The sequence below is a fragment of the Hemitrygon akajei genome, chromosome 23, assembly GCF_048418815.1.
Source record: "Hemitrygon akajei chromosome 23, sHemAka1.3, whole genome shotgun sequence".
Classification (NCBI taxonomy): Eukaryota; Metazoa; Chordata; class Chondrichthyes; order Myliobatiformes; family Dasyatidae; genus Hemitrygon; species Hemitrygon akajei.
The window spans coordinates 60,401,342-60,545,055 of NC_133146.1; the positions used below are offsets into that span (position 1 = coordinate 60,401,342).

Consider the following 143,714-nt stretch of genomic DNA (forward strand, 5'->3'; position numbering starts at 1 on the left):
AGATCTTCAGTGAGCTGTAGAGGCTGATCTGGGATCCACGTATTCTGCCCTTAATGGAGAACACCTGTGTATGACTTTCTTAACGTGAGGAAACTGATGCATTGGCAGCCACCACACAGTCCCTGATAGACTGGGTTCAGAGTCCAGTGGCAAGGAATGCAAGATGACTGGGAGCCCTTCACTGCCATTGTGATGTGTCATTTATCTTCTGCCAGCTCCACTGTTGAGGTCTTGTTGGTTTGCTCTTTGTCTGGAATCTCACCTTTGACCTTGTCACCATAGGTAATCCTACCTGGAAGTAAGTGCCATTGTTCTCAGATCTCCAGAATTCACAAGCTTCTCGCCATGACAAAGTAACAATCCTTGAAGATGTTTAATATATCCTGCTATGGATATTGTATTTGACTCCATTAAGATCTTGACCAAACAAATGTCTCTATTTGTCTCTCCCATAATCTAGTTAACTCACAGGTATATCTCAGAGAGTCATAGGGCATTACAGTACAGAAGTAGGCCTTTTGGCCCATCTACTCTGTTCCATCTGCCTCCACCTGGAACACAGCCCTCCATATATTTTTCATCCATGGACCTATCCAAAGTCCACATAAAATATCTGGTCTTCCAGCTAAGGGAGCTGTCCATGACCAAGTGCTGACAACCAGCACATAACAAGATCCATGGGCTTATTTTAAGGGATGCTCTGAATTGAAATTCATTCATTAGGAAAAGGCCACTTTCTAAAACCTCAGTCTAATCACTTGTTTAAAATGTAAAATTCTAGTCTCTACTTTAGATGTTATTTAAGAATGGTTTTACCATTTATAAATATAATTGTACTCATTGATGGGATGTTCAACTCTCTTTATACTATATTTTAAGTCGAGCACCTCCACTCCATCTGCCAAAAATGGAACTTCCCAGTGGCCAAACATTTTAATTCTGTTCTCATTCTCATTTTGACATGTCGGTCCACGGCTTCCTCTTGTGCCATGATAAGGCCACCCTCGGGGTGGCGGAGCAACACCTTGCATTCCATCTGGGTGCCCTTCAACTTGATGGAATGAATATCAATTTCTCTTTCTGGTAAAAAAAAACTCCCCCTCCCTCCTCACATCGTCTTCTATTCCCTACTCTGGCCTCTTACTTCTTCGCACCTGTCTATCATCTCCCCAGGTCCCTACCTCCTTCCCTTTCTCCTATGGTCCACTCTCCTCTCCTGTCAGATTCCTTCTTCTCCAGCTCTTTAACTTTCCCACCCACCTAGCTTCACCTATCACCTTCTAGCTATCCTCATTTCCCTCCCTCCACCTTTTTATTTTGGTATCTTCCCCTCTCCTTTCCAGTCCTGAAGAAAGGTCTCAGGGAAAAATGTCTGCTGTTTATTCATTTCTGTAGTTGCTGCCATATCTGCTGAGTTCCTTCAGCTTCTAGTGTGTGTTGTTTTGGATTTCCAGCATCTGCAGACTTCCTCATGTTAATGAATTGTATTTATTTGTTTGTGTGAATGATTTTACACTTTAAGTATATATTTTTTAATGCAAAGAAGCGACTTTTACTCTTCGGTAACACAGAGCAAAACTGTCCAAGTCTGTTGCACAGAATAATACTTTTTTTCTGTCCTTGTTTTCAATGACAGTTATGAGGACAACTAAAAAGTTTTTTTGCCTAGACCTAATCAGAAAACGAGCAGAAAAGCTACATGAATAGAATGTATGAATCGTGTGTATTCCTAGTACTTCGCAGAGCATGTTCTCTCACATAGGACATATCTTCATTGTCCATATAGCTGCTGCTTTTAATCCTTACAGGAAACTTATTTATATCTCAACATTTCACATCTACAAGTTAACACATGTTGTTTAAAGCACACTAAAAGTGTTGCTAAGCAACAAAGTTATATCGTGACAGATCAACTGAGCCAAAGATGAGATGTGAAGAGTCGCCATCATGTCAGCCTCCATACACACAGCTGAATGTGCTGTTGAATACAAATGTTTGCATTTTAATGAGCCCTTTTGTCTCTAGGGTATTTCCAAGAGCAAAGGAAGTATGTGAATGAAATGTGCATCAAAAAATCTCTGCTATTTGATGCAGACCGTACTTCAGCTTTGAGTGAATTCAAGGTCACTCAATATCCTTCAGTTAGACAGATCCTTATCACGTAGCAACTTTAACAAACAAAGTTGCATCCCTCTACTTTGATGAGATGCATGACTAACCTCGCTTTACATCTTGACATTCCTGTAACAGGTGCATTCTGTTTTTAGTAAGGGGATGACACCATAGATGAATCGTCTTCTGCCACCATGAGACCACGCTCAGAGTGAAGGAGCAACACCTCAGATTCCCTCTGGGTAGCGTCCAACCTGATGGCATGAATATTGATTCCTCCTCCAGGTAAGTATTTTTCTTTTTTTTCTTTTTCCTTCCTCACTTCCCTGTTCTTCTATTTCCCATTCTTCTTACCTGCCTATCACCTACCCCTGGTGCCCCTCCTTCTTCCCTTTCTCCTATGGTTCACTCTCTTCTCCTGTCAGATTCCTTCCTCTGCAGCCCTTGACCTTTCCCAGCCACCTGGTTTCACCTTTCACCTTCCAAGTTATCCTCCTTCCCCTCCTACCACTTTTTTATTAAGGTGTCTTCCTCCTTCCTTGCTAGTTCTGAAGAAGGGTCTCGGTCCAACATGTCGACTGTGTACTCCTTTCCATTGATACTGCCTGTCCTGCTGAGTTCCTCCACTATTTCGTCTGTGTTGCTCTGGATTTCCAGCATCTGCAGAATCTCTTGTGGTTATGATTGTATCCTTTTTGTTGTTCATTGTTTAATAAGTAACAATATTAAACAATTGTTAACGTGAGGAAATCTGCAGATGCTGGAAATTTAAACAACACACACAAAATGCTGGTGGAACACAGCAGGCCAGGCAGCATCTATAGGGAGAAGCAGTGTCGACGTTTCTGGCCGAGACCCTTCGTCAGGATTAACTGAAAGGAAAGATAGTAAGAGATTTGAAAATAGTGGGGGGAGGGGGAAATGCGAAATGATAGGAGAAGACTGGAGGGGGTGGGATGAAGCTAAGAGCTGGAAAGGTGATTGGCTAAAGTGATACCGAGCTGGAGAATCCAAAATCCAAAATCCAAACTCAGGTTGGAGGAACAACACCTTATATACTGGCTGGGTAGCCTCCAACCTGATGGCATGAACATTGACTTCTCTAACTTCCATTAATGTCCCTCCTCCCCTTCTTACCCCATCCCTGACATATTTAGTTGTTTTTTTTTCTCTCTGCCCATCACTCTGCCTGTTCTCCATCTCCCTCTGGTGCTTCCCCCACTCCCTCTTTCTTTCTCCTGAGGCCTCCCGTCCCATGATCCTTTCCCTTCTCCAGCTCTGTATCACTTTCGCCAATCACCTTTCCAGCTCTTAGGTTCATCCCACCCCCTCCGGTCTTCTCCTATCCTTTCGCATTTCCCCCTCCCCCCACTATTTTCAAATCTCTTACTATCTTTCCTTTCGGTTAGTCCTGACGAAGGGTCTTGGCCTGAAACGTCGACAGTGCTTCTCCCTATAGATGCTGCCTGGCCTGCTGTGTTCCACCAGCATTTTGTGTGTGTTGTTTAAACAATTGCTACCTTGTTAACAATTAAATGGGCATCTATGTAATGTTCTGAATTTAGAGCTGGATGCCTATTTAAAAAGAGGTTGAATCCTGCGCACACGGTAGATTTATTGACAACTAAGAATTCCACTTAGTAAAGGATGTGGCACATGGATTGATGTGCAGTGTTAGAAAATAAGAGGCAGGTTGATAGGAAAATACAGAGGGGGGAATGGGAATGACAGGATTCCACTGTTGAGAGTGACATAGATATGTGGGTCAAACAGCCTCCTTCGATAAAGTAATAAGTGTTTGCAGCGATAGTGAATGTGTGCTTTCAAAACTTTGTAAATTCTGGAAAGGTTCCGGTGGTTGGAAATTGGCAAATGTAATGCTAGTATAAGGTGTGCGGTGAAATATGTCTCTACCAAAGGAAGTGTGAGGTGTTCCTTCCCTCTGCCAGCCCGCAGGTCACCCTTGGGCAAGGTGTAGCACCTACTTAGCCCCCCCAAAATTTAAAAGTGAGGTAGCGTTTAAGAGTTTATTTTCCATTCAGAAATTTGATGGCTGAGGGGAAGAAGCTGTTCCTGAAACATTAGTATGTGTCTTCAGGCTTCTGTACCTCCCCCTTGACGGAAGCAATGGGAAGAGGGGATGTCCTGAGTGATTAGGGTCCTTATAAAGGATGCCATCTTTGAGGCATCGCCATTTGAAGGTGTCCTGGATGCTGGGGAGATTAGTGCCCATGATGGAGCTGGCTGAATGTAAAACTTTCTGCAGCTTTTTCCAATTCTGTGCAGTGGCAGATATAGATATTTCAAATGTGACATGGTGGAATTCAAGGGAAGAGAGGGAGAACGTAGAATATAACAGTACTGCCCAGCTACAGGCCTTTCAGCCATGATAAATGTGCCAAACATGATTTCAAATTAAATGAGGTTCCTGCTGCCTACACTGTCTATTCAAAAGTCTTTTAAACACCCCTAGGGCTCAAAGCTACAGAAATGTGGTTTTGGAGAAGAATGGTGAAAATATCGTGAAAGGACAGGAACAAATGAGGAAGTGTTGCGAAAAGCCGGAATAAGAAGAGGGCTGATGTCATTAATCAGGAAATGTCAGCTGGAATTTTGAGGACATGTACTGAGGAAAGAGAAACTCAAGGGTCTTGCAGTGACAGGAAAAACTGATAGAAGATAAAGTTGTGATTGACAGTGCATGACATTCTTGAGTTACATCAAGGGAGGGACAGGCAAAAGTTTTGAAGAGCTTATTAGAACTTCTCAGATTAAAAACAGAAGGAAGACCATGATCGCCAAGTCATACGACACAGCACATAATGATGATCATCATATCTGTTTCCACCACTATTGTTGGCAGCCTATTTTAGGTATTTACCACTCTCCATGTAAAACAAAACCCTCCCCACACATCTCCCTTAAACTTTCCAGCCTCTCCTCAAATGCAGGTTCTCTAGTATTTCATCCATCTTCAGGGACCCTCACCATCCAGGCCATGCTCCTTTCTTGCTGCTGTCATCAGGAAGATGGTACAAGAGCCTCAGGACAGATACTACGAGGTTCAGGAACAGTTATTACCCCTCAACTATCAGATTCTTGAACTAAAGGGGATAACTTCACTCAACTTCACTCACCCCAACAGTGAACTGTTCCCATAACCTATGGACTTACTTTCAAGGACTCTTTATCTCATGTTCTCAATATTTATTGCTTATTTAATATTTTTTTCCTTTGCATTTACTATGAATGCCCAAAAGAAAATGAATCTCAGGGTTGTATATGGTGACATATTATGTACTTTGTAATGAAGTTACTTTGAATTTGATGAAGGAAATCACACTTGTAATTAGGGCGAACAGTAGTACTTAGAGAAGATATCCTGGAGGGATGGGTATATATCTCTACCAAAGGAGGTGTAAGGTGCTCCTTCCCTCTACTAGCCTGCAGGCCACTCTTGGACAAGGAGTAGCACCTGCTTAACATCCCAACCCCACTGATTGGGTCACGTGAAGCCATGGGAGCAGGTGGTGGATGGCCGTATGTACAGCTGGTGCATATCACAAGTCCTGGTTATGCGACCACTGACACCAGACAGAAAATCTCTGAAGAGTATTGATAATGGCAGGGGTCATTGTAAAGTCACTGCTCAGAAGAAGACAGAGGCAAACCATTTCTACCGAGAAATTTGCCAAGAACAATCACGGTCAAGACCATGATCACCCACATTATGGCACGTGATGAATGAATAAATAAATAAATACATCACCCAGGAGGTATTGTTCAAGAGGCCATATGGCAAGAACTTAGCAACAAGGGAGAGTCAATCACTTTGCTGCAATTATCCCATGGGCTTCTCGACTGTCAGTGGGATTTTGGAAAACATATTCATGAGCATATCAGAGAAAAGTGTCAGAGCAATAGGATTATATTGGTGGGGAATTTGAACTTCCCAACTATTGACTGGGATTGCCCTAGTAAAGGAGGCTTCAATTTGTTAAGTGCATCAAGGAAAGTCTTTTGAGACAGTCTAGAGAAAGTCCTGTTATTCATGGGACAGTACTCAACCTGATCATAGAAAATCAAACTGGGCATTTGGTGGAGGTATCAGAAAGGGCAGCAGTGACAATAACTCTGAAAGTTTTCATGGCTGTTGAGACAGAGTTGGTCCTCAAACTAAGGCCTTGAATTAAGGGAAGAGTGATTCCAACAGTGCATGAGGGGACCTGGCCAAAGTATGTTGTGGGTACTAAGACCAGAAAATCCACAGATGCTGGAAATCCAAGCAACACACAAAATACTGGAGGAACTCAGCAGGCCAGGCAGCATCTATGGAAAAGGGTGAACAGACAAAGTTTCGGGCTGAGACCCTTCATCAGGACTGGAAAAAAAGATGAGAAGTTAGAGCAAGAAGGTGGGAGGAGGGGAGGGTGAAGTACAGGATGAGAGGTGAACTGGGAGGAGGGGAGGGTGAAGTACAGGTGAGAGGTGAACTGGGAGGAGGGGAGGGTGAAGTAAAGAACTGGGAAGCTGATAGGTGAGAGAGAGAGAGAGAGAGGGCTGGAGAAGGGGGGTAATCTGATAGGAAAAGGCAGAATACCATGGAAGAAGGGGGACGGGAAAGTTGATGGGCAGGTAAGGAGATGAGGTGAGAGAGGGGAATAGGAATAGTGAAGGGTGTTTGGTAATTGCCAGAAGTTTGAGAAATTGATGTTCATGCCATCAGGTTGGAGGCTACCAAGACGGAATATAAGGTGTTGCTCCTCCAATCTGAGTGTGGCCTCATCACAACAGTAGAGGAGGCCATGGGCTGACATGTTGGTATGGAATGGAAAGTAGAATTGAGATGGATGACCACTGGGAGTTCCCGCTCTTTCTGGCAGAAGGAGCACGGGTGCTCAGTGAAACGGTCTCCCAATCTACATCGAAGTTGCTCCAATGTACAGGAGGCCACACCAGGAGCACTGGATACAGGAGATGACCCCAACAGACTCACAGGTGAAGTGTTGTTTCATCTGGAAGGACTGTTTGGGTCCCTGAATGGTAGTGAGGAAGGAGGGCAGATATGGCACTTGTTCCGCTCACAAGGATAAGTACCAGGAGGGAGATCAGTGTGGATGGATGAATGGACAAGGGAGTTGAATAGGGAACAATCCCTGTGGAAAGAGAGGAGGAGGGAAAGATATGGTTGGTGGTGGGATCCCATTGGAGATGATGGAGGTTATGAAGAATTATGTGCTGGATGCGGAGGCTGATTGGTGGTAGGGGTGAGGACAAAAACCCTATCCCTGGTGGGGTGGCGGGAGAATGGGATGAGGGCAGATGTGTGCAAAATGAAAAAGATGTGGGTGAGGGCAGTGTTGATGATGGAGGAAGGAAAGCCCCTTTATTTGATGAAGGAAGGCGTCTATAGATCGGGAATGAAAAGTCTCATCCCCTGCCATCCACCAATAAATCAATGAATTAGACTTGCAGCACTCCACTTTAATAATGTCCAACAGCAAAAGCACCTAAGGTGATCAGCACTGTTAGATTACCCACCGCCTTTGCACACTGACTCCTCTGACGCCTCACTGACACAGGCAACAACACGATCTGCATCAAGTCCACTTCCTTCAGTTTCTCCATTAATGAGCAGAATCTTGCTTTCATAAAATAAATGTTTAAAAAGGACAATAACATCTTTAGTTGACCCCGCAAAAGCCACTGTGGTCGAACACGTTGCCAACCTGCTGGAAGGTTGCTCCACCATTCAACCATGGCTGATTTATTTTCCCTCTCAACGCCATTCTCATGCCTTCCCCCCATAACTTTTAACGCCCTGACTAATCAAAAACCTATCAACCTCTACAACCATCAGAGGCAATGAATTCCACAGATTCATCACCTTCTGGCGATGAAATTCCACCTCATTTCTATTCTAAAAGGGTATCCTTGTATTCTGAGGCTGTGCCCCCTAGTCCTAGACTCCCTCACTATTGGAAACGTGCTCTCCACATCCACTCTACCTGAACCTCTCAATATTCAACAGGGTTCAATGAGTCCCCCCCCCCCCCCCACCATTCTTCTAAACTTAAGCAAGTACAGGCGCAGGGCCATCAAACACTCTTCATATGTTAACCCTTTAATTCCTGGGATAATTCTCATGAACCTCTTCTGGAATGCCAAAGAAGATGTATAAAAGATAATTAGGACAGTGAAAATACAGGCACGAGGACATCAGAGCATAGTTATATTATGAACCTCCTATAGTTATATTATGTTTTTAATGATGTTATTCAAGGGATAAATTTGAATGTTTTTTAATAACAGTGCAATGTAATATAAATAATTTATTCATATTGTATTGTATTGCTTGTTGTGAGGAATGCACTGAATCTGAATCCAGACAGAGTATTGTAATGAAAATCTACTTTCTGGTAGGTAAAAGGGCCATCAATTAAATTAGATTAGTTAAATTCCCATATAATTCCTGCTGGATATGAAACTGCAGCTCAAAATTGCTCATAATTTGGCATTAATTGGTATTAAATTGCCAATCTTATTTAGAGTGTACAAGGATGGCTGATTTGGGAAATTAAAATGTCACAATAATTCGGATAGACATTTGTATCTGAGATTGAATTAGTATATATTACTCAGAAAATGTTGCAAGAGCTGATTCTGCCTCTGAGTTGTGCTGTACCTGATCCAGAGGTGCATAAAGTTGGTAAGAATTCAAAGTTGAAGGTTCAAAGTCAAAGATCAAAGTACATTTGTTATCAAAGTGTGGCATGTCATATACAACTTTGAGATTCACCTTCTTGTAGATAGCCACAAAACAAAGAAACACAAAAGAATTTATGAAAACCCCACGCCACAAAGATAGTCGTACGTCCAATGTGCAAAAATGAAAGAACAAATCATGTAATCAATAAAGAAAAAATTAACAATCCATAGAACATGAACCGCAGAGTCCCCAAAAGTAAATCCACAGCCTCTGATCTTGTTCAGTGCTGCAGCCGGTCCAGGAGTCTGGACTAGCCTTGGCTAATCTTGGGTACTAGCCTACAAAGTACCCAGGACATCTTCAGGGAGCGGTGTCTCGGAAAGGCAGCGTCCATTATTAAGCACCCCCAGCACCCAGGGCATGCCCTTTTCTCATTGTTACCTTCGGGAAGGAGGTACAGAAGCCTGAAGGCACACACTCAGCGATTCAGGAACAGCTTCTTCCCTTCTGCCATCTAAATCCTAAATGGACATTGAATCTTTGGACACTACCTCACTTCTTTTAATGTACATTATTTCTGTTTTGGTGCGTTTTTTAAATCTATTCAATATACGTGATTGATTTATTTATTACTATTATTATTGTATGTTTTTTCTCTGCTAGATTTTATATTCCATTGAATTGCTGCTACTAAGTTAGAAAATTTCACATCACATGCCGGTGATAATAAACCTGATTCTGATTCTGGCTGCAGGCCACAGCCCAGAACTAGGTTCAGCACTGAGGCGAGTGAAGCCTCCCAGAGTAGTGAGCTGTTTCACCCTCATCGCCTTAATCTTTTTAATCTGGCTTGTTGCTTAAATCATCCAAACATTGGTTAATTATCTGCTCTCAGTCCAGCCCCAAGTCTGTTCCTACAATGGCCACCACAACTATACCTGGATTCTCGAGAGTCCAGTTCACCGAATATTTCAGAATACCACAAAAAAGCTAGGTCATACAGATGGTTTAAACCTCCAAGTGGGAAATTACAGGCTGCAGATTGCAATGGTCATAGTCGCAAAAATTATATTCATTAGAATTGTTAGAGGTTTGGTTTGCTGCCTGCAGTGTGTCATCATATCTAGACAGTGCTATCTTCACAGAAGAGATGCAGAGTAGAGGGAAGCCCTTAACCTGAATATGGAGAAAAACGTAATTTGGGTCATGATATACTGAATGCAAAGAATGAAAACATGTTCCATCCTCTATTGAAACTTGTCAGACACCTAAAAATAATTCAGCCTAAAAGTGACTGGCCTGTTCTTTTTATACTCAACATTAATGATATCTACCCACAGCACCTGATTTAGATATATTAAGAATTCTCCATAACTTCCGCCATCTCCAATGGGATCCACCCACCAAGCAATCTTTCCCTCCCCCCTCTTTCCACTTTCCGCAGGGATCGCTCCCTATGTGATTTCCTGGTCCACTCGTCCTTCCCCACAGATCTCCATCCTGGTATTTATCCTTGCAAGCGGAACATGTGCCATACCTTCTCTCACTCAGGGACCCAGTCAGTCCTTCACCTGTGTCTGCTGGGGTCATATACTATAACTGTTGCTCCCAGTGTGGCCTCCTGTATATCGGTGAGAATCGACATAGATTGGGGATTGCCTCACTGAGCACTCACACTCTGCTCGCCAGGAAAAGCAGGATCTCCGGATAGCCACCCATTTCAATTCCACTTCCCATTCCCATTCTAACATGTCAGTCCATAGCCTCCTCTACTACCACGAGGAGGCCATACTCAGGGTGGAGGAGCAACGCCTTATATTCTGTCTAGGTAGCCTCCAACCTGATGATACGAACATCGGTTTCTTGAACTTATGGTAATTGCCCCTCCCCATCACTATTGCCCATTCCTGTTTCCCTTATTTCCTTACCTGTCTATCACCTCCTTCTGGTGCTCCTCCTCCTTTTCTTTCTTCCGTGATCTTCTACCCTCTCCTATCAGATTCTCCCTCCTCTAACTCTTTATCTCTTTCATCATTCAACTTGCCAGCTCTTTACTTCACCCCTCCCCTCTCCCCCCTCCCAGTTTTACCTCTCACCTTGTGTTTCTTCCTCCCCTTCCCTCCCCCCACCACCTTGCTCTAACGTCTTATCTTTTTTCCAATCCCGATGAAGGGACTCGGCCCAAAACGTTGACTGTTTACTCCTTTCCATAGATGTTGCCTGGCCTGCTGAGTTCTTCCAACATTTTATGTGCTTTGCCTTGGATTTCTGCATCTGCAGATTTTCTCCTGTTTGTTTGTCTATCACTGCATTGTTCAATTAGATTACTTTTTTTACCCAGAGAGAAAAAGCAGGACCATCGTTGCTATTTGACATCTCTTCTAAAAATGCGTTTTTAATAGGAGACGATCTGGATCATAAAGTTTAAAGAGATGCATTTTCGATTGAAGTTCGAATTTTAAATATTCTTGTATTGTTGCAGAAATCAGTTTGATTGTCAAATTCAGTGAGGAAAATCCTACGTCCGATCTGCACGGCTCATGAGTAATTTAAAATTTAGTTTCTACCTGTAGTACAGTGCAAAAGTCTTGGGTGCATATAAGGCACAACATCTTAGCTGGAATGCCTAAGACTTTTGCACAGTACTGTAGTTATTTTATGCATTGCACAGTACCGCTACCACAAAAAAAACCCACATTTCATGACATGTGAGTGATGATAAACCTGATTCTGATATGGGTGTCCATTGTAGACTGAGAGTGGAAAGGGGGCAAGGAGAGGGAATCATGGGAAAAAGGGAAGGGAGCAGGAAGCACCAGAGAGACATTTTGTAATGAGCAATTAACCAATTGTTTGGAATCAAATGATCTTGCCTGGTGTCTGCACCAGCACCAAAACCACTCCCACCTCCCCTCCCCGGCACTCCTTCTCTGCCACCTGTCCCACTGCCCTCCAGCAGCACTCAACCCTCGCCATTCTCAACATCCTCTGTTCCAGCCAGCTATACAAACTCGCTCTCTGCTCTACGTTGGCAACTATAGTACGTGTATGCTTACTGTTTATTGGGTGCTATGGTGGTGTAGCCGTTAGCACGATGCTATTACAGTTCAGGGTGTGGGAGTTCAGAGCTCGGTTCTGTACATCCTGCCTGTCACACATTTTAAAGTGTTTGGGTTTTCTCTGGCTTCTCTGCTTCAAGTGTATATTGTGTTTTCTAAAATTTCAGTTCTTACACTTCTTTGTAAATTTTCCAGATCGGTGTCAGATCAAGATATTATGCCAAAAGAGTATGTTAATATGGTTCTAGTGAAAGTGTTTTTTGCCTTTGTTTTATTTTACTGCTGAGCTCCGTTCGGCAGATTTTCTTAAGCCTTGAGTAAATTCTGTTGATAGTTTTCTGTTTATCACACTATGATCTATTTGCTTTGCTTGTTGATATCCTGGATTCTTACATGTTTCATATTCATCCATCAGTTGTATTGTTTTATATTCTGCTAGCTCTATTGCATCTTACTTTATGTTCAATGTTCTGCACTTTTCTAGTCCAAAGTTCACATTTTTATCTTATTAAATAGCTGTACTATTTGAATTATTTTCTTCAGCTTTACTGATGAAGGAGTGTTTAATTTCAAAACCTCCATGAATAGAAGGATTGCCAAGGTATAATTTGTTTGGTGTCTCTGACTTGATACCCTATGATACATTATTATTATTATTATTTCTTTTTGTATTTGCTTTTTGTTTGTTGTCTTTTGTACACTGGTTGTTTGTCCTTCCTGTTGTGTGTGGTCTTTCACTGATTCTATTGTGTTTCTTGTATTTACTTTGCATGTCCACAGGAAAAATGAATCTTAGGGTTGTGTAGAGTGACATATATGTACTTTGATAATAAGTTTACTTTGAACTTTGAATTTTGACTTAAGATGACAGAAGTAATGGTGGCCTTCACAGTGAGCTGAATTGAGTACTGTATGACAAGGTGTCTTCCAGCAATTCGATAGAACCCTGGTGAGATGACAGAGCAGTGTGTGTAGTTGTAGTTTCCATGTTATACAGTAGAGGGAGTGCAACTAAGATTCACCGGATTGATTGACATAAACCATATTCAAGTTCAAGTTCAATTTTCAGTTTATTGTCATTCAACCATCCACATGTAAACTTCCAATCAAGCCAACGTTCCACCGGACCAACCTGCACAACACAGTACATATAACTCACGCATACAGCCCACAAATGACCACAAGTAAATTGACTAATAATAAGGAGCAAATACGATATAAGTTAAAAAGTAAACAGTATAATGCTACTGGTGTTTCATACATGATGTGACTGCATGATATAGAACATATATTGAACATATAGAATAGTACAGCACATTACAGGCCCTTCGGCCTACAATGTTGTGCCGACCCTCAAACCCTGCCTCCCATATAACCCCCCACCTTAAATTCCTCCATCTACCTGTCTAGTAGTCTCTTAAACTTCACCAGTGTATCTGCATCCACCACTGACTCAGGCAGTGCATTCCACGCACCAACCACTCTCTGAGTAAAAAACCTTCCTCTAATATCCCCCTTGAACTTCCCTCCCCTTACCTTAAAGCCATGTCCTCTTGTACTGAGCAGTGGTGCCCTGGGGAAGAGGCGCTGGCTACAGTATGATGAAATACAGTATGTGGTAATGGAGCTAGGTCATCTTACGGTCTTTGGGAAGCCGTTTCCCATGCTAACAGTTCCTATCCTAAAGCCACGGTACTTTCTGCCTGATAGTAGGGGTCAAAGAGATTGTCAGGAATGTTTGGGCTTAAATTGATTGGAGTGTAGAAGAAAGAGAAGAAAACTCACCGAGCATAAAATCCTGCTGGGACTGGGCAGACGAGACACAGGAATGATGGTCCCAGTGGTGGAGAAGTCCAGGGTCGGGAATGATTGACCAAGGAGTAGAAATCACGAAAGTGGGTCAAGCAACATGTATGGGAGGAAGGGCCAAATGTCGATGTTTAGGGTCAAAGCCCTTGCATCAAGGAACACAATGTCAACAATTCCTTTTTTCCCACAGATGCTGCTTGACCATGGGTTCCCCCAGAAGATTGGTTCCTGCACAACACAGTACCTACAGCTCACACGTACAACCCATAAAGTAATATTACCATGAATAAATTAACATCCCATACATGCTGCTTGACCTGTTTCGTGTTTTCTGCTACTTGATCAATCATTCCTGGCCCTGGACTTCTCCACCACTGGGTCTCATCTGTCCAGTCCCAGCAGGAATTTATGTTTTGGTGAGGATTGCTCCAGCATCTTTGGTTTCTTGTGCCTCGGGGTGAGAAATTTCCTCATCTAAAGGATAGTGAACCTGTGAATTGCTCTATAGAAGATGACTGTTGAGGCCAAATCATTAAATATATTTTACACAGAGTTGGAAGTAGCACTAGCGATGAGGATATAACTCCACCTTAAATATACATACAGGCAGAAAGCAGAAACAGAGTCCTGACTAGAATTGGACACTCAGTCACGATCATATAGAATTGCAAAGCAGTCGGAAGGGACAAATGTCTGTAAGCAGTGATCCCCAAACCTATTTACCATCTGAAAATCTAGTGTCAGAATCTGAGAGAGTGGTGGCTGGTATGGTAGCACATGGGTGCCATGGTGATGTAGCGGCTAGCACTTTATATCATCAGTGATCACTGATCCACTATGCTCAGCAAAGCAGCAAAAACCTGCCCACACAGACAGGTCCTCCAACCCAAGGACAGGTTCCAGACCTCCAGAAGATTCACATAGATAAATGGGAAGGTCAGAATGGTTGTTCCATATTTTCCTTGGAAATTCCCAAGTTTTTGTTTTCAATATAGAGTTACAGAAGTCATAGAAAAGTACAGAAATAGGCCCTTCGGCCCATCTAGTCCATGCCAAACCATTTAAACTGCCTACTCCCATCGACCTGCACTGGGACTATAGCCCTCCATACCCCTACCATCCATGTACCTATCCAAACTTCTCATAGAGTCAGAGAAAATGACTCAATGGTGACTTGATTTTGCACCTTTCAAATCTGAAGGATGTAATTCCCTACATTGAGACCATGTTATTCTGTTGGTCTAAAGCTTTTCTTTAAGTAGCTTGGAGAGTGGTGAGTTGAAGACAGTCTGAAGCTAACCTTATGTTACAAAGTAATGAAGATAACCACAATTTTTCAGTGAAACCTATATTTAGTTTACATTACCTTGCATTAGAAGAGGGCAATATTTGTCTTTAAAGGTTCTGGCCAAGTCAGGAGGAGTTGCTTAGTTAGATGGCAACAGTTAGTTGTCAGTTGACTGTAAATTTTATCTTGAGCCATCCAGTCTCAATTATTTAACGATTCATGTACTCCTGAAAAACACTAGTGCCCAATAGATCCTTTTCTCTTGCAGGAAGCTAAGTATTTTGGAAGTGTAGCAATGAAGAAACACGGCAGCCATCTTGTTTACAGAGAACTCTGACAATAGACATCTGCTTTGAGTGATGTCGACTGGTAGTTAAATGTTAGTCCTAACAATGAGGATAAGTCTGCCATTTCACAACTACAAAATCCTTACAGAAACATGATCACCATAGCACTGGAACCCTCACAAATTAATTATTCCATTTGAGAATAAAATGTATTTACTTAGTGAGATACAACATAGGCTGGGCCCTTCCAGCTCCTTGAGCCTCACCGCCCAGCAATCCCCTAGTCACGGGACCATTTACAATGAGGGAGCTAGGAGACAATGGCGTCTAATGGCAACTCCTTTGCTTGCATCTTCAGAAACAGCTCTATTTCTATCTTTAATATCTCTATTTTTCCCTTTCAAGATTCTTTTGAAGACCCTGATCTGGAGTTACATTCTGACTTTGGTTCTTTGCGGGAATGGGACCTTCTCTCGGGGTCTCACAACTGGCCTCTATTCGATATAACAAAGACGTGGCCTAGAAGATTAGCTTTATCTTCGGAGTTTCAGGATTTCATGGCTCTGGAGGTGGGTGGACTCGAGGTTAGTGCCTCGACTGTGTGCCCAGAGACCCAAGTTGTTTGGGCACAGAGCTCGGAAAAAGCGACGCAATGGACTTTTAACATGGTAAACCAGCGAGTTGTTTGTTATGTCTTCCCTCTCGCTGTGAAATGGGGACACCTCTTTCTCCCTTATTTGGGAGAGAGAGAGCCTGTGGTATGTCAAATTACTAGGTGAACGAGTAGTCTTTGGGGTACTGCAAGTCTGTGTCTTTATTGGTGCTTTGCTGCACACTTGAGTGCTCGGTGGGGGGAGCCGATGCTTTTTTTTTGCTGGTGGGGAGGGGAGGATCGTTACTTTTCTGCTGCTTATGCATGGGAGGGGTGAGCTGGGGGGGCTTTGGGGTTCTAACATTTAACTGTCATTCATTCTTTGGGGCACTCCGCTGTTTTTATGGATGGTTGCGAAGAAAAAGAATTTCAGGATATATATTGTATACATTTCTCCGACATTAAATGTACCTTTGAAACCTTTGACCACTTAACCCATCAATCAGTAAGTCTTTGGACTGTGGGAGGAAACCAGAGCACCTAGAAGAAACCCACGCGGTCACAAGGAGAACGTACAAACTCCTTACAAGCAACGGCGGGAATTGAACCCTAGTCACTGGTACTGTAAAGTGTTGTGCTAACCACTACACTACTGTGCCGCCAATCCATCTAATATTTAGATTTGGGAGATCATGAGCAGGAGACACAATTCACTTCAAATTTTACTGTTATCAGCCATCTGCAAGAAAGGAACTGCAAACGGTGCAAATCTGTTAGAAATAGCAGGTGGGGCAGAAACCAGAGAGATAAGCAAATTTAGCATTTCATGGCAATAATGTTTTATCAGAAAGTTCCAATTTTATATCTGTGAGAATGACCTATGACCAGGCAGGCAGGTCAAAGATTAAACAATTCACTATCTTGGAAAGCATTCACAGCCTGCTTAACAATTTAATTTTTAAAATGTCACTGAGTTCATTTTAATCAAACTTGTCACCCTTTACTGCACAATAGTGGTGTCAGGAAAAATATACTTGAGTCAGATATGCAGAGGTATATTAATCAGGCTGATCCTTCAGTGAGATTGGAAGTTCTGTCTTCTAGAGTTTAAAGTAAGGCAGGGTTTGCTAACTCAGTCACATCCAAATGATCCCATGGCACAACTATTCACAACAGAAGAATTTGCCTCGTGTGCTGGTTATCTTTCAACTCACATCACGAAGATATTTAAAGTACCTACCTAAGGTAGTTTAATATCTAATAAGTTAGAAACTTTATTATTAACATACAGTGTTAAAATCAGAAGCAACATTAGAGTTCAAAGTAAATTTACCATCATATATGACCCTGAGATTTATTTTCTTGCAAGCATTCACAGTAGAGCACAGAAATTCAATAGAATCAATGAAAAACTACACACTGACTGACAAACAACCAATGTGCAAATACAAAAAAATGAATTAATAAGCAAATAAGTAATACTGAGAACATGAGTTGTAGAGTTCTTGAAAGTGAGTCCACAGGTTGTGGAATTAGTTCAGAGTTAATTGTGGTAACTCAGCGATATCCAACATTACTCAAAGCCAATGTCAATAAAATGCATTTGAATATGGTGAAAGAATCATAAATAGCAACCTTTCATTCTTTTTATTAAGAAAATAAATGAGATTGATCTTCAAGGTGAACTTTAAACCTCTTGTTGTACAAATATTAAGTTTGTAATATTCTCAATGCAATGATTTAATGAAATGGTCAAAGCGTTCTTAACAATTTTAAAAGTTCTGTGATATTCCTATCTTCCTTACAGATGGATAGGTGGAAATTACTGCGTGATTTTGCGAAGAGCCAGCGGCATGTTACCACTAATACTTTTTTAAAAATCACTGGTGTCAAGGCTAAGGTGCTGCGAGTAGTAGTGATATTGTGGAAGAGTGCAGTGGGAGTTGTGGAAGAGATAAATTTTCAATTTTGTTTAAGATAATACCTTGAATCTTTTGCAGAAATGTATTCCACCTTCAACCTGTCAAGGCTTGTAGGAAAATCTGTTTTATTTTAATTCTGTGTAGGCATAGGGCTACAATCATTAACACAGAGAATATCAAGTGATAAAAGAGCTTATTAGAAATCTTGTTTTCACTTAAATTGGGAAATGTTGACCAGCAGGGAGTCTGGAAAATGAATGCACTGCTCTGAAGAATCTTGAACTGTATGTAGCCTTAAATATTTAAAGCAATTGAATCAGAAGAATTTAAAGTAAATTAAAGAATATATTCCATTTAAATATATCAGAAACCTACATTAGGAAGATGCTCAAAGACAGAGAGGAAATTACTTTTATTAAGAGTGCCTGAAATGAGCTTTTTAAATATACAGAACATGCTGGCAGCAGATTACCAGAGATGCAGTATTCCATTAGAATTAAATGCAGATGAAACATGTCCATTTACTGTATGTAATTGTTATTGAACCTCTGCCAGCAGCATTAATCATCAACTGTACAGGGAAAGCTGCATGCCCAAGAATAGCTTCTGTAATCTATCATCTCTTAATGTGAAGCTGTGGATGGAAAGGCTGGACATTTCTATTTTGCCTCCACAGATAGTGCATTATATCTTTATGCTTCTAACATGTAGATTCAATTGTGGAACAAAATGGCCTATTGAAACTCAGTAGTAAGAGCCAGAATCCATCCACCCCCCCCCCCATCTTTTATTCTGGCATCTTCCCCCTTCCCTTCCAAGCTTGAAGAAGGTTCTCAGCCTGAAATGTTGACTGTTTATTCATTTCCATAGATGCTCCCTGACCTGCTGAATTCCTCCTACCTTTTGTGTGTGTTGCTCTGGGTCTCCAGTTCTGCAGACTTTCTCGTGTGTAAGGTTCATAATATTGCTGTCATGAGACCAAAACAACTTTGAACATCCTTTTCTAATTTCTAAATATCAATTGAATCTGAGTGATTCTGGGGTAGAAGGTCAGCCATGATCTAAGTGGGTGGTGAAACAGGCATGAGAGCCAAATCATCTTCTCCTGGATGTATTTCTTATGGAAGCCTGCATTGTCCAAAAGCAGTCCTCTCTGTAAGGTAATATAGTGCAAGGTACAGCACAGTGCAAATGCAGGATGGATTTTACTGCCACTTCCATTGTTAGTACTCTGGAAAAAACAATGACAAAAAATGGGGTGTGTATTACCCCATTGAAAATTAGAACCCCATTCCAGAAGGCAGAACCTCCTGATTTGGATAACTTTAACTACACAAAGCAGCCTAGCTGGAAAGCGCACTGCTGATAGATTGCTCCTCTCTTGCTGACTTCCAAAAGAACCAGTTCCTTATAGGATTCTAGCAGGATCCCACCCACCCTGCACATGGACTGTCTGTCCCACTCCCATCAGATGTAGCATCCACACTAGGACCACCAGACTCAAAAAGTTACTTTCCCCAAGCAGTAAGGCTGATCAAACACCCCTACCACTACTTTATTATTTCCTGTCAGTCACCTTATGTAGAGCCTAGTGCCACTTTATGGACATACAATCAATCTATGTATATAAACTGTCTTAAGTATTTATATTTATTGGGTGTTTTATTATTATTGTGTTCTTCATCTTTCATGATTTTTTTGTGCTGCATTGGATCTGGAGTAACGATTACTTCGTTCTCCTTTACACTTGTGTACAGGAAATGACATTAAACAATCTTGAATATGCTTCTCCTTTCTTGACAACCAAACGGAATTTGTGATAAAATCATCAATGAAGAGCAGAGAGAGGAAAGCGATCAAACAGAGGCAGATTTCAAAGTTCTCCATGTGAACTGGTTACTTATAGGTGAATGGCCTTCAAACACTTTTCCAGTGACTCCAAGCTGGCAGGCCTACTTGGCTGGTGGATCAGATAGGATGCTGAAAGGCAGCTAAAATGGCGTTCAGTGTATATCAGCTCAGTTTATATGTATTTTTAAAAATATTTATTTTATTATTTATTAGCGTGGAGTAGGCCTTCTGGCCCTTCAAGCCATGCCACCCCAACAAACCCTATTAACCCAAACCAAATCACAGGACAATTTCCAGTGACCAATTAACCTATTAAGTGTAGCATCTTAGGACTATGGGAGGAAGCAGGAGCACCTGTAGAAAACTCACTCACTCCATGTGGAGGATGTACAGAAACTCCTTACTGAATGGCGCCGGAATTGAACTCAAACTCCGGAACGCCCCAAGTTGTAATAGCTTTGTGCTAACTGCTATCCCACTTCAGAATGAACGAGGTGTGAATTTTGGGGGTTTTTTTGGAACTAATTTTAATCTATCTAGAAATCAAAATCAACACAAAAAAAAGTTATTGGTTTGATACTCTGCCTAGTGCCCAATGTTCTCTTTCTCATTCACTTTCTCTCTCTCTCTCTAGTGGAACGTTACAGGAGCATCAAAAACTAAAACCACAAGGCTACTAAACAGCTTCCTCCCGCAGGCAGTCAGACTGCTGAATAGCTACTCTACCTGACTTCTGCTTTGGACACTTTTAACTTGCACTGGACACTTATAACTTGCTTTTAACTGACATGTGGCTGTTGTGTATTTATTGCTATGTTTATTATTTAGTGTTGCGTTTGTTATGTTATGATTGCACTGCTCCTGGGAAACGCTGTCTCATTCTGCCCTGCAGAGCTGATGTACGGTTAGAATGACAATAAAGTTTTTGAATCTTGAATCTTGAAACTTCTGTTGAATAAAATATTCCTCAGTTAACATTGTTAATAGTGGAAATTGAGTGGTAATTCTCTTTCACTGATTTTAATTAACCCCAAAGTCTCCATTATCTGTAAATCTGTATCATTTTAGATGATTCCAAAAATTACTTTCATTCAAATCTTCAATCACACTTTAATCCTCTTGATACATTTCAATAAAACATGCCTCTACTACAATGGCCATAAATGTACATCTGGAACATGAATGTGTCATATTGCATCTAGATGAAAGACCCAACTCTACTGCAGCGACTTCTCCATAGGTTTGACCTCACTCGGAATATTAAAATAAATGATCTCCACCAAACCGTAGATGGAGGGAGGATCTGACTTGGACACGCTGCAATTTGTAAGTATGCACGAATAATCTGCCTAATTTAATTCTTTCTCAGTATTGCTGGTAATATCTGCATTCCAGCATACCTATTAACTTCCCTTAGTATCCGGATACTCTGTCTCCAAACATTAATCATTTGCATCGTTAAAAATACAATACAACCTACTGCATTAAATATTTATTTCATAACCTTGTGAAATCAGTGTGTTGTACTTGCAAAATCAGTCACTGAATTTGACTGCTGGTTTACTGAAGTAAAAAATTATCCCCTCCAATCTTCACTAAATAGCTTGTGAACACCTAATTCTATCTTGGAATAAATGCAATTTTCACTGATAGTGATGAAGCCCACTCTGAGAAGTGGCATGTAAACCTTTAAAAATCTGGCAAGATTGTTCACCTTTTCTTTTAACTTGCTATGTTGTCAATAATTTCAATTAAGGAAGCTAATTTCAGGTCTTTTGCACTATTCAACAGAGAGATCCTCACCCCCTTTGCTTTCTCTGGCCTGCTGGCCAATAGCACAATTGTAGCCTACACCGAGAAAATGCTGGGATCAAGTATAGCATCCATCTTCTATGAAAATTAAATTTTGCTTGGATAGCACCAAACATGAAAGCAAGTTCAAATTCAAAGTACATTTATTATCAAAATATGTATACTTTATGAAACCTTGAGGTTCATCTCATTACAGGCAGCCACAAAACGGACAATCACATAAGAAATAGAATCAAGACACTGCCTGTTCCACAGTTCAGTAAACACTGGCATATCTTTTATTTCAGTGTCAGTTTACCTCATATCCCAATTCTCCTAATATCCCACGTTATGATGTATTTCTACTCCTTTTTTGTTGCTATTTTGGGTGATTTTGATTGGGGCAGTCTACAAATAAGGAGCAACACAGCCCCATGGACTCTTTCGATTTGTGTTTTCTATTCTGTGTTTTTTTTTGCTGTTTGCACAATTTTTTTTCTTTTTGTGTGTGGGGTGGGGGTTTGAGGATTTCTTTAAAAGGGTTCCATGATTTTCTTTGTTTCATGTCTGTGTGTGGAGAACACGAATCTCAGGGTTGTGTACTGCATACATTGATAATAAATGTACTTTGAATCCTTTGAATCATATTGGTGAGTATTTGGATAAAAACAGAATATCTGGCTAGTTGTCACGAAGTAACACTTAAGTGAAGATGGAAATATCACAGCTTGTCCAACCAAATGCTTAGGTATTTAGAAACCACATATTTTCTGAACCTGCAGAGGAAAGGTTGAATATTTCAAGTTTTTTTTAATGATTACCTGGGACATTCTCTCTTACTGCTGCTGTCAGGCAGAAGGTACAGGAGCCTCAGGACTCACACCACCAGGTCAGGTACAGTTAATATCCTTTATCCATCAGGCTCTTGAACAAAAGGAGAAAACTTCACTCAACTTCATTTGCCCATCATTGAGATGTTCCCACAACATACAGACGCACTTTCAAGGATTCTTCATCTCATGTTCTTGATGTGTATTTATTGAGTTATCATTATTATTATTATTATTTCATTCATTTTACATTTGCACAGTTTGTTGTCTTTTGCACACTGGTTGAACACCCAGGTTGGGTGGTCTTTCATTGATTCTGTTATGGTTATTATTCTATAGATTAATTAAGTATGCCCACAAGGAAATGAATCGCAGGGGTGTATATGGTGACGTATACATAGTTTAAGAGTGAATTTACTATGAACTTTATTATCAATATCTAAAATATAAATAAATGCATGTATTTAATCAGTGGATAGGGAAAGAATGAATCTTGCAAGTATTAGTTCTTCTTGAACCTTTTTGCAATAGGGCCAGTGCCTCAGTTGCAAGTCAACTTTCTTGATATCCTTCATTTTCCCAGTATGATTTTGAGCATTGTCCCTACAAACTAAACTGCAAATCTTATACTGCTTTTAAACCCACAGAACAGGAAAGCTGCATTAAGGTTTGTTGCTTACCATAGATATATTATCCTAAGTAATTTATTGCATCTTCTGAGCTAGGAGATAGCTTTTGCATCCAATAGGAAATGACTATCTTCTGTATTTAACCACTGATTGACTTAGAATGCCCATGTTTTGGGATGTCCGTGTTTTGAGGTCTCCATAACCATGAGCATCACTTTCCAGCCATTTTTTAATAAAATAATCCACTGAACCTTTGAGGAATTTCAGGCTTATTTATAAAATATGAACCACTTTTGGCTGACATGCTTACCTGTTGCATTCAAATTACTTGGCATATCTCACTGGCATATATTTTATTTCAGTTACTTTACCTCTTATTCCCCAATTCCCTTAATATCCCAAAATCATATAGTTAGTGTTTGGATAAAATTAGAAAATCTGGTTAGTTGCCACCGTAGATGAAGAAAGAAATATCAGATCTTGTCACAGATACCCTATTTACTTCGGCAGTGGTTGCTAAGAAGAGGCTGCCCGATGATGTGTGGCATGACGGAGGACAGCAGCAAGGCTGAAGTCATTATCATTCCTCCTCCATTTTCCCTCTGCACTCGGCCAACCAGGCTACCTCCTTCCCTGAACATAAAATCCATTAGGCGATACATTACACGTTAACACAGTCCTGTTTCAAACACCAGCTGCCAAGTAACGTCACGGCAAAATGGGGTCTCGGGCAAAGTTTAGTTGGGGCAGTTTGTGGATCGGATTCTGTCGTTCACGTGACGGAGTGTTGCTGGTCTCTGGTTGCTCCTTTTTTTGTTGCTAGTTTGTGCAATTTTCACCAGAGCTGACTGGCTCTGCAGCCTGAAGTTAACGAATCACACAGCACTAGGTTGAGCCGAACTGAATTTGCCTGGACTGGTTCAATGATTTGTGAATCTGTGTTTTTTTTTGCTCTTTTTTTGCCATTTGTGTGATTAGTTCTTTTTATGTACATTGGGGATTTGATGTTTTTCTTTGAACATGTTTTCTGCGACACCCTAGAACTGCTATCCAATTTCTAAATGATCATTGAACCCATGAATACTGCCTCACTAGTTTTTTATTTCTGTTTCTTTTGAACTACTTATTCTAACTCAACTATTTAATCAACATATATATATACTTACTGTAATTCAGTTTTTTCGCTGTGCTTATTTATCATTTATATTTCATTGTACTGCTGCCACAAAGTTAATAAATTTCATGACATATGTCTGTGATATTAAACCTGATTCGGATTTTGAAAGGTGAAACCAAATGAGGGGGCGATGGCTGGTGAGGGAGGGAAATACGATCAAACAGGATCTAAAGCTTGCATAATAGTATTATCTTTCTTTGATTGACACAGTTCTAATGCACCAGTTTACACAGAGTGTTAGGAAAAATGCTCTTGATTTTCAAATTATCTGGTAAGATAACAGACATGGCTGTTAATGAGAATGCAATGAGTTTTAAAATGAAAGGATAATGACATTGTTTTTAAATAATTTGCTGGAAATTGCTTCTTATTAATGTTATATCCTGAGTACTTTATGAGTCACGTTAAAAGGAGGTAGTTATTGACTGACCCTGACTTGAGTAACTCCTCCAGCCTATAAAAAGAAATGTGGGAGTATAGCATAAGTAGTGAATTGTCAGACTGTCATTTGAATTATATAATGCAATAAAAAGCAGCTTTTCTGCTAACTGTATTAATTCAAGTTCCTTATCTACTAAGATGTTTTGTAATTCTGGATAGAGATTACCATGACCAAAATGATCAAAGTGATTTATTTTAGATAACGGCATACTGTCATTCCTTGTGCCAGTAATAACACTAACAGGATAAATTGTATGTTCTCTGATCCATATTTTTGTGTGCTGGTTGATTTTGTTGATTTATTATTTAAATTAATCTCTATGGCAACCATTTGTCTTCTGGAAAATCTACCAGTGACAAATGCTCCATTGGTAAGTTAAAAATTGCACGTCAAATTGGAAGGCAATAATCCTTCAACAATATGTAAATTTTATTTGATCCAACTAAACTAATGCACAAAAAAATCATAATGACTAATAATAACATGCAGTTCTTGGAACAATAACATTACTGATTAAAATGAGAAGGAATGTATAATGAGAGAATATTCTCAGAAAACTGGTTAATTCAATTGTGGAAATTCTTTTGCAAGTTTCCAGTGAAAACTGTGTCCTAGTTGGAATCCAAAGGATAAAAGGACATTGAAGATTGTGGAAAATGATGAGGAAACAAATAGTAAATGAATTATTTGTTTTCTCTTAATAGCAAAGGTTTGTGATTCCAGCCCCAGGACATCAGGAGTCCCCCAGGGCAGTTGCCCAGGTTCAACCATCTTCAACAGCCTCATTAATGACTTCCAGAAAGATGGCAGCATGTATACGTGCAGCAACCTCTTAGTGACGAAACAAAAGTGTTTTTTTTTCTTTATTAAATTTGTTTCTATACAAATTAAGACTATTCTTGACTGCAATAACAACGTTGATAGCAGGTCCACTGCATCAGTGGACCTCATTGGTCAGAATAACCAGCCAGTGGTTCAGAGAAGGCGAGTTGGCCCATTGGGCCAAGAGTCATGTCGGGCTGTTGGGCCAGGGAGGTTGAGATGGGCCGTACAGCTGACGGATTTGAGTTGAGCTGTAGGACCAGGGGATTCAAGTTGGGCAGTTGGGCCAGGGGAATTTGAGTTGGGCTGTTGGGTTGGTTGGTTCGTATTGGGCCTGTCACGTGAACAACAGGAGCAGTCAGCAGGGGGGGCGTGTCCAGACAGGTATATGTAGTTCACCACAGGGCCGTCAGGCTGTAGGAGGAGATAGATTGGGTTCTGGGTGGAGACCATGTTACTCAGGGAAACCAGAGTTGGTACCTTCGAATTGGTGCAAAGGTGGTGTGCAGTGAAACTGTGAATGACTGTTTTTGACACTTCTTTTGCGATCACAAGACCCTGTTGGACATTGATTGCCACAGGCCTGCTTCCCTCATTTGGTGTCGAGGCAGGCAGTGAGGCAGTAGTGTCGCCTTGGTTGGAGTGAGGACTAGGCCTCAGTTCTTGAGCTTGCATTGTAACGTGGCATCTGGGCTTGGTTGGGAGTGGCCTCTCCCTTCAGTGCTGCCCTCAAGTGTTTTATCAGTGGAATTACAGACTGGGCTGCTGGGAACCATCAATTTGCAGGACTTGTCACTTAGCGTCCTGGACTAAAAATGTGTTTTCTTACATGATTGTGTTCTTTTTTTTTTTCCTTTTTCATTATTTGAATGTGCATGTATGGCTTTGCACCTTGATCCAGATAAATGCTGTCACTTTCGGCTATATCCAGTAGGGTTTGAATGACAATTAAATTTGATTTGATTTCCAACATAATGTCAGAAATGGGTTTGTTTGCGAATGTTCAATGCCATTCACAAACTCTCATCAAAAGCAGCAACCCAGGCCGACCTCACTCCCCATCTTACCTACACACCTTGTCACCTTGTCAGGCACATCCCATCTCTGGAAGTTCTCTGTGGTTCAGACATCAGACACCTCAGAAAAGCAGAGCCACAGAGGAAGCAAGCCATCCCTGATCCCAAGGGACTGTAAATGAGAAAATAGTTAGAATGCCATGTTTTTGTATTTTGACACCTTTAAGTAAGCTATCTAGACACATATTGAATTGAATTGAATTGACTTTATTTCTTACATCCTTCACATACACGAGGAGTAAAAATGTCATAGCTGGAGGTTTACCTGGAATCATCATCATCATTATGTGCCATGTCATATGATATAGCAGATCACGGTTCCGTGACCATAATTGTTCTTGGCAAATTTTCCTACAGAAGTGGTTTGCCATTGCCTTCTTCTGGGCAGTGTCTTTACAGGACGGGTGAATCCAGCCATTACCAATATCCTTCAGAGATTGTCTACCCAGCACTTGTGATGAGGACCAGCTGCTCATACGGCCATCCAACTGATCAGGGGTGAGGGGGGCTAAGCAGATGCTACATCTTGCTGAAGCTGACCTACTGGCCAGTGGAGGGAAGGAGTGCCTTACACCTCCTTTGGAAGAAACATATCTGCACCCTTTACCAGGAAAGACTATTTTATATTTAAACAATATACTTGGTAGTGAAGGAAAAGTGATAAATGTTTAAACTTTACTTTATAACACTTTACAAAGTGTGCTTTTGTAAAGTTCCATGCATATAAACATGCAGAAAGTGTTCTTTACCATTTATTAACTTATGTAAGTTAATTTTATATGAATTCATTTATTTATCAACCTATATATAAGTGAAGGAAATTACCATCTATTTACTTCCCCATAGCAATTTAAAAACACATCCACACTGCAAAATAGGAGTGTTATAGAGATATTCTCAAAGCTCTTTGATTTATTTTTCAGCAGGTTTCGGTGAAGAAGTTAATTGGTATAAAATGGGAGAGTAACCTTGAGACAAGTTATTGCAAAAGTGAGCAGGCTGAGTGATTTTATTTCTTGCCTTGGTGAGTTTATGTTCTCTGTCTCTGCAGAGGCCTGTTGTGAATATATTTCCAAAACATTCCATTGGAGAACTACATCTCCAGCCTGCACCTCCTTCCTTTGCCCTCCAACCATTCCATTCCCAGCTTCTCCTCTTTCCCAAAAAACGAATCTTTTACACAACAGGAAGCCTATTTATAGCTTAGAAAATTGCCCTGAATACTAAAAATGTGTTGGAAAATGATAAGAAGAGAAATTTGATAAATGTGACTGCATCCTAAGGAGGAAAATGGAAGAAACTGTGGATTGAAATGCTAAGTTTGCAGACATTCTCCTTGTAGCAATATCAATGTCTCTTCCCTTGACATACTGTAAATAACCTACAAGCCTTGCTCCCAACAGTATCAGATCATCTTGACTGATTGACATCTCTGGGATTCAAACCCTCAACCATCTGGATGAGAAGAATTAACTTTAATGACTTTTCCATTGGGCATTTTTATTTTGTAGGTTGTTCAAAGGAAAAAAAGGAACTTAATATTGCCATTGAATGCTTTCATGTGATTATATGCCTCATTCTCACCAAGCATCCATTTCAATGCATTGAAGAGAAACTCCACAGTATCTTTTAGATCCTCCTGCACTTGACATAACTACTTTATAAGTCTTGTGGAATTTATTTATTTGTTATTTATTGAGAAACAATGTGGAATAGGCCCTTCTGGCCCTTTGAGCTGCACTGCCCAGCAAGCCACCAATTTTTTTCTTTCCTGTCCTAATCACAAGACAACTTACAATGACCAAATAATCTACCAACCAGAACACCTTTGGACCGTGGGAGGAAACCAGAGTGCCAGGAGAAACCCACGCAGTCACAGGGAGAACGTACAAACTCCTTACAGGCAGCAGTGGGAATTGAACCTGGGTTGCTGGTACTTGTTGTGTCTTTGCAACTACATATCATTAAATAAAGGCACACAGGCGGGAGATGGCTTTAATTGATGTATTCACATTGCAACAAGACAGAGAGATAAAGAACAAAGTACATGTGTAGACAACAGATCAATATGCATGTGCAGACAACAGATCATACGTAGTGCTAAGGGGAGTCATTGTTCTAAAAGAAATAGATCCATACATTACACTTACTCTTTACCAAGGTCCTGGGGGTGCTCTTCATCATTCTTGCCAGTCACGATGATGATGATGTCAAGATAACTTTGTGGTCCTACGATATCTTGGAGTACTTGGTCCTTTGTTCTTTGCCACATTGCTGGAGCTGATGTGATGCCAAAGATGAGATGATTATACTTTAACTGTCCCTCAGGAGTGTTGATTGGGAGGAACTTGTTGCTTGACTGCTCAATCTCCATTTGCAGAAAGGCTTGTGACAAGTCAATCTTTGAAAACCTCTCCATGCCTGTCAAAGTTGCAAAACTGTCTTCTATTCATTGTAGGGGATACCGCACAGTACACGGCACTGAGCTGATGCTCACTTTGAAATCCTATCATATGTGAACAGCTCTGACCTTCCCTTTCTTGATCACCAGGACAATGGGCATGGCCCAATTGCTCCACTCAACCTTGCAGAGAATGCTGGATTGCTCAAAGCTCTGAAGTTCATCATCCACTTTAGGACATAATATGTAAGGCACTGGACACTCTTTATGGAATCTTAGTGTTGCTGCTTCATCCAGTTCAATTCTGGCCTTTGTGCCTTGGAGTTTACCAATCCCCTTCTCAAATGCCTTCTCATTAGCTTTAAGCAGCTGTGCCAGTCTCTGGTTAGTGCTACCATTTGGGCTGAATTTGCCTGTTGATGCACATTGAGAGCTTCGATTAAGTGCCAGTCTAGTTGGACTTCTCTCAACCATCCACATCCAAAAAGTGCTGGCCCTCCATTTTTCAACACATAAAGCTCTAACTGTTATGTTTAGCCTCCATACATCACATTTACCCTCAGTTTGCCTTTGGGAGACACCTTTTCACCTATGTAAGTCTTTAGCATCACTGAGGTCTTCTCTAATGGTAGCTTTGAAAACACTCTGTTGTAGTCAGCCTCTGGAATTATGGACAAAGTTGATCCTGTGTCCAGTTCTTTCAGTTTTACACCAGACACATCTATTGTGATCCAGATGATTTTGTGATCTGCTTCAGTAATACTATGCAATTCTAGGCATGATAGCTCACCGTTGTCCGACTCTGTGTTGTCTGATTCTGTTTCGCATTTGGTCACTTTATGCATTTGCTTAGTTTTGTGTTTGAGACTTTTCACTTTGAGTGGTTTTTCTCTTTGGTTGTGAGTTGCGTCTGCCTTGCACACTCTCACCCTATGTGACCTTGTCTGTGACACTCTCTGCAAACTTTTTCTTTGAGCCAACAGTCATTTGCATCATGGGAGGATTTGCCACACCAATAACATTTTTGGCTTTTTGCACTATTCAGGCACATTTTGTACATTTCACATTCTAAACTCCCTTTCTCTACTTCTGCTGCATCCTTTGCTGCAGTCTCTAATTATTTTGCAATGGTCAATGCCCATTCTAAGATTAGGTCTCTTTCTAACGGTAACTTCTTATGTGTGCTTTGACTATGCATACCACATGCAAGCTTGTTCCTTAATGCATCAGAAAGTCCATCACTAAAGTCACAGTACTGGGAAAGTTTGTGCAGTTCTGCAATGTATTCAGGGGTGCTTTCATCCTTTTGTAAAATCTAAATCTCTCAACTATTACAGCAGTTTAGGGCTCAAGTGAATTTGTAAAATTGGAACAATTTTGTTGAAGGTCTTACTTGCTGGCTTTTCAGGGATTACTAGGTTGTACATCCTACCGCCCATTAAACTGAGAAACATGAGGGCTTTCTTTTGCTCCTCCACCTTGTTCGCATTACCATATAGTTCTACCCTCTTGATATATGACTTTCAGCCCTCATTAGAACTATCAAATTCGTCAACTTACCCAACCTAAGCCATCGTCATGTTATTTTCACTTTAACTTTGCTAGTTGCATCTTTCACTGTATACTATCCACTGTTACTCACACGTCCCTTTGTCAGTTTCCATGGCTTACTACGTACTGTTTAACTCTTTCCTCTCGCGGTCTCGTCCCAGAACTCTTGGTGCAGTTCGTGATATTTTCTGACATTCAGGTTGTGTCTTTGCAACTACTTATCAATTAAACAAAGGCACACATGTGGGGGATGGCTTTAACTGGTGTATTTACATTGCAGCGAGAGAGAGAGAGAGAGAGCAATATGCATACATAGACAGCAGATCAACATGCGTGTGTAGACAACAGTCCAAATGGATTGCTAAGGGGAGTCATTGTTCTAAGAGAAATAGATCTATACATTGCATTACTGTAAGGCATGATGCTAACCACTATACCGCCTTGCATCACTAAGAATGGTGGAGCAACTTAAAATAAACAGTGAGCATTTGCAAGACCATGAGACAAACGAGCAGAATGAGGCCACTTGGCCCATTGAGTCTGCTCTGCCATTCTATCATGGCTGATTTATTATCCCTCTCAACTCTGTTCTCCTGCCTTCCCCCATAACCTTTGACACCCTTACTAAGTAAAAATCTATCAACCTCCGCTTTAAATGTACCCAATAGCTTGGCCTCAACTGCCATCCATGGCAATGAACTGCACAGATTTACCACCCTCTGGTAAAAGCTTCTCCTCATCTCTGTACTAACGGACATCCCTCTATTCTGAGACTGCTTGTTGGTCCTAGACTCTCCCACTTTAGAAAACATCCTCTCCACATACACTCTATCTTGGCTTTTCAGTATTCAATGAAATTCCTCCCCCACCATTCTTCTAAATTCCTGCAAACACAAGCCCAAAGCCTTCAAACAATCCTCATGCATTAACCCTTTTGTTCCTAGATTCATTTTTGGGTTCTTGGGAGATCAGACAGAACTTTGTTCATTTTGCTTCTCTGTGTGCTGGTACAGCCCGGCTTAATGCAGAGGGAACTGCACTTCTCTGCTTTCATCCTGAATAAAAAGGCTGTCAGCAAAAACATCACTGGTGTTTGATGGAAGATCTGATAGAGGAGGTGTAAGTGCTGAATAAGAGGAAGCTTTGGTACAAGTTGACAAAATGGAATAATGAGTTGGAACTGTCATGATGACAAATTGTAACATTTGAGGAGTCTCTTGTGCTATTATGTTTGGTGTTTGACAATTAGACATATGAAGTGCTGGTGGGAGTTTTGTTGAATCATTTAAATATTAGTTAGAGTTTCTCTGGTCTTCAAGGATTAATTTATCAGCAGTGTTATAATTACTAGATTCGTCAAAGGGAAAATTTGAGCTGTGGCTTTCAGAATATAGAGCAAGCAAAGAACTAATTATGAAAATGTTTGGACATTTGTCATCAACCATGTGAATGACTAAAGAAACCATAATATCAAAGCAGTCCAGTTCACTCATTTTGTCCATGTTGGTTGAGGAAGAAATCCAGCCCGATTCCAGCTCCTTCATACACAGTACACATCTGAAGTCATGTTTCTTGTCATATGTACAGATACACGCATGTGCAGGTGTAATGAAATGTGCATGTGCAGCAGCATCATATACAGCACTGTGCAAATGTCTTAGGCACAGGTACTTAATGCTTTTGCAGTTTTTATCAAGGTAGAGCGGAGAGCAAGTTTGTAAATCTGACAGGAGCAAAGGATTTTGGGAATGGTGAGGGTGAAGCATCGTGGGAGGGGTGGGACAAATGGCAGAGAAGGAGTGCTAGGGGGTGGTGTGGGTGCAGACACACCCAACCCTGAGACACCAGGCAAGGTAATTTGATTCCAGACAATTGGTTTATTGGTCATTACACAATGTCTCTCTGGAGCTTCCTGTTCCCTCCACTCTCCCTTCCCCTTTTCCCTAACCATGATTCCCCTGTCCCTGCCCCCTTCCCACTCTCGGTCCACAATAGAGACCCAGATCAGAATCAGGTTTATCATCACTCACATATGTCATGATTTTTTTGTGGCTGCAGTACAGTGGAATACACAATTTTGCAAAATTTTGTTTCCCAGAGGTTTCAATTACTTTGTGTATATATAGACACCTAAGACATTTGCACAGTACAGTATATATTTGGTTCCTTCACGCTGCTCACTATTTCCCAGTAACTTTCTGTTTTATTGCACTTGCTCATATGCATTACCTCACACTGATTCAATTGTACCTGTGTCTCACCATATTTGCCCTCTTCAGCCCATCGCCCTTACTGGGGTAGAGGCTGCTGACAACAGCTCGCCAGAGTCCTCAGTCTTGTGCCAGTCTTTCAGTCATTCCCAGGTGTAGCTCATTAAATATTCTCCCTCTCCCAGGGATAAGGTCTTCTGAGCTTCTGCTGGCGTTTCTGTACCACCGAATTTTTGCAGGATGTGGTTGCTGGCCTCAGACACGACCTTCCTCCTTTCACAGTCGGACTTGGGACCATCCATGGCAGAGTTCACCAACTTGTGCATACACTGTCATTTTTCTGCCCAGATATCTCAATCATCTACATCCTTTTGTTTCCCAAGGGTTTCGGTTATTTTGTGTTCAGTTCTGATTGACTCATTATAGGAAGAATCTGTGCCTCTTATCTTGGAAAAGATGTGCTGAAACTGGAGAGGGTTCAAAGGAGGTTCATGAAAATGATTCCAGGATTGAATGGCTTGTTATATGAAGAGCGTTTGATGGCTCTGGGCCTGTACTCACTAGATCCAAAAGATCCAAAAATGATCCAAAAGATGGCAGCACGACGCAGCTTGCAGCAGCCACTCCGGAGCTGATATGTTATTTGTTAAGCGGGGTGCCGTGCGCAATCCTAATCTGATGAAAAACGGACGTGGGAGCACGGAGGAACATCTGGAAATCTCCAGGAAGGCCCTCTTCGTTGCTGCTGCTGTGAGGTCCGGGTCTCTGCTGGGAAGAACAGGCCCCCAGTCCTCGGGGTCGCATTGCCGGTGGCCGTTGGCGAGGGCGTCTTAATACGCTCGGCAGAGGATGGTGCTCGCAGAAGCTGTGCCGGAGGGGATGGTCGGAGGCTCGGAGGTTCGACGGACTCGGAGTCCGCTGCGGTCGGGGCGCTCTCAGTGTGTGCTGTGTCTGCGAGGTTGGGTTCGACGGAGCTTTCATTGTGTGCTGCGTCTGCGAGGCTGAGTCGGGCAGCGCCGTGGAAGTCCATAGCGGGGGTATTCCCTTCTGCCGCCTGCATTGGATGACAAGTCTATCGGGACCCTGAGGACTTGTGGAAACTGTGTGGTGGTTCCTTTCGAACTTATAGTCTTTTAACATCTTTGCACTATTTTTACTGTGCCCATGGTCTGTTTTTTTTTATCAATTATGCTATTGTTTGCACTGTTGTAACTATGTGGTTTTGTGCAGGTCTTGTAGCTTTAGTGTTTGGTTTGTTGGGTGGTAGAGTTGGTCTCTTGACTTGGTGTGTCTGGGTAGTCTTGTTTTGTCTGGTGGGTTTGGAGCTCCTTTCCCGGGAACGCGCTAAGATGGTAGCGCGATATTAATACGCAGCAGCCTCTCCGGACTCTGGATTGCGGATTGCCAAATGTTATGTGGATTTTCTGGTGTAGTCTGTTTTGTCATGTGCTTTTGCGATATCATTCTGGAGGAACATTGTCTCATTTTTTAACTGCATTGCATTTGTGGTTTCTAAATGACAATAAACTGAATCTGAATCTGATTCAGAAGAATGAGGGGTGACCTAATTGAAACCTATTGAATGGTGAAAAGCCTTGGTAGTGGATTTGGAGAGGATATTTCCCATAGTGGGGGAGTCTAAGACCAGAGGACACAGCCTCAGAATACAGGGGTGCCCTTACAAAATGGAGATTAGGAGGAATTTCTTTATCCAGAGAGTGCTGAATCTGTGGAATTCTTTGTCACAGGCAGACAAAGTCTTTATGTGGAGGCCAAGTCTTTATGTACAGTGCATTTAAGGCAGAGGTTGATACATTCTTGATTGGTCAGGGCATGAAGGAATACGGGGAGAAGGCAGGAGACTGGGGCTGAAAGGAAAATTGGATCAGCTATGATGAAATAGCAGAGCAGACTGGATGAGTCAAATGACCTAATTCTGCTCCTATATCTTATGGAAAGATGTGGAAACATTAGAGAGGACATAAACTAAATTTAGCTGGATGCTACCTGGAAAAGAAAGCATGACTAATGAGAAAAGGTGGACCAAATTAGTTTTTCTCTTCAGACTGAAGGAGGATAACAATAGACTTGATAGAAGCGTACAAGAGAATGGACAGTCAGAGACTTCTTGCCAGGGCAGAAATGGCTAATACGAGAGGGAATAGTTTTAAGGTGATTGGAGAAAAGCGTAGGGGGTATGTGGAGGCAGATACATTTGGGACATTTAAGAGACTCTTGGATAGCCAAATGGATGAAAGAAAAGTGGAGGGCTATGCAGGAGGAAAGCATTAGATTGATGTTAGAGGAGGTTAAAAGGTTGGCAGAACATCATGGGCTCAAGGTCCTGTATTTTGCTGCACAGTTCTATGTTTTATGTTCTATTTTTCATCCTTATAGTCAAAAACACATCTAATTTTTGTAGAATCTTCCAACAGCTTTATCATATCCCCTATATTTAAGCCAAAAATCCAAGTGGATATCACTCAAAACAAGAGAATAGGGCTATTTAACTGCAGAAACACCTCTCAACAACTCTTCCACTGAGTCAATTTTAGGTCTTGTTTTTCATTCTTTCAAAATCTGAGATAGTTGGAGGTGTTGTGGATAGTCTGGAGGGTTGTCAGAGGTTACAGCGGGACATCGATAGGATGCAGAATTGGGCTGAGAAGTGGCAGATGGAGTTCAATCCAGATAAGTGTAAAGTGGTTAATTTCAGTTGGTCAAACTTGAAGACAGAATATAATATTAATAGTAAGATTCTTGGCAGTGTGGAGGATCAGTGAGATCTTGTGGTCCATGTTCATAGGACACTCAAGCTAGTGTGTAGGTTGACAGTGTTGTTAAGAAGCCATATGGTGTGTTGGCATTCATCAACCATGGGAATGAGTTCAAGAGCCGTGAGGTAATATTACAGCTATAGAAGACCTTAGAGTTAGACTCCACTTGGAGTACTGTGTTCAGTTCTGGTCACCTCATTACAGGAAGGATGTGGATGCTATAGAGAGAGTGCAGAGGAGATTTGCAAGGATGTTGCCTGGATTGGAGAGCATGCCTTATGAGAATAGGTTGAATGAACTTGGCCTTTTCTCCTTGGAGTGATGGAGGATGAGAGACAATCTGATAGAAGTGTACAAAATGGTGAGAGGCATTGATTGTGTGGATAGCCAAAGGATTTTTCCCAGGGCTGAAATGGCTAACATGAATGGGCATAATTTTAAGGTGCTTAGAAACAGGTACAAGGGGGATGTCAGAGGTAAGTTTTTCACAGAGAGTCGTGAGTGCATGGAACGCACTGTTAGCGAAGGTGGTGGAGGTAGATACAATAGGGTCTTTTATGCAACTTTTAGAGAGGAGATTAGAAGAATAGAGGGCTATGCGCTAGCGAAATTCTAGGCAGTCTCTAGAGTAGTTACATAGTCAACACAGTTTAGTGGGCTGAAGGGCCTCTAATGAGCTGAAGATTTTCTATGTTTATTGTCATTCTTCAATACACAAATGTAAAGGAGAATAAAGCGATTACTACTCTGGATCTGATACAGCATAAAAAACACAATAATTATAAAGAACACAATAAAACAAAAAACCCCACAATAAGTATAAAAGTAATCCTATAAAACATCATGTACAAATAACTGTTATATACATAGTGGGATCGTAAGTACATAAGATGATGTGTATGTAATGTTGGTGGGATGAGTTAATGGGTGGAAGTTTTGATTAGCTGGACATCTTGGGGGAAGGGACTGTTTTTGAGTCTAGTTGTCCTTGACTTGGACACTACATACCCTCTTCCCCAATGGGAGTGGAATGAACAGTCCATAAGCAAGCTGTGTAAGATCCTTCATGATGTTGGCCCAATTGGCTTTGGTTTTTATGCCAGCCCAGTAAGACTTAATCAAATCCCAGGCTAAAATCCAAGTACATTGAATCAAATGCATCACCATATTAATTTTATGATCTCTTTGAAAAAATTCAATCATGAATCATGTGCAGCTTTCTCATGCTGAATCTACAATGACCTTAATAAATCAGTTTCTGTCTAGTTCAAGAGTTATGTTGTCCTTCAGAATTAATTGCAGTAACTTGTTCACTATCAAAGTTGAGTTAACTTACTTGATTTATTAATTTCTCTCATTCCAATCAATTTTTACAGGAGCACCATCAAGAGTGTCCTGACCAGCTGTATCGCCATCTGGTACGGGAGTTGAAAGGCATCTGACTGCAACTCTCTCCAAAGAATTGTGAGGACTGCTGAGAGTTCCTCTTCCACCCATTAAAGATATTTATCAGGAATGCCGTATACACTGGATCCTTAGCATTGTCCATGATCCCTCCTACCCATTCAACAATCTCTTTGACCCCCTCCACCCCCCACCACCAGGCAGGACGTACCATGCTGTTAGGACAAGAACTGATAGGATGGAAAATAGCTTCTTCCCCCAGGCTGTAAGACTACTGAACTCCACAAAGAACCAGTAGTGTTATACTTTTAACTTTTTAACTTGTAAAGTATATGCACCTTATTATTTATTAATATATTTTTGTAAGATTACTTTGTGTTATATGTGTGGGTTATATGTACTGTGCTGTGTACCTTGGTCCACAGGAAAGTTGCTTCACTTGGCGGTTTACATGTGTAGAGTTGAATGACAATAAACTTGAACTTAAACTTTAGCAAAATTCTAAAGTCCTAGAATTCTCTGTCACCAGTCCTACTGCAAAGAGCATTAAAAATGATCACCATGGTCACCACAATTATACTCACAAAGGACATTTGACAGAATGAAACATGTGAGGCTGTGAATAAATTATAGCCCAACAAATTGGAGAACGTGCATTAACATGGAGTGAGAAATGATTGTCATATGATGAGTGTTTAATGGCTCTGGCCTGTACTTGCTGGAGTTTAGAAGAATGGGGGAGGGGTGGAATCACAAAAGGCCTACATGGAGTGGATGTGAAAAGGCAGCTTTCTATATTGGGGGAGATGAAGACAAAAGGGCACAGCTTTAGAGTAGAGGGATATCCATTTAAAATAGAGAGGAAGCACAATTTCTTTAGCCATGGTGTGGTGATCTGTGGAGGTCGTCTTTTAAAGTGGAGGTTAATAGGTTATTGATTGGTCAGGTTGACGAAGGTTACAGGGAGAAGGCAGGAGAACAGGGTTGAGGGGGATAATAAATTAGCCATGATTAGCACAGCAGACTCAATGGGCAAAATGGAGAATTCTGCTCCTGTGTCTTATGGTCTGATGGTCTTATGGATAAAGCAGACAGTGGGAATAAATTGGTCTTTATCAGGTTGGAGGGATGTCTTTAGTTGGATAATGGGTGATATGAAAATAGGTGGAAGGACATCTTGTACTGAGGATACCGTGATTTCACAAAAGAATATTGATGAAATAACTGATTTGGTAAACATCTGGCAAATGGAGTTTATTGTGCGGGAGGTCTAAGGTCTCACAATTTAGTAAAATATAGCAACATGTGAATTCTAAATAGAGTGAAGTTCAGAAAAATCTAGATGTACTGTGTATTAAATTTAAAGTTCAAAGCAAAGTAAATTTATTATCAAAGTACATAACCCCGAGATTTATTTTCTTGTGGGCATACTAAATATCTCCATGATATAATAATAACCATAATAGAATCAATGAAAGACCATTTGTCTTTTGTTCAATCAGTGTGCAAAATACACCAAACTGTGCAAATACAAAATAAGAAATAAATAATATGAGAACATGATATGAAGAGTTCTTGAAATGAAGTCAGTAGGTTATGGGAATAGTTTAGTGATGGGGCAAGTAAAGTTATTCCCTTTGCTTCAAGAGCCTGATGATTGAGGGGATATGACTTTCTCTGAAGCTGGTGGTGTGAACCTGATGAGGGTATAATCATAAAAAGTTAGCAAGGAGTTCCAAAAAGTAATCAGAAGGAAAATGGTATGTTGACCTTATTGCAAAGAAATTGGAGTTTTAGAATAGAGAGTTCCTGGTTCATTCTTCAACGTGTCGGTGAGGCCACACCTGGAATATCGTGCATTATTTTGATTCCCTTACCTAAAGATGATAAAGTAGCAATGGATGCAGTCCATAAGAGATTCGCCAGACTAATTCATGGGATGAGAGGAGTCTTCAATCAAGAAAGATTAGTTGGTTTGTCCTGTATTCAAAGTTCAAAAGTTCAAAGTAAATTTATGACCAACCCTGAGGTTCATTTTCTTGCGGGCATTCTCAATAAATCCATAATGGGATAATAACCATGAAAGAATCAATGAAAGACCACACCAGTTGGTTCTATTATGATTCCTTGGAGTTTAGCCAAACAAAAAATGACCTTATTCAAACATAAGAACCCCAAGGGGGTTTCACAGCCCAGATATTGAGATGTTTTTTGCAAGCGTAAGGGCCCTGAACAAGGGGACATAGCTGTAAAATAATGGACCAGACACTTAAAACTGAAATGCTCAGATATTTCTTCTCAGAGGGTAGTCGGTTCTGAAATTTTCTGTTCTTCAGGGGGAGGCCAGATCATTGGATATAGCTATGGTGGAGATAGATAAATATTTGAAATATTAAGGAATTGAGAATTATTTGGAACTGACACTGTTGAGAAATTGAGACAAGCACAGAGCTTCCGGTAGGGCGGATGTGTGCATGGTTGTAGCGGCCTCTCCGTGTGCAAAAAAGGTGCAAATGCTTGTCTTAAACATTTTCTGGTGATCACAAAACCCTGTTGGACATCAGTAATACAAAATACTGCGGGTCTGGTTCAGTGGGGAACTGCATGGCCTCGGTTGTTGAACAGACCAGGAACTCATGCCACAACGTTGCCTGTTACAGCCACCTGTGGAGGAGGCACTGGAGGCAATGTCGGAGAGAACAAAGGTGTGACGAGCTCGTTGGACTCTGTGCTGGGTTGGCGACTAGTCCCAGCAGGCTGGCTCTCCCATCGATGTTGCTCTCCGGTGTTCGCTCCTTGGATGACAACCTGGATTGCTCTTGTCTGCAGCTGATCCAGCATGAGATAAGGAACTGCTGCATGCTTATCCTTGCAGAAACATGGCTCCAGGACAGCATCGCATGCACCATCAGTCTTCAGGCTATGTCATTTGGGGACTTTGTATCTGTATGTTCTATTGTAACTATATGAGGTCTGGGTGAATAAATGCACTGTGTTTTGCTCCTTGGCTTCAGAAGAGCAATGTTTCATTGAGCTGTATATATGTGTATGGTTGAATGACAATTAAAATCGTACTTGAACTTGACCAGCCAAGGTCATATTTAAAAGACACTTGCACAGGTACATGGATGGGAAATGTTTAGGGGGATGGGGAAATGTGGGCAAATGGACATCTTGATCAGCATTGATGAGCTCAGCTGAAGGACTTTTCCGTGCTGTGTTACTCTGTGCATCCATACTGACTGGCAGGCAGGCTTCAAGGTTCTGTCGATCTGCTCTTTCTCCTGCTTCCATTGTCTCTTGAATGCTTTACCTTCAAGAAGTTGTTTAAGTTCCCTCCTGTTAAATCACTTTTCAGTTTCGTAATAACCTCCTCATCTTAGATGTAGAAGTTCGTGTCCTATTTAATGTTTGTACTTTTTCATCATTATGGTAAATCTATCTCAGTGTCAGGCCGAATTGAGGTGGTGGGCCTGGGCCCGAGAGCTCACTGAAGCAGCGGGACCTGGGTCCGTGAACGAGGAATGACCCGAAGTTTGAACAATTTAAGCGCAGGGGCCAGAGAAGAAAGTCGGGTCAGTTTAACTTGCTGCTCTGCAAGGTTTACTCATCTCTGCGCAGAAATGAGACTGCGGCCTGCAACTAACGAGCTCCTGTAATGATAACCGGTTTTGTGGCTGTGGATTCACTTTAGTGAACTTCAGTTCTGAACGTTACTTGCTTACATTTGTGTGCACGATTCGTTTTTTTCTGCCTATTGGGTGTTTGACGTTCTTCTTTTTTGGGTATTGTATTTCTTTGTTTTGTAAGGAGATGCATCTCAAAGTTGTAAATAGTATACATCCTTCAATGTATTTTGAACTTCAAATTATAATAACAATGACAAAAATGTTCTAATTCCACCTGCTCATCATCATTTCCTAAAACAATTCTTAAGCTTATCCCTCTTCTTGATGAGCTTGGTATTTACAGATTAGAATTACTCTCATCATTGTATTTTAGGAATTTCCTGGTCAGTTAATATGAGGATAATTGAAATCCCCTGTGAATACTGCCCTGGTATTTTTACATGCCAAATCTTCCTGTAAATTTGCTCTTCACACTGTGGAAATATTTGCCTTTAATAGTTAAGTGCTTTGACATATTATCCCTTCTCACTGACGACGATTCCCAGAGCTGAAAGTTGCTGCCAGCTCTGCGAGCTTTTCAGCAATTTTTGTGCCTTTATTTCAGATTTCTGACAATTGTCTTTAAATACTTAATTTACCACTGAATTTGAATTTTAAACTGCAGAGCACGGGGACATGATCCCTCTCCAAATCCCATGCGAACCCGGTCTCCTACATTGGACTACAAGATCCAGAAGGCAATGGGGCCTGGTCTCGTTGATGACATCATGACCATGGGAGGTCCTGTGGGCGGAGTCCGGGCAACATGGCGGGGAGCGCAGCGCAGATCGGACTGGTCGAGAAGCTGCAGGGTCTCAACGGACTCTTTGCAATTCACAAAAAGAAAGGCCCTACTTCAGCAGACGTGCTGAATCTCCTGAAGTCTAAGCTTTTGGAAGGTATACTCGTTTCAATGAAGTTCTTGATAGACGTACAGTTGTAATTTGTCATCACCTAACGTGCATCTAACATAGAAAATAGGTGCAGGAGTAGGACATTCGGCCCTTCGAGCCTGCACTGCCATTCAGTATGATCATGGCTGATCATCCAACTCAGAACCCTGTACCTGCTTTCTCTCCATACCCCCTGATCCCTTTAGCCACAAGGGCCATGTCTAACTTCCTCTTCAATGTAGCCAATGAACCGGCCTCAACTGTTTCCTGTGGCAGAGAATTCCACAGATTCACCACTCTCTGTGTGAAGAAGTTTTTCTCTCATCTCGGTCCTAAAAGGCTTCCCCTTTATCCTTAAACTGTGTCCCCTCCTTCTGGACTTCCCCAACATCGGAAACAATCTTCCTGCATCTAGCCTGTCCAATCCCTTTAGAATTTTATACGTTTCAATAAGATCCCCCCTCAATCTTCTAAATTCCAGTGAGTATAAGCCTAGTCGATCCAGTCTTTCTTGATATGAAAGTCCTGCCATCCCAGGAATCAATCTGGTGAACCTTCTCTGTACTCCCTCTATGGCAAGAATGTCTTTCCTCAGATTAGGGGACCAAAACTGCACACAATATTCTAGGTGCGGTCTCACCAAGGCCTTGTACAACTGCAGTAGAACCTCCCTGCTCCTGTACTCAAATCCTTTTGCTATAAATGCCAACATACCATTTGCCTTTTTCACCGCCTGCTGTACCTGCATGCCCACCTTCAATGACTGGTGTACAATGACACCCAGGTCTCGTTGCATCTCCCCTTTTCCTAATCGGCCACCGTTCAAAACAGTTAATAATCTGTTTTCCTGTTCTTGCAACCAAAGTAGATAACCTCACATTTATCCACATTAAATTGTATCTGCCATGAATTTGCCCACTCACCTAACCTATCCAAGTCGCCCTGCATCCTCTTAGCATCCTCCTCACAGCTAACACCGCCGCCCAGCTTCGTGTCATCCGCAAACTTGGAGATGCTGCATTTAATTCCCTCGTCTAAATCATTAATATATATTGTAAACAACTGGGTCCCAGCACTGAGCCTTGCGGTACCCCACTAGTCACTGCCTGCCATTCTGAAAAGGTCCTGTTTACTCCCACTCTTTGCTTCCTGTCTGCCAACCAATTCTGACCAATAATGTCAGTGTTGCCCCGACCTCAAGTGATCGGCAGTGTAGAGCGGCTACAGATGCTGCACAACATGAAGGGAAAACAGAAAGTACTGCTGGAACTCAGCAAGTCAGGCAGCATCTGTGGAGGTGAATGAATATTTCGGGCCGAGATCCTGAAAATCCACTCCATTGATGTTGCCGAGTTCTTTCAGAATTTTGTGTGGGTTGGTCAAGATTTCCAGCATCTGCAGAATATCTTGCATTGATGGAAACAGAAAGTGCTGCAAAAGACTCAATAGGTCGGGCAGCATCTGTGGAGAGAAGAACTGAGATAACGTTTCAGGTTGAAGGTTCTTTGTCAGAGAAACAGATTGAGTTTACGATTATTTCTTTAACAAATTTAGGAATTGTCTGGCTCATGTTTTAATATTTTAGCTCCTCTTAATGGGATGAGTTTGTTAGTTCACTATGTGCTGTGCCATATGACGTAGGCGATACGGTCTTTGACCATGATTATTCTTGGCAAATGTTTCTGCAGAAGTGGTTTGCCATTACCTTCTGGGGAGAGTCTTTACAAGAGTAGTGACACCAGCCATTATCAATACTGTCAGTGGTTGCATAACTAGGACTTGTAATATGCATCAGCCGTTCATATGACCATCCACCAACTGCTGCTGTGGCTTCAAGTGACCCTGATTGGAGATCGGGGCACGGGGTGGGGGGGAGGGGGTTGCTAAGCAGGTGCCACACCTTGCCCAAGGGTGACCTGCAGGAGGGAAGAAGTGCCATATACCTCCTTTGATAGAGAGGACCCACCCAATGCATGTGTTACTCTTCATTATAAGGAGTTTGCTTTATTAAATATATTGTGGAAGATACTGCATCGTGCCCCCATGAAAGGGAATTGATTTTTTAAAAATCGTTATTCAAATTAATTTCTAAACTGGTAAAGACCTGTGGAAATCCACTGCGTAATGTGACAGTGATTTGTGCAAACCAGAATGACCTCAGTTTGATTAGTGAGCTAATGTTTATCAAGTAACAGAACAACATCTACATTTTGGTTTCAGTTGTTCAAATACTGAGTTTGATTGTTTTAGTAATTATTGATAGTGAAGATGTAAATGGATAAATAATATTGCAAACAAGAGAAAATCTGCAGATGCTGGAAATCCAAGCAACACACACAAAATACTGGAGGAACTCAGCAGGCCAGGCGCCATCTATGGAAAAAAGTCCAGTTGATGTTTGGGGTCAAGACCATTCGGCAGGAATATTGCAATTTATTTCATTTAAGCGCAATATATTTCAGGTTAGTGGGAAACTAGGACATAAAATAAATTACTGGAGGAATTCAGCGGGTCATTGTGGCATCTGTCTAGGTAGAGGAATGGCTCAATTTTGAGACCCTGCATCAGGACTGAAGGCTAATTTATACTTGTGCGTTGCATCTACGCCATAGGTAACGCATACCCTACACCATAGGGTGACATGCACCTCTCCAGAAAAGTTACTCACGTTGCGGCGACGCAGACTACAACATCTGTGATTAGTCCGCTTGGTAACATTGCATTTCCGGTTGCTGCTTCTCCGCCATGTCTGTACACCGATGCGAAACAGATGAACCAAATTGTCAAATCTACCTGCTGACATGCAAAAATGTTTGAAATGCATTTCCTCATCCATGTCTCTCACGAAGAAACTCAACACAGTGGCATAGAAACCCCACCGCCAACTAGCGTTTTGGCACACACCAACACATGCTCGCTACGGCGTAGAGCGACGCAGAAGTGAAAATCAGGGCTATGGCGTAGGCTGCGGCGTAGCACGTACACACAAGTATAAATCAGCCTTGAGAGTTTAAAGGGAAAATGATCAGTATGTAGAAGTGAGAAGGAGAGATGAGACAGGCTGGTAGGTGACAGCTGGAGGCCGATAAGGATATGGTATGGTGGGGTGGTGCAAATAATGGACATGGAGTGAGGTGGGGGTGTAGGGACAGAGGCTGCCAATGATAGGTAGAAACATAATAGAAGGCTAGATTGAGCCAGGTTGTGGTGGGATAGGAAAGTTGATCTAGGGGAGAAGAAACACAGATAGATACAAACTTTCTTACAGACGATGTGGGAGTTCCATTCCAGCATTCTCTTGAAAAAAATGTTTGTACAATCTTCCTGTTAGGCCACGGTAGCATAGCAGTCAGTGTGACGCTATTACAGCTCGGGGAGTCGTCTGTAAGGAGTCTGTACATCCTCCCTGGATGCTTCAGTTCCCTGCCACCGGCTAAAAACGTACTGGTTGGTAGGTCAAGTACCAACTTGTAAGTTATCCTGTGATTAGGCCAGGGTGAAATCAAGATTTGCTGGGCCAGATGGGCCAGCTCCACGCTGCACCTCTAAAATAAAATAAATAAAACATTTGAGACTGAAAATAATGTGTGGGGGAGAGGAAAGAAAATAAATAAACACTAAATTATCTTTTCATGTCACATTTCTTGGCACGTGTGCAGATGAAGCAGTTTTGCTATGTAGAAAAACCATGTTACAGAGCATTTTCCCCCTCTATTCCCACTCATCTACCTCACCTTCAGTAGCAAGTGTTACCTTTAATGATTCAAAGTTCAGAATTTACAGCTGATATATTATAAAAGTACACATTTGTTGTCTTGAGTTTACTTTCCTTGCGGGCTTTTACAGGAAAAAGGAAATGCAATAGAGTTTTACAAAAAACTATACATAAAACTGAGAAGCAACCAATGAACACAAGAATGCAAGCTGCACAAATACACACAATACTGAGAAGCTGAGTTGGAAAGAGCCCTTGAAAGTGAGTCTGTTGGCTAACTTCCCTATACACACTCAGTTCTCGTAGGATCTCAATCCCAACGTTGACCCCTTTGCTCTTCGTCCCACTGAGCTCTTCCAGCACTTTATTTTTTGCTTCATAAAACATCTTTTATGAACTGAATACAGTGGATTCCAGTTATTTGGGACACATCAGGACCAATGCATTTTGGCCCAATTAAGCGGCTGTCCCAATTAGCTGAAGTTTAATGGGAATAGTTAAAAGGGTATAAAAATACAAACAACCATTTAACCAAGTAACAAATTATGTATTTAAATGAAATACGGGGCAAATTAGAGCACTGCCAATGCTACTATAGTATTAGAAAACAGTGTATTAGTTCCTGATAGTTATCGACAGAGGAATTCATTCAGTGTTCACTGCCGTGTTCTTCCGATTGACTGTAAATGAACAAAATCAGTGCAGACACCCAGTTCAGATGGTGGACTGCCTTTATACAATACTTTTGATGATTGCATCCCCCAAATCTTAATTTTCATTATAACATTCAAATTGTAGATACCTTCAAATTCTTTATAGTACCTAACTTGCTGATGTAGTGAAATCGTTTCATTTTCACTTTTGGCCGATTCTGGTATCACCAAGCCTGAAATTTTGAAACTATAGTGAGCAAAGCATTTCTGAATTGTCTTACCTGCTTATTTTGCACCAACTATCAGTGACAAAAATCACTGCTTTTTGAACATTAGCACACACAAGTGAAGCTATTTAAAAACTGTTTGCTCTAAGCATAGTGAGGTATCTAACAGCCACATAAGTGTGCAGGACTGGTGATAGTTAGAAACTCAGTAGCGACAGTCTCCTGTCCCAATTAGGTGGCAGAATATCCAAAATAAATGAAGGGAATCCCGGCATTTTTCTTGATTTGGTTTTGTTCTGATCTGATTACCCAATGGTCTAATTAACCAGAATCTTGGAAGAGGAGTGGTGGGGCATATATTTTCAAAGAATATGACAGAAAATTACATATAATTTTATTTATATTACTTCTGCAAGCTTGCTAAATATAATTTGGCTACTTCACTTCCCAGTGTTACATCAATTCAGAAGTATTTAATTGAGTGTGAAATTTCTTGGAACAGAACAAAAGGGTATGTAATTGCATGTTCCTTTCTTATTTGCTAAGTATTCTACTAGCGTAATGATGTATAAACACAAAAGAAACCTGAAATCAATGCAATGCTTTAGATTCCTGAAGACAAGGTAAATATTTATACCTAACCAATTTCTAATGTGAATTATGTTTTTGGTGTGAAGTTGGACAATTCGTGGCTCTGATTGAATTGATGTGGCTGAGGCAATGTCTGTGAACATTACAATAGACATTAATTGGCATGAAATCTAGACTCCTGGAATGAGGGAGAGAAAGTTTGACTGGAAAAGATAATTTAGAGCAAATGTCATGATGACCTTCGCAAGGTGATTGACACTTGAATTGTTAAGGTAGTGAAAGTGAAGCCCTTAGAATTTTCAGCAATCTGTTAGCTGATAGGAGAGCTACTTATTTCATTCATTGATTGACCTAAAAGAGGTTGAAAAGAATTCTGGGATGTGCCTTATGTGGATGTCAGGAAGATGTGAGCAAATTTGAGTGTGATGCATTTGCAGTTAACTGCTTTTTTGGTATTTAGTACTGCCATTGTGTCACAGAAACTGGAAGATGTGGAGAATGAGAGGCCATCACCACATCATAATTAGAAGACCCTGCCCTCAGATTGTTACTGATTTCAGATCAAGGTGACAGTTGCCTTTGAGATTTCAGTGTTAGGATGTGACATGCCTTCCTTCCTTGAATCTCTCCTTTTCAGATGCGTATGTTTTAAAGCTGTGTAAGTAATGATTAAAAAAGAGCTGTTCATTAATGTAATAATTAAAAGTCTCATTTCTATATAAGGTCTTTTCAGAAGACATAAACTGTAGAATAACACTTGCATCAGAAAGCAAAACATTTTTTATTCAACTATTTCAAAAAAATTGGTTTGAACAAACTACAAAATTGTTGAAATAAAAACAGAATGCTGGAAACACTGCACGGTAAGCTGAGTGATTTCCAATGTGGGCATTTTCTTAAAAATTCAATTTATTTCTTCAGTTGTTATGTGCCGTATCTTATGATGTAGGTGATCCTGGTCTTGGACAAATTTTTCCACGGAAGTGGTTTGCCATTGCCTCCCTCTGTGTAGTCTCTTTACGAGATGGTGACCCCAGCCATTATCAATACTCTTCAGAGATTGTGTTCCTGCCATCAGTGGTTGCATAACCAGGACTTGTGATATGCACCAGCTGCGCAAACGACCACCTCCTACAAAGTTGTTAAAACTATTCATGGCATTTGTGAGTCATAATTTAATAAATCTTCAAAGTGCTGTATGGAGATATGCAATCTGATATTTTAATTGTTCTGCATTAAACAGAAGCTGGCATTAAACAACATCCAAAGAAAAGAAAGAAACAAGTTCTGAAAATGGGTCATGGAGGAACCCTTGATAGCGCAGCATCAGGAGTACTTGGTAAGAGGTGACTAATGTACATAACAATGAAGGAAAAGTGATCATTTTTAGCTGTTTTGATAGACTTTTGTTTAAGGCGCCATTGCTACGCGCAGTCTTATCCTTGTGCTATTTTTTAAAATGCTAATGTATGTATCAGGTGCATTACAATGAACTTTTTGCTGTCAATATTTGCTTGTTTGCTTGATCTTTATTCAGGCTTTAATAGCAAACAGTATTCATGAGTGTGGTAGGATCCACCTCTTAATAAGACCAACCTGTTGTAGTGCTGGCTTACTAACTCCCTTTACCTTTTTGAAGCCTCTGCATGACGCATTCTGCAGATTTAAAATTTATGTAGATCTGGTTGGATAAATGAGCAAAGAACTCTTCAGAAACATTTGGTTTGTGTGTGTGTCCACAATCAGTCATGTTCTTACTGAAGAGCTGGTGAACCAGATCACTAGATTAAGTGAAGTTACATTATATTTGGATAAAAATACTTGGTCTTCAGTCGTTCTTGATTTGACTTACTTTCTGCTTCTAAACAACTCTATTTACACGATGACCTATAAAATGTTTGTAATTCTTTCAATTGCTGAAAAGTTAGTTCAGGGGCCCTTCTTGTGGCTGAGAGTTCCTTAAAGGTGAACTCATGTAATGGGGAGACGGGGGTAGCATTGTGCTCCTAGAAAATGGTAGGCAACACCATGTTGTTTGTTCATGTGAAACCATATCATCTGTGTGCTTCAAAAAATGTGAGCTGAAAAAAGGTGTTTATTTTTTTCACAAATTCTCTTCAGAGCGAATTTTTTTGGGTAGTGATTTGTGAATTCTGAAATGGTGACCTTCCATTACCCAAAAGGCCAGAATGCAGGGGTCACCTCTCTTCCAGGATTATCCTCATCACATTTTTCTGTATTGCAACACCACAATGAATTTTTGAAAATGGGTCATCTGCATTGCCTGCTGCTTCTCAATCTTTTTTTTTCCATAATTGAATCCTGAATTGCACACTGTAATCCAGATGAGGGCCAGTTGGTGAGTTAGACACCAACAACACAACTCCCTTTGATTCATACTTATGCTTTCTGGTAACTGCACTTGAGCCTTGGGCAGATAATCATCCATTGTGGTCCCAGGATCTTTTTCCAGATCAGCATGCCACACCACACTTCTAGCCATTCCAGTTTCCATTTCAGATTTAGCTTCTTTTCTTTCAGTCTTTGCATGTCAATATTTACTGTTTTCCTTTATTATTTGACTATAGTGGTTGGAATTGGAAAAGGGACCAAAATGCTCAGTGGAATGTTGTCAGGCTCTAAGGTAGGTACAAATATATATGAAGGATACAGTTTGTTTCTGACTTCACTGAGTCTGTGGATTCAATATTTAATACTTTATAGTATGTTCTCTGCAACGCTAGTTTGTACATCAAGTGCATTTGGGTGTCGTGCTTAAAGAATCTATGTATTTGTATTTAATTGTAAATGTATCAATTTAACTTACACTTTGATTAAACTTTGACATGAATGCATAACATTCATTGATGCTTCACTTAAATAGCTCACATATTATAGAATTGTAGGTTATTAAAAAATAGATGAATATGTCTGTTTTTCGTTTCCTTGATAGCTCCTGTGGAGCGAGGCTTGCAGGTTAATGGATGGAGGAGCACTGGGGAGGGAATGAATGGCAGACATAGGGTGAGAGCAGATATCAAAGGCTTTATTAGGTTGCACGATCCTTTCAGCAATGACTATCATTCAGTCTGGATGCCTGTTAAGGCTTTGTATTTTGGACATAATTTGTTTTCCTTGTCACATTCAATTTACCTTTGCTCTGTGCTATCAATCTAGTGGTGCTCACCTGTCCTTGCCACTGTCATTTCCAAACCTTACAGAATGACTGTAATTGCCTAACGTACCATTTGCAGTTGATTATATTCCTCCACTTTCTTTCATTTCTCATTCATTTTTCTGTTATCCCTTTCTCCATTTCTTCCTGATAACTATGTTGTAACTCATCTCTCCCAATCAAGCCGTGTCCTTTCACATCATTAACCATGTGTCAGCCTCAATACCTTCCCCTTGCATCCCTTATTATGTGCAAATATCTTCTTAGATAATCTTTATTCCCCCATTTTCTGTTTTGTTTGACCACCTCATTCTTCCTCATTATCGGAAATACTGTGGGCCAGTGAGTGGCAAAGCAGTGGAAAATTTGGAGCTGGCAGCAGTAAAAGAGGCAGTGATGAGCACAGTATGCTTGTATTCCGCACCAGTGTCCCACAGAATCTGAATAAAAAAATTCAAAGTTCAAAGTACATGTTTGTCACTGTATACAACCCTGAGATTCATTTGAGTCCTGATGAAGGGTCTCGGCCTGAAACGTCGACTGTACTTCTTCCTATAGATGCTGCCTGGCCTGCTGCGTTCCACCAGCATTTTGTGTGTGTTGATTCATTTTCTTGCTGGCATTCTCAATAAATGCATAATAGAATTGTAACAGTAATGGAATCAGTGAAAAACCATTTGGCTTTTGTTCAACCATTGTGCAAAACACGCCAAGTTGTGCAAATAAAAAGAGAAAGAAAGAATTAATAAATAAATAAGCAAGAAGTATCGAATACATGAGATAACGAGTTTGCTGATGTTCGCTGATGACACGACTGTGGTGGGTCTCATCAGCAAGAACGACGAGTCAGCTTACTGAGAGGAGGTGCAGCGGCTAATGGACTGGTGCAGAGCTAACAACCTGTCTCTTAATGTGAACAAAACAAAAGAGATGGTTGTTGACTTCAGGAGGGCACGGAGCAACCACTCCCTGCAGAACATCGACGGCTCCTAGGTAGAGATCGTAAAGAGCACCAAATTTCTTGGTGTTCACCTGATGGAGAATCTCTCCTGGTCCCTCAACACCAGCTCCATAGCAAAGAAAGCTCAGCAGCATCTCTACTTTTTGCGAAGGCTGAGGAAAGTCCATCTTCCACCCCCCATCCTCATCACATTCTACAGGGATTGTATTGAGAGCACCCTGAGCAGCTGCATCACTGTCTGGTTCAGAAATTGCACCATCTCGGATCGCAAGACACTGCAGCGGATAGTGAGGTCAGCTGAGAAGATCATCGGGGTCTCTCTTCCCGCCATCGCGGACATTTACACTACACGCTGCATCCACAAAGGAAACAGCATTATGAAGGACCCCATGCACCCCTCATACAATCTCTTCTCCTTCCTGCCGTCTGGGAAAAGGCTCCAAAGCATTCGGTCTCTCACAACCAGACTATGTAACAGTTTCTTCCCCCAAACTATCAGACTCCTCAATACCCGAAGCCTGGACTGACACCTTGCCCTAATGTCCTGTTTATTATTTATTGTAAATGCCTGCACTTTATGCAGTCCTATGTAGGTCTGTAGTTTAGTGTAGCTTTCTCTGTTTTTTTTATTACGTAGTTCAGTCTAGTTTTTTGTACTGTGTCATGTAACACCATGGTCCTGAAAAACGTTGTCTCATTTTTACTATGCACTGTACCAGCAGTTATGGTCGAAATGACAATAAAAGTGACTTGACTTGACTTCTTTAAAGTAAGTCCAGTGATTGTGGGAATATTTCAATAATGGTCAGGTGAAGTTTTCCCCTTTGTTTCAAGAGCTTGATGGTTGAGAGGTAATGACTGATCCTGAAACTGGTGGTGTGAGTCCTGAGGCTCCTGCACCTTCTTCCTGATGGCAGCAGTGAGAAGGGAGCTTGTCCTGGGTGATGCGGGGTCCCAGCGAGAAGAAAACATGACCTGGGTGATGAGGCGTCCCAGTGAGAAGGGAACATGTCCAGGGTAGTGGTGGGTCCCAGTGAGAGGAGAACATGTCCAGGGTAGTGGTGGGTCCCATTGAGAGGAGAACATGTCCTAGGTGGTGAGGGGTCCCAGCGAGAAGGAACATATCCTGGGTGGTAGGATTGCTGTACAAGTACAACATCACAATGCAGCGTTTCTTTTCCTTTTTTCAAAGTGCATTTATTATTAAAGTATGTAAACATTATACAAAGATGAGATTTGTCTCCTTACAGGCAGCCACAAAGCAAAGAAGCCCAAAAGAACCCATAAAAAAAGGCTGTCAAACACCCAATGTGCATAGAGGAAAAAACAGTTTTGTACTGAATTTCGTATGGATGTTGGCCAATTTTCCAATTACATCTTCCAGCACAGCCATCGTAATTAGTAGAGAGTGCTGTCTGAATTTGTACCAGGCAGAAAATTACCTGCATGCTGTTTAATTGACAGGATGATTGCAATTGGGATATGGCATTTGCTAAGCATTAATGCCAATACATCACAATGCTGACCTTTGCAGTGCTGCCTATAAAGTAACACATTAATGACACTACCTGCTGTTCTGGGGCCAGCAGTGAATTATGCGAAACCTAATCCGCATCTCACTGAAAAATAGTTACTTCCACAGTACAAATAAGTTAGCACTTTAATGTTGCAGAAGTTTAATGTCTATTCAGTTTATGAGGAGGCTTGACATACTAAACAATGGAGTCCTTGCTCCAAAATGATGTTATCAATGGAGGTGCAGGATTAATAGTCAAGTTTATTATTTAAATGAATGGAGTATTTTTTTAATTGCGATACAGCATAGAATAGGTCCTTCCAGCCTTTCAAGCCGTGCTGCCCAGAAGCCCCTAATTTAACTCCAGCCTAATCACAGGGTCATTTACAATGACCAATTGACCTACTAAATGGTACGTCTTTGGACCGTGGAAGGAAACTGGAGCACCCGGAGAAAACCCACACATTCCATGGAGAGGATGTATAAACTCCTTACAGGTGACATCAGAATTGAACTCTGAACTCTGACAGCCCCCAACCCCAAGTTGTAATAATGTCGCACTAACTGCTACACTACCATGCCTCTGATTCTGTCAGTAACTTAATTTTCTGCAAAGGTGATTTCTGTGCCTTGAGACAGCTTCTTTAGAATTGTAGCTATGTTTCCGCAGCTGGTGCTTAATCTAGACTCTGTAGAGAGACTTTCAAAAGTCTCTGGTATAGTTATCTCAGAATAAAGATTGTCAATCTCAATTTATTTTGAGTCCTGGCCACCGAGGTAGAAGTGTCAAGCACTGCTGTGCCTTTGTTAGATATCTGTATTCCGCATTTTGTTCTGAAAGCCTATGCCATTATCGTTAGTCTTAGTGATCTCAAAAAATGACCAGCAAATATCACTACATGTTTACAGGTTGAAATGCACTGATATTTTTCTTTAGGCACTACTTTGACCATGTCAACATAAATGACATTGTTATTTAAAAATTCATCCAGAAGCATTTGTATTTTCTATTATCACTGCAACCACCCAGTATTTCAGCATCTTACAGGCTTATTTGAAGCTGCACGAAATAAGGGTGTGCTTTTTTTAGTGCCTTTTGTAAAGTTTGACTCATTGTTTGCAGTAATAGTTCATGTCAATACTGGGGTTGTTCATAGTGATTTGTGATTGTCACTGTATTCCTTTGTTCTCTTTTTCAAATATGCTTGCTTTAGAAAAAACTGTCAAGAGTCAGAAATTCATCACTTGGCATTGCACCAGGTGCCCATGTCGTGATTAGGATTCAGCCGTGTTTGGCTCTTCGAATGTACTGAACGAGCCAGTAAATGCTGTACTGAAATAATTTTTTAATCTCCCTTCTTAACGTGTACTCTTTGTTGTAAATCAAGCGTAACTGATAAAGTGAAGAGAAGACTACCTCGGGCAGTCTTTGTACAGTGTACTTACCCACTGGATTAATAGATATATATCATCTCACTGCCTGCAACTGTGATCTCCCATTCCATTGCTTCAGATTCTGCAGTATTTTAAATTAAATTTTCCATACTGGAGTGAGGATTGTGACTGATAGGGCAGCTCCCTAGAGAAAAGAAACTCTTGAATCTCCTTAAAGATGGTTCTGCTGTCATTGAAAGCTTTGATATAGAAATTACTGTGCATTACTAGAATATGATAATAGGGAAGAGAAATGGAGGAATTAACCATCTTGTTATCCAAAAATATATATTTTCAGAATAATTCTAATCATTCAGATTGTTACATGTATCAAAATGACATACTGTTAGATGCACCTTTATGTTGAATTTTTTTGATGTATTTGAAAAAATATCTCCCTTTGAAAGGTTAATTTATTAATTTTTTAAAAAAGGTACAGGGGTTTCCTGTGAGATCACAAAATACAAAGTTCAACATTTACTGTGGGCAGTTGTCTTATTTGATTTTATGCTCATGTTATCAGTGTCTTTCCATATACCATTTCAATTTGTGTGTGTGATGGGTGAGAAAGGGTGTAGGTTGGTTAACAGGACAAATGTATTAAACCATTATCAATTCATTAGCACATCATTCAGCACAAGTTCCCCCATCTTCAATAGGACTATACCACCAAATACATCTTTACCTATCCCTAGCCCACCCCACCCCACCCCACCCCATTCTCTGTTTTACACAGCGATTGCTCTCTCCATGATTCTCTTGTCCATTCATCCCTCCCCACAAATAGCCCTTCTGGCACTTCACCTGTGAATCTATTGGGGGTCATCTATTATATCCTCTTCATTGGTGAGTCCGGACATAGATTATGGGACTGCTTTGCCAAGCTCCTTTGCACCTTTTAAAAAGCAGGATTTCTGGCTGACCAACCACTTTAATTCCGTTCCCCATTCCCATTCCAGCTTGTCATTCTGTGGTCTCTATTGCCACGATGAGGCTACTCTCAGGTTGGAGGACCAGCGCCTCATATGCCATCTGAGATGGTATGAACAGTGATTTCTCCAGCTTCTAGTAACTTTTTCTCCCTCCACTTTCCCTCTTCTTCAATTCCCCACTCACCTCTTGACCCAGATTATATCACGTTCACTGGATTTTGCACTTTGGTTTCTATACAGCTTTTTTGTCTTTCCAAAGTAGGTGTTGATGATTCTGCACTCTGGAATAGGATGGATATATTTGAGGTCCTCTGTTGATTGACCATGGATGATGTCTCCTAGCTGTCTATGTATATACAAGCCAATACATAAACTAGGACAGTATGATATGGAGAGCAAGCTGTTGGGCGTGCAGCAGGCTCCCTCTCTCCAAACTGCTGATGAATTCAAAGGAACGGCAGAGACCATTACAGTTTGGCAGTAGCAGTGTCAAATCAGTTGCCAGTCAGCGTTGAACTGACTTAGGGAATCTGGATTTCCCTTGGGGTTTGTGCCCAAAGCCTTCCCTATAAATGGAGGTTTGAGATCTGAGTTTTCCTCCTCTTAGATGAGCTGCTGATTATGGCTGACAAGGAGCAACTGGTTTTAAGGTTGCCTTAACCTGCTTTTCCCTTTCCCTTTCTCAGTAGAAACGGTTCTACTGAGATTAGGAGCTACTTGCTGGCCAGGAGCTGGACTTGGTTGTCAGAGGCTGTTTGAGGCACATGCCTAGCAAGTGGGCTCATCCCCACTACCTGCACCCCCCCCCCATGCACTCCCCGCCCCTTATGACAACTTTAAGGAACCATGGACATTTAAAAAGTTATTTATTCAGCGATTTGATTAACAAACTTATGGTGTTAGTCTCAGCATGACAGAAGACTTCAGATGCTGTATCATAGGCATCCGTCAGTCTCGTGAGACCATGGATTTGCACCTCGGAAGGTTTCCAGGGTAGGGTTGTATGGGAGACCGACAGTTGCCCAAGCTGCAAGCCTTCCCCTCTCCACGCCACCGATGTTGTCCAAGGGAAGGGCACTAGGACCCAAGCAGCTTGGCACCGCTGTCGTCGCAGAGCAATGTGTTGTTAAGTGCCTTGCTCAAGGACACAACATGCTGCCTCAGCTGAGTCTCGAACCAGTGACCTTCAGATCACTAGACCGATGCCCTATCCACTAGGCCACACGCCAACACAACTGATGCTGTAATCTGGAACAAAATGGACCACTGGAGGAATTCTGTGAATGGAAGGAAAGGAATTCTTGGCATTTTGGGTCAAGGTCTTGTATTAGGATTGAGAGTGAGAGGGCAGTTACCTAGTACAAAGAGGAAAGGCGAAGGGCTGAGACGGGCTAGTATGTAATGAATAGACTGAGGAGAAGTGAAGGGTGATGAGTGGCAGAAGGAGCCAGGTGAAGGGGGGGTGGGATGGAGTTGGGAAACAGGCAGGTGGGTGATAGTTTGAGACAGACAAGGAAAAGAAAGGTAAAGAGTGCTGGGTGGATGGAGGGAGTTGTGAAGGTAGTGACTGAGGAGATAATTTCTGTTTTGTCTCTTTCTTCCCTCCCCCATGCTGTTTGATTTTGCTGCGTTCCTCAAGCAATTTGCATTGATTTTTTATATTACGTTCAGTTTGTGCACAAAAATGACTGCTGTGATATTTAGGGTTTCATTGTGATTGTCTTTTCAGTGATGGGATGATGGCTTTCTGTTCCATTTTAGATCTGTATGTGGGTGAAGATCTGTGCAGCTAAACCTTCCTTGGTTTAACTTCCAGCTAATTCAGCTGTGCACTTCACAGGAGAACAAAGGAAAAATCAACTCTTTTTGTTACCTTGGAGATATTAAACAATCTTTTTTCTGTTAAAATCCAATGGTTATTCTGCAAAAAAATTGTATAAAAATTACTTGATGCCCTGATTTATATCAGTCTTTTGAACATCCAATAAGATAAGCTTTTTTGATCCAAATACAGTTAAAAATTTAAACTCTAAGGAAATGTAATTGGGAAGGTAATGATATTAAAACAATGTCCCTTAGTTGATTCCACTTTTACTGTAGTCAAATCTGTTTGTGATCACTTGTTGTGTTGAAACAGATACGGTAGTGAACATTTCTTTGGAAAGGAAAGCTCATCAGAGATAGGTACTGAATGCTACTCATTGAGTCTTGTGCTACTTCAGAAGTTATATGTCTGTCTTCCCTGACAGTAAATCTCAGTAGTATACATTTATATTAACACTGGTGTATATTGGTGACTTTTTTTTTGTTTCAGAAAAACGTTGATCATCAGTGCTTACTTTGGAACTTAAGGTTAAAAATGGGCATTCTTATATTTGTCAATTGAAGTTCTGGGTCTTTTGGAAGTTTTATGGTAACACCATTCTTAAGATGATATCCAGATTTTTTTTGAATGTTCTCACTGTGAACTTATTTTCAAATTAATTTCCCTGGGAAAGTTAGCAGCTAATTTTTTCTGGTATCCCTAAGCAGTTACTTTGCAGAAATCCTGTCAATTCAGTTTTGATTTATTGTGGTGCCCCAGAAGGCAGTGGAGGCCAAGTCTCTGGATGCATTCAAGAGAAAGTTAGATAGAGCTCTTATAGATAGCGGGGTCAAGGGATATGGGGAGAGGGCAGGAACGGGGTACTGATTGTGTATGATCAACCATGATCACAGTGAATGACGGTGCTGGCTAGAAGGGCCGAATGGCCTTCTCCTGCATCTACTGTCTATTGTCTATTGGTGTGTATCATAAGGCTGATTTATACTTGTGCATACAGCCTATGCCGTAGCCCTGATTTTCACTTCTGCATCGCTCTACGCTGTAGCAAGCATGTGTTGGTGTGCGCCAAAACGCTAGTTGGCGGTGGGGTTTCTATGCCACTGTGTTGAGTTTCTTTGTGAGAGACATGGACGAGGAAATGCATTTCAAACATTTTTGCATGTCAGCAGGTAGATATTGACGATTTGGTTCATCTATTTTGCATCGGTGCACGCACAGCCTACAGACATGGCGGAGAAGAAGCAACCGGAAATGCGATGCTACCAAGCGGACCAATCACAGTTGTTGCGGTCTGTGTTGCTGCGATGCGTGAGTAACTTTTCTGGAGAGGTGCACATCAGCCTGCAGCGTAGGGTCCGCATTACCTGTGGTGTTGATATTATGCGCAAGTATAAATCAGCCTTTAGATAGAATGTATTCCATGGGCTTTCAATACTACTTTATTTTAAAATGTGCTAAACAAAGATATTATGGTGCAGACATAGAAATCAAGTATATATTTCCTGGCATGAATGATATCTGACACACCAAAGCTACTTTTTTAAAAAAAATCAGTGGGTAAAATGCATTTTTGTTTGAAATCCTCCCACATTAATTTAGCTTATTACTGTAGATCTTTGCAAAGCATGTTTCATCGCTTACACAAGAATGATGCCTTCTTTGTATTCCTTATGTTTGTTTTCTTAGAATCCTATGCATTCTGGGTCATGTGTAAATTTTCTGCCAGCTAGCCTTGTATAATATCAGTTCCAAGAAATTTAGAAGTAATTTCCCGAGGACATGAAAGTTATTCAGTACTGTGCAAAAGTCTTATACACTTACATAAAGCTAGAGTACCTAAGACTTTTGTCCAATACTGTAGTAATTTTATATATTGGACTGTACTGCTGCTGCGAAAAAAGAAACAAGTTTCATGGCATATGTGAGTGACGATAAAAATGATTCTGATATGGGTCTTTATTGTGGACCCACTCACTTTTCCCCCTACCTGGTCTCATTTTCTCACCTGCCAGACTGCAACTCTTCCCCTCCCCCACCTTCTTATTCTGGTTTCTGTCCCCCCCCACCCCCCTGTCCTGATGAAGGGACTTGGCTCGAATCATCAACGATTCCCCTCCATGGATTCTGTCTGACTCGCTGAGTACCGCCAGCATTTTGTGTGTGTCACGCATGATCAGAAGTGTCAGCAACAGTTTCAATCAAATATCAGAATCAGGTTTATTATCACAGATATATGCGGTGAAATTTGTTGTTATGCAGATCTGTTGCTTATTGTCTTAAAGCACAACTTTATTAAGCATGCAAGATCTCATTGACAGAGCAAAGTTTCAGTATAGTGCTTGAATCATTTGATGCAGATGAGAATTTTAAGATCTTTTTTCATAGTTGTTAATCCCGTTCAAAAGTGAGTATCTTTAGTATGCTTCGGAGCCAAAAGATGAAGGACTTGTATTGCCGTTTCAGCTGTGGTCACTCTGAATGATAGAGCAGGCTCAAAAGGATGGAAGTCCTACTCCTTCCTTGTGTTATTAGTGTACGGAGATGATTCTGATACATATTATGAATAACAAGTCTATCTGCCAACGATAAGATTTGGCATATAAAGTCCTTGTTCCCTCAGCTTCAGAAAGAAGTTTTCACAGGGATGTGGCATCAAGCTGAATTTGAGAGCCTGAATTCAGTTTTTTGCCACTCACTTGGCTCATGTAGTGATCTGTCAACTTAACTGAGCTGCATATTCACAGACCACCCTAATGTGGTAATTTAACAAATGAACCTTTCTTTGGTCTTTAAATTCTGAGTTTTGATCAAAGTTCAAAGTACATATGCTATCAAAGTATGTATACTATATACAGGTTGTCGCATGACCTGGTGGATAAGGCATTGGTCTAGTGATCTGAAGGTCACTGGTTCAAGCCTCAGCTGAGGCAGCGTGTTGTGTCCTTGAGCAAGGCACTTAACCACACGTTGCTCTGTGACGACACCGGTGCCAAGCTGCTTGGGTCCTAGTGCCCTTCCCTCGGACAACATCGGTGGCGTGGAGAGGGGAAGGCTTGCAGCTTGGGCAACTGCCGGTCTCCCATACAACCCTGCCCAGGCCTGCGCCCTGGAAACCTTCCAAGGCGCAAATCCATGGTCTCATGAGACTAACAGATGCCTATAATACTACATACAACCGTGAGATTTTTCTCTACAGGCAGCTACGAAACAAAAAAAAAACAATAAACCATAAGACTTAGGAGCAGAATTTGGTCCTCTGGCCCATTGAGTCTGCTCCGCCATTCAATCATGAGTGATCCTTTTTCTCTGTTTCCTCCTCCACCCTAGTTTCCGGCCTCTTCCCCGTAACCCTTGATGCCATGCCCAATCAAGAGCCATGGCCTTAAATACACCCAACGACCTGGCCTCCAGAGCTGCATGGAGCAACAAATTCCACAAATTCACCACCCTTTGGCTAATGAACTTCCTCCACATCTCTCTTTTAAGGGGCACCCCTTTATCCTGAGTCTGTACCCTCTTGTCCTAGACTCTCCCACCATTCTTTCCACATCTACTCTGTCTCGTCCTTTCAACATTCGAAAGGTTACAATGTAATCCCCCTTCATCCTTCTGAATTCCAGCGAGTAGAGACCCAGAGCCATCAAATGTTCCTCACATGATAATCCTTTCCTTCCTGGAATCATCCTTGTGAGCTTCCTCAGGATCCTTTCCAATGCCAGCACATCTTTTCTAAGATGAGGGGCCAAAAACTGTTCACAATACTCAAAGTGAGGCCTCAGCAGTGCCTTATAAAGCCTCAGTATCACATCCCTGCTCTTGTATTCTAGATCTCTTGAAATGAATGCAAACATGGCATTTACCTTCCTCACCACTGACTCAGCCTGCAAGTTAACCTTTAGGGTGTTCTGCACTAGGACTCCAAAGTCCCTCTGCATCTCAGATTTTTGGATTTTCTTCCCGTTTAAAAAATGGTCCACACATTTATTTCTACTACCAAAATGCATGGCCATGCATTTTTCAACATTGTATTTCATTTGCCACTTCTTGCCCATTCTCCTAATCTGTCTAGGTAATTCTGCATCCTACCTGTTTCCTCAACACTAACTGCCCCTCCACCAATCTCTGTATCATCTGCGAGCTTGGCAATAAAGCCATCTATTCCATCATCTAAATCATTTATATACAGAATAAAAAGAAGTGGTCCCAACACTGACCCCTGCAGAACACCACGAGTCACTGGCAGCTAGCCAGAAAAGGCTCCTTTTATTCTTGCTGGCTGCCTCCTACCAATCAGCCAATGCTCTAGCCATGTTAGTAATTTTCCTGTAATACCATGGGCTCTTAACTTGGTAAGCAGCCTCATGTGTGGCATCTTAACAAAGGCCTTCTGTAAGTCCAAATATACAACATCCACTGCATCCCCTTTATCTATCCTACTTGTAATCTCTTCAAAGAATTCCAACGGGTTTGTCAGGCAGGATTTTCCCTGAAGGAAACCATGCTGACTTTGTACTATTTTGTCCTGTGTCACCAAGTACTCCATCATCTCATACTTAACAATTGACTATAACATTTTCCCAACCAATAAGGTCAGGCTAACTGGTTTATAATTTCCTTTCTTAAAAAGTGGAGTAATAGAACCTATTAAAGAAAAGAAGGCCATCACGCACCCAATATGCAGGGAAAAAATCGTGTAAACAATAAAAGTAAGCAAATGACATTCGGACCTGAAGTTCAAGAAAGTGAGTAAACAGCCACAAAGCCAGTCATCACTGCAGCCAATTCAGGAGCTTATTTATTGCAGGCTACAACATCAGTTCAGCACAGCAACAAGTAAACTTCGTGGAGCAGTTCCTCACCTCTTGCCCCTGACCTTTTCAATCTGGTCTGACAGTTAAATGGACCAAACCTTGGGTCATTCCTCATTTTTGGACCTGGGCCCCACCGTTTGATGCACTTTCAGGCTCAGGCTTCACCACTTCTGCCTTGCCTCTAATCTGCAATGTTTTAAAAAAAACTTTTTCTTCAAACTGACTCGTCAATGAAACTCCTTACAAGTCTTAAACATTAAATCCATTTATTTTGTGACAAGTTCCCAGATGTCACTAATCTTGAGTCTATATAGGGGTTGAGCATATAATAGTTTAGATTTTTATATCTGCTCTACTTAAACAAATGGCTGTAGTAGTTTTTACTTGTGCTTAGGCTATTGCAGATATCTAAACTAAAACTGCTTTAAACTATAGAAGAATATCTTTTGCATTTTGTCAGACACAGTCATGTCTTTTTGGGATAGGATAGGATATTTATGGTTTTATTTGTCATCCTTATTACGGAGAAGTTGCTTTAGAATCTGTGTCCTGTTGAAATTAAGTGCTGGTCTGTTTGACTACTAAAATCTCTTTGTAAACTTTGTAATATTGTTCTCATCTGTTCAATGAAAATGACATAGGACATTCCTGTTCATTACCATCTTCCTTTAAATCACTTCTGAGTAATAGGAATTGATTCTTCTCAAGTTGTCTAATGAAAGCATTACATATTTCTGGTGACTTGCAAATTTATTCCAGTTTTTTCATGAGCGGCAAAGAATCCAGGAGTTTGTACAATCTTTGCTTTGTTACAAGACAAAAAAAGCTGAATTAAGGAACCTATGAATGACTGGTTGCAGGATATTATCCTTGTGTCTGGGACATCTAGATTTGCTTTTGACACTATGTTGTTGCACACTTATCTGTCAAGATTAAGCTGTTAAGATTTTACCTCTGGAGCCTGGCTCTGCAAATGTATTTTATGTTACAGATTGTATTTCTATCAGTAAATCAAATTAGTAGATAAGTGAAGGTAATGCAAAGTATTGCTTAAAATATTTCAAGATTTTTGATTTCTTTTCATTGTCTAATGATGAATTTAGAACCTCTTTAAGCTTGTCTTGATGTAAGTTTCTTTAATGGAAGTTTCCTCTTTATTCTATTCTTCCATTGTGATTTGTTTTGCTTTAGTATCATACAGTTGAATTGATCAGTTGTAATGATGGTGCAAAATTTCTAACCAAATTATTTTGATCTGTGTGCAATACGTGCATTAAACATTAAAAATACATATTGTTGAAAAGATCGTTGAAAAAAACACTGAATTAAATTTCACTTTTTGTTGCGATCGAGGGATTAATATTCCTTGACATTTTGCAGAAGGATGGGAAAGAATTAATAATGTATTGGAAGTTGCACATGCTGTGGTTTGAGATTATCAACGTCAGAAGCAAACAGCTCTTGCTGTTTTTGACTACATTTGCATCTGATCAGCCTTTGTGTTCTGAAGTCATTTGTTGTGGGAAAATTACAAAGGGTAAACCGTTTCAACTGTTGTCTTTTAAATGTGTAAAGTACATTCATGGTTTTCCTTAGTTTCACTTCAGTGTATTGTGTGCATCACACCATTTAAAGCCTAGAGTCCTGCTCAGGGCAGATGCTTGATTGCCTGGATTCACCTTCAGTTCCCCGTGGTTGTGTATAAGAGATTGGCCACTTTGTATGTTATCTTATGTAAATACATTTTTTTTTGTGTTAATGGCAAGTGATAAACAAGCTACACACTGGGATGCCTGTTCCCCATTCCATCTGTAACAAGCTAGAAACACATTTATCTCTTTTTACACACTCACAGTAAGATTACATTGTATGCAGATTTCTCTACACTTAAAGTTGCTTAGTTAATAACTAGACTTCTTTTCCCCAATGTATATCAATTCAAAGTTTTAAATACCCAAAGAACTTTGAAATATCCCTAGGTTCCGTTGATGGTGTAGAGGAAGGGAGGGGTATGAGTCGGCAACTCACTGTGGATTTAAATACAGTTAATTCTGGTTAATTGAGCAGTTGCTTATTTGGAACAACTCTAACAAATCAAGAAAATAGCTGGGCAACACACACAGGAATTCAGCTAGCCAGACAGCATCTAGTACAGTCTAGTAGAGTACAGTCATCTAGTAGAGTACAGTCAACATTTCAGGCCGAAACCCTTCTGCAGGACTGGAGAAAAAAGCTGAGTAGTAGATTTAAAAGGAGGGGAGAAGGAAGAGAGGAACACAAGGTGAGAGATGAAGTCTGGAGGTGGAGGATGAAGTTGAGAGCTGGGAAGTTGATTTTAATTCCCAATCCCATTTTAATTCCATTTCTCACTCCCATTCCGATATGTCCATCCATGGCCTTCTCTACTGTGGTGCTGAGGCCACACTTAGGTTTGAGAAACAACACCTTGTCTTCTGTTTGGGTAGCCTCCAACCTGATGACATATACATAGATTTCTCAAATTTCCCTCCCCTTCACCATTTCCCATCCCATTTTCCTTCTCTCACTTTATCTCCTTGTCCGCCCATCACCTCCTTCTGATGCCCCTTCCCCTTTTCTTACTTTCATGGCCTTCTGTCTCTTTCACCAATCAACTTCCCAGCTCTTTACTTCATCCTTCCCCCTCCAGGCTTCATCTCTCTCCTCTCCCCCCACCTTTTAAATCTACCCCTCAGCTTTTTTCTCTAGTCCTGCAGAAGGGTTTCGGTCTGCAATGTGAATTGTATCTTTTTGCATAGATGCTGCCTGGCCTGCTGAGTTCCTCCAGCATTTTGTGTTTGTTGCTCGGACTTTCACCATCTGCATATTTTCTCTTGTTTGTGAAGAAAATTGCATGGATTCCTTCCGTTTATTTGGGACAATATACCACTTAATTGGGACAGAAGACTGTTACCGAATATTCTAACTAGAGTCAGTCATGTGCACATCACTTGACTGTTTGACACTACACCATGCTAAGAGCAAACAGTTTTTAATTAGCGACACTTGCGTGTGATTGTGTTTAAGATGCAGTAATTTTTTTCACTGATAGTTGGTGAGTAATAAGCAGAGTTGTTTTGCTTACAGTGGTTTCAAGCATTCAGGCGTGAACATAAAATGATTTTACTACTTCAACAGATTACTAAATAAGTTAGGAACTACAAAGAATTTGAAAGTATCAACAATCAACCTGAATGTTACAATGAAAATGAAGATTTGGAGGATGCAATCATGGAAAGCATTGTATGAAGGCAGTCCATTATCCGCTCGAGGTGTCTGCGCCAATTTTGTTCAATTACAGTCGGTCAAAAGAACACGGCAGCAAACACTGGATGGATTCATCTGTTGATAACGATTAGTGCACAGTTTTATAGTATTGTAGTAGTTTTGGGGGTGTTCTAATTTTTTTGTACCTCATTTAAAGATATAATTTGTTATTCAGTTAAATGCTCATTTGTCTTTTTTATACATTTTAAACTATTTCCATGAAATCAGCAAATTGGGGCAGATGCTTAATTGAGCTAAAATGTACTGGTCCCGATGTGAACCAGTAAACCAGAATCCACTGTAAATCAATAAATGTTGAAGTCTCAGTGACTGTGTGTAACTTCGCAATACCAGACTGTCATAAAAAGCCATCTGGTTCACTCGTATCCTTTGGGGAAGGAAATCAGTCACCCTTAATGAGTCTGGACAATATGTGATTTCTAGACAACAGTATGATTGATTCTCAACTGCTTCCTCAGTTCAGTTATTAGCCAGTGACAGCCATGAATGAATAAACTTAGAAAATGATAATTGGCCATATTGAACTGCTTGTCTATAATAGGATGAGATGTTGATAGACATCCCAGACAAATTCAGAATGGAGCTTAGCAGTTAATTATTCTGATTTTGAAACAAAGATACAATACTTGGTGACATATAGCCATTTATGGTTAAAAACTTTGTACACAATATGGGGAGATGGGGACACTAGGAAGACTTCCTTACTTTATTCAGTTCATTCTGTCTCTTACTGCGGATCAGAATAACAGATTAATAAATTAAGATATGGTTGGTAATACTTTCCAGTGTTAGAATGTAGTGCATTAAGGAAAAGTTTAATAACAACCTCTGCTGCAACATTGTACCTCCATGAATTGTGATTTGCAGTTAATCATTTTTTAATTACTTCTCTCAATCTTTTGATTTCCCATAGTTGTTTACATGAGATTGGCCATCTTGTATGAGGCTCTTCTTTGGCCGGGGTCAAGCATGGATATTGCATCCTAGCTATCTATGTGATGCACAATTCAGGGCAGCACGATATGGAGAGCAGGTTTCCCCTCTCCGCACAGCTGATGAATCCAAAGGAATGGCAGAGGCTGATACAGTTTGGCACCAGTGGCGTCACAGGAGTTTCCAGTCAACATTGAACTCAATTTAGGACTGCCTTAGGGACTCCAGCTCCAGTTTTTCCTTGGGTTTTGTCCTGAAGCTTTCTCACGAGTGGCTATAGCCACAAGGCAGTAGAGACTTGAGATCAGAGTTTTACTTCTCCTAGATGAGCTGCCAACCACGACTGATGAACCCTATCTGCCCAAAGTGACTGGTTTTAAGGGACAGTAACCCACCTTTGCCCTTCTCCTGTCAGTAGAAACGGTTCCGAACTTTGTAGCTAATCCATATGTGAGGGCCAGGACCGGGACTCCACCCCGCGGATACCAAAAAACACGGATGCTCAAATTGGTGGACTTTAGGACCTAACAGAGCTCGGGACCTTAATTTAACCTGTCTCAGTGCGGTGGACTTTAGGACCCAGCGGGGTTCGGGACCCACTGCCCGCAGTGTTTCTGTTCCAGAAAACAATCGCAATTGAAAATAAAGTGGAAATAATAAAGTGATTGGAAAGAGGTGCAACGCCATCAGTCATTGGAAAAGCATTAGGCTACAGTCAGTCAACGATTGGAACAATTTTAAAAGATAAGTGAGAATAATTGAGCATGTGAAGGCCCTGCCCCGATGAAAGCTACAATTATTACTAAGCAACGCAGTGGTTTAATTATTGAAATACATACGTTTCTTAAGTGTCTTATATGCATAGAAAGGTAAAATATATACTATATACTAAGACAAACATTTGACTAACTGACGCTAAATAATACCGGATGTACCTGTTCCGACTTACGTACAAATCCGACGAAGACTGCCTGTACTTTAAATCATCTCTAGATTACTTATAGTACCTAATAGAATGTAAATGCTATGTAAATAGTTGTTATACTGTATTGTTTAGAGAATAATGACAAGGAGAAGATAGTCTGTACATGCTCAACAACAAGTGCTGGAGAGAGAACTTCTGAGTTTTCCCGATCCGCGGTTGGTTGAATCTGCGCATGTGGAACCCGCGGATAAGGAGGGCCGACTGTATCCTGTGGGACCACTTGTGTAACTCTTGCCTGGGTATGTTGTGTGGTAACCACTCGAAGACGACATTCCTGTGACAGGTCATTTTTGGCGATAATCCGTATGTGGATTTGGAACGACACAACGGACAAGATCGAGCTTAGGGGAAACAAGGCTTAGAGTCTTGAGATGGTAAAATAGGAAAGTTCAGTCATCCATGTAAGAAATGATGCGAGAGAGATATTTATAAGTCACGTTGTAATGGAGAGAGAAGGTAAGTACAAAATATTCAACAGGTTCCACATCAGGTAAACAAAGTATTAGTCCCCGTAGATCTTGTCCGTCGTGTCATTCCAAATCCACATACGAATTATCACCAAAAATGACCTGTCACAGGAATATCATCTTCGAATATTCCAAAATCCACTCCTAATTGAATTCAGTTAAGTAGAAATGGAAAGATCTCTATTTCCCATGTTTTTCCTATCACTAACGAAGGAGATGAACGTGTTAAAATAAATTACCAGTTGAGGTGGTTATTGATTTTAACATATATGAGTTGGATCAATTGTGAAAAAGTTGAAATTGTAAATTTGGAAAATGACAGAAGAGTAGATGCTCCACAGAATGCAATGGTATAGATTTTTAATTCCTCGACTAACTGTAAAACTAACATATGTCACCAACACAACAAAATCTGCCGATACTGGAAATCAAAGCAACTCACACAAAATGCTGGCTGGACTCAGAAGGTCAGGAGGCATCTATGGAAAAGAATAAACAGTTGATGTTTTGGGCTGAGACTGTTCATCAGGACTGAGAAGAAAGGGTGGAGATGCCCGACTTAAAAGGTGGGCAGAGGAACAAGAGGCTAGCTGCAAGGTGATAGGTGAAACCAGGTGGGTGGGAAAGGTCAAGGGCTGGAGAAGAAAGAATCTGCTAGGAGAGGAGAGTGGGCCGTAGGGGAAAGGGAAGGTGGGGACTCAGGAGTAAGTAATAGGCAGGTGAGAATAAGTAAAATGTCAGAGTGGGGAAATGGCGGGGTGGGAATTTTGTTCACCGGAAGGAGAAATCAATATTCATATTATCAGGTTGGCGGGTACCCAGACGGAATATAAGTATTGCTGCTCCACCCTGAGCGTGTCCTCATCTTGGCACAAGAGGAGGCTGTGGACCAACATATTGGAATGGGAATAGTAATCAGAATTAAAATGTTTGGCCACTGGAAAGTTCCGCTTGTGCCAGATGGTGTGGAGGTGCTCGATGAAGCAGTACAATGGGTCTCGCCAGTGTAGAGGTCACATCAGGAGCACCAGACACAGTAGACAACCCCAGCAGATTTGCAGGTGAAATGTTGCCTCATCTCGAAAGACTGTTTGGGGTCCTGAATGGAAGTGAGGGAGGTGGTGTATGAGCAGATGTAGCACTTAGGCCACTTGTAGGGATAAGTGCTTGGGAGGGAGATTAGTGGACAAGGGAATCACAGAGGGAGGCCCATTAATTGTAAAAGCTGGACAATTTCCTGCCCCAGATTCCTAAGAATGTGACAGATGACCAGATCCTGGATGGGACACAGTTGATAACTATTAGATGAATTAAATATTGCGAAGTGAAGTTCCATTTCAATTGACTGGAACTCATCTAGAGAACTCCATTCATTTCTAGGTCCTATAATTTGAAAGTGCCATATTTGAATCAGAATTGAAATCTAGATTATTATCACTGATGTATGTCGCAAAATTTGTTATTTTACAATGGCAATACAATGCCAGACATTAAGAAATTACTGAAAAAACTGAATAATGAAGCAGTGTTCATGGATTATTTAAAAATCTGATGGCAGAGGGGAAAAACTGTCCCTAAAGCTATGAGTGTGGGTCTTTGGGCTTCTGTACCTTCTCCAGATGATATTAATGCAAAGAGGGTATGTCCCGGGTGGATTCTTTAATAATGGATGCTGTCTTTGTGTGGTACTGCCTCTTGAGGATCTCCTCAATGTCGGGGAGAGTTTTGCTTGTGATGGAACTGGATAGCCTACAACTCTGTAGCCTCTTGCGACTCTGCATTGGAGGCTCCATACCAGGCCTTGGTGCAACCAGTCAATATGTTTCCCATTGTACACCTGTAGAAATTTGCTAGATTATTTGGTGACATATCAAATCTTCTCAATCTTATAATGAAGTTGAGCTGCTGGTGTGCCATTTTCCTGATTGTATCAATGAAAATGTATCCATTGTATCAATGGTTGCCAGGATAGATCGTTTGAGATGTTGACGTCCAGGAACTTGAAACTGCTTTCCCTTTCTTCCACTGAATCCTCAATCAGGCGTTCTCCTGACTTACCCTTCCTGAAGTCCACAGTCAATTCCTTGGTTTTACTTAGAGTGAGTGCAAGGTTGTTGCTTCAGCGCCAATCAACTGGACAATCTTTCTCACTCCTATATCCTTCCTTGTCACTATCCGAGATTCTGCCAACAATACTAGTGCCATCAGCATATTTATAGTTGGTGTTAGAGCTGTGGTAGTTGAATTGAATGTTTGATGCTGTGGGACAATGGAGACTTATCAAAATGATCCTGGGGTGTGAGAGTAAAACTATGAAGCCAGACTACATGAGCCATGCATTTATTTTCTTGTATATAGAAGTTTTAAGAGTAATATAATTGAGCTGTTTAAAAAGAGAGAAAGATTTCAGATCATTGGGGAGAAATCAAAATTCAAAATATATTTATTACCGAAGTATGTATACATTATACTATCTTGAAATTCGTCTCTTGAAAAAGTCAGCCACAAAACAAAGAAGTCCAATAGAACCTATTTAAATAAAAAGACTGTCAAGCATCCAAATGTGCAGAATAAAACAAATGGTGCAAGCAATAAAAGTAAGCAAATAACATTCAGAACTGAAGGTCACAAAAGTGAGTCCACAGCCACGAAGCCAGTCACCGCTGTAGCTGATTCAGGAGTCCATTTGTTGCACACCGTGGCCTCAGTTCAGTGCAGAGATGGGTAAACCCCGTGGAGCAGTGAGCTGAACTAGCCCATCCCCTGCTTCCTGACCCAACACTGACCATTCCAATTTGGCCTGGTGCTTAAATCGATCAAACCTGGGTTGTTCCTTCCTCTCCGACCCAGGCCCTGGCACTTTAATATTGAATTGAATTGACTTTATTACTTACCGGTACATTCTTCACATACATAAGAAATAAAAATCTTTACCTATCCATCTAAATGTGCAATGTTCAATTTATAGCAATTTGTAATAAATAGTACAGTATGTACAACTGGACAGTCAATCTAACATAGAAATACAATTGTATCAGCATGAATTAATCAGTCTGATGGCCTGGTGGAAGAAGCTGTCCCAGGGCCTGTTGGTCCTGGCTTTTATACTGCGGTATCATTTCCCAGATGGCAGCAGCTGGAACAGTTTGTGGTTGGGGTGACTCAGGTCCCCAGTGATCCTTCGGGCCCTTTTTACACACCTGTCTCTGTAAATGTGCTGATTAGTGGGAAGTTCGCAACTACAGATGCACTGGGCTGTCTGCATCACTCTGCAGAATCCTGCGATTGAGGGAAGTACTGTTCCCATACCAGGCAGTGATGCAGCCAGTCAGGATGCTCTCAATTGTGCCCCGTAGAAAGTCCTTAGGATTTGGGGGCCCATACCAAACCGTCTAAGGTGAAAGAAGCACTGTTGTGCCTTTTTCACCACACAGCCATATGTACAGACCACGTGAGATCCTTGGTGATATGTATGCCGAGGAACTTGAAGCTGTTCACCCTCTCAACCGCAGATCCATTGATCTTAGCCTTACTCCATTCCTTCTGTAGTCCAAAGCCAGCTCCTTTGTTTATATGACATTGCGGGAGAGTTGTTTTCTTGACACCACTGTGTTAGGGTGATGACTTCTTCTCTAGGCTGCCTCATTATTATTTGAGATTAGGCCAATCAATGTAGTGTTGTCAGCAAATTTAATTAGATTGGAGTTGTGGGTGATGACACAATCATGGGTATATGGAGAGTAAAGAAGGGGCTTAGTACACAGCCCTGAGGAGCACCTGTGTTGAGGGTCAGAGGGGCAGAGGTGAGGGAGCCCACTCTTACCACCTGCCGGTGATCTGACAGGAAGTCCAGGATCCAGCTGCACAAGGCAGGATGAAGGTTGAGGTCTCTGAGCTTCTTGTCAGCCTGGAGGGAATTATGGTGTTGAATGCTGAACTGTAGTCGAAGAACAGCATTCTCACATGAGTTCCCGATGTGTAAGGACAGTTAAGGGTCATTCCCTTAATGGAGAACGCCTATGCATGTCTTTGTTTAATGCGTGGAGGCTGATGCACAGGTAGCCACCACACAGTCCTTGACAAATCAAGGTCAGGTCCAGTAGCATAGAATGCAAGATGACTGGGGATCATTCACTGATGCAGACTTCCTTCGCCTTCACTGCCATTGTGATGTGTTATCATCTGCCGCCAACTCCACCATTGAGGAATTGGTTGAATTGGTTTTCGTCTGGAACTTATCCCTTGATCTTACTGCCATGGGAGACCCAATGGCATCTAGACAGCTTCGCTCTTGAGATCTCAGGAACTCACTAGCCTCTCCACCACAACGTGGCGATCCTTGCAGAAGACTTTCTTTATGTAGCTTGATAGTAGCACATAGCAAGAAGGTTCATTTGTAGTTACTGCAGTTTTTCTCTGTCCCAGTATCCTTTCTTGGATCTCTGGTGATGTCCCTGTTATGCCTTCCTCTTTCAATATGTAGCAATGAGGCTGCGGATTTCTGCCTGCAGTTCCTTTCCCCCGAATTTCGATGGAAATATCGTATCATCAGATTGTGAGGACTTGTTTTATTTATGGAATTTTTGACTTTTTTCAGTGTGGTGCCAGTGAGATTAGACCTGATTATTCAAGTCAATGTAAATTCACAGTTGAAGAGTTCTACAAGTGATTCTCCCAGCAGCTGCATTCCATGATGACTGCCTCACTAGCCTTGATAAACCTTTGTCTGCTCTTGTCACGTGGTAGGGTGGGACCCTTGGCGTTTGTACTGACAGCACTGAAGGATGCCGTGATTATCAGCACATTGCTGGATCTCCTGTGTTCTTTACACCTTGCCTCTGATGTTTGAATTGTGAAGTTTTCATATTGTTCCGCAGCCTTCAGGTGTCTATAAAACTTTTTTTCCTTCTCGTTGAGGGATAGGATAGTTTCCAACTGAAGAACAGACACAGGTGCATTTTTACTACTGTAGCGCCCTGGTAAAGGTTTCACTGCTAATGGTGTAGGGTATTTCATGTAATGGTCTTTCTGTAGAAGGGTTATTGTTAGAGATAAGGGGTGCTTAGGAATGTGGGCCATCTAATCAGGAGAGGAGGCTGGGGGACAGGTTATTTTTTTGTGCCTGACACCGGCGGCAGTCTTTGTCTTTGTTTGGCGGGAGATGAAGAGTGAAGATTCTGGAGAGTACTGCTCATAGGATTTGATCCAGTGGGGACCGTGATTTGATGGAGCCAAGGTGTAGAAGTCTACTGGGGATCGGTGATTATGACTTTTGGAAGATTTGAGCTCCAACCTGTGCGCATTTGACTGTTTAATTATAATAGGCCCTTTTTATTTTTTTTCTTTTCTGTACTGACTAGTTAATATTCATAAATATACTTTTAACTGTATGCAGTGTGTGATTTGTTATTTCCTGCAAAAAGCTGTAACAGGGTGGCAAATCACACAGCGTTCACCCAAACGGGCTTGGGTGGGCAAGACATCCCAATCTCACGGATTTGGTGGGACCAGAGTGTGTATACCCTAGATGTGTGAGGCCGGAGAAAGGTGGGTTTCTCGATGCTGACTTGGGAGACTGCCGGTGAGGGCTAACAAGCCGTTTCTTGAGACGCCCGGGAAGAATTGGGGGGGGGGGTGGGGGGAGGCACCTTGACTGCACACTGGTGATCTCCATTTAACTACTTATGCGACTTCTAAAACCAGTGATGATTTGGTGTGTCATATTAAAGGGATGAATACTTCAACAATCAATTTTTTTGTGTTTTATATTTGTAATTAATTTAGATCACTTTGTAGCGATCTATTTCACTTTGACACAAAAGAGTCTTTTTCTGTTGATCAATGTCAAAAGCCAAATTTAATCTACTATGATTCAATGTTGTAAAATAATAAAACATGAAAACTTCCAAGGGGGAGTGAATACTTTTTATAGGTACAGTATATTAATAAATGAAATGTCTTGCCACTCTCTGTGTAGTCACTGGCAAGGTTTATTAGCAGGCTGTATTCCATTGGGACAGCAGTCTGACCCAGACTACACTAATTTTGCAGATGGCTATCTGCCAGTTGAATGCCTGTCAGACTCAGCATCTTTCAAAGAGACAGAAGCTCAACTGATATCAGGGGAAATTTACATAAATTCACCTTGAATCACATTTCAGGTCTTACTGACTTCAAACTACTGGAAACAAGAAAATTATTCATGAACATCAATTTATTCAGTGGTCAGGTCCTGGATAAGGCAATTGAAAACTTAGGGGAAGAATAATAAATCAGATTGCACATTGTTAAATGTATTTATTCCTTGTTTCATGTGGTTACTATTTACTGCAGGAAGGAAATTGTCCTTTCATTCTTCAAATTAGTGGTACCATGTTAATTCATCTTCACAATGTAATGCACTGAATTAAATTGGAGAATTTATGAATTTAATTTTGTTAATCTGTTATCTTTCTACTTTTGTTAACTGCCTTTGCTAAAATCAAATAGTGGTTTAAGCTGAAAAAGGCAGAACTGAAGTAAGCTGGACAAAGGATCTCATTGCATTCATGTTCTTGGTCAACATTTCTCAGTGCGTCTCCATGCAAGTTTTAGAATTACATGTGAGCAATGAGCAAGCATGTAAAAACACACACTACAACGGAAAATAGATGGTGAAGATGGTTGTGTCAAAACAGTTTCAAGCTTCTGCAATTTAACTGTTCAATTTATTTTCAGAAATACACAACTGTTGGAGAATTTGGAAAGGCAACAGACACATTTGATGCCATAGGAATGGTGACAGAAGAACAATCATATGGTAAGAAAGTTTCAGTAAGTCAGTTTAATTATCAATTAAGACAGATAGAGTAATGCTCTACAGAAACATCATGTCCACACCAATTGTCAGTTGCCCATCTATACTATTGATGAGCAGCCCAGAGTGTTTTCTGTATCTTGTTTATTCAAATGCTCATTCAGATATTTTTTCAACATTACTGGAGTCCCTGGCTCCACTGCCTTTTGGGGCATTGGATTCCAGATTGTAACCACCCTCCAGGTGAAAAGAAGATTATTTAAATAATTTATGACTCACCTTAAATCAATACTCTTATCATTTTGGATGCCTCTATTATGAGAGAAAAGTTTCTCATGAACCACCTTATCAATACCCTCATAATTTTGTATACTTACCAATATTACCTATACTTGTATTTTAAAACTTTGATAGGTTTGGTTAGTTCTGTATTTCGGAAGTGCACTGCACGGATGTTTAGAAATCTACTCTCTGGTAAGCAGTTTATGCTTTTAAGGCAGAAAATTATGGGTTCAAGATATCCTTCATTTGATCTGAGCAAATAACCTGGCATCACTGAATGACTTTGATATGAAGAGTTCCCTATAGACAAGATAGTGAATTGCCTGCTAAGGTAATCATTAAAAATTTCTCGCACTCTTATAGGTGAGTTACAGATGTTCCTCAACTCTGCAGTTCAAGTGGATCTATTGATGATTTACTTCATTCCTTTCTATAGATCTTTGCTCAGGTTGGACACTGTATTTGTTTATAGATGAAGTAGTTGCTATGAAAAGGGTAGAACACTTTGTCTCTTGTTCAGCCACAGATAATCACTAACCTCTATTTTGTTTGATAAGTGCTGCTTCTGAATTTTAGGGAGAAAAGTACAAAATGATAATTTTACATAGACTTTCTGTCTGCCTCATATAACAGCTGTTCAGTATTTCCATACTTAATCTTGGCGATGGATTAGAAAGCACTTAGCAAATGAAATTGTCAAATTAGTAATTGGGGAAATGGTGTCCAATGTAGACTAAAGTTGTACAACTCTATTTGATCATGTGTGAACCCTACATTGTCATTGCATTAAGATGTTTTTTTTTTCAGAACTTAGTGAGCTGAAAATTCTCCCAGTAAATATTGGGTAAAATTGAAGCAATTGTTTCTGACTCCTGACAGAAACCTCATTCCCTCGGCACTAATACCATTCTTCTCTATGCCAGCGAAACTGACATTCATGAAAGCTTGACATCTGAGTCAACTTTATTTTTGAACCTCATATCCATGTCACCTGTAAGGCTGCATCACAAAGTTGTCTTATCTTGGCCTTGGCTCAGCTTGTCTGTCACTGAAATTCAGATATATCCTTGTTAGCCTTCTTTGACAACTCAGATACTCATCTGGCTCCTTCTCTCTATTCAGCTTTGTAAACTTGATCTCACTGAAATGTCTGTTCTTGATTTCCGGACTTGAGCCTGGTTCTTTCATCACTGAACCCTGTCATTACTGATCTTATGGCTTCTGGTTATTTATTTATTTATTTTATTTAGACACAGTACGGAATAGGCCCTTCCGGCTCTTCAAACTGCACCGTCCGGCATCCCCGACAGCCCCGATTTAACTCTAACCTAATCATGGGACTTTGGTCCCGCAAATCAGTGAGCTTGGGATGTTTCACCCACCCACACCCTGGTTTGTGTGAATACTGTGTGATTTACTGCCCCCAGCAATCGCCGTCGGCAAGAAATAACAGATCATACACTACATAAATATTTAAGAAACCAGATATTAAAGGAAAGAAAGAAAAAAAATACAAGAAATCGCCTGTGCATGGTGGAGCCCAGATCTTCCAGATGTTGTTGTCTTCAATGTACATACTGCAGCTACTGAATGTCCCTCGAAATCCATCTCGAACAAATGGGCTCTCCCATGGGAGTATTGATCCTTCCTCCATGAAGTCTAATTCATCTGCACAAAGCTCCTTGTGAACAGGGACGACATCCTCAGCTGTCTTCCCTCCTGTCTTCTCCCAGTCCACCGTGCTGATTGGTTGTCACCACATTCCCAAGTTGAACAACAAAGCCTCTTAGTTCAGCTCAGACCCAAACAGGCCGAAAGCAGAACAGACTACTCTTAGAGAACTGCTAAAATGAAATGCTTACAGCATAGCAGTAAAAATCTTAACCAGGGCGTTACACAAGTTTGAGTTTAAAGTGATGTTGAGGTTCCACCAATCTCCCAACCAATTGCTGGAGTTAGGGTTCTTTTGATGCTTGGGTTAGTTGTGTACTAGGCAGAACCTGTGGATACTGGAGCATTTTCCCCTGAAAGGTTCAGTGAATTCATAAAATGAAGAAAATGATATACCTATGTGAAGAGAATATTTTGCAAGAGTTATTTTGTGAATGTCTTTCAGAATTCAGATCTATTGTTTTCTTAAATCTCTCTTAATTTGACTTACCTTGCATAATATCTTTCATTCGCTTTTCTCCAACACTGACAGCAGTAGCCTTAACCTTGTGTGTAGGTACTCTTTAGTCCTTTATTAGTTTTGAGTGGGTCCAAACAAAGATGTAATTGTTTGCCCTTTACAGCGTTTTTACAATCACAAAACACTGCTGGATGTTAAGAACATCAAGGTACTGTTGGCCCTCCTTACCCACGGAGGATTGGTTCCGGGATCCCCATGGATACCAAAATTCGCGGATGCTCAAGTCCCTTATTTAACATGTATCAGTGCGGTGGTCTTTAGGACCCAGCGGAACCCTGGACTTTATTTAACATGTCTCCGTACGGTGGACATTAGGACCTGGTAGTGCAGCTCTGAATCCGCAGTGTTTCTGTTCACAAAAATAATCACGATCGCGATTGAAAATAAGGTGGAAGTAATAAAGTGATTGGAAGGAGGTGAAACGCCATCGGTCATTGGAAAAGCGTTAGGCTACAGTTGGTCAACGATCGGAACAATTTTAATGGATAATGTGAAAGGCCCTGCCCTGATGAAAGCTACAATTATTACTAAGCAACGCAGTGGTTTAATTAGTGAAATACATATGTTTCTTAAGTGTTTTATATGCATAGAAAGGTAAAATATGTACTATATACTAAGAAAAACGTTTGACTAACTGATGCTAAATAATACCGGATGTACCTGTTCCAACTTCAAATCCGACTTAAAGACGGACTCAGGAATGGAACTCATTCATAACCCAGGGACTGCCTGTACTTTTAAGTCATTTCTAGATTACTTATAATACCTAATACAACATAAATGCTATGTAAATAGTTGCTATACTGTATTGTTTAGGGAATAATGACAGGAAAAAATAGTTTGAGTGCTGGAGAGAGAACTTCCGGGTTTTCCCAATCCACGGTTGGTTGAATCCGTGCATATGGAATCCGTGGATAAGGAGGGCTGACTGTACTGCAGTTCTACCCCGCTAGTGAGTTGCTCGATTACGGTTGCAATAAAACTGAAGATTCAAAGGAAACATTGTAGGAAGGCATTCCATTATCTACACTAGGTGTCTGGGCTAACTTTGTTCATTTACAGTCAATCAAAAGTACAAGCAGCACAAACTGGATGAATTCCTCTGTCGATAACTATTAGGAATTAATGCACAGTTTTATAGCACTGTAGTAGTTTTGATAATGTGATAATTTGTTCTGTATTTCATTTGCATTCGTAATTTGTTACTCAGTTAAATGGTAGTTTGTCTATTTTATAGCTTTTTAAACTATTTCCTCGACACTTTTACTACTTGGGGCAGCTGCATAGTTGGGCCAAAACCTACTGGCCCTGATGTGTCCCAATTAACTGGAATCCACTATTTTTTTGTGACTATGCTTTTCTGCTATCGTAGTTAGATATATGTGCTGTGTGACTTTTGGTACTGTGTCTTGCACCTTGGCCCAGAGGAGCTATTTTGTTTTGCTACATTCATCTCTATGGTTGAATGACAATTAAACTTGAGGAGATGGAGTTTGAGAGATTATTCTGATGTGGAAAGTCTCAGTTGATCTTTGCTAGGCAACTGGGGAATTGTGTTCAATCCAGTTGACATTGAAATCTGCCGACATTGCAGTGACTGATATTAAGATTAAGATCCTTCCTATTTTTGAAAGCATTGCATATTGGGCAAAAAATTTCAAGGGCATTTACCCAGTCTCCAATTGTAAATGTGGTAGGAACTCCTCAAACTGATGTAAATAAAATACACAGGGAAAGCTGTGGAGATGTTATCCTTCTGCTATTAACATCCAGGTCGTGGTGGAGTTGCTTCAAATACTTGTTAAACTTAATTTATTATGAGGTACAGTGGATTCCAATTAATTGGGCCATCGGTTAATTGGGGTAGCCACTTATTTGGGACAACTCTTAAAGAATAAAAATGAAACCTAGAAAATAGACAGGATTCCATTTGTTGATTTGGGATACTATATGGCTTAGTCAGAACACGAGACTTTTGGAGAACATTCCAATTAGTGTCAGTGATGTGAACTTGTGCACTACTAGATACCACACCATGTTTAGAGTGCACAGTTTTTAAATAGCATCAGTTGTGTGTGTTTGTAATCAAAAAGTAGCAATTTTTGTCACTGATGGTTCTGGAGAACTAAGCAAAATATAATTTGGGACTGTTTTGCTCACTGCAGTTTCAAGCATTCAAACATTCCCAGAAACAGCTGGGAGTGAAAATGAAACAATTTTACGATTTCATTAAGTTAGGAAATATGAAGAATTTCCATAAAACTTCAGCTAATTGGGGCAGCCGCTTAATTGGGCCAAAATGCAGTGGTCATGATGTGTCATAATTAAATGGAATCCACTATATTTTAAAATATTGATGCTACCTTGAATATTTTCAATACAAATGTATTGCAGTTTTTTGGCAAGAGGGCAAGAGCTTAAGTGTTTATTTAATTTTTCTGTTAATTAGATCACATAACGAAAGATGATCTGGAAAGGACTCTGAAGAAATTTACAGGAAGCATTATGCAGACTCCACCATTGTAAGTTATTTTTTTCTGTACACTTCAACCACGTGAGACTGATAGAAGATGATTGCTGTGAATATTTTGCATTCATCCGTTTGTTGGTCAATTAGGCACAGTACTGTACAGTTGGGAGGTGAGGTGGAGATACATCTCTACCAAAGGAAGTGTAAGGTGCTCCTTCCTTCCACTAGCTTGCAGGTGTAGTACCTGCTTAGTCCCCCCAGTATGAGCAAATGGTGCATATCACATGTCCTGGTTATGTGACCACTGATGCCAGGCAATCTCTGAAGAGTATTGATAATAGCTGGGGCACCCGTCTTGGAAAGAAGAAGGCAATGGCAAACCACTTCTGTGGAAAAATTTGCCACGAACAATCATGGTCATGGAAAGACCATTGATCACCCACATCATATGACATAGCACATACTGAATGAAGTGTGCAAAAGTTTTCAGCTCATGTATATAGCTGTGGTGCCTAGGGTTTTTTGCACAGTACTGTAGTAATTTTATGTATTGCACTGTCAGGTTGATGCAAAAATTTCATGACATATATGGGTCCATATTGTGGACTGAGAATGGGAAGGGGTTGGGAGAAGGGGAAGGGAGAGGGGAGGTAGTGGGAAGAGGGACATTCTATAATGATCAAACCAACCAATAATGATCAAACAAGCCAATTGTTTGGAATCAAATGACCTTGCCTGGTCTCAGGGCTGGGAGTGTCTACACTTGTGCCACCCCTTGCCCCTGGCATTCCTTCTCTTCCATCTGTTCCTCAGTCTCTCACGCTGCTCCACACTCGCCATTTCCTCACCCCCTTTCCTTAGCAGACTATTCTGCACTTTTTCCGTGCCATCTATTACCGCAACAGCAGGGAAGCAATGCACAGTGTGGGGCTCACAATGAAGGCTGCAGAAAAGTCCATTTGTCCCTGTAACAAAGGAACCTTCCGTAATTACTGCATTTATACACTAATCCTTTTCCCACTTATACAATCCCCTGTCTATTGGTCTCATTTTGGGATACACTCTTTCAGAAGCAATTTCTCCCTAAACTTTTCCACATTAAGTACCAACACGAGAGTGGCACACTCTCTGAGACTCTTGTACTTCCTTCAACTGTTCACTCTTCAGGACAGCAACCTATTTACTATCTTGTATTCTCGCTACCTGTAGAGTCCAACTTATGGATTCTGTGATCTGGAACCCTTCTATGATCAGTAACACATGCAAAATGCTGGGGGAGCTCACCAGGTCTGACAGCATTAAGGAAATTAATAAATATTTGACTTTTTGGGCTGAGACCCTTCATCAGGGCTGGAAAGGAAGGGGAAAGAAGCCAGAATAAGGAGGTGGGGAGGGGAAGGAGGACCAGCTGGAAGGTGACGAGTGAAGCAGGTAGGTGGGGGAGGGGTGAAGTAAGAAACTAGGATGTGATAGCTGGAAAAGGCAAAGGGCGGTGAAGAAGGAATGTGATAGAAGAAGAGAGAGGATCCTCTTCAGCACTCTGCAATGACAATAGCCGGTCCTCAAACTCCGAAACCATGACTGAGGACACATTCCAGCTCTTGTTCTCTTTTTCAGACTATTCATTTATAAAACAGCAGAATAGCCTTTCTTCCCTCATCACCTGTAATTCCCCACTTACCAAACTTCATGATGGTTAGTCTGTAGAAACAGTACTCCTTACAACAGGACTACAATGCAATTTACAGAACTTAGACAAACAATTGTAAGCCAAAGGTATAGTTTTTAGCTTTATGACTTTAAGGAGATGCAAAGAATATGTAACAAAGGCCACATGACATTTCTTTGGATAAAACACCGTCTAATACACTACGGAACTTGAAAATTAGAATGAATTAGTGTTGGAAAAATAGCCTGGCAGTAACAATCACAACTCATCTATTTTTAAAGTTACGATGTAAAAGCATGAGAGAAGCTCAAAAAATGACTAACAATGTCAAAAAATGCAGTCACTATGCCAGGTTCCTTTCTTACAGGAACAGATAGACTGACTTTTGTGAGCCCCATGTTGTGCGTTGCCTCCCTGCTGTCGTGGTATAGATGGCATGGAAAGAGTGCAGAATAGTCTGCTTAGGAAAGGGGGTGAGTTTGCAGCTGTGGTACACTTCAATATCATCAGAATGGATCATATGGTCAGAACTTGAAAAGCTAACACGAACGTTTAAAAAGTACACTTTCAGTTGATGAAAGGATGATGGCCAGCCTGCAGGGAATTAACAAAGATGTGAAAAAAACTATGAAGAGGTGATATTGGTGGGCGGTGTGGGAACGTGGGATGGAGAAGCAGGGAAGGTGCTTTAATTACTGAACATTGATTGGGGTCATTTTAGGGTAAAGGGAAAGGTAGGAGAGGATTTCTGGAATGTCCATTATGTTCTCTATCCAACTAGGAAGGAGGTATTTCTGGTGCCTGGGAATGAAGTGGGACAGTTGGACCACTTGTCAACTGGAGGACACTGGGGGGAAGAGTGGTTATTGTATCATAGGGTTTAACTTAATAATAAAGAAGAGCTAGGAGCTATCTAAAATAGAGCTGCTTGACTGGAAGAGGATGAACTTAAATGGCATGAGGGGGATTTGGGAAACATAAAATAGAACCAAAAGTTAACAGGAGAAACACAACAGATTTCTGGGAGCTCTTTAAAGAAGAGGTTCCTTCAGGTTGTTACAGCCAGGGGTGTAATGGGGAAAAGCTCCCACTACCTATTAAATGCTCACAATGTCATATATCTCAAATAGCCTTTGACAACCAAAGACACCTCCTGGCCTTCATGTGTGGCTTAGCTCCTAAGCCTGATGAAACCATTTCTACTGACAGGAAAAGGGCCAAAGGTAACACCTTAAAACCAGTCACTTCAGTCAGATGGGGCTCATCAGCTGTGGTTGGGAGCTTATATAAGAAAAGCTAAGCTCTGATCTCAAACCTCTATTGCCTTGTGGCTATACCCATTCATGGGTAAAGCTTTGGGATTAAACCCAAAGGAAAAATCCAGAGCTGGAGTCCCTAAGGCAGTCCTATGTTGGGTTATGTGCTGACTGGCAACTCCAGCGATGCTGCTGGTGCCAAACTGTTTTGGTATCTGCTGTTCCTTTGGATTCATCTGCTGCGTGGAAAGAGGGAGCATGCTGCATGAGCAACAGCTTGCTCTCAATACCATACTGTCCTGGCTTGCGTATCATGTAGACAGCTGTGACACAACATCCATGGTTGACCCTGACCACTGGAGGGGTCTCTTTAAAGAAGTGCAGACTGTGTATATTCCCAAAAGAGGAAATGCTTAGGTAACCAAAGCCAGAGCTTCTTGGATAGCAAGAGAGGCATAATGTGGTAAAATGGTGACACGTACAAGTCAGGTAAATTAATTCTTCAGACAAAGACTGAGCTAAATGCAATAAATTGGGAGAGCCTGAAGAGAACAGTAAGGCTAAGTGAGAATAAAATAGCAAATAACTTTACAGAAGTTTAATGTTCTTCTGGCCTGTAAAATAATAAACTGATAGTAATAAGCAATGTTGGACCAATTACAGTCAGGTTTGGTTTTTATATATTTGAATACTTTTCCCATTTACTGATTAAAGTTTTTGAACTAACAGAGAAGTTGAAATTGGATATTGCTTATCAAGATTGTTGAGAAAGAATTTGGCAAAGTATCACAAAAATCTCGTTTAAAAAATTTAAGTTTCATGGAATAGACACGAGAAACTGCAGATGTTGGATATCTCAAGCAACACATACAAAATTGCTGGAAGAACTCAGCAGGCAGGCAGCATCGATGGAGGGAAATAGACAGTCAGTGTTTTGGCCCGAGATCCTCAATACTCCTTCTCACCCTCTAAAAGATGTCTCTGTTACCTTCCCCTTCTCCCACCTTTTTGTATCTGCCTGTCCTTCTCTTGTTTGCTTCCATCTATCTTCCATCTGCCACTCCCCCAATTGTACCACTCCCCCCTCACCCATTCCTCTTCTTTGTTCAACTTGCCTGCCAACTTTCACATCAGTTTCAGCAATCACTTTGGGTGTTGGGTAATGGGTGTCACCAGCACAGGCTGTCTCCCCTTTCCATTCTCAGGACTGCTGCAGGATTTCAACATGAAACACTGACAGTTCCTTTCCCTCAACCCACGAAGTTCCTCCAGCAGATTGTTTGCTGCTGCAGATTTCAGCATCTGCAATCGGTTGTACTGGCAACTGCCTTACTGCACCCTTCTGTGCTGTAATGGTTCTGCAAGTTTTTAATATGCTCCAAATTATTTGTTTCAAAGCATTCTTTTCCCTTAATAAAATAGAAAAGATTAGTAGTAGTCAGCATATTGTGCAGAATCCATGGGGCGTAAAGCACTGCTGGGTATAGCTGTCAATGAATATGAAAAGATTTTCATATACATTGACAGCTGCATTGCAACTGTGGGCTAGTAATGCATCTTGTATTAAATTTGACCCAAATAATTAAATTTTCTTTAAAGAACTGCTTACAGTCTTTGTAGGATAATTAAATTAAAAGGATAAAATTAAACATTTCAAGATTGTTTCCAGTACACAGGCACATAGGAGCACAAAATAATTGCTTCTGATCCAATGTAGCACAAAAATAAACCAAAAGACAAAGAACACAATGATAATAATAATTATAATAAAACTCAATAAATATAAATATGTAAGATAGCTTATATACAGACACTGATAGTATGTCTATAAAGTGACGTTAGGTACAAGGATGTCAGTACATAAGGTGACTGACAGGAACTGATAAAGTAGTGGTGGTTGGGAGTGTGGAGGGGCAGATTAGTGGGTGGAGGTGTTGATTAGCCATACTGCTTGGGAAAAGTAACTGTTTTGAGTCTGTGGTCTTGGCGTGGATTCTACATAGCCTGCTCCCTGATGATCCCCTTGTAAAAATATTAAGCTTCTTTGGTACAACAGGGAGCAAATACCATAGATTCCGGACTACAGAGCGCACCTGATTAAAAGCCGCTGGCTCTAATTTTAGAAATAAAATCAATTTTTTAATTGTACAGGCCGCACCGGATTTTAGGCCGCACCGGATTTTCGGCCGCAGGTGTCCCACGTTGTAATATGAGATATTTACACAGAAAGATATTACACGTGAGGATTTTTTAACTTTTAATTAAATCCATATGGTAACAAAAACAAATACATATTGCAAATGCTTTTTTTCGAACCGTGCCCGTAACGCGGCTACTTTTAAATATACGTTGCGTATACTTCTTTACTGAACAACATTCCAATATCTCCTAACGACTGGTAAAAAATATATATACTGCAGCCTACCAGGAAAAGTTATTGATCGCCTTTAACTTAAAAGCAGCGTTCGCTCAGATCCAAAGCCGCTCGCGTAATGCGCTCCCTCCCTCCGTCCCGTTTTATCACAAACCGGCATTTTTCCCACAAGACGCGGCGAAACCGGGTGTGACGTCATAGCATCCCGCGATGTAGTACAGAAAACAAATATAGTTAAAACTCTTCTAACTTTAACTAGAAAATGAATTACTAAGCGAAAATATTATAAACTAAGTAACTGCCATAAAGGCAGCACAATGCTTCGAGTGTTTTCCATGTTGATGAGGGTGAGTACAAATGACTGATTTACAATAATTTAATTGTGAAAGTGCGCTTGATTTATCGTACAATTTCATTGGACCTCTGTGAACTACTCATCAATTTTATTGGTCTACTGTTATGAGGCAAAATGTTTACGAGGCGGCATGAAAAAAATCATGTATTAGCCGCTCCGTTTTAAAGGCCGCAAAGTTCAAAGCTGTTCAAAATGTGGGAAAAAAGTAGCGGCTTAAAATCCGGAATCTACGGTACTTGCTGAACACTGGAAAGCAAAATATGCCTGGATGCTGTTAAGTTAGAGTGTTTGGTGGTGATGGACTAGACTTGGTAGCAGAAGCAAAGAAACTAATCTAATCTGAATCTGAGAATGTAACCTGTGCTGAGAATATTTTGTATCAATAAAATGATTCTTTAACACTTGTTTGTTAATGAATCTTTCCAGAACCTTGTGGGAATTACAGAAATCCCTTTACCTTTGGCAATGTTGTGTTTTAAAGATTTAGAGATACAGCAGGGTCAGAGACTTTTCCAGGCGAACGAGCCTGCGCTACCTAATCATTACATCTGTGTGACCAATTAACCTACTAATCTTTAGAATGTGAGAGGAAACCCGATCATTCAGAGGAAAAAACCCACATAGTCCCGGGGAGAACATACAAACTCCTTTCAGAAGGCGGCAGAACTGAACCCATGTCGCTGGCACATTATGCTATCCACTATTCTACTGTGCCACCCATGTCTAATATATATATATATATATATACTATTCTTATTTTCAGATATTCTGCTTTGAAACAGAATGGGCAAAGGCTTTCTTGTTTGGTGAAGAAAGGAGAAGCTGTAGAATCTAAACCTGCTAGATGTGTAATGGTGTATGATCTTTCTGTACAGGATTACAGTCCTCCTCACTTTACTCTTGGTAAGAAAATAAATGCTTTCAATATTTCATAATAAATTCACTTGTTCTGTTATTGTAATGGTCAGGCAGTATACCTAGCAAAGTTAAATCCTTTCCTTTCCTCCTACTCTTGTGCATAAAGCAATGCTGTCCTTCCCTAAGTATATTATCACAAAGGGTTTTCCTAGAATATGTTGGAATATTATCTCCCGTGTTTCAAAGATATTTCAGCAAGATGTGGTGCAAATTCAGTACTTACAAAGTACAAATTCATTCTTACAAAGATAGAGTTTCACTTATACTGAGTAGACAAGAGGGAGGATTAATTCATTGAATGTGGAAATAACAGCTGCTGATGGAGTCATTGCCTGGAATGAAAGGCATTAATATTGTAATTTTTATGCTTTTGTTTTGCTTCCTCATGCATAAACAAGTGAGATTGTAGATGAAATGGATGAAGAAGAATATAAGCTTAATGATACCATTGCTCAGGAACAGTGGGATCTGGAGACCTTTCAGGATGGCAGGCTAGCTGAGAGAGTAGTTGAAACTCAGGCTCAACTACATAGGCAAAAACATGTTGAAAGTAAAAAATACTGTAGATGCTTCCAAACTGAAACAAGACGTAAAAATGCTGGAAGTAATTAGCAGATCAGGTCATTACTGTTGGAAGTGAAAATGAGCTAATGTTTTATTTATTTATTTAGAAATAACGTGCAGAGTAGGCCCCAACGGCCCTTTGCGTCTCACTGCCCCAGCAACACCCAATTAAAAACGAGCATAATCATAGGACATTTTACAATGACCAATTAGCCTACTAACCAGTACATCATTGAACTGTGGGAGGAAACTGGAGCACCCAGAGAATCTGTACCCGACATTCTCCATCTGGCCCGGCGCTTAAATCGGTCAAACATTGGCTTGTTCCTTGTTCTCGGGGTCGGACTCTGCCGGCTCGGTTCGTCCACTTCAAATTTGTTAGAGGTATGAAGATAACAACCAGTTTAATTACCAAAAATGCAAATGTACGCAGACAGAGATGGGGATATCAGCAGAAAGTGACTCAACTCCTGATACCTCATGATGGGTGCATAGGCTCCAACAACAGTGATGAAACTTAGAACAATCCAGGAGAACCGGCACCCCATCTAACAGTGCTCATTCCCAACTGCAGTTACTCCCCAGCTCTGTCCACGGCATCTCTCTAATCCACAGCTTCTGCACTCAATAGGCACGTGGAAAAGTCAGCAAATGCACATTTCTATCCAAACTACACACTAAACTGATTTGGAAATGCAGTGAATTCTAGTTAATTGGGACGGATCGGGTCCAGTATATTTTGGCCCAGTTAAGTAGCTGCGCCAATAAGCCAAAGGTTCATGGAAATAGTTATAAAGGTATAAAAAAAAACAACTAGCGTTTAACAGTAACAAATTATATATTTAAATGAAATACGGAATAAGTTAGAACACTGTATACTACCACAGTAACACACAAAATGTTGAAGGAACTCAGCAGGTCAGGCAGCATCTGTGGAAAAGAGTAAACAGTTGATGTTTTGGGCTGAGACCCTTCATCAGGACCCAGACAAATCCCAAAGTAGGGTCTTGGCCCAAAACTGTTTAGTCTTTTCCATAGATGCTGCCTGACCTGCTGAGTACCTCCAACATCTTGTGTGTGTTGTCTTCATACAATACCTTCGACAATTGCATCCTGCAAATCTTCATTTTCTTTGTACCATTCAAGATGATTGTTGATACCTTCAAATTCTTCATAGTTCCTAACATGTTGAAATAGTGAAATAGTGTCATTTTCACTCTCAGCTGTTTCTGGCATCTCCAAGACTGAATGCTTGAAACCCCAGTGAGCAAAACAGTTCTGAACTGACTTACTATTTATTTGTTGCCAACTATCAGTGACCAAAATTACTGCCCTTTGAACACAAACACATCCAACTGACGCTGTTTAAAAACTGTTTACTCTAAGCACGGTGTAGTGTCTAACAAGTGCACGTGAATGATGCTAGTTTGAAACTGTTCAGTGACAGTGTCCTGTCCCAATTAAGCAACATAGTGTCCCAAATAAAAGAAGGGAATCCCAGCAATTTTCTTAATTAGTTTTTGTTCTTTAACAGTTGTTCAAATAAGTGGCTGCCCCGATGAACTGGTGGCCCAGTTAACCGGATTCTACTGTTGCTCATCCTGCAATATGTCTGGGTCTGTTATCTCAGAATGAGAAGAGATAAATTCAAACAAACAAGATTGTATAGGGGGCATAACAAGGTAGATATGGGGTTGTTTTCACTAATGGGGCAATCTCAAACAAGAGGACTTAACTACAAGGTAGGAGGCCTCACACACGAAATGCTGGTGGAACACAGTAGGCCAGGCAGCATCTATAGGAAGAAGCACTGTCGAAGTTTCGGGCCGAGACCCTTCGTCAGGACTAACTGAAAGGAAGGGTCTCGGCCCTAAAACGTTGACAGTGCTTTTTCCTATAGATGCTGCCTGGCCTGCTGCGTTCCACCAGCATTTTGTGTGTGTTGCTTGAATTTCTAGCATCTGCAGATTTCCTTGTGTTTGAAGTAGGAGGCCTGTCGCTTAAAACTGAGATATATAGAAATATCTTTTCACAGTTGCTGGAACCTTCTGCCCAGGTAATGGAGAAAACTGGACAATTAGACATCTTTAAAGTGCGGGTGGGTAAATGGTGATCGACTGTGGAACAACACACACAAAATGCTGGAGGAGCTCAGCAGGCCAGGCAACATCTATAGAAAGAAGTAGAGATGATGTTTCGGGCTGAAACCTTTCATCAGGACCGGAGAAAAAAGGATGAGTCAGTATGAGAAGGTGGGGGAAGGGAAGGAAGAAGTGCAAGGTGATAGGTAAAACCCAGAGGGGGGTGGGGAGAGGGCTGAACTAAAGAGCAGGGAAGTTGATTGGTGAAAGAGATACTAGGCTGGAGAAGGGGGCATCTGACGGGAGAGGACAGAAGGCCATGGAACACCAGAGGGAGGTGATGGGCAGGTAAGGAGATGAGGTGAGAGAGAGGAGAGGGGAATGAAAAGCCTCATCCTGAGAGCAGTTGCAGTGGAGACGGAGGAATTGAGAGAACGTAGTGGCATTTTTACCAGTAACAGGGTGGGAAAAGGGTCTTTTCATTCCAGAATGGAGGAGACATCCTTCTTCTTCAAACAAAGCGGCTTCTCTTTCTCCAGCATCAATACTGCCCTCAACCATATCGCTTCCATTTCATGTATGTCTGCCCTGACCCCACCTGGGACCTGGAATAGGATTCCTCTTGTCACCTACCACCTCACCAGCCTTTGCATCCAGCACATAGTTCTCCGTAATTTCCTCCATCTCCCACCACCTAACACATCTTTCACTCCCCCCCCACCCCTCCTCCACTTACTGCTTTCCACAGAGATCGCTTCCTACGCGACTCCCTTGTCCACTTGTCCCTCCCCACTGATCTCCCTCCTGGCACTTATCCTTGTAAGCAGAACAAGTGCTACACCTGCCCCTACACCTCCTCCCTCACTACCATTCAAGGCCCCAAACAGTCCTACCAGGTGAGGCGACACTTCACCTGTGAGTCTGTTGGGGTCATCTACTGCATCCAGTGCTCCCAATGTGGCCTCCTGTATATCGGTGAGACCCGATGTAGATTGGAAGACCGCTTCGCCAGGAAAAGCGGGATCTCCCAATGACCACCCATTTTAATGCCACCTCCCATTCCATTCCAACATGCCAGGCCACGGCCTCCTCTACTGTTGCAATGAGGCCACACTCATGTTGGAGGAGGGCATCGCGAATTTTGACTGGGTAGCCTCCAACTTGATGGCACGAACATCGATTTCTCAAATTTTTCCGGTAATGCCTTCTCCCCTTCACCATTCCCTAGTTCCCTTTCCCCTCTCTCACCTTATCTCTTTACCTGCCCTTCACTTCCGTCTGGTGCACCTCCCCTTTTCTTTTTACCATGGCCTTCTGTCTTCTCCTGTCAGATTCCTCCTTCTCCAGCCCTGTATCTCTTTCAGCAATCAACTTCCCAACTCCTTACTTCACCCCTCTGCCCCTCCCAGATTTACCTATCACCTTGTGTTTCTTACTCCCCTCTCCCCACCTTCTAATTCTGACTTCTCATCTTGTTTTCTGCAGTCCCGATGAAGAGTCTTGGCCTGAAGTGTCGACTATACTCTTTTCCATAGATGTTGCCGGGTCTGTTGAGTTCCTCCAGCATTTTGTGTATGTAGCTTGGATTTCCAGCATCAGCAGATATTCTCTTGTTGATTGCAGAACAGATGGTATAGAAAAAATTGGCCCAATTCTCCTATTTTCTTACATTCTTATGTTCTGTGAAATCCTTCAAATTGCTGAGGCTATTATCACATAATAAAAATGTTAAAGAATTGAAGATCTTTCATGCTGCATGGAATGGTGTGTATCTGTTTCAGATATTGAATGTGGAGGTGGCTTTTACGTTCGTAGTTTGGTGAATGACCTTGGCAAAGGTAGGGAAGAAATCTATTTTAAATTCAGACAGAGTACTAACCCTTTTATAATAGCAATTTTTGTTTGAAATTCAATGTCTGACATAACACATTTTATTTCTGCTAGAGCTTTCTTCCTGTGCCTTTGTTAAAGAGTTGATCAGAACCAAACAGGGACCTTTTACATTGGATGAACATGCACTTCAAGAGGAGAAGTGGACAATCAATGAAGTAGTGAAAGCCATTGAGAACTGCACACAGTTGGTCACAAATGAAGGAGGTTACAAGAAATTAAAGAGTGAAATCTCTGAACAGGAAAAAGAAATTGATTGATACTGCAGTGCATTTCTCGATAGGTGAACAAAGACTTGTGACTATACAGTGCCTTTGTCTGGGTGTCCTGAGGCACTTCACAGCGATGTTTAGAAAGGCATGAAGTGATTCCATGCAGGAGATTCAGCACATCTGCCTTTCACAAACCAATATATGGTGACCAAATACTGTTGATGTTTGAATAACTGTTGGTCAGAGCACTATAATTTGAATTTTACTGGGGTAATCTTGTGTATCTCAACACATTCAGAGCTTTAAACAGTTCTCAATAAGAATGTAATCACTGAAAATTAGAACTGTTAACTTCCATTGTTGTCCAATTAAGCTGCCACCACCTTATGCACACCACAACTGTGCTATTGTATAGAGTAATCCAGTCAACGTCCTCGCAACTTTGTTTTACTGACATTTTAATGATGCATAGATTTTCTCCTGATGAAAGATGTTAATAATGCTTGTATAATTAAGAAGTAGCTCATAAAAGATTCAGCACACATTCTTTCATCAAAGCTGATCTAATAAATGGGTATGGTTTTTTTTATTGTTCATTGTCATTTAATAATCTTGGCACGTAATTTGCTTTTTGTCAGAGCGTACAGGATTTTTTCCCTAAATTTGTACCTCAGGTGTGAGTTGTATGTTGCAATTGCTTTTTCATTATCAGTAATGATCTTGATTTGATGTAAATGAACACCTCAGCCAATTTATTGCCACAGGATATATTATGGTTGTCGACTACCTACAGGGAATATAAGGTGTTGCTCCTCTTGTCTGTATTGGGCCTCACAGTGACAGTGAAAAAGGCTGCCGATGGTCAGGTCAGGTCAGTGTGCGAATGGGAAGGGGAATTAAAATGGCTTGTAACTGGGAACTTGGAAGGCTATCGCAGACAGCGTGCAGAGTGCTCTGCAAACCGGTTACCAGGTCTGCTTGGTCTCACTGATATAGAGGAAGCCTAATCTGGAGCAAACTAGGTAATCAGTTTGTAGCCTGGGTAGTTTCAATTGGATGAATTATCTGATTTCAGGCAACTCTAATCTCAGTTGTGTTTCTGAACCCACTCCCCCTTTCTATCGCCTCCCCCCACCCCACTGCCCCCCAGCCTCCTCATCACACATTTTCATCTCCCTGTTTGGGTTCCACACCTTTTATCCACCTGTTCTCACTCTCTCCTTCCCTATCTGGTTCTGATTTCATCTGCTCTACTCCTCTCTCCCAATGATTCCCCTTATTATTTTCCTCTCATCAGACTGCAGTTCTGGGAGCCTTTTCATTTCTGCCCAACATCCTCCTACCTATCTCCATCTTCACTCTCTCATTCAACCCTCTCTCCTCCCCCACCTGGTTCCATCTGCCTTTTTGTCTGTCTCCATCTATATTCCACCTGTCTCTGTCTCCCAGCTCTGCGCCGCCTCCTTTCCTGCCCAAGTTGATCTGCCTATCATCCTTCACCTCACCTACTGCCTCCTATCATCACTACCACCAACCCATCTACTCTCCACTTTTTTTCAATTTCTGTTGCAGGGTTTCAACCAAAATACTAACAGTAGAGTAAATGTTTTCCACATACTTAATTTTATGGATAATCAGTTCTTTAAGGTTGTCATAGCTGGGGCATGGGAATGGGAGATAGTGGGATGAGCTCCTACTACCTATTAAGTGCTCCCAATGGTTATATCTCAAATAGCCTCTGACAACCAAGTCCAGCTCCTGGCCTTCACATGTGGGTTAGCTACTAAGTCCAGCAGAACAGTTTCTACTGATGGGAGAAGGGGCAAGGATGGATTACTGGCATCTTAAATCAGTTGCTTCAGGCAGATGGGGCCCTTCAGCTGTGGTTGGTAGCTTGTCTCGGAGAAGGATAACTCTGATCTCTACACTCTGCTGCCTTGTGGCTATACCCACTAATGGGGAAGGCTGCGTCCAAGGGAAAACGATGGAGCTGGGGTCCCTAATCCTACGTTGAGCTCAACACTGACTGGGAATTCCTGCGATGCCACTGATGCCAAACTGTATCGGTCTTTGCTGTTCCTTTGGATTCATCAGCTGAATGGAGAGAGGGAGCTTGCTGCATGGGGAACAGCTCGCTCTCCTTGGCTTGTACATAGACAGCTAGAATGCAACATCCATAGTCGACCCTGTCCAACTGGGGTAGGTCCAACTGATAACAGTAGGAGAATGAAACAATTAGTTCAGTGAACTAATTTCAAATAAATGTACATTATTTGTTTCTGATATCCTCTTCAAGTTGTAATGACAGATTACTCCAAGAGATCTGCCTGCTTACTGTATCCCATCTCTAATTGCCTTTATGTGAAAGACGTTTGTTTCTACAAGGTCCAAGTCATGATCAAGAAAAATTAACAACTCTGTTGAGAGGTTTTGGTGTGCCTGACTCTTCCTGGTCAGATGATCTGACTTCCTGAAGAATGTTTTATTTTTGCTGCTATAAGTTTTACCCTGTACTTGTAGTGACTGCCTGAGTCATAGAATCATAGAAAACTGCAGCACAGAAACAGGTCCTTTGGCCCTTCTAGTCCATGCCAAATTATTTAAGCTGCCTATTCCCATTGTCCTGTACTCGGACCATAGCCCTCCGTACCCCTACCATCCATGTACCTATCCAAACTTCACTTAAACGTTGAAATCAAAATCGCTTCCACCACTTGTGCTGGTAGTTCATTCCACACTCTCACCACCCTGAGTGAAGAAGTTTCCCTTCATGTTCCTCGTAAATATTTCACCTTTCACCCTTTACCCATGACCTCTAGTTGTCTCACCCAACCTCAGTGGAAAAAACCTGCTTGCATTCTCCCTATCTATGCCCCTCATAATTTTGTATACCTCTCCCCTCAATCTCCTACATTCTAGGGAATAAAGTCCTAATGTATTCAACCGTTTCTTATAACTCAGGTCCTCCAGTTCCAGCAGCATATAGAAACATAGAAAAGCTACAGCACAATACAGGCCCTTTGGTCCACAATGCTGTGTCAAACACGTACTTACTGTAGAAATTACCTAGGGTTACCCACAGCCCTCTATTTTTCTAAACTCCATGTTTAGAAAAATATCCAGGAATCTCTTAAAAGAATCTATTGTATCTGCCTCCACCACCGTTGCTGGTAGCCTTTTCAACACACTCACCACTCTCTGCGTAAAAAAACAACTTACCCCTGACATCTCCTCTGTACCTACTTCCAAGCACCTTAAAACTGTGCCCTCTTGTGTTAGCCATTTCAGCCCTGGGAAAAAGCCTCTGACTATCCACATGGTCAATGCCTCTCATCATCTTATACACCTCTATCAGGTCACCTCTCATCCTCTGCTGCTCCAAAGAGAAAAGGCTGAGTTCACTCAACCTATTCTCATAAGGCATGCTCCCCAATCTAGGTAACATCCTCTGCAACCTTTCTATAGTTTCCACATTCTTCCTGTAGTGAGGTGACCGAAACTGAGCACAGTACTCCCCAGTGGGGTCTGACCAGGGTCCTATATAGCTGTAACATTACCTCTCGGTTGTTAAACTCAATCCCACGGTTGATGAAGGCCAATGCACCGTATGCCTTCTTAACCATAGAGTCAACCTGCACTGCAGCTTTGAGTATCCTATGGACTCGGTCCCTAAGATTCCTCTGATCCTTCACACTGTTAAACTGTTAAAGTCTTACCGTTAATACTATATTGTCATCATATTTGACCTACCAAAATGAACCACCGCACACTGAAATGGGTTCAACTCCATCAGCCACTTCTCAGCCCAGTTTTGCATCCTGTTGATGTCCCACTGTAACCTCTGACAGCCCTCCACACTATCCACAACACCCCCAATCTTTGTGTCATCAGCAAATTTACTGACCCATCCCTCCACTTCCTCATCCAGGTCATTTATAAAAATCACAAAGAGAAGGGGTCCCAGAACAGATCCCTGAGGCACACCACTGGTCACCAGCCTCCATGTAGAATATGACCCGTCTACAACCACTCTTTGCCTTCTGTGGGCAAGCCAGTTCTGGATCCACAAAGCAAGGTCCCCATGGATCCCATGCCTCCTTACTTTCTCAAAAAGCCTTGCATGGGGTACCTTATCAAATGCCTTGCTGAAATCCATATACACTGTATCTACTGCTCTACTTTCATCAATGTGTCTAGTCACATCCTCAAAAAATTCAATCAGGCTGGTAAAGTACGACCTGCCTTTGACAAAGTCATGCTGACTATTCCTAATCATATTATGCCTCTCCAAATGTTCATAAATCCTGCCTCTCAAGATCTTTTCCATCAACTTACCAACCACTGAAGTAAGACTCACTGGCCTATAATTTCCTGGGCTAAATCTGCTCCCTTTCTTGAATAAGGGAGCAACATCTGCAATCCTCCAATCCTTCAGAACCTCTCCCATCCCCATTGATGATGCAAAGATCATTGCCAGAGGCTTAGCAATCCCTTCCCTCACCTCCCACAACAGCCTGGGGTACATCTCCTTTGGTCGCCAGACTTACCCAACGATGCTTTGCAAAAGCTCCAGCACTGCTCTTTCTTAATGTCTATATGCTCAAGCTTTTCAATCCACTGTAAGTCATCCCTACAATCACCAAGATCCTTTTCTGTAGTGAATACTGAAGCAAAGTATTCATTAAGTGCCTCTGCTATCTCCTCTGGTTCCCTACACACGTTTCCACTGTCACACTTGATTGGTTCTATTTTCTCATGTCTTATCCTCTTGTTCTTCACATATTTGTAGAATGCCTTGGGGTTTTCTTTAATCCTGCTCTCCAAGGCCTTCTCATGGCTCCTTCTGGCTCTCCTAATTTCCTTCTTAAGCTCCTTCCTGCTAGCCTTATAGTCTTATAAATCTCTATCATTACCTAGTTTTTTGAACCTTTTGTAAACTTTTCTTCTTGACAAGATTTTCAACAGCCTTTGTACACCATGGTCCCTGTACCCTACCATTCTTTTCCTGTTTCATTGGAACGTTCCTATGCAGAATGCCACTCAAGTATCCCCTAAACATTTGCCACATTTCTGCCATACATTTCCCTGAGAATATCTGTTCCCAATTTATGCTTCTATGTTCCTGCCTGATAGCTTCATATTTCCCCTTATTCCAAACTTGTCTGTTCCTATCCCTCTCCAATGCTATGGAAGGGAGAGAGAATTGTGATCACTATCTCCAAAATGCTCTCCCACTAAGAGACCTGACACCTGACACCTGACCAGGTTCATTTCCCAATACCAGATCAAGTACAGCCTCTCCTCTTGTAGGCTTGTCTACATATTGTTTCAGGAAACCTTCCTGAACACATCTAATTAACTCCACCCCATCTAAACCCCTTGCTCTAGGGAGACGCCAATCAATATTTGGGAAATCAAAATCTTTCACCACAGCAACCCTGTTATTATTACACCTTTCCAGAATCTGTCTCCCTATCTGCTCCTCAATGTCCCTGTTACTATTGGGTGGTCTATAAAAATCACCCAGTAGAGTTATTGACACCTTCCTGTTTCTAACTTGCAGTCACATAGACTCAGTAGACAATCCCTCCATGACTTCCTCCTTTTCTGCAGCTGTGACACTCTCTGATCAGCTGTGCCATGCCTCCACCCCTTTTGCCTCCCTCCCTATCCTTTCTGAAACATCTAAAGCCTGGCACTTGAAGTAACCAATCCTGTCCCTGAGCCATCCAAGTCATAACATCATAGCTCCAAGTACTGATCCATGCTCTAAGCTCATCCGCTTTGTTCATGATGCTTCTTGCATTAAAACAGACACATCTCAAATCATTGGTCTGAACGTATCCCTTCTCTATCACCTACCTATCCTCCCTCTCGCACTGTCTCTGTGCTTTTTTCTATTTGTGAGTCAACAGCTCCTTCTTCTGTCTCTTCAGTTTGGTTCCCACCCCCCAGTAATTCTAGTTTAAACTCTTCACCAATAGCCCCTTGGATTAAAGTGCAACCCGCCCTTTTTGTTCAGGTCATGCCTGCCCCAAAAGGAGCCCCTATGATCCAGTAATCTGAATCCCTGTCCCTTGCAGAACCTCTCATAGTACTTTTGTCTTTATGATTAGGTATATTTTAAATCTAATTAGTTCAATAATAGGAAACCATGATAAGAAATTTAATGCTAGAATATATAATTTGGGTAGAAGGTTTTTTGTGATTCAGTTTAATGTTGCTTTAATTAACGCATTCTTGAGAGTTATATTTTGCAAGTTAGCTATATATGGAGTACTATTTCCCATATTTCCTATTTTTAAATATTTAATTTTCCCACTAAGACCGATGATGTAATTATTATATTTCCACAGTATTATGATGCATGCCTGTGAGACAGCCGTTAAAACCAGTCTGCTGTGTAATGTACAGCACATTGCAATAATTGTTTGAATGTTAAAGATAGGCATTGCATCCAAATACTTCACCAATGAGAAAGCATGAGCAATGCTACTGCATTTCTTTAAATCTCTAATTTTCCATCAGTCCTTTCCCATTTTCACTGCCATTTCCTTCAAGTCCCAGCTACTTACAGTGCTTTCCCCGTCGGTGATTATTTCTATATACTGGGTAATTCAACCACTTGTGCAACTTCAATCAGGCTAATCCTTTCATTATTTGACATCCAGGCGTGCACACTTCAGCTGCTCTAGGGGAAAGAAGCTGGCTGATTTAACTGTTGCATCCCATTTTCCTCCCCGTCGCCCAGTGAGCTTTGGCAAGAGTCAGTTACTGCACTCCCTGAGCTGTTACTGTCGGTGAAATCAAACAACAAGGCACAGATGGGGTTATTGAAGCAAGAAGCTGATATTCTATCTGTCTCAGCTGCCTGCTGGGCCATCAGATGTCTTTTTTTCTGTTTGGGTTTATTTTGCATTTTTGAAGTCGTGCCTATTTATTGTAGCTTTTGAGCGTTGTCAAATGGGATGGCAAACAATCTCTCCTCTGCGCGTGCGCGCGTGTGTGTGTGTGTGTGTGTGTATACAGATTACCAGTAAAACGATTTAAAATAAATCTCAGTGACATTTTGTGAATTTTTGCACCATCCACCATCTTGATTTGATACTAATTCAGGCAGTTACAACCTATTAAATGCTCCCAATGGCAGGTGCCTCAAATAGCCACTTACAACCTAGTCCAGCTCCTGGCCTTCACAGGAAGCTTGGCTACTAAGTCCAGCAGAACATTTCTATGGACAGGAGCAGTGACAAATGGGAGTTACTGGAGCCTGCTTCAAGCAGACGGGGCTCGTCGGCCGTGGTCGGCAGCCCATCTGGAAGAGGGAAGGTTCTAATCTCAACCTCCGCTGCCTTGCGGCTGTACCCATTCATGGGGAAAGCTTTGGAAGTAAACCTCAAGGGATAAATGTTGAGCTGGAGTCCCTCAGTTAGTCCGATGTTGAGGTCAACGCTGACTAGCAGCTCCTGCGATGCTACTGGTGCCAAACTGTATCTTTTGGGTTCATCAGATGCGTGGGGAGGGGTAGCTTGCACATGGGAAACACCTTGTCCTCCATATTGTACTGCCCAGGCTTGCATATCTAGTCACGCTGAATACAACACCCATGCTCAACCATGACCATTGGAGTTTTGACCAATTATTGAAAATATAGATGAGCAGTCTGTTGCTGCATCATGAAGTTGAAGCTGTGAAGTTATTTTATCCTGCAGTTACCCAAAATACATGTAGAGCTGCCCTGATACTATTTTGAAAATGGTTGTTCTTGGCAAATTTTTCGACAGGCATGGTTTGCCATCGCCTTCATCGATAATGACCCCAGCCTTTATCAATACTCTTTAGAGATTGTCTGCCCTGCATCTGTGGTCACTTAACCAGGACATGTGATATGCATCAGCTGCTCATACAGTCATCCACCACCTGTTTCCATGGCTTCACGTGACCCTGATCGGTGGGGGGGGGGGGGGGCTAAGCAGGTGCTACATCTTGCCCAAGGGGACCTGCAGGCAAACAGAGTGAAGGAGTGCTTTATACCTCCTGTGATAGAGACATATCTCTACCTCACCACCCAGCACGTTAACCTGGTTTATTTTGGTATTAACAGTGAATTTGGTGCTGTGTGTCTGACTGCCGTGGTTGTCTGTCATGTTTGACAATGGCAGGAAACCTGTGCAGTAGAGTTTTGAAGTGGAACTGTCATTGCACTGGGACAGTCCTACTGTCTTCCCCTAGGAATGTTCAAGATTTTAAGTTATATTGGAGGGATAGGAAACTAGGGAGAGGGGGTGGTGTGGTTCTACTGGTAAAGAATGCATCAAATCAGAAGAAAGATGTGACAAAGTATTAGAAGATGTTGCATCTTTGTGGGTTGAGTTAAGAAACTGCAAGGGTAAAATGAGCCTGAAGGCAGTTACGTACAGGCTTCCCAACAGTAGGTGGGATGTGGACCACAAATTACAAAAAGAAGTAGAAAAGGTGTGTCAGAAGGGCAATGTTATGATCGTCATGGGAGATTTCAACATGCAGGTCGATTGGGAAAATCAGGCTGGTAATGGATCTCAAGAGAGTGAGCTTGTTGAATGGCTTTTTAAGAACAGTTTGTCATTGAGCCTACCAGGGGATCAGCTATACTGCATTGGGCATTACATAATGAACCGAAGATGATTAGGTAGCTTGAGGTAAAAGAACCCTTGGGAGACAGTAATCACAATACAACTGAGTTCTACTTGAAATTTGATAGGGAGAAAGTAAAGTCTGACGTAGCAGTATTTCAGTGGAGTAAAGGAAATTACAGTGGTATGAGAAAGGAGTTTGCCAAGGTAAATTGGCAGGGGTGACAACAGAGCAGCAATGGTGTGAGTTTCTGGGAAAAATAAGGTAGGTGCAGGATAGATGGATTCCAAAAAGAAAGAAATACTCAAATGGCAAAATAGTACAACTGTAGCTGACAAGGGGAGTCAAAGATCATGTAAAATCAAAAGAGAGGGCATACAACAAAGCAAAAATTAGTGGGAAGGTAGAGGATTGGGAAGCATCTAAAAACCTACATTTTGCAGGAGGAAAGAGGATTGTTTTAAATACCTACAGAGAGCGCCTAAAAGAATCATCAGGAGGGAAAAGATGAAATATGAAAGCAAGCTGGAAAACAATATCAAAGTGCATAATAAAAGCTTTTTCAAGTATGTAAAAATTAAAAGAGAGATGAGAGTGGATATAAGACCACTAGAAAATGAGTTCAGAGATATAATAGCATAGAACAAGGAGATGGCAGATGAACTAAATGAGTATTTTGCTTCAGTCTTCCCTGTGGGAAGACACTAGCAGTGTGCCAGATGTTGAAGGGTGTGAGGAAAGAAGTGAGTGCAGTTACTATTACAGGAAAGAAGGTGCTCAAAAAGCTGAAAGACCTAAGGATACATAAGTCATCCAGACCAGACGAACTGCACCCTAGGGTTCTGAAAGAGATAACAGTGGAGATTATGGAGGCATTAGTAATGATCTTTCAAAAATCATTGAACTTGGGCATGGTGCCAGAGGACTGGAAAATTGCAAATGTCACTCCATTCTTTAAGAAAGGAGCAAGGCAGCAGAAAGGAAATTATAGACCAGCTAGCCTGATCTCAGTAGTTGGGAATGATTAAAAATGAGGTTATGGAGTATTTAGTAACACAGGACAAGATAGGGCAACGTCAGTATGGTTTCCTTAAGGGAAAATCTTGCCTGATGAACATGTTTGGATTCTTCATGGAGATTACCAGTAGGATAGATGAAGGGGATGCAGTGGATATCATATAATTGGACTTGCAGAAGACTGTTTACAAGGTGCCACCCATGAGGCTGCTTACCAAGTTAGAGCCCATGGTATTACAGGAAAGTTATTAAAATGGTTAGAGGAGGGGATGAGTGGGAATAAAAGGATCCTTTTCTGGTTTGCTGCCAGTGGCCAGTGGTGTTCCACAGGGGTCGGTGTTGGGGCAGCTTCATTTTATGCTGTATTTAAATGATTTAGATGATGGAATAGATGGCTTTGTTACCAAGTTTGCAGATGATACAGAGATTGCTGGAGGGGCAGGTAGTGTTGAGGAAACAGGTAGGATGCAGAAGGACAGACAGATTAGGAGAATGGGCAAGAAAGTGACAAGTGAAATACATCATGTACTTTGGCAGTAGAAATAAATGTGTGAACCATTTTCTAAATAGGGAGAAAATCCAAAAATCTGAGATGCAAAGTGATTTGGGAGTCCTTGTGCAGACATCCTAATGGTTAACTTGCAGGTGAGGAAGGCAAATGCAATGTTAGCATTCATTTCAAGAGGTCTAGAATACAAGACCAGGATGTGATGCTGAGGCTTTATAAGGCACTGGTGAGGCCTCATCTTGAGTACCTTGATTATTTTATACAGTTTTAGGCTCCTCATTTAAGAAAAGATGTACTGGCATTGAGGAGGGTTCAGAGGAGGTTCTCAAGGATGATTCCAGGGATGAAAGGGTTATCATATGAGGAACATTTGATGGCTCTATCCCTGTACTTGCTGGAATTTAGAAGGATAAGGGAGGATCTCATTGAAACCTTTCGAATGTTGAAAGGTCAAGACAGAGTAGATGTGGGAAGGGTGTTTCCCATGGTGGGGGAGTCTAGGACAAGCGGGCACAACCTCAGGGTAGAGGGGTGTCTATTTAAAACAGAGTTGCAAAGAAATTTCTTTAGCCAGGGGTGGTGAATTTGTGGTGTTTGTTACCACAGGCAGTTGTGGAAGCTAGGTCACTGGGGGTATTTAAAGCAGAGCTTGCTAGGAGAAAGCTGGGGAGTGGGCTGAGGAGTGGAAAACAGCGAACAGCCATGATTGAATGGTGGGGCAGAATCGATGGGCCAAATGGCCTATTTCTGCTTCTATGAGATTTGACAGGTCTTTCTATCCTCTGTAAGGTCCCAGCAAACTGGAGAACAGCCATTGTTCCTTTGTTTAAGGAAGGTAGCGGACAAACCAGTATGTAATATTATCTATTTGGAGTATTGTGTTCAGTTCTGGTCACCAAATTATAGGAAAGATGTCAACAAAACAGAGAGAGTACAGAGGAGATTTACTAGAATGTTACCTGGGTTTCAGCACCTGCGGTACAGAGAAAGGTTGAACAAGTTAGGTCTTTATTCTTTGGAGCACAGAAGGTTGAGGGGGGACTTGATAGAGGTATTTAAAATTATGAGGGGGATAGATAGAGTTGACGTGGATAGGCTTTTTCCATTGAGAGTAGGGGAGATTCAAACAAGAGGACATGAGTTGAGAGTTAGGGGGCAAAAGTTTAGGGATAACTCGAGGAGGAATTTCTTTACTCAGAGAGTGGTAGCTGTGTGGGATGAGCTACCAGTAGAAGTGGTAGAGGCAGGTTCGGTATTGTCATTTAAAGTAAAATTGGATAGGTATATGGACAGGAAGGGAATGGAGGGTTATGGGCTGAGTGCAGGTAGGTGGGACTAGGTGAGAGTAAGCGTTCGGCATGGACTAGAAGGGCCGAGATGGCCTGTTTCCGTGCTGTAATTGTTATATGGTTATGTCTTATGGTCTTATCGAAGTCCGGGTCTAGTGGTATGAGGAGGCAGCACAATCTGGGGTCTTCTTTGTTTGCAGTGTAAGATCATGATGTCTTCTGTGTCTTGTCATGCTTCACACTGTCCATGGGGTGTTGCAGAACTGCCTTCCTGTTCATTGAATCTCATTGTAGATCTCATCTGCCCAGTATGCCAGAGCTGATTTCACATGCTAGGACAGGCACGTCCCTAATTCACTGGGGTATGAGGCCGCTGGCTACTCTTACCTGGTTTAGCCGCCTGTCGAAGCAGTGTAATGGGATGTGGCCACTGTCGCATACGACCAGCTAATTGGAGCCACAGGTGAAGCTGAGTATCCAGTAGCGACCAAAGGTAAGTGAGTTGCCTGGAATGGACACAACAAGTCCCTTCAAAAGAAGTGTCACCCCTCAACACCCCATCCAGGCCGACTATATAATTAAATAATTACTTTATAATTTAATTTCTGATACTTTTCACCTAAAGTTGTATTAGATTTTAATGCATGATCAGATCAAAAGCATGAATTCTTTACATGCAACCGGTTAAAAGTATAGAAACTGAGGGATCGGGAATGTATTCTCTAAGGGTATGGGGCAATTTACCAAGCATTAAATAGATCAAGATGGTAAAGAAACCAGAATGCTGATTTTAATCAAGATGCCTTATTCAAATTAATCTAAATTAATATATTAACACCACTGAAGAGACTATTGAGATTTCGGCTGGAAATGCTCATTCTAATTACTCCATTTAAAATATGAAGATCTTTCACCATTTCTATTTATATGGAGGGTAAAATCTATTTTGCAGGTGCAACTTGAGACCTATAATTAATCCATGTCAGCAAATGATTGAAGTGCTTCCTCAAAACTACACTGAGAGTTTAATAAACTGTAAGAATCATCAATAGCAGCAGAGGATAATTTGTCAGGAAACAATTTCACATCTGGTGAAAATAACCCAAATTTTGCTGCATCCACACTTACGTTCATCTTTATCCATTCGTCTCTGGTGTATTACTAATTTCAGAAATCTTGTCAGGTAACTTGTACCACGGCACAGCCACGCCACATATGAAAGAATTTCAGCACTGAAACCCAACCTACAATTTTTTTCCCCAAATCTTCCAATTCCTTGAATCAATTTCCTTCACCTATGCTAGCAAAATTACTTGAGAGTTTCAATGTAAAATAATTTTGCAAATTTGACCATTTGAGCAACTTATTAATCATAAGTCTCCCTTATTTGGTTCAGTCCCTGATCGTTCTGAAAGGTTATTGTACAAATGCATGGCTATCCACATTCTTTAAACCTTGCTCTCTATTTAGGAAAACTAGTTACTTCCCATTCTCCTTGGAATACTTGCAGGCTTTCTGTCATTGATGTCTTTCTTCTCTTAAGCCTGTCACCCACACTGGGCCGTAGGCTGCCGAAAGCAGCTCAATAGAGTTTTCTCACCTGGGTTCGTGTTTCAAGTTGTCTCTAGGTGTAGCCCATTATACATCTTCGAGGCGAAGATCCTGGGATGAGGTCTCTGGAGCTTATGTTGCTCTAGGTCTTTTAACAAATAGGCTTGATAGTCCAATGCCCTATGCTCCTATTTTCACAACCAGGTTGGGATGGTCCATGGCAGAGTTGTCTTTGGTGTGGAGAACTATTATATTCAACATTCATCAGCATAATTCAGAAAACTTCAAACTTCAGATTCTCTGAAAGCGTGGAAAAGGAAATGTTACCACTGCTTTGGTACTTCAAAGACACTCCACCCTGCAAGCATAATTTGTGGCTTTACTTTAAAACCTTGCTTCCCATCCATTCACCAATAAAGAAAGAAAAATTGCCTATCTGCTTTGAAATGATGAGGCTTCCCTGTCTAGGATTCAAAGCAGCAATGCATAATGTTCAAACAAACCAGGAAATGAATTCAATCTTGTCATCCATACTCCAGAATTATTCCTGGAAAATCTGCAGCAATTTTAGAAAAGCATACAGCAGTGGCACTCTTCTGTCTAAGCATGACCATACTGGAAAATACACAAACATCATTTGATGTGGTACCCACACCTCCATGATACTATAACGAATGGATTCCAAGCTACATAAGACTGATAAGAAAGAACATTTACTAAAAGTGAAGAGAGTAAATGTTACTAGTTTTCCCCTTTGTAGGAATGTACATATACACACTCAGTGGCCACTTTATTAGGTACACCTATACTCTTGACTGTTACTGCAAATATTTAATCAGCCAATTATGTGGCAGCAACTCAATGCATAAAAGCATGCAGACATGGTCAAGAGGTTCATCTGTTGTTTAGATCAAACATCAGATGGAAAAGAAATGTGACTTTGACCATGACACGATTTTTGGTTCCAGAAAGGGTGGTTTGAATATCTCAGAAACCGATCTTCTTGGATTTTCACTCATAACAGTCTCTAGAATTTACAAAACTGGTGTGAAAACAAAAAAACATCCAGTGAGTGGCAGCTCTGTGGGTGAAAATGCCTTGTTAATGAAAGAGGTCAGAGGAGAATGGCCAAACTGGTTCAAGTTGACAGGAAGGCAACAGTAACCCAAACAGTAGTATACAGAAGACCATCTCTGAATGCACAACACATCAAGCCTTGAAATGGATGGGCTACAGCAGCAAAAAAAAACCACGATTGGTTCCACTCCTGCAACTGATCAAGTGGCCATTGACTGTACAGAAGTTGGGCTTTTGAATTTCATGTTTAGGGAGTTAATTCATATGTAGGTAGTGTCCATTCACAATCTGGAATGGTCTGTACTGCCTCGTTATAAAAACCACGAAAAGCCACAAATATCCATTCATGTTCTATTCACTCACTCTGTTCCTTCAGAAGCCACAGTAAAGTGACCATAATACAGCACTCCTAGGACAGACAGTTTCTTGGACGAATTAGGCACAACTTCTATTAATACACCAAATCAGACCACCAGGTTCAGGAACAGTTATTACTCCCTCAAGTATCAGGCTCGTGAAGCAGAAGGGATAACTTCACTCAACTTCACTTACTCCATCACTGAGATGATTCCACGAACTATGGACTCACTTTCATATTCATCTCATGTTCTCAATATTTATTTATTTATTTGTTTGTTTATTCTTTATTTATTTTTATATTTGCACAACTTGCTGCCTTTTGCACGTTAGTTGTTTGTCCACCCTGTCAGGCGCAGTCTTCCACTGATTCTGTTGTTTCTTGCTTTTACTTGTGAAGCCCTGCAAGAACATGAATTTCGGGGTGTATACGATGAACTATGTGTACTTTGATAATAAATTTACTTTGAAGAAACATTCAAGTATTTTTATCAAGATTTTACACTATAGCACGAAAATTTTCCAGAGGGGCAGTTGAATTTCAGGGCACCGTGGGAAGTAAAACCAAGAGATTTTTCGGGAGAGCAAGAGTAACTGGGGCCCAGGTGAATTTCAGTGAAGGAGTTTTAAAGATAGTACACAAAATGAGATCCTGGTGAGTTTATAAAGAGTACAGAAAGCAAGGATTCAATAAGTTCAAGGGAACACAGAAAATAGGGTCACAGTGGGTTTGAACAGTGCATGCAAACGGCCTCAGTGAGTTTCAAGGGAGAGTGGGAATGTGGTCCCAGTGTGTTTCAACGGAGAGTGGGAATGTGGTCCCAGTGTGTTTAAAGGGAGAGTGGGAATGTGCTCCCGGTGTGTTTAAAGGGAGAGTGGGAATGTGGTCCCAGTGTGTTTAAAGGGAGAGTTGGAATGTGGTCCCAGTGTGTTTCAACGGAGAGTGGGAATGTGGTCCCGGTGAGTTTAAAGGGAGAGTGGGAATGTGCTCCCGGTGTGTTTAAAGGGAGAGTGGGAATGTGCTCCCGGAGAGTTTAAAGGGAGAGTGGGAATGTGGTCCCGGTGTGTTTAAAGGGAGAGTGGGAATGTGGTCCCGGTGAGTTTAAAGGGAGAGTGGGAATGTGGTCCCGGTGTGTTTAAAGGGAGAGTGGGAATGTGGTCCCAGTGTGTTTAAAGGGAGAGTGGGAATGTGGTCCCGGTGTGTTTCAAGGGAGAGTGGGAATGTGGTCCCGGTGTGTTTAAGGGGAGAGTGGGAATGTGGCCCCAGTGTGTTTAAAGGCAGAGTGGGAATGTGGTCCCGGTGTGTTTAAAGGGAGAGTGGGAATGTGGTCCCAGTGTGTTTAAAGGCAGAGTGGGAATGTGGTCCCGGTGAGTTTCAACGGAGAGTGGGAATGTGGTCCCGGTGTGTTTAAAGGGAGAGTGGGAATGTGGTCCCGGTGTGTTTAAAGGGAGAGTGGGAATGTGGTCCCGGTGAGTTTAAAGGGAGAGTGAGAATGTAGTCCCGGTGAGTTTAAAGGGAGAGTGGGAATGTGGTCCCGGTGTGTTTAAAGGGAGAGTGGGAATGTGGCCCCAGTGCGGTTCAAGGGAGAGTGGGAATGTGGTCCCAGTGTGTTTCAACGGAGAGTGGGAATGTGGTCCCGGTGTGTTTAAAGGGAGAGTGGGAATGTGGTCCCGGTGTGTTTAAAGGGAGAGTGGGAATGTGGCCCCAGTGAGGTTCAAGGGAGAGTGGGAATGTGGTCCCAGTGTGTTTCAACGGAGAGTGGGAATGTGGTCCCAGTGTGTTTAAAGGGAGAGTGGGAATGTGGCCCCAGTGAGTTTAAAGGGAGAGTGGGAATGTGGTCCCGGTGAGTTTAAAGGGAGTGTGGGAATGTGGTCCCGGTGTGTTTAAAGGGAGAGTGGGAATGTGGTCCCGGTGTGTTTAAAAGGAGAGTGGGAATGTGGTCCCGATGTGTTTAAAGGGAGAGTGGGAATGTGGTCCCGGTGTGTTTAAAGGGAGAGTGGGAATGTGGTCCCGGTGTGTTTAAAGGGAGAGTGGGAATGTGGTCCCGGTGAGTTTAAAGGGAGAGTGAGAATGTAGTCCCGGTGAGTTTAAAGGGAGAGTGGGAATGTGGTCCCGGTGTGTTTAAAGGGAGAGTGGGAATGTGGCCCCAGTGCGGTTCAAGGGAGAGTGGGAATGTGGTCCCAGTGTGTTTCAACGGAGAGTGGGAATGTGGTCCCGGTGTGTTTAAAGGGAGAGTGGGAATGTGGTCCCGGTGTGTTTAAAGGGAGAGTGGGAATGTGGCCCCAGTGAGGTTCAAGGGAGAGTGGGAATGTGGTCCCAGTGTGTTTCAACGGAGAGTGGGAATGTGGTCCCAGTGTGTTTAAAGGGAGAGTGGGAATGTGGCCCCAGTGAGTTTAAAGGGAGAGTGGGAATGTGCTCCCGGTGAGTTTAAAGGGAGTGTGGGAATGTGGTCCCGGCGTGTTAAAAGGGGAGTGGGAATGTGGTCCCGGTGTGTTTAAAGGGAGAGTGGGAATGTGGTCCCGGTGTGTTTAAAAGGAGAGTGGGAATGTGGTCCCGATGTTTTTAAAGGGAGAGTGGGAATGTGGTCCCAGTGTGTTTAAAGGGAGAGTGGGAATGTGGTCCCGGTGAGTTTAAAGGGAGAGTGGGAATGTGGTCCCGGTGTGTTTAAAGGGAGAGTGGGAATGTGGTCCCGGTGTGTTTAAAGGGAGAGTGGGAATGTGGCCCCAGTGTGTTTAAAGGGAGAGTGGGAATGTGGTCCCGTTGTGTTTAAAGGGAGAGTGGGAATGTGGTCCCAGTGTGTTTAAAGGGAGAGTGGGAATGTGGTCCCGGTGTGTTTAAAGGGAGAGTGGGAATGTGGTCCCAGTGTGTTTAAAGGGAGAGTGGGAATCTGGTCCCGGTGAGTTTAAAGGGAGTGTGGGAATGTGGTCCCGGCGTGTTTAAAGGGAGAGTGGGAATGTGGTCCCGGTGAGTTTAAAGGGAGAGTGGGAATGTGGTCCCGGTGAGATTCAAGGGAGACTGGGAATGTGGTCCCGGTGTGTTTAAAGGGAGAGTGGGAATGTGGCCCCAGTGAGTTTAAAGGGAGAGTGGGAATGTGGTCCCGGTGAGTTTAAAGGGAGAGTGGGAATGTGCTCCCGGTGAGTTTAAAGGGAGAGTGGGAATGTGGTCCCAGTGTGTTTAAAGGGAGAGTGGGAATGTGGTCCCGGTGTGTTTAAAGGGAGAGTGGGAATGTGGTCCCAGTGTGTTTAAAGGGAGAGTGGGAATGTGGTCCCGGTGAGTTTAAAGGGAGAGTGGGAATGTGGTCCCGGTGAGTTTAAAGGGAGAGTGGGAATGTGGTCCCGGTGTGTTTAAAGGGAGAGTGGGTATGTGGTCCCGGTGTGTTTAAAGGGAGAGTGGGAATGTGGTCCCGGTGTGTTTAAAGGGAGAGTGGGAATGTGGTCCCGGTGTGTTTAAAGGGAGAGTGGGAATGTGGTCCCAGTGTGTTTAAAGGGAGAGTGGGAATGTGGTCCCGGTGTGTTTAAAGGGAGAGTGGGAATGTGGTCCCGGTGAGTTTAAAGGGAGAGTTGGAATGTGGTCCCGGTGTGTTTAAAGGGAGAGTGGGAATGTGGCCCCAGTGAGTTTAAAGGGAGAGTGGGAATGTGGTCCCGGTGAGTTTAAAGGGAGAGTGGGAATGTGGTCCCGGTGTGTTTAAAGGGAGAGTGGGAATGTGGTCCCGGTGTGTTTAAAGGGAGAGTGGGAATGTGGTCCCGGTGAGTTTAAAGGGAGAGTGGGAATGTGGTCCCGGTGTGTTTAAAGGGAGAGTGGGAATGTGGTCCCGGTGTGTTTAAAGGGAGAGTGGGAATGTGGTCCCGGTGTGTTTAAAGGGAGAGTGGGAATGTGGTCCCGGTGTGTTTAAAGGGAGAGTGGCAATGTGGTCCCGGTGTGTTTAAAGGGAGAGTGGGAATGTGGTTCCGGTGTGTTTAAAGGGAGAGTGGGAATGTGGTCCCGGTGAGTTTAAAGGGAGAGTGGGAATGTGGTCCCGGTGAGTTTAAAGGGAGAGTGGGAATGTGGTCCCGGTGAGTTTAAAGGGAGAGTGGGAATGTGGTCCCGGTGTGTTTAAAGGGAGAGTGGGAATGTGGTCCCGGTGTGTTTAAAGTGAGAGTGGGAATGTGGTTCCGGTGTGTTTAAAGGGAGAGTGGGAATGTGGTCCCGGTGTGTTTAAAGTGAGAGTGGGAATGTGGTTCCGGTGTGTTTAAAGGGAGAGTGGGAATGTGGTCCCGGTGAGTTTAAAGGGAGAGTGGGAATGTGGTCCCGGTGTGTTTAAAGGGAGAGTGGGAATGTGGTCCCGGTGTGTTTAAAGGGAGAGTGGGAATGTGGTCCCGGTGTGTTTAAAGTGAGAGTGGGAATGTGGTCCCGGTGTGTTTAAAGGGAGAGTGGGAATGTGGTCCCGGTGTGTTTAAAGGGAGAGTGGGAATGTGGTCCCGGTGTGTTTAAAGGGAGAGTGGGAATGTGGTCCCGGTGAGTTTAAAGGGAGAGTGGGAATGTGGTCCCGGTGTGTTTAAAGGGAGAGTGGGAATGTGGCCCCGGTGAGTTTAAAGGGAGAGTTGGAATGTGGTCCCAGTGAGTTTAAAGGGAGAGTGGGAATGTGGTCCCGGTGAGTTTAAAGGGAGAGTGGGAATGTGGTCCCGGTGTGTTTAAAGGGAGAGTGGGAATGTGGTCCCGGTGTGTTTAAAGGGAGAGTGGGAATGTGGTCCCGGTGTGTTTAAAGGGAGAGTGGGAATGTGGTCCCGGTGAGTTTAAAGGGAGAGTGGGAATGTGGTCCCGGTGTGTATAAAGGGAGAGTGGGAATGTGGTCCCGGTGTGTTTAAAGGAAGAGTGGGAATGTGGTCCCGGTGAGTTTAAAGGGAGAGTTGGAATGTGGTCCCGGTGTGTTTAAAGGGAGAGTGGGAATGTGGCCCCAGTGAGTTTAAAGGGAGAGTGGGAATGTGGTCCCGGTGAGTTTAAAGAGAGAGTGGGAATGTGCTCCCAGTGTGTTTAAAGGGAGAGTGGGAATGTGGTCCCGGTGTGTTTAAAGGGAGAGTGGGAATGTGGTCCCGGTGTGTTGAAAGGGAGAGTGGGAATGTGGTCCCGGTGTGTTTAAAGGGAGAGTGGGAATGTGGTCCCGGTGTGTTTAAAGGGAGAGTGGGAATGTGGTCCCGGTGTGTTTAAAGGGAGAGTGGGAATGTGGTCCCGGTGTGTTTAAAGGGAGAGTGGGAATGTGGTCCCGTTGTGTTTCAAGGGAGAGTGGGAATGTGGTCCCGGTGTGTTTAAAGGGAGAGTGGGAATATGGCCCCGGTGTGTTTAAAGGGAGAGTGGGAATGTGGTCCCGGTGTGTTTCAAGGGAGAGTGGGAATGTGGTCCCGGTGTGTTTAAAGGGAGAGTGGGAATGTGGTCCCAGTGTGTTTAAAGGGAGAGTGGGAATGTGGTCCCGGTGTGTTTAAAGGGAGAGTGGGAATGTGGTCCCGGTGTGTTTCAAGGGAGAGTGGGAATGTGGTCCCGGTGTGTTTAAAGGGAGAGTGGGAATGTGGCCCCGGTGTGTTTAAAGGGAGAGTGGGAATGTGGTCCCGGTGTGTTTAAAGGGAGAGTGGGAATGTGGTCCCGGTGAGTTTAAAGGGAGAGTGGGAATGTGGTCCCGGTGTGTTTAAAGGGAGAGTGGGAATGTGGTCTCGGTGAGTTTAAAGGGAGAGTGGGAATGTGGTCCCGGTGTGTTTCAACGGAGAGTGGGAATGTGGTCCCGGTGAGTTTAAAGGGAGAGTGGGAATGTGGTCCCGGTGAGTTTAAAGGGAGAGTGGGAATGTGGTCCCGGTGAGTTTAAAGGGAGAGTGGGAATGTGGTCCCGGTGTGTTTAAAGGGAGAGTGGGAATGTGGTCCCGGTGTGTTTAAAGGGAGAGTGGGAATGTGGTCCCGGTGTGTTTAAAGGGAGAGTGGGAATGTGGTCCCGGTGTGTTTAAAGGGAGAGTGGGAATGTGGTCCCGGTGTGTTTAAAGGGAGAGTGGGAATGTGGTCCCGGTGTGTTTAAAGGGAGAGTGGGAATGTGGTTCCGGTGTGTTTAAAGGGAGAGTGGGAATGTGGTCCCTGTGTGTTTAAAGGGAGAGTGGGAATGTGGTCCCGGTGAGTTTAAAGGGAGAGTGGGAATGTGGTCCCGGTGTGTTTAAAGGGAGAGTGGGAATGTGGTCCCGGTGTGTTTAAAGGGAGAGTGGGAATGTGGTCCCGGTGTGTTTAAAGGGAGAGTGGGAATGTGGTCCCGGTGTGCTTAAAGGGAGAGTGGGAATGTGGTCCCGGTGTGTTTCAAGGGAGAGTGGGAATGTGGTCCCGGTGTGTTCAAAGGGAGAGTGGGAATGTGGCCCCGGTGTGTTTCAAGGGAGAGTGGGAATGTGGTCCCGGTGAGTTTAAAGGGAGAGTGGGTATGTGGTCCCGGTGTGTTTAAAGGGAGAGTGGGAATGTGGTCCCGGTGAGTTTAAAGGGAGAGTTGGAATGTGGTCCCGGTGTGTTTAAAAGGAGAGTGGGAAAGTGGCCCCGGTGTGTTTAAAGGGAGAGTGGGTATGTGGCCCCGGTGTGTTTAAAGGGAGAGTGGGAATGTGGTCCCGGTGTGTTTAAAGGGAGAGTGGGAATGTGGCCCCGGTGTGTTTAAAGGGAGAGTGGGAATGTGGTCCCGGTGTGTTTAAAGGGAGAGTGGTAATGTCGTCCCGGTGTGTTTAAAGGGAGAGTGGGAATGTGGTCCCGGTGTGTTTCAAGGGAGAGTGGGAATGTGGTCCCGGTGAGTTTAAAGGGAGAGTGGGAATGTGGTCCCGGTGTGTTTAAAGGGAGAGTGGGAATGTGGTCCCGGTGTGTTTCAAGGGAGAGTGGGAATGTGGTCCCGGTGTGTTTAAAGGGAGAGTGGGAATGTGGTCCCGGTGAGTTTAAAGGGAGAGTTGGAATGTGGTCCCGGTGTGTTTAAAGGGAGAGTGGGAATGTGGCCCCAGTGAGTTTAAAGGGAGAGTGGGAATGTGGTCCCGGTGAGTTTAAAGGGAGAGTGGGAATGTGCTCCCAGTGTGTTTAAAGGGAGAGTGGGAATGTGGTCCCGGTGTGTTTAAAGGGAGAGTGGGAATGTGGTCCCGGTGTGTTGAAAGGGAGAGTGGGAATGTGGTCCCGGTGTGTTTAAAGGGAGAGTGGGAATGTGGCCCCGGTGTGTTTAAAGGGAGAGTGGGAATGTGGTCCCGGTGTGTTTAAAGGGAGAGTGGGAATGTGGTCCCGGTGTGTTTAAAGGGAGAGTGGGAATGTGGTCCCGGTGAGTTTAAAGGGAGAGTGGGAATGTGGTCCCGGTGTGTTTAAAGGGAGGGTGGGAATGTGGTCCCGGTGTGTTTAAAGGGAGAGTGGGAATGTGGTCCCGGTGTGTTTAAAGGGAGAGTGGGAATGTGGTCCCGGTGAGTTTAAAGGGAGAGTGGGAATGTGGTCCCGGTGTGTTTAAAGGGAGAGTGGGAATGTGGTCCCGGTGTGTTTAAAGGGAGAGTGGGAATGTGGTCCCAGTGTGTTTAAAGGGAGAGTGGCAATGTGGTCCCGGTGTGTTTAAAGGGAGAGTGGGAATGTGGTTCCGGTGTGTTTAAAGGGAGAGTGGGAATGTGGTCCCGGTGTGTTTAAAGGGAGAGTGGGAATGTGGTCCCGGTGTGTTTAAAGTGAGAGTGGGAATGTGGTCCCGGTGTGTTTAAAGGGAGAGTGGGAATGTGGTCCCGGTGTGTTTAAAGTGAGAGTGGGAATGTGGTCCCGGTGTGTTTAAAGGGAGAGTGGGAATGTGGTCCCGGTGAGTTTAAAGGGAGAGTGGGAATGTGGTCCCGGTGTGTTTAAAGGGAGAGTGGGAATGTGGCCCCGGTGAGTTTAAAGGGAGAGTTGGAATGTGGTCCCAGTGAGTTTAAAGGGAGAGTGGGAATGTGGCCCCGGTGAGTTTAAAGGGAGAGTTGGAATGTGGTCCCGGTGTGTTTAAAGGGAGAGTGGGAATGTGGTCCCGGTGTGTTTAAAGGGAGAGTGGGAATGTGGTCCCGGTGTGTTTAAAGGGAGAGTGGGAATGTGGTCCCGGTGAGTTTAAAGGGAGAGTGGGAATGTGGTCCCGGTGTGTTTAAAGGGAGAGTGGGAATGTGGTCCCGGTGTGTTTAAAGGAAGAGTGGGAATGTGGTCCCGGTGAGTTTAAAGGGAGAGTTGGAATGTGGTCCCGGTGTGTTTAAAGGGAGAGTGGGAATGTGGCCCCAGTGAGTTTAAAGGGAGAGTGGGAATGTGGTCCCGGTGAGTTTAAAGAGAGAGTGGGAATGTGCTCCCAGTGTGTTTAAAGGGAGAGTGGGAATGTGGTCCCGGTGTGTTTAAAGGGAGAGTGGGAATGTGGTCCCGGTGTGTTGAAAGGGAGAGTGGGAATGTGGTCCCGGTGTGTTTAAAGGGAGAGTGGGAATGTGGTCCCGGTGTGTTTAAAGGGAGAGTGGGAATGTGGTCCCGGTGTGTTTAAAGGGAGAGTGGGAATGTGGTCCCGGTGTGTTGAAAGGGAGAGTGGGAATGTGGTCCCGGTGTGTTTAAAGGGAGAGTGGGAATGTGGTCCCGGTGTGTTTAAAGGGAGAGTGGGAATGTGGTCCCGTTGTGTTTCAAGGGAGAGTGGGAATGTGGTCCCGGTGTGTTTAAAGGGAGAGTGGGAATATGGCCCCGGTGTGTTTAAAGGGAGAGTGGGAATGTGGTCCCGGTGTGTTTCAAGGGAGAGTGGGAATGTGGTCCCGGTGTGTTTAAAGGGAGAGTGGGAATGTGGTCCCAGTGTGTTTAAAGGGAGAGTGGGAATGTGGTCCCGGTGTGTTTAAAGGGAGAGTGGGAATGTGGTCCCGGTGTGTTTCAAGGGAGAGTGGGAATGTGGTCCCGGTGTGTTTAAAGGGAGAGTGGGAATGTGGCCCCGGTGTGTTTAAAGGGAGAGTGGGAATGTGGTCCCGGTGTGTTTAAAGGGAGAGTGGGAATGTGGTCCCGGTGAGTTTAAAGGGAGAGTGGGAATGTGGTCCCGGTGTGTTTAAAGGGAGAGTGGGAATGTGGTCTCGGTGAGTTTAAAGGGAGAGTGGGAATGTGGTCCCGGTGTGTTTCAACGGAGAGTGGGAATGTGGTCCCGGTGAGTTTAAAGGGAGAGTGGGAATGTGGTCCCGGTGAGTTTAAAGGGAGAGTGGGAATGTGGTCCCGGTGTGTTTAAAGGGAGAGTGGGAATGTGGTCCCGGTGTGTTTAAAGGGAGAGTGGGAATGTGGTCCCGGTGTGTTTAAAGGGAGAGTGGGAATGTGGTCCCGGTGTGTTTAAAGGGAGAGTGGGAATGTGGTCCCGGTGTGTTTAAAGGGAGAGTGGGAATGTGGTCCCGGTGTGTTTAAAGGGAGAGTGGGAATGTGGTTCCGGTGTGTTTAAAGGGAGAGTGGGAATGTGGTCCCTGTGTGTTTAAAGGGAGAGTGGGAATGTGGTCCCGGTGAGTTTAAAGGGAGAGTGGGAATGTGGTCCCGGTGTGTTTAAAGGGAGAGTGGGAATGTGGTCCCGGTGTGTTTAAAGGGAGAGTGGGAATGTGGTCCCGGTGTGTTTAAAGGGAGAGTGGGAATGTGGTCCCGGTGTGCTTAAAGGGAGAGTGGGAATGTGGTCCCGGTGTGTTTCAAGGGAGAGTGGGAATGTGGTCCCGGTGTGTTCAAAGGGAGAGTGGGAATGTGGCCCCGGTGTGTTTCAAGGGAGAGTGGGAATGTGGTCCCGGTGAGTTTAAAGGGAGAGTGGGTATGTGGTCCCGGTGTGTTTAAAGGGAGAGTGGGAATGTGGTCCCGGTGAGTTTAAAGGGAGAGTTGGAATGTGGTCCCGGTGTGTTTAAAAGGAGAGTGGGAAAGTGGCCCCGGTGTGTTTAAAGGGAGAGTGGGTATGTGGCCCCGGTGTGTTTAAAGGGAGAGTGGGAATGTGGTCCCGGTGTGTTTAAAGGGAGAGTGGGAATGTGGCCCCGGTGTGTTTAAAGGGAGAGTGGGAATGTGGTCCCGGTGTGTTTAAAGGGAGAGTGGTAATGTCGTCCCGGTGTGTTTAAAGGGAGAGTGGGAATGTGGTCCCGGTGTGTTTCAAGGGAGAGTGGGAATGTGGTCCCGGTGAGTTTAAAGGGAGAGTGGGAATGTGGTCCCGGTGTGTTTAAAGGGAGAATGGGAATGTGGTCCCGGTGTGTTTCAAGGGAGAGTGGGAATGTGGTCCCGGTGTGTTTAAAGGGAGAGTGGGAATGTGGTCCCGGTGAGTTTAAAGGGAGAGTTGGAATGTGGTCCCGGTGTGTTTAAAGGGAGAGTGGGAATGTGGCCCCAGTGAGTTTAAAGGGAGAGTGGGAATGTGGTCCCGGTGAGTTTAAAGGGAGAGTGGGAATGTGCTCCCAGTGTGTTTAAAGGGAGAGTGGGAATGTGGTCCCGGTGTGTTTAAAGGGAGAGTGGGAATGTGGTCCCGGTGTGTTGAAAGGGAGAGTGGGAATGTGGTCCCGGTGTGTTTAAAGGGAGAGTGGGAATGTGGCCCCGGTGTGTTTAAAGGGAGAGTGGGAATGTGGTCCCGGTGTGTTTAAAGGGAGAGTGGGAATGTGGTCCCGGTGTGTTTAAAGGGAGAGTGGGAATGTGGTCCCGGTGAGTTTAAAGGGAGAGTGGGAATGTGGTCCCGGTGTGTTTAAAGGGAGGGTGGGAATGTGGTCCCGGTGTGTTTAAAGGGAGAGTGGGAATGTGGTCCCGGTGTGTTTAAAGGGAGAGTGGGAATGTGGTCCCGGTGAGTTTAAAGGGAGAGTGGGAATGTGGTCCCGGTGTGTTTAAAGGGAGAGTGGGAATGTGGTCCCGGTGTGTTTAAAGGGAGAGTGGGAATGTGGTCCCAGTGTGTTTAAAGGGAGAGTGGCAATGTGGTCCCGGTGTGTTTAAAGGGAGAGTGGGAATGTGGTTCCGGTGTGTTTAAAGGGAGAGTGGGAATGTGGTCCCGGTGTGTTTAAAGGGAGAGTGGGAATGTGGTCCCGGTGTGTTTAAAGTGAGAGTGGGAATGTGGTCCCGGTGTGTTTAAAGGGAGAGTGGGAATGTGGTCCCGGTGTGTTTAAAGTGAGAGTGGGAATGTGGTCCCGGTGTGTTTAAAGGGAGAGTGGGAATGTGGTCCCGGTGAGTTTAAAGGGAGAGTGGGAATGTGGTCCCGGTGTGTTTAAAGGGAGAGTGGGAATGTGGCCCCGGTGAGTTTAAAGGGAGAGTTGGAATGTGGTCCCAGTGAGTTTAAAGGGAGAGTGGGAATGTGGCCCCGGTGAGTTTAAAGGGAGAGTTGGAATGTGGTCCCGGTGTGTTTAAAGGGAGAGTGGGAATGTGGTCCCGGTGTGTTTAAAGGGAGAGTGGGAATGTGGTCCCGGTGTGTTTAAAGGGAGAGTGGGAATGTGGTCCCGGTGAGTTTAAAGGGAGAGTGGGAATGTGGTCCCGGTGTGTTTAAAGGGAGAGTGGGAATGTGGTCCCGGTGTGTTTAAAGGAAGAGTGGGAATGTGGTCCCGGTGAGTTTAAAGGGAGAGTTGGAATGTGGTCCCGGTGTGTTTAAAGGGAGAGTGGGAATGTGGCCCCAGTGAGTTTAAAGGGAGAGTGGGAATGTGGTCCCGGTGAGTTTAAAGAGAGAGTGGGAATGTGCTCCCAGTGTGTTTAAAGGGAGAGTGGGAATGTGGTCCCGGTGTGTTTAAAGGGAGAGTGGGAATGTGGTCCCGGTGTGTTGAAAGGGAGAGTGGGAATGTGGTCCCGGTGTGTTTAAAGGGAGAGTGGGAATGTGGTCCCGGTGTGTTTAAAGGGAGAGTGGGAATGTGGTCCCGGTGTGTTTAAAGGGAGAGTGGGATTGTGGTCCCGGTGTGTTGAAAGGGAGAGTGGGAATGTGGTCCCGGTGTGTTTAAAGGGAGAGTGGGAATGTGGTCCCGGTGTGTTTAAAGGGAGAGTGGGAATGTGGTCCCGGTGTGTTTCAAGGGAGAGTGGGAATGTGGTCCCGGTGTGTTTAAAGGGAGAGTGGGAATATGGCCCCGGTGTGTTTAAAGGGAGAGTGGGAATGTGGTCCCGGTGTGTTTCAAGGGAGAGTGGGAATGTGGTCCCGGTGTGTTTAAAGGGAGAGTGGGAATGTGGTCCCGGTGTGTTTAAAGGGAGAGTGGGAATGTGGTCCCGGTGTGTTTAAAGGGAGAGTGGGAATGTGGTCCCGGTGTGTTTCAAGGGAGAGTGGGAATGTGGTCCCGGTGTGTTTAAAGGGAGAGTGGGAATGTGGCCCCGGCGTGTTTAAAGGGAGAGTGGGAATGTGGTCCCGGTGTGTTTAAAGGGAGAGTGGGAATGTGGTCCCGGTGAGTTTAAAGGGAGAGTGGGAATGTGGTCCCGGTGTGTTTAAAGGGAGAGTGGGAATGTGGTCCCGGTGAGTTTAAAGGGAGAGTGGGAATGTGGTCCCGGTGTGTTTCAACGGAGAGTGGGAATGTGGTCCCGGTGAGTTTAAAGGGAGAGTGGGAATGTGGTCCCGGTGAGTTTAAAGGGAGAGTGGGAATGTGGTCCCGGTGAGTTTAAAGGGAGAGTGGGAATGTGGTCCCGGTGTGTTTAAAGGGAGAGTGGGAATGTGGTCCTGGTGTGTTTAAAGGGAGAGTGGGAATGTGGTCCCGGTGTGTTTAAAGGGAGAGTGGGAATGTGGTCCCGGTGTGTTTAAAGGGAGAGTGGGAATGTGGTCCCGGTGTGTTTAAAGGGAGCGTGGGAATGTGGTCCCGGTGTGTTTAAAGGGAGAGTGGGAATGTGGTTCCGGTGTGTTTAAAGGGAGAGTGGGAATGTGGTCCCTGTGTGTTTAAAGGGAGAGTGGGAATGTGGTCCCGGTGAGTTTAAAGGGAGAGTGGGAATGTGGTCCCGGTGTGTTTAAAGGGAGAGTGGGAATGTGGTCCCGGTGTGTTTAAAGGGAGAGTGGGAATGTGGTCCCAGTGTGTTTAAAGGGGGAGTGGGAATGTGGTCCCGGTGTGTTTAAAGGGAGAGTGGGAATGTGGTCCCAGTGTGCTTAAAGGGAGAGTGGGAATGTGGTCCCGGTGTGTTTCAAGGGAGAGTGGGAATGTGGTCCCGGTGTGTTCAAAGGGAGAGTGGGAATGTGGTCCCGGTGTGTTTCAAGGGAGAGTGGGAATGTGGTCCCGGTGAGTTTAAAGGGAGAGTGGGTATGTGGTCCCGGTGTGTTTAAAGGGAGAGTGGGAATGTGGTCCCTGTGCGTTTAAAGGGAGAGTTGGAATGTGGTCCCGGTGTGTTTAAAGGGAGAGTGGGAATGTGGTCCCGGTGAGTTTAAAGGGAGAGTGGGAATGTGGTCCCGGTGTGTTTAAAGGGAGAGTGGGAATGTGGTCCCGGTGAGTTTAAAGGGAGAGTGGGAATGTGGTCCCGGTGAGTTTAAAGGGAGAGTGGGAATGTGGTCCCGGTGTGTTTAAAGGGAGAGTGGGAATGTGGTCCTGGTGTGTTTAAAGGGAGAGTGGGAATGTGGTCCCGGTGTGTTTAAAGGGAGAGTGGGAATGTGGTCCCGGTGTGTTTAAAGGGAGAGTGGGAATGTGGTCCCGGTGTGTTTAAAGGGAGCGTGGGAATGTGGTCCCGGTGTGTTTAAAGGGAGAGTGGGAATGTGGTTCCGGTGTGTTTAAAGGGAGAGTGGGAATGTGGTCCCTGTGTGTTTAAAGGGAGAGTGGGAATGTGGTCCCGGTGAGTTTAAAGGGAGAGTGGGAATGTGGTCCCGGTGTGCTTAAAGGGAGAGTGGGAATGTGGTCCTGGTGTGTTTCAAGGGAGAGTGGGAATGTGGTCCCGGTGTGTTCAAAGGGAGAGTGGGAATGTGGCCCCGGTGTGTTTCAAGGGAGAGTGGGAATGTGGTCCCGGTGAGTTTAAAGGGAGAGTGGGTATGTGGTCCCGGTGTGTTTAAAGGGAGAGTGGGAATGTGGTCCCGGTGAGTTTAAAGGGAGAGTTGGAATGTGGTCCCGGTGTGTTTAAAAGGAGAGTGGGAAAGTGGCCCCGGTGTGTTTAAAGGGAGAGTGGGTATGTGGCCCCGGTGTGTTTAAAGGGAGAGTGGGAATGTGGTCCCGGTGTGTTTAAAGGGAGAGTGGGAATGTGGCCCCGGTGTGTTTAAAGGGAGAGTGGGAATGTGGTCCCGGTGTGTTTAAAGGGAGAGTGGTAATGTCGTCCCGGTGTGTTTAAAGGGAGAGTGGGAATGTGGTCCCGGTATGTTTCAAGGGAGAGTGGGAATGTGGTCCCGGTGAGTTTAAAGGGAGAGTGGGAATGTGGTCCCGGTGTGTTTAAAGGGAGAGTGGGAATGTGGTCCCGGTGTGTTTCAAGGGAGAGTGGGAATGTGGTCCCGGTGTGTTTAAAGGGAGAGTGGGAATGTGGTCCCGGTGAGTTTAAAGGGAGAGTTGGAATGTGGTCCCGGTGTGTTTAAAGGGAGAGTGGGAATGTGGCCCCAGTGAGTTTAAAGGGAGAGTGGGAATGTGGTCCCGGTGAGTTTAAAGGGAGAGTGGGAATGTGCTCCCAGTGTGTTTAAAGGGAGAGTGGGAATGTGGTCCCGGTGTGTTTAAAGGGAGAGTGGGTATGTGGTCCCGGTGTGTTGAAAGGGAGAGTGGGAATGTGGTCCCGGTGTGTTTAAAGGGAGAGTGGGAATGTGGCCCCGGTGTGTTTAAAGGGAGAGTGGGAATGTGGTCCCGGTGTGTTTAAAGGGAGAGTGGGAATGTGGTCCCGGTGTGTTTAAAGGGAGAGTGGGAATGTGGTCCCGGTGAGTTTAAAGGGAGAGTGGGAATGTGGTCCCGGTGTGTTTAAAGGGAGGGTGGGAATGTGGTCCCGGTGTGTTTAAAGGGAGAGTGGGAATGTGGTCCCGGTGTGTTTAAAGGGAGAGTGGGAATGTGGTCCCGGTGAGTTTAAAGGGAGAGTGGGAATGTGGTCCCGGTGTGTTTAAAGGGAGAGTGGGAATGTGGTCCCGGTGTGTTTAAAGGGAGAGTGGGAATGTGGTCCCAGTGTGTTTAAAGGGAGAGTGGCAATGTGGTCCCGGTGTGTTTAAAGGGAGAGTGGGAATGTGGTTCCGGTGTGTTTAAAGGGAGAGTGGGAATGTGGTCCCGGTGTGTTTAAAGGGAGAGTGGGAATGTGGTCCCGGTGTGTTTAAAGTGAGAGTGGGAATGTGGTCCCGGTGTGTTTAAAGGGAGAGTGGGAATGTGGTCCCGGTGTGTTTAAAGTGAGAGTGGGAATGTGGTCCCGGTGTGTTTAAAGGGAGAGTGGGAATGTGGTCCCGGTGAGTTTAAAGGGAGAGTGGGAATGTGGTCCCGGTGTGTTTAAAGGGAGAGTGGGAATGTGGCCCCGGTGAGTTTAAAGGGAGAGTTGGAATGTGGTCCCAGTGAGTTTAAAGGGAGAGTGGGAATGTGGCCCCGGTGAGTTTAAAGGGAGAGTTGGAATGTGGTCCCGGTGTGTTTAAAGGGAGAGTGGGAATGTGGTCCCGGTGTGTTTAAAGGGAGAGTGGGAATGTGGTCCCGGTGTGTTTAAAGGGAGAGTGGGAATGTGGTCCCGGTGAGTTTAAAGGGAGAGTGGGAATGTGGTCCCGGTGTGTTTAAAGGGAGAGTGGGAATGTGGTCCCGGTGTGTTTAAAGGAAGAGTGGGAATGTGGTCCCGGTGAGTTTAAAGGGAGAGTTGGAATGTGGTCCCGGTGTGTTTAAAGGGAGAGTGGGAATGTGGCCCCAGTGAGTTTAAAGGGAGAGTGGGAATGTGGTCCCGGTGAGTTTAAAGAGAGAGTGGGAATGTGCTCCCAGTGTGTTTAAAGGGAGAGTGGGAATGTGGTCCCGGTGTGTTTAAAGGGAGAGTGGGAATGTGGTCCCGGTGTGTTGAAAGGGAGAGTGGGAATGTGGTCCCGGTGTGTTTAAAGGGAGAGTGGGAATGTGGTCCCGGTGTGTTTAAAGGGAGAGTGGGAATGTGGTCCCGGTGTGTTTAAAGGGAGAGTGGGAATGTGGTCCCGGTGTGTTGAAAGGGAGAGAGGGAATGTGGTCCCGGTGTGTTTAAAGGGAGAGTGGGAATGTGGTCCCGGTGTGTTTAAAGGGAGAGTGGGAATGTGGTCCCGGTGTGTTTCAAGGGAGAGTGGGAATGTGGTCCCGGTGTGTTTAAAGGGAGAGTGGGAATATGGCCCCGGTGTGTTTAAAGGGAGAGTGGGAATGTGGTCCCGGTGTGTTTCAAGGGAGAGTGGGAATGTGGTCCCGGTGTGTTTTAAGGGAGAGTGGGAATGTGGTCCCGGTGTGTTTAAAGGGAGAGTGGGAATGTGGTCCCGGTGTGTTTAAAGGGAGAGTGGGAATGTGTTCCCGGTGTGTTTCAAGGGAGAGTGGGAATGTGGTCCCGGTGTGTTTAAAGGGAGAGTGGGAATGTGGCCCCGGCGTGTTTAAAGGGAGAGTGGGAATGTGGTCCCGGTGTGTTTAAAGGGAGAGTGGGAATGTGGTCCCGGTGAGTTTAAAGGGAGAGTGGGAATGTGGTCCCGGTGTGTTTAAAGGGAGAGTGGGAATGTGGTCCCGGTGAGTTTAAAGGGAGAGTGGGAATGTGGTCCCGGTGTGTTTCAACGGAGAGTGGGAATGTGGTCCCGGTGAGTTTAAAGGGAGAGTGGGAATGTGGTCCCGGTGAGTTTAAAGGGAGAGTGGGAATGTGGTCCCGGTGAGTTTAAAGGGAGAGTGGGAATGTGGTCCCGGTGTGTTTAAAGGGAGAGTGGGAATGTGGTCCTGGTGTGTTTAAAGGGAGAGTGGGAATGTGGTCCCGGTGTGTTTAAAGGGAGAGTGGGAATGTGGTCCCGGTGTGTTTAAAGGGAGCGTGGGAATGTGGTCCCGGTGTGTTTAAAGGGAGAGTGGGAATGTGGTTCCGGTGTGTTTAAAGGGAGAGTGGGAATGTGGTCCCTGTGTGTTTAAAGGGAGAGTGGGAATGTGGTCCCGGTGAGTTTAAAGGGAGAGTGGGAATGTGGTCCCGGTGTGTTTAAAGGGAGAGTGGGAATGTGGTCCCGGTGTGTTTAAAGGGAGAGTGGGAATGTGGTCCCAGTGTGTTTAAAGGGGGAGTGGGAATGTGGTCCCGGTGTGTTTAAAGGGAGAGTGGGAATGTGGTCCCAGTGTGCTTAAAGGGAGAGTGGGAATGTGGTCCCGGTGTGTTTCAAGGGAGAGTGGGAATGTGGTCCCGGTGTGTTCAAAGGGAGAGTGGGAATGTGGTCCCGGTGTGTTTCAAGGGAGAGTGGGAATGTGGTCCCGGTGAGTTTAAAGGGAGAGTGGGTATGTGGTCCCGGTGTGTTTAAAGGGAGAGTGGGAATGTGGTCCCTGTGAGTTTAAAGGGAGAGTTGGAATGTGGTCCCGGTGTGTTTAAAGGGAGAGTGGGAATGTGGTCCCGGTGAGTTTAAAGGGAGAGTGGGAATGTGGTCCCGGTGTGTTTAAAGGGAGAGTGGGAATGTGGTCCCGGTGAGTTTAAAGGGAGAGTGGGAATGTGGTCCCGGTGTGTTTCAACGGAGAGTGGGAATGTGGTCCCAGTGAGTTTAAAGGGAGAGTGGGAATGTGGTCCCGGTGTGTTTAAAGGGAGAGTGGGAATGTGGTCCCGGTGTGTTTAAAGGGAGAGTGGGAATGTGGTCCCGGTGTGTTTAAAGGGAGAGTGGGAATGTGGTCCCGGTGTGTTTAAAGGGAGAATGGGAATGTGGTCCCGGTGTGTTTAAAGGGAGAGTGGGAATGTGGTCCCGGTGTGTTTCAACGGAGAGTGGGAATGTGGTCCCAGTGAGTTTAAAGGGAGAGTGGGAACGTGGTCCCGGTGTGTTTAAAGGGAGAGTGGGAATGTGGTCCCGGTGTGTTTAAAGGGAGAATGGGAATGTGGTCCCGGTGTGTTTAAAGGGAGAGTGGGAATGTGGTCCCGGTGTGTTTAAAGGGAGAGTGGGAATGTGGTCCCGGTGTGTTTCAACGGAGAGTGGGAATGTGGTCCCAGTGAGTTTAAAGGGAGAGTGGGAATGTGGTCCCGGTGAGTTTAAAGGGAGAGTGGGAATGTGGTCCCGGTGTGTTTAAAGGGAGAGTGGGAATGTGGTCCCGGTGTGTTTAAAGGGAGAGTGGGAATGTGGTCCCGGTGTGTTTAAAGGGAGAGTGGGAATGTGGTCCCGGTGTGTTTAAAGGGAGAGTGGGAATGTGGTCCCGGTGTGTTTAAAGGGAGAGTGGCAATGTGGTCCCGGTGTGTTTAAAGGGAGAGTGGCAATGTGGTCCCGGTGTGTTTAAAGGGAGAGTGGGAATGTGGTTCCGGTGTGTTTAAAGGGAGAGTGGGAATGTGGTCCCTGTGTGTTTAAAGGGAGAGTGGTAATGTGGTCCCGGTGAGTTTAAAGGGAGAGTGGGAATGTGGTCCCGGTGTGTTTAAAGGGAGAGTGGGAATGTGGTCCCGGTGTGTTTAAAGGGAGAGTGGGAATGTGGTCCCAGTGTGTTTAAAGGGGGAGTGGGAATGTGGTCCCGGTGTGTTTAAAGGGAGAGTGGGAATGTGGTCCCGGTGTGTTTAAAGGGAGAGTGGGAATGTGGTCCCAGTGTGTTTAAAGGGGGAGTGGGAATGTGGTCCCGGTGTGTTTAAAGGGAGAGTGGGAATGTGGTCCCGGTGTGCTTAAAGGGAGAGTGGGAATGTGGTCCCGGTGTGTTTAAAGGGAGAGTGGGAATGTGGTCCCGGTGAGTTTAAAGGGAGAGTGGGAATGTGGTCCCGGTGTGTTTCAAGGGAGAGTGGGAATGTGGTCCCGGTGTGTTTAAAGGGAGAGTGGGAATGTGGCCCCGGTGTGTTTAAAGGGAGAGTGGGAATGTGGTCCCGGTGTGTTTGAAGGGAGAGTGGGAATGTGGTCCCGGTGTGTTTCAAGGGAGAGTGGGAATGTGGTCCCGGTGTGTTTAAAGGGAGAGTGGGAATGTGGCCCCGGTGTGTTTAAAGGTAGAGTGGGAATGTGGTCCCGGTGTGTTTAAAGGGAGAGTGGGAATGTGGTCCCGGTGTGTTTAAAGGGAGAGTGGGAATGTGGTCCCGGTGAGTTTAAAGGGAGAGTGGGAATGTGGTCCCGGTGTGTTTAAAGGGAGAGTGAGAATGTGGTCCCGGTGAGTTTAAAGGGAGAGTGGGAATGTGGTCCCGGTGTGTTTCAACGGAGAGTGGGAATGTGGTCCCAGTGAGTTTAAAGGGAGAGTGGGAATGTGGTCCCGGTGAGATTAAAGGGAGAGTGGGAATGTGGTCCCGGTGTGTTTAAAGGGAGAGTGGGAATGTGGTCCCGGTGTGTTTAAAGGGAGAGTGGGAATGTGGTCCCGGTGTGTTTAAAGGGAGAGTGGGAATGTGGTCCCGGTGTGTTTCAACGGAGAGTGGGAATGTGGTCCCAGTGAGTTTAAAGGGAGAGTGGGAATGTGGTCCCGGTGTGTTTAAAGGGAGAGTGGGAATGTGGTCCCGGTGTGTTTAAAGGGAGAGTGGGAATGTGGTCCCGGTGTGTTTAAAGGGAGAGTGGGAATGTGGTCCCGGTGTGTTTCAAGGGAGAGTGGGAATGTGGTCCCGGTGTGTTTAAAGGGAGAGTGGGAATGTGGCCCCGTCGTGTTTAAAGGGAGAGTGGGAATGTGGTCCCGGTGTGTTTAAAGGGAGAGTGGGAATGTGGTCCCGGTGAGTTTAAAGGGAGAGTGGGAATGTGGTCCCGGTGTGTTTAAAGGGAGAGTGGGAATGTGGTCCCGGTGAGTTTAAAGGGAGAGTGGGAATGTGGTCCCGGTGTGTTTCAACGGAGAGTGGGAATGTGGTCCCGGTGAGTTTAAAGGGAGAGTGGGAATGTGGTCCCGGTGAGTTTAAAGGGAGAGTGGGAATGTGGTCCCGGTGTGTTTAAAGGGAGAGTGGGAATGTGGTCCCGGTGTGTTTAAAGGGAGAGTGGGAATGTGGTCCCGGTGAGTTTAAAGGGAGAGTGGGAATGTGGTCCCGGTGTGTTTAAAGGGAGAGTGGGTATGTGGTCCCGGTGTGTTTAAAGGGAGAGTGGGAATGTGGTCCCAGTGTGTTTAAAGGGGGAGTGGGAATGTGGTCCCGGTGTGTTTAAAGGGAGAGTGGGAATGTGGTCCCGGTGTGTTTAAAGGGAGAGTGGGAATGTGGTTCCGGTGTGTTTAAAGGGAGAGTGGGAATGTGGTCCCTGTGTGTTTAAAGGGAGAGTGGGAATGTGGTCCCGGTGAGTTTAAAGGGAGAGTGGGAATGTGGTCCCGGTGTGTTTAAAGGGAGGGTGGGAATGTGGTCCCGGTGTGTTTAAAGGGAGAGTTGGAATGTGGTCCCGCTGTGTTTAAAGGGAGAGTGGGAATGTGGTCCCGGTGAGTTTAAAGGGAGAGTGGGAATGTGGTCCCGGTGTGTTTCAAGGGAGAGTGGGAATGTGGTCCCGGTGTGTTCAAAGGGAGAGTGGGAATGTGGTCCCGGTGTGTTTCAAGGGAGAGTGGGAATGTGGTCCCGGTGAGTTTAAAGGGAGAGTGGGTATGTGGTCCCGGTGTGTTTAAAGGGAGAGTGGGAATGTGGTCCCTGTGAGTTTAAAGGGAGAGTTGGAATGTGGTCCCGGTGTGTTTAAAGGGAGAGTGGGAATGTGGTCCCGGTGAGTTTAAAGGGAGAGTGGGAATGTGGTCCCGGTGTGTTTAAAGGGAGAGTGGGAATGTGGTCCCGGTGAGTTTAAAGGGAGAGTGGGAATGTGGTCCCGGTGTGTTTCAACGGAGAGTGGGAATGTGGTCCCAGTGAGTTTAAAGGGAGAGTGGGAATGTGGTCCCGGTGTGTTTAAAGGGAGAGTGGGAATGTGGTCCCGGTGTGTTTAAAGGGAGAGTGGGAATGTGGTCCCGGTGTGTTTAAAGGGAGAGTGGGAATGTGGTCCCGGTGTGTTTAAAGGGAGAATGGGAATGTGGTCCCGGTGTGTTTAAAGGGAGAGTGGGAATGTGGTCCCGGTGTGTTTCAACGGAGAGTGGGAATGTGGTCCCAGTGAGTTTAAAGGGAGAGTGGGAATGTGGTCCCGGTGTGTTTAAAGGGAGAGTGGGAATGTGGTCCCGGTGTGTTTAAAGGGAGAATGGGAATGTGGTCCCGGTGTGTTTAAAGGGAGAGTGGGAATGTGGTCCCGGTGTGTTTAAAGGGAGAGTGGGAATGTGGTCCCGGTGTGTTTCAACGGAGAGTGGGAATGTGGTCCCAGTGAGTTTAAAGGGAGAGTGGGAATGTGGTCCCGGTGAGTTTAAAGGGAGAGTGGGAATGTGGTCCCGGTGTGTTTAAAGGGAGAGTGGGAATGTGGTCCCGGTGTGTTTAAAGGGAGAGTGGGAATGTGGTCCCGGTGTGTTTAAAGGGAGAGTGGGAATGTGGTCCCGGTGTGTTTAAAGGGAGAGTGGGAATGTGGTCCCGGTGTGTTTAAAGGGAGAGTGGCAATGTGGTCCCGGTGTGTTTAAAGGGAGAGTGGCAATGTGGTCCCGGTGTGTTTAAAGGGAGAGTGGGAATGTGGTTCCGGTGTGTTTAAAGGGAGAGTGGGAATGTGGTCCCTGTGTGTTTAAAGGGAGAGTGGTAATGTGGTCCCGGTGAGTTTAAAGGGAGAGTGGGAATGTGGTCCCGGTGTGTTTAAAGGGAGAGTGGGAATGTGGTCCCGGTGTGTTTAAAGGGAGAGTGGGAATGTGGTCCCAGTGTGTTTAAAGGGGGAGTGGGAATGTGGTCCCGGTGTGTTTAAAGGGAGAGTGGGAATGTGGTCCCGGTGTGTTTAAAGGGAGAGTGGGAATGTGGTCCCAGTGTGTTTAAAGGGGGAGTGGGAATGTGGTCCCGGTGTGTTTAAAGGGAGAGTGGGAATGTGGTCCCGGTGTGCTTAAAGGGAGAGTGGGAATGTGGTCCCGGTGTGTTTAAAGGGAGAGTGGGAATGTGGTCCCGGTGAGTTTAAAGGGAGAGTGGGAATGTGGTCCCGGTGTGTTTCAAGGGAGAGTGGGAATGTGGTCCCGGTGTGTTTAAAGGGAGAGTGGGAATGTGGCCCCGGTGTGTTTAAAGGGAGAGTGGGAATGTGGTCCCGGTGTGTTTGAAGGGAGAGTGGGAATGTGGTCCCGGTGTGTTTCAAGGGAGAGTGGGAATGTGGTCCCGGTGTGTTTAAAGGGAGAGTGGGAATGTGGCCCCGGTGTGTTTAAAGGTAGAGTGGGAATGTGGTCCCGGTGTGTTTAAAGGGAGAGTGGGAATGTGGTCCCGGTGTGTTTAAAGGGAGAGTGGGAATGTGGTCCCGGTGAGTTTAAAGGGAGAGTGGGAATGTGGTCCCGGTGTGTTTAAAGGGAGAGTGAGAATGTGGTCCCGGTGAGTTTAAAGGGAGAGTGGGAATGTGGTCCCGGTGTGTTTCAACGGAGAGTGGGAATGTGGTCCCAGTGAGTTTAAAGGGAGAGTGGGAATGTGGTCCCGGTGAGATTAAAGGGAGAGTGGGAATGTGGTCCCGGTGTGTTTAAAGGGAGAGTGGGAATGTGGTCCCGGTGTGTTTAAAGGGAGAGTGGGAATGTGGTCCCGGTGTGTTTAAAGGGAGAGTGGGAATGTGGTCCCGGTGTGTTTCAACGGAGAGTGGGAATGTGGTCCCAGTGAGTTTAAAGGGAGAGTGGGAATGTGGTCCCGGTGTGTTTAAAGGGAGAGTGGGAATGTGGTCCCGGTGTGTTTAAAGGGAGAGTGGGAATGTGGTCCCGGTGTGTTTAAAGGGAGAGTGGGAATGTGGTCCCGGTGTGTTTCAAGGGAGAGTGGGAATGTGGTCCCGGTGTGTTTAAAGGGAGAGTGGGAATGTGGCCCCGTCGTGTTTAAAGGGAGAGTGGGAATGTGGTCCCGGTGTGTTTAAAGGGAGAGTGGGAATGTGGTCCCGGTGAGTTTAAAGGGAGAGTGGGAATGTGGTCCCGGTGTGTTTAAAGGGAGAGTGGGAATGTGGTCCCGGTGAGTTTAAAGGGAGAGTGGGAATGTGGTCCCGGTGTGTTTCAACGGAGAGTGGGAATGTGGTCCCGGTGAGTTTAAAGGGAGAGTGGGAATGTGGTCCCGGTGAGTTTAAAGGGAGAGTGGGAATGTGGTCCCGGTGTGTTTAAAGGGAGAGTGGGAATGTGGTCCCGGTGTGTTTAAAGGGAGAGTGGGAATGTGGTCCCGGTGAGTTTAAAGGGAGAGTGGGAATGTGGTCCCGGTGTGTTTAAAGGGAGAGTGGGTATGTGGTCCCGGTGTGTTTAAAGGGAGAGTGGGAATGTGGTCCCAGTGTGTTTAAAGGGGGAGTGGGAATGTGGTCCCGGTGTGTTTAAAGGGAGAGTGGGAATGTGGTCCCGGTGTGTTTAAAGGGAGAGTGGGAATGTGGTTCCGGTGTGTTTAAAGGGAGAGTGGGAATGTGGTCCCTGTGTGTTTAAAGGGAGAGTGGGAATGTGGTCCCGGTGAGTTTAAAGGGAGAGTGGGAATGTGGTCCCGGTGTGTTTAAAGGGAGGGTGGGAATGTGGTCCCGGTGTGTTTAAAGGGAGAGTTGGAATGTGGTCCCGCTGTGTTTAAAGGGAGAGTGGGAATGTGGTCCCGGTGAGTTTAAAGGGAGAGTGGGAATGTGGTCCCGGTGTGTTTCAAGGGAGAGTGGGAATGTGGTCCCGGTGTGTTCAAAGGGAGAGTGGGAATGTGGTCCCGGTGTGTTTCAAGGGAGAGTGGGAATGTGGTCCCGGTGAGTTTAAAGGGAGAGTGGGTATGTGGTCCCGGTGTGTTTAAAGGGAGAGTGGGAATGTGGTCCCTGTGAGTTTAAAGGGAGAGTTGGAATGTGGTCCCGGTGTGTTTAAAGGGAGAGTGGGAATGTGGTCCCGGTGAGTTTAAAGGGAGAGTGGGAATGTGGTCCCGGTGTGTTTAAAGGGAGAGTGGGAATGTGGTCCCGGTGAGTTTAAAGGGAGAGTGGGAATGTGGTCCCGGTGTGTTTCAACGGAGAGTGGGAATGTGGTCCCAGTGAGTTTAAAGGGAGAGTGGGAATGTGGTCCCGGTGAGTTTAAAGGGAGAGTGGGAATGTGGTCCCGGTGTGTTTAAAGGGAGAGTGGGAATGTGGTCCCGGTGTGTTTAAAGGGAGAGTGGGAATGTGGTCCCGGTGTGTTTAAAGGGAGAGTGGGAATGTGGTCCCGGTGTGTTTAAAGGGAGAGTGGGAATGTGGTCCCGGTGTGTTTCAACGGAGAGTGGGAATGTGGTCCCAGTGAGTTTAAAGGGAGAGTGGGAATGTGGTCCCGGTGAGTTTAAAGGGAGAGTGGGAATGTGGTCCCGGTGTGTTTAAAGGGAGAGTGGGAATGTGGTCCTGGTGTGTTTAAAGGGAGAGTGGGAATGTGGTCCCGGTGTGTTTAAAGGGAGAGTGGGAATGTGGTCCCGGTGTGTTTAAAGGGAGTGTGGGAATGTGGTCCCGGTGTGTTTAAAGGGAGAGTGGCAATGTGGTCCCGGTGTGTTTAAAGGGAGAGTGGCAATGTGGTCCCGGTGTGTTTAAAGGGAGAGTGGGAATGTGGTTCCGGTGTGTTTAAAGGGAGAGTGGGAATGTGGTCCCTGTGTGTTTAAAGGGAGAGTGGGAATGTGGTCCCGGTGAGTTTAAAGGGAGAGTGGGAATGTGGTCCCGGTGTGTTTAAAGGGAGAGTGGGAATGTGGTCCCGGTGTGTTTAAAGGGAGAGTGGGAATGTGGTCCCAGTGTGTTTAAAGGGGGAGTGGGAATGTGGTCCCGGTGTGTTTCAAGGGAGAGTGGGAATGTGGTCCCGGTGTGTTTAAAGGGAGAGTGGGAATGTGGTCCCAGTGTGTTTAAAGGGGGAGTGGGAATGTGGTCCCGGTGTGTTTTAAGGGAGAGTGGGAATGTGGTCCCGGTGTGCTTAAAGGGAGAGTGGGAATGTGGTCCCGGTGTGTTTAAAGGGAGAGTGGGAATGTGGTCCCGGTGTGTTTAAAGGGAGAGTGGGAATGTGGTCCCGGTGAGTTTAAAGGGAGAGTGGGAATGTGGTCCCGGTGTGTTTCAAGGGAGAGTGGGAATGTGGTCCCGGTGTGTTTAAAGGGAGAGTGGGAATGTGGCCCCGGTGTGTTTAAAGGGAGAGTGGGAATGTGGTCCCGGTGTGTTTGAAGGGAGAGTGGGAATGTGGTCCCGGTGTGTTTCAAGGGAGAGTGGGAATGTGGTCCCGGTGTGTTTAAAGGGAGAGTGGGAATGTGGCCCCGGTGTGTTTAAAGGTAGAGTGGGAATGTGGTCCCGGTGTGTTTAAAGGGAGAGTGGGAATGTGGTCCCGGTGTGTTTAAAGGGAGAGTGGGAATGTGGTCCCGGTGAGTTTAAAGGGAGAGTGGGAATGTGGTCCCGGTGTGTTTAAAGGGAGAGTGAGAATGTGGTCCCGGTGAGTTTAAAGGGAGAGTGGGAATGTGGTCCCGGTGTGTTTCAACGGAGAGTGGGAATGTGGTCCCAGTGAGTTTAAAGGGAGAGTGGGAATGTGGTCCCGGTGAGATTAAAGGGAGAGTGGGAATGTGGTCCCGGTGTGTTTAAAGGGAGAGTGGGAATGTGGTCCCGGTGTGTTTAAAGGGAGAGTGGGAATGTGGTCCCGGTGTGTTTAAAGGGAGAGTGGGAATGTGGTCCCGGTGTGTTTCAACGGAGAGTGGGAATGTGGTCCCAGTGAGTTTAAAGGGAGAGTGGGAATGTGGTCCCGTTGAGTTTAAAGGGAGAGTGGGAATGTGGTCCCGGTGTGTTTAAAGGGAGAGTGGGAATGTGGTCCCGGTGTGTTTAAAGGGAGAGTGGGAATGTGGTCCCGGTGTGTTTAAAGGGAGAGTGGGAATGTGGTCCCGGTGTGTTTAAAGGGAGAGTGGGAATGTGGTCCCGGTGTGTTTAAAGGGAGAGTGGGAATGTGGTCCCGGTGTGTTTCAAGGGAGACTGGGAATGTGGTCCCGGTGTGTTTAAAGGGAGAGTGGGAATATGGCCCCGGTGTGTTTAAAGGGAGAGTGGGAATGTGGTCCCGGTGTTTTTCAATGGAGAGTGGGAATGTGGTCCCGGTGTGTTTAAAGGGAGAGTGGGAATGTGGTCCCGGTGTGTTTAAAGGGAGAGTGGGAATGTGGTCCCGGTGTGTTTCAAGGGAGAGTGGGAATGTGGTCCCGGTGTGTTTAAAGGGAGAGTGGGAATGTGGCCCCGTCGTGTTTAAAGGGAGAGTGGGAATGTGGTCCCGGTGTGTTTAAAGGGAGAGTGGGAATGTGGTCCCGGTGAGTTTAAAGGGAGAGTGGGAATGTGGTCCCGGTGTGTTTAAAGGGAGAGTGGGAATGTGGTCCCGGTGAGTTTAAAGGGAGAGTGGGAATGTGGTCCCGGTGTGTTTCAACGGAGAGTGGGAATGTGGTCCCGGTGAGTTTAAAGGGAGAGTGGGAATGTGGTCCCGGTGAGTTTACAGGGAGAGTGGGAATGTGGTCCCGGTGTGTTTAAAGGGAGAGTGGGAATGTGGTCCCGGTGTGTTTAAAGGGAGAGTGGGAATGTGGTCCCGGTGTGTTTAAAGGGAGAGTGGGAATGTGGTCCCGGTGTGTTTAAAGGGAGAGTGGGAATGTGGTCCCGGTGTGTTTAAAGGGAGCGTGGGAATGTGGTCCCGGTGTGTTTAAAGGGAGAGTGGGAATGTGGTTCCGGTGTGTTTAAAGGGAGAGTGGGAATGTGGTCCCTGTGTGTTTAAAGGGAGAGTGGGAATGTGGTCCCGGTGAGTTTAAAGGGAGAGTGGGAATGTGGTCCCGGTGTGTTTAAAGGGAGAGTGGGTATGTGGTCCCGGTGTGTTTAAAGGGGGAGTGGGAATGTGGTCCCGGTGTGTTTAAAGGGAGAGTGGGAATGTGGTCCCAGTGTGCTTAAAGGGAGAGTGGGAATGTGGTCCCGGTGTGTTTCAAGGGAGAGTGGGAATGTGGTCCCGGTGTGTTTAAAGGGAGAGTGGGAATGTGCTCCCAGTGTGTTTAAAGGGAGAGTGGGAATGTGGTCCCGGTGTGTTTAAAGGGAGAGTGGGAATGTGGTCCCGGTGTGTTTAAAGGGAGAGTGGGAATGTGGTCCCGGTGAGTTTAAAGGGAGAGTGGGAATGTGGTCCCAGTGTGTTTAAAGGGAGAGTGGGAATGTGGTCCCGGTGTGTTTAAAGGGAGAGTGGGAATGTGGTCCCGGTGTGTTTAACGGGAGAGTGGGAATGTGGTCCCGGTGTGTTTAAAGGAAGAGTGGGAATGTGGTCCCGGTGAGTTTAAAGGGAGAGTTGGAATGTGGTCCCGGTGTGTTTAAAGGGAGAGTGGGAATGTGGCCCCAGTGAGTTTAAAGGGAGAGTGGGAATGTGGTCCCGGTGAGTTTAAAGAGATAGTGGGAATGTGCTCCCAGTGTGTTTAAAGGGAGAATGGGAATGTGGTCCCGGTGTGTTTAAAGGGAGAGTGGGAATGTGGTCCCGGTGTGTTGAAAGGGAGAGTGGGAATGTGGTCCCGGTGTGTTTAAAGGGAGAGTGGGAATGTGGTCCCGGTGTGTTTAAAGGGAGAGTGGGAATGTGGTCCCGGTGAGTTTAAAGGGAGAGTGGGAATGTGGTCCCGGTGTGTTTCAAGGGAGAGTGGGAATGTGGTCCCGGTGTGTTTAAAGGGAGAGTGGGAATGTGGCCCCGGTGTGTTTAAAGGGAGAGTGGGAATGTGGTCCCGGTGTGTTTGAAGGGAGAGTGGGAATGTGGTCCCGGTGTGTTTCAAGGGAGAGTGGGAATGTGGTCCCGGTGTGTTTAAAGGGAGAGTGGGAATGTGGCCCCGGTGTGTTTAAAGGGAGAGTGGGAATGTGGTCCCGGTGTGTTTAAAGGGAGAGTGGGAATGTGGTCCCGGTGTGTTTAAAGGGAGAGTGGGAATGTGGTCCCGGTGAGTTTAAAGGGAGAGTGGGAATGTGGTCCCGGTGTGTTTAAAGGGAGAGTGGGAATGTGGTCCCGGTGAGTTTAAAGGGAGAGTGGGAATGTGGTCCCGGTGTGTTTCAACGGAGAGTGGGAATGTGGTCCCAGTGAGTTTAAAGGGAGAGTGGGAATGTGGTCCCGGTGAGTTTAAAGGGAGAGTGGGAATGTGGTCCCGGTGTGTTTAAAGGGAGAGTGGGAATGTGGTCCCGGTGTGTTTAAAGGGAGAGTGGGAATGTGGTCCCGGTGTGTTTAAAGGGAGAGTGGGAATGTGGTCCCGGTGTGTTTAAAGGGAGAGTGGGAATGTGGTCCCGGTGTGTTTAAAGGGAGAGTGGGAATGTGGTCCCGGTGTGTTTAAAGGGAGAGTGGGAATGTGGTCCCGGTGTGTTTAAAGGGAGAGTGGGAATGTGGTCCCGGTGTGTTTAAAGGGAGAGTGGCAATGTGGTCCCGGTGTGTTTAAAGGGAGAGTGGCAATGTGGTCCCGGTGTGTTTAAAGGGAGAGTGGGAATGTGGTTCCGGTGTGTTTAAAGGGAGAGTGGGAATGTGGTCCCTGTGTGTTTAAAGGGAGAGTGGTAATGTGGTCCCGGTGAGTTTAAAGGGAGAGTGGGAATGTGGTCCCGGTGTGTTTAAAGGGAGAGTGGGAATGTGGTCCCGGTGTGTTTAAAGGGAGAGTGGGAATGTGGTCCCAGTGTGTTTAAAGGGGGAGTGGGAATGTGGTCCCGGTGTGTTTAAAGGGAGAGTGGGAATGTGGTCCCGGTGTGTTTAAAGGGAGAGTGGGAATGTGGTCCCAGTGTGTTTAAAGGGGGAGTGGGAATGTGGTCCCGGTGTGTTTAAAGGGAGAGTGGGAATGTGGTCCCGGTGTGCTTAAAGGGAGAGTGGGAATGTGGTCCCGGTGTGTTTAAAGGGAGAGTGGGAATGTGGTCCCGGTGTGCTTAAAGGGAGAGTGGGAATGTGGTCCCGGTGAGTTTAAAGGGAGAGTGGGAATGTGGTCCCGGTGTGTTTCAAGGGAGAGTGGGAATGTGGTCCCGGTGTGTTTAAAGGGAGAGTGGGAATGTGGCCCCGGTGTGTTTAAAGGGAGAGTGGGAATGTGGTCCCGGTGTGTTTGAAGGGAGAGTGGGAATGTGGTCCCGGTGTGTTTCAAGGGAGAGTGGGAATGTGGTCCCGGTGTGTTTAAAGGGAGAGTGGGAATGTGGCCCCGGTGTGTTTAAAGGGAGAGTGGGAATGTGGTCCCGGTGTGTTTAAAGGGAGAGTGGGAATGTGGTCCCGGTGTGTTTAAAGGGAGAGTGGGAATGTGGTCCCGGTGAGTTTAAAGGGAGAGTGGGAATGTGGTCCCGGTGTGTTTAAAGGGAGAGTGAGAATGTGGTCCCGGTGAGTTTAAAGGGAGAGTGGGAATGTGGTCCCGGTGTGTTTCAACGGAGAGTGGGAATGTGGTCCCAGTGAGTTTAAAGGGAGAGTGGGAATGTGGTTCCGGTGAGATTAAAGGGAGAGTGGGAATGTGGTCCCGGTGTGTTTAAAGGGAGAGTGGGAATGTGGTCCCGGTGTGTTTAAAGGGAGAGTGGGAATGTGGTCCCGGTGTGTTTAAAGGGAGAGTGGGAATGTGGTCCCGGTGTGTTTCAACGGAGAGTGGGAATGTGGTCCCAGTGAGTTTAAAGGGAGAGTGGGAATGTGGTCCCGTTGAGTTTAAAGGGAGAGTGGGAATGTGGTCCCGGTGTGTTTAAAGGGAGAGTGGGAATGTGGTCCCGGTGTGTTTAAAGGGAGAGTGGGAATGTGGTCCCGGTGTGTTTAAAGGGAGAGTGGGAATGTGGTCCCGGTGTGTTTAAAGGGAGAGTGGGAATGTGGTCCCGGTGTGTTTAAAGGGAGAGTGGGAATGTGGTCCCGGTGTGTTTAAAGGGAGAGTGGGAATGTGGTCCCGGTGTGTTTAAAGGGAGAGTGGGAATGTGGTTCCGGTGTGTTTAAAGGGAGAGTGGGAATGTGGTCCCTGTGTGTTTAAAGGGAGAGTGGGAATGTGGTCCCGGTGAGTTTAAAGGGAGAGTGGGAATGTGGTCCCGGTGTGTTTAAAGGGAGGGTGGGAATGTGGTCCCGGTGTGTTTAAAGGGAGAGTGGGAATGTGGTCCCGGTGTGTTTAAAGGGAGAGTGGGAATGTGGTCCCGGTGTGTTTAAAGGGAGAGTGGGAATGTGGTCCCGGTGTGTTTAAAGGGAAAGTGGGAATGTGGTCCCGGTGTGTTTAAAGGGAGAGTGGGAATGTGGTCCCGGTGTGTTTAAAGGGAGAGTGGGAATGTGGTTCCGGTGTGTTTAAAGGGAGAGTGGGAATGTGGTCCCTGTGTGTTTAAAGGGAGAGTGGGAATGTGGTCCCGGTGAGTTTAAAGGGAGAGTGGGAATGTGGTCCCGGTGTGTTTAAAGGGAGGGTGGGAATGTGGTCCCGGTGTGTTTAAAGGGAGAGTTGGAATGTGGTCCCGCTGTGTTTAAAGGGAGAGTGGGAATGTGGTCCCGGTGAGTTTAAAGGGAGAGTGGGAATGTGGTCCCGGTGTGTTTAAAGGGAGAGTGGGAATGTGGTCCCGGTGTGTTTAAAGGGAGAGTGGGAATGTGGTCCCAGTGTGTTTAAAGGGAGAGTGGCAATGTGGTCCCGGTGTGTTTAAAGGGAGAGTGGGAATGTGGTCCCGGTGTGTTTAAAGGGAGAGTGGGAATGTGGTCCCGGTGTGTTTCAAGGGAGAGTGGGAATGTGGTCCCGGTGTGTTTAAAGGGAGAGTGGGAATATGGCCCCGGTGTGTTTAAAAGGAGAGTGGGAATGTGGTCCCGGTGTGTTTCAAGGGAGAGTGGGAATGTGGTCCCGGTGTGTTTAAAGGGAGAGTGGGAATGTGGTCCCGGTGTGTTTAAAGGGAGAGTGGGAATGTGGTCCCGGTGTGTTTAAAGGGAGAGTGGGAATGCGGTCCCGGTGTGTTTCAAGGGAGAGTGGGAATGTGGTCCCGGTGTGTTTAAAGGGAGAGTGGGAATGTGGCCCCGGTGTGTTTAAAGGGAGAGTGGGAATGTGGTCCCGGTGTGTTTAAAGGGAGAGTGGGAATGTGGTCCCGGTGAGTTTAAAGGGAGAGTGGGAATGTGGTCCCGGTGTGTTTAAAGGGAGAGTGGGAATGTGGTCCCGGTGAGTTTAAAGGGAGAGTGGGAATGTGGTCCCGGTGTGTTTCAACGGAGAGTGGGAATGTGGTCCCGGTGAGTTTAAAGGGAGAGTGGGAATGTGGTCCCGGTGAGTTTAAAGGGAGAGTGGGAATGTGGTCCCGGTGAGTTTAAAGGGAGAGTGGGAATGTGGTCCCGGTGTGTTTAAAGGGAGAGTGGGAATGTGGTCCCGGTGTGTTTAAAGGGAGAGTGGGAATGTGGTCCCGGTGTGTTTAAAGGGAGAGTGGGAATGTGGTCCCGGTGTGTTTCAAGGGAGAGTGGGAATGTGGTCCCGGTGTGTTTAAAGGGAGAGTGGGAATGTGGTCCCGGTGTGTTTAAAGGGAGAGTGGGAATGTGGTTCCGGTGTGTTTAAAGGGAGAGTGGGAATGTGGTCCCTGTGTGTTTAAAGGGAGAGTGGGAATGTGGTCCCGGTGAGTTTAAAGGGAGAGTGGGAATGTCGTCCCGGTGTGTTTAAAGGGAGAGTGGGAATGTGGTCCCGGTGTGTTTAAAGGGAGAGTGGGAATGTGGTCCCAGTGTGTTTAAAGGGGGAGTGGGAATGTGGTCCCGGTGTGTTTAAAGGGAGAGTGGGAATGTGGTCCCAGTGTGCTTAAAGGGAGAGTGGGAATGTGGTCCCGGTGTGTTTCAAGGGAGAGTGGGAATGTGGTCCCGGTGTGTTCAAAGGGAGAGTGGGAATGTGGTCCCGGTGTGTTTCAAGGGAGAGTTGGAATGTGGTCCCGGTGAGTTTAAAGGGAGAGTGGGTATGTGGTCCCGGTGTGTTTAAAGGGAGAGTGGGAATGTGGTCCCGGTGAGTTTAAAGGGAGAGTTGGAATGTGGTCCCGGTGTGTTTAAAAGGAGAGTGGGAAAGTGGCCCCGGTGTGTTTAAAGGGAGAATGGGTATGTGGCCCCGGTGTGTTTAAAGGGAGAGTGGGAATGTGGTCCCGGTGTGTTTAAAGGGAGAGTGGGAATGTGGCCCCGGTGTGTTTAAAGGGAGAGTGGGAATGTGGTCCCGGTGTGTTTCAAGGGAGAGTGGGAATGTGGTCCCGGTGAGTTTAAAGGGAGAGTGGGAATGTGGTCCCGGTGTGTTTAAAGGGAGAGTGGGAATGTGGTCCCGGTGTGTTTCAAGGGAGAGTGGGAATGTGGTCCCGGTGAGTTTAAAGGGAGTGTGGGAATGTGGTCCCGGTGTGTTTAAAGGGAGAGTGGGAATGTGGTCCCGGTGTGTTTAAAGGGAGAGTGGGAATGTGGTCCCGGTGTGTTTAAAGGGAGAGTGGGAATGTGGTCCCGGTGAGTTTAAAGGGGAGTGGGAATGTGGCCCCTGTGAGTTTAAAGGGAGAGTGGGTATGTGGCCCCGGTGTGTTTAAAGGGAGAGTGGGAATGTGGTCCCGGTGTGTTTAAAGGGAGAGTGGGAATGTGGTCCCGGTGTGTTTAAAGGGAGAGTGTGAATGTGGCCCCGGTGTGTTTAAAGGGAGAGTGGGAATGTGGTCCCGGTGAGTTTAAAGGGAGAGTGGGAATGTGGTCCCGGTGTGTTTAAAGGGAGAGTGGGAATGTGGTCCCGGTGAGTTTAATGGGAGAGTGGGAATGTGGTCCCGGTGTGTTTAAAGTGAGAGTGGGAATGTGGTCCCGGTGTGTTTAAAGGGAGAGTGGGAATGTGGTCCCGGTGTGTTTAATGGGAGAGTGGGAATGTGGTCCCGGTGTGTTTAAAGGGAGAGTGGGAATGTGGTCCCGGTGTGTTTAAAGGGAGAGTGGGAATGTGGTCCCGGTGTGTTTAAAGGGAGAGTGGGAATGTGGTCCCGGTGAGTTTAAAGGGAGAGTGGGAATGTGGTCCCAGTGTGTTTAAAGGGAGAGTGGGAATGTGGTCCCGGTGTGTTTAAAGGGAGAGTTGGAATGTGGTCCCGGTGTGTTTAAAGGAAGAGTTGGAATGTGGTCCCGGTGTGTTTAAAGGGAGAGTGGGAATGTGGCCCCAGTGAGTTTAAAGGGAGAGTGGGAATGTGGTCCCGGTGAGTTTAAAGAGATAGTGGGAATGTGCTCCCAGTGTGTTTAAAGGGAGAGTGGGAATGTGGTCCCGGTGTGTTTAAAGGGAGAGTGGGAATGTGGTCCCGGTGTGTTGAAAGGGAGAGTGGGAATGTGGTCCCGGTGTGTTTAAAGGGAGAGTGGGAATGTGGTCCCGGTGTGTTTAAAGGGAGAGTGGGAATGTGGTCCCGGTGAGTTTAAAGGGAGAGTGGGAATGTGGTCCCGGTGTGTTTCAAGGGAGAGTGGGAATGTGGTCCCGGTGTGTTTAAAGGGAGAGTGGGAATGTGGCCCCGGTGTGTTTAAAGGGAGAGTGGGAATGTGGTCCCGGTGTGTTTGAAGGGAGAGTGGGAATGTGGTCCCGGTGTGTTTCAAGGGAGAGTGGGAATGTGGTCCCGGTGTGTTTAAAGGGAGAGTGGGAATGTGGCCCCGGTGTGTTTAAACGGAGAGTGGGAATGTGGTCCCGGTGTGTTTAAAGGGAGAGTGGGAATGTGGTCCCGGTGTGTTTAAAGGGAGAGTGGGAATGTGGTCCCGGTGAGTTTAAAGGGAGAGTGGGAATGTGGTCCCGGTGTGTTTAAAGGGAGAGTGGGAATGTGGTCCCGGTGAGTTTAAAGGGAGAGTGGGAATGTGGTCCCGGTGTGTTTCAACGGAGAGTGGGAATGTGGTCCCAGTGAGTTTAAAGGGAGAGTGGGAATGTGGTCCCGGTGAGTTTAAAGGGAGAGTGGGAATGTGGTCCCGGTGTGTTTAAAGGGAGAGTGGGAATGTGGTCCCGGTGTGTTTAAAGGGAGAGTGGGAATGTGGTCCCGGTGTGTTTAAAGGGAGAGTGGGAATGTGGTCCCGGTGTGTTTCAACGGAGAGTGGGAATGTGGTCCCAGTGAGTTTAAAGGGAGAGTGGGAATGTGGTCCCGGTGAGTTTAAAGGGAGAGTGGGAATGTGGTCCCGGTGTGTTTAAAGGGAGAGTGGGAATGTGGTCCTGGTGTGTTTAAAGGGAGAGTGGGAATGTGGTCCTGTTGTGTTTAAAGGGAGAGTGGGAATGTGGTCCCGGTGTGTTTAAAGGGAGAGTGGGAATGTGGTCCCGGTGTGTTTAAAGGGAGAGTGGCAATGTGGTCCCGGTGTGTTTAAAGGGAGAGTGGCAATGTGGTCCCGGTGTGTTTAAAGGGAGAGTGGGAATGTGGTTCCGGTGTGTTTAAAGGGAGAGTGGGAATGTGGTCCCTGTGTGTTTAAAGGGAGAGTGGTAATGTGGTCCCGGTGAGTTTAAAGGGAGAGTGGGAATGTGGTCCCGGTGTGTTTAAAGGGAGAGTGGGAATGTGGTCCCGGTGTGTTTAAATGGAGAGTGGGAATGTGGTCCCAGTGTGTTTAAAGGGGGAGTGGGAATGTGGTCCCGGTGTGTTTAAAGGGAGAGTGGGAATGTGGTCCCGGTGTGTTTAAAGGGAGAGTGGGAATGTGGTCCCAGTGTGTTTAAAGGGGGAGTGGGAATGTGGTCCCGGTGTGTTTAAAGGGAGAGTGGGAATGTGGTCCCGGTGTGCTTAAAGGGAGAGTGGGAATGTGGTCCCGGTGTGTTTAAAGGGAGAGTGGGAATGTGGTCCCGGTGTGTTTAAAGGGAGAGTGGGAATGTGGTCCCGGTGAGTTTAAAGGGAGAGTGGGAATGTGGTCCCGGTGTGTTTGAAGGGAGAGTGGGAATGTGGTCCCGGTGTGTTTCAAGGGAGAGTGGGAATGTGGTCCCGGTGTGTTTAAAGGGAGAGTGGGAATGTGGCCCCGGTGTGTTTAAAGGGAGAGTGGGAATGTGGTCCCGGTGTGTTTAAAGGGAGAGTGGGAATGTGGTCCCGGTGTGTTTAAAGGGAGAGTGGGAATGTGGTCCCGGTGAGTTTAAAGGGAGAGTGGGAATGTGGTCCCGGTGTGTTTAAAGGGAGAGTGGGAATGTGGTCCCGGTGAGTTTAAAGGGAGAGTGGGAATGTGGTCCCGGTGTGTTTCAACGGAGAGTGGGAATGTGGTCCCAGTGAGTTTAAAGGGAGAGTGGGAATGTGGTCCCGGTGAGATTAAAGGGAGAGTGGGAATGTGGTCCCGGTGTGTTTAAAGGGAGAGTGGGAATGTGGTCCCGGTGTGTTTAAAGGGAGAGTGGGAATGTGGTCCCGGTGTGTTTCAACGGAGAGTGGGAATGTGGTCCCAGTGAGTTTAAAGGGAGAGTGGGAATGTGGTCCCGTTGAGTTTAAAGGGAGAGTGGGAATGTGGTCCCGGTGTGTTTAAAGGGAGAGTGGGAATGTGGTCCCGGTGTGTTTAAAGGGAGAGTGGGAATGTGGTCCCGGTGTGTTTAAAGGGAGAGTGGGAATGTGGTCCCGGTGTGTTTAAAGGGAGAGTGGGAATGTGGTCCCGGTGTGTTTAAAGGGAGAGTGGGAATGTGGTCCCGGTGTGTTTAAAGGGAGAGTGGGAATGTGGTCCCGGTGTGTTTAAAGGGAGAGTGGCAATGTGGTCCCGGTGTGTTTAAAGGGAGAGTGGGAATGTGGTTCCGGTGTGTTTAAAGGGAGAGTGGGAATGTGGTCCCTGTGTGTTTAAAGGGAGAGTGGTAATGTGGTCCCGCTGAGTTTAAAGGGAGAGTGGGAATGTGGTCCCGGTGTGTTTAAAGGGAGAGTGGGAATGTGGTTCCGGTGTGTTTAAAGGGAGAGTGGGAATGTGGTCCCAGTGTGTTTAAAGGGGGAGTGGGAATGTGGTCCCGGTGTGTTTAAAGGGAGAGTGGGAATGTGGTCCCGGTGTGTTTAAAGGGAGAGTGGGAATGTGGTCCCAGTGTGTTTAAAGGGGGAGTGGGAATGTGGTCCCGGTGTGTTTAAAGGGAGAGTGGGAATGTGGTCCCGGTGTGCTTAAAGGGAGAGTGGGAATGTGGTCCCGGTGTGTTTCAAGGGAGAGTGGGAATGTGGTCCCGGTGTGTTCAAAGGGAGAGTGGGAATGTGGTCCCGGTGTGTTTCAAGGGAGAGTGGGAATGTGGTCCCGGTGAGTTTAAAGGGAGAGTGGGTATGTGGTCCCGGTGTGTTTAAAGGGAGAGTGGGAATGTGGTCCCGGTGAGTTTAAAGGGAGAGTTGGAATGTGGTCCCGGTGTGTTTAAAAGGAGAGTGGGAAAGTGGCCCCGGTGTGTTTAAAGGGAGAGTGGGTATGTGGCCCCGGTGTGTTTAAAGGGAGAGTGGGAATGTGGTCCCGGTGTGTTTAAAGGGAGAGTGGGAATGTGGCCCCGGTGTGTTTAAAGGGAGAGTGGGAATGTGGTCCCGGTGTGTTTAAAGGGAGAGTGGTAATGTCGTCCCGGTGTGTTTAAAGGGAGAGTGGGAATGTGGTCCCGGTGTGTTTCAAGGGAGAGTGGGAATGTGGTCCCGGTGAGTTTAAAGGGAGAGTGGGAATGTGGTCCCGGTGAGTTTAAAGGGAGAGTGTGAATGTGGCCCCGGTGTGTTTAAAGGGAGAGTGGGAATGTGGTCCCGGTGAGTTTAAAGGGAGAGTGGGAATGTGGTCCCGGTGAGTTTAATGGGAGAGTGGGAATGTGGTCCCGGTGTGTTTAATGTGAGAGTGGGAATGTGGTCCCGGTGTGTTTAAAGGGAGAGTGGGAATGTGGTCCCGGTGTGTTTAAAGGGAGAGTGGGAATGTGGTCCCGGTGTGTTTAAAGGGAGAGTGGGAATGTGGTCCCGGTGTGTTTAAAGGGAGAGTGGGAATGTGGTCCCGGTGAGTTTAAAGGGAGAGTGTGAATGTGGCCCCTGTGTGTTTAAAGGGAGAGTGGGAATGTGGTCCCGGTGAGTTTAAAGGGAGAGTGGGAATGTGGTCCCGGTGAGTTTAATGGGAGAGTGGGAATGTGGTCCCGGTGTGTTTAAAGTGAGAGTGGGAATGTGGTCCCGGTGTGTTTAAAGGGAGAGTGGGAATGTGGTCCCGGTGTGTTTAATGGGAGAGTGGGAATGTGGTCCCGGTGTGTTTAAAGGGAGAGTGGGAATGTGGTCCCGGTGTGTTTAAAGGGAGAGTGGGAATGTGGTCCCGGTGTGTTTAAAGGGAGAGTGGGAATGTGGTCCCGGTGAGTTTAAAGGGAGAGTGGGAATGTGGTCCCGGTGTGTTTAAAGGGAGAGTGGGAATGTGGTCCCGGTGTGTTTAAAGGGAGAGTGGGAATGTGGTCCCGGTGTGTTTAAAGGGAGAGTGGGAATGTGGTCCCGGTGTGTTTAAAGGGAGAGTGGGAATGTGGTCCCGGTGAGTTTAAAGGGAGAGTGGGAATGTGGCCCCAGTGTGTTTAAAGGGAGAGTGGGAATGTGGTCCCGGTGAGTTTAAAGGGAGTGTGGGAATGTGGTCCCGGTGTGTTTAAAGGGAGAGTGGGAATGTGGTCCCGGTGTGTTTAAAGGGAGAGTGGGAATGTGGTCCCGGTGAGTTTAAAGGGAGAGTGGGAATGTGGTCCCAGTGAGTTTAAAGGGAGAGTGGGAATGTGGCCCCGGTGTGTTTAAAGGGAGAGTGGGAATGTGGTCCCGGTGTGTTTAAAGGGAGAGTGGGAATGTGCTCCCAGTGTGTTTAAAGGGAGAGTGGGAATGTGGTCCCGGTGAGTTTAAAGGGAGAGTGGGAATGTGGTCCCGGTGAGTTTAAAGGGGGAGTGGGAATGTGGTCCCGGTGTGTTTAAAGGGAGAGTGGGAATGTGGTCCCGGTGAGTTTAAAGGGGGAGTGGGAATGTGGTCCCAGTGTGTTTAAAGGGAGAGTGGGAATGTGGTCCCGGTGAGTTTAAAGGGAGAGTGGGTATGTGGTCCCGGTGTGTTTAAAGGGAGAGTGGGAATGTGGTCCCAGTGAGTTTCAAGGGAGAGTGGGAATAGCTTCCTCCCCCACGCTCAAAGGTGAGAGAATCTACAGATGCTGGAAATCCAAGCAACACACACAAAATGCTGGAGGAACTCAGCAGGTCAGAAAAGAATAAAGTCTATGCTTCATCAGGTCTTCCCCATGTCGTAAGCCACTGCCCAGGTTTCAGCATGCATGGAGTGCCAGAAGAGTTATACTGTCTGTCAGAGCCATGTATATATTTTCCATCGGTCTGTCACATGGGTAGGGGTGTTGTTGGCTTGGAGGCTACCCAGCCGGTATATAAGGTGTTGTTCCTCCAGCCTGAGTGTGGCTTCATCTTGACAGTAGAGGAGGCCATGGATAGACATATCAGAATGGGAATGGGACGTGGAATTCCAATTCCCATTCTGATATGTCTATCCATAGCCTCCAAACTGATGGCATGAACATTGACTTCTCTCACTTCCGTTAATGCCCCTCCTCCCCTTCTTATCCCATCCCTGACATATTTAGTTGTTTGTTTTTCTTCTGTCTCTCTCTGCCCATCACTCTGCCTGTTCTGCGTCTCCCTCTGGTGCTCCCCTCCCCCTTTCTTTCTCCCGAGGCCTCCCGTCCCGTGATCCTTTCCCTTCTCCAGCTCTGTATCCCTTCTGCCAATCACCTTTCCAGCTCTTAGCTTCATCCCACCCCCTCCGGTCTTCTCCTATCATTTCGCATTTCCCCCTCCCACCACTTCTTTCAAATCTCTTACTATCTTTCCTTTTGGTTAGTCCTGACGAAGGGTCTTGGCCCGAAACATCGACAGAGCTTCTCCTTATAGATGCTGCCTGGCCTGCTGTGTTCCACCAGCATTTTGTGTAAGTTATTTTTATGTCTTGTTTGTCTATTTAAGGTTAATATCAGTGCTTGCAGCTGATCGAGCAAGAACAATGAACATTTAATCCCTGCCTGCATCGAAATTATGCACCTCTACAATTTTATAAAATATCATTTTACTAACAGCTTTCAATTTCATCTTATGCCCTTATTCAATGATGAGATCGATTCTCTCTTTAATTGGTGCTGACAATATTATGATTAAACAGAGTTAATGTTTCAGGCCAATATGCTTCACAAACAGAAAACTTAACTGCTTTTCAGCAAATTCACAACCAACAAACTAAGCGGAGGAGAAGAAATGTGGATATGGCAGAGTGCTCAGCCTGAGTCCAACAACCTGTGGTCATGTTCTCAAGAAAACAGATATTGACAATAACTCCCAACAATTGACACTCATTTTTGTCTTCACTTTTTCCATTAGCCGCTTGTTCTAATCTATCAAAGATTTTTACCTTTAACTTATTGTTGCCTGCGGTCACTATGCTGTGCACTATCTTGGATATCTGTAAGCCTCTAATTCTGCCCCTTTGCACACTCCTGATTTTAATTGCCCAACCTTTGATGGTTGTGCCTTCAACTATCAAAGACAAAAGTTCAGAAATTCCAGTTTTAAACAGCTCACTCAGTCTTTCCACTTCAAATTGCTTCTAGCATTGTTTTCTTTCCTCATATTCTCTTCAAACGTGGGCTTCTGCACGGATGATGAACCGGTGAACACTACCTCACCGTTTGCTCTCTTTTTGCATGACTTGTTTTCATAGTTCTTATTGCAGCATAGTAATTTATTGTGTGTATTTAAATGTGGTAAAACGACACATTTCATGACA

General features: G+C 44.3%; 1 protein-coding gene across 1 annotated transcript; it reads left to right on the forward strand.

The window, feature by feature from the left end:
* The first annotated feature begins 41,158 nt into the window (after window positions 1-41,158).
* Window positions 41,159-90,475, forward strand: trub1 (TruB pseudouridine (psi) synthase family member 1). The gene is made up of 8 exons (XM_073027831.1): window positions 41,159-41,306; window positions 47,730-47,825; window positions 49,075-49,130; window positions 73,549-73,630; window positions 78,550-78,622; window positions 84,988-85,127; window positions 89,569-89,625; window positions 89,732-90,475. Exons 1-8 carry the CDS (start codon window positions 41,174-41,176, stop codon window positions 89,935-89,937), a joined length of 843 nt encoding a protein of 280 aa, XP_072883932.1. The 5' UTR covers window positions 41,159-41,173; the 3' UTR covers window positions 89,938-90,475.
* The last annotated feature ends 53,239 nt before the right edge of the window (window positions 90,476-143,714 follow it).

Bases quoted from the DNA above. Each gene is read 5' to 3' on its own strand.
- trub1 (XM_073027831.1), top strand. From the start codon at position 41,174: ATGGCGGGGAGCGCAGCGCAGATCGGACTGGTCGAGAAGCTGCAGGGT. The intron at 49,131-73,548 runs GTAGGTACAAAT...ATTTATTTTCAG, and splicing joins GAATGTTGTCAGGCTCTAAG to AAATACACAACTGTTGGAGA. The intron at 73,631-78,549 runs GTAAGAAAGTTT...TCTGTTAATTAG, and splicing joins GACAGAAGAACAATCATATG to ATCACATAACGAAAGATGAT.